Source organism: Myxine glutinosa, chromosome 4, assembly GCF_964187855.1.
Source record: "Myxine glutinosa chromosome 4, kmMyxGlut1.1, whole genome shotgun sequence".
Taxonomy (NCBI): Eukaryota; Metazoa; Chordata; class Myxini; order Myxiniformes; family Myxinidae; genus Myxine; species Myxine glutinosa.
Window position 1 is genome coordinate 207,248,101 of NC_136264.1, and position 132,500 is coordinate 207,380,600.

The 132,500-nt window shown below is 46.6% G+C and overlaps 2 protein-coding genes across 2 annotated transcripts; both read left to right on the forward strand.

Moving 5' to 3' along the window:
* The first annotated feature begins 7,361 nt into the window (after positions 1–7,361).
* On the forward strand, positions 7,362–48,321 carry LOC137426019 (uncharacterized). The gene is made up of 7 exons (XM_078775356.1): positions 7,362–7,464; positions 13,361–13,947; positions 16,392–16,463; positions 17,604–17,678; positions 18,579–18,620; positions 22,907–22,957; positions 48,165–48,321. Exons 1-7 carry the CDS (start codon positions 7,456–7,458, stop codon positions 48,319–48,321), a joined length of 993 nt encoding a protein of 330 aa, XP_078631482.1. The 5' UTR covers positions 7,362–7,455.
* Positions 48,322–49,943: 1,622 nt separating this feature from the next.
* Positions 49,944–72,166, forward strand: LOC144891572 (uncharacterized). The gene is made up of 5 exons (XM_078775178.1): positions 49,944–50,115; positions 53,656–53,703; positions 55,057–55,164; positions 58,286–58,408; positions 70,271–72,166. Exons 4-5 carry the CDS (start codon positions 58,302–58,304, stop codon positions 70,680–70,682), a joined length of 519 nt encoding a protein of 172 aa, XP_078631304.1. The 5' UTR covers positions 49,944–50,115; positions 53,656–53,703; positions 55,057–55,164; positions 58,286–58,301; the 3' UTR covers positions 70,683–72,166.
* The last annotated feature ends 60,334 nt before the right edge of the window (positions 72,167–132,500 follow it).

Sequence of the window (132,500 nt, forward strand, 5' to 3'; positions counted from 1 at the left end):
GATGTGGTGTTCCACCCCGTGCTTGACGGCCCCTGCCGAGAAGGTGGGCCGCGTGAGGGCCGGGAAACCCGCGAGGAGGCGGGTGAATTCGTTCGCCGCCGGAAGCGTACAGATGAACCTGGCGTACAGGAACTGAACCGCTCAGCAAGCCGCTCGGCGAGCCGCTCTATGAGCTGCTCCGGGAGCTGCTCAACGAGGCGGTCAGCGTGCAAGCGAGCGAGCTGAACGTCTCAGCCTGGACAAGCCTTCTGTGCTTGACGTCCACCAGTAGACCATTGGCACACAGGAAGTCCGCGCCGAGCAGTGCCATAGGCACGTCGGCAGTGACGACACGACCATCGGAAAACCTGCCCTCCGAACCGCAGAGAAAGGCAGCGTTTTCCGTACGTGCGACATGGACGTACCGTTTGCGGCAAGCAGCGCGGGGCCCCGGCCCGCGGACTGCTTGTCGGACGTACCGGCAGGAACGACACTCACCTGCGCTCCCGTGTCGCACAGGTAACGGCGCCCGGATAAGGTGTCGGTGATGAACAACAGGCTGGACAGTATGGCCGACGCTCATGGCAGGAAGCGAGCGCTGGCCTGGTCGTTTCCCGACCTGCCAAAAGTACAAGGCGGGCGACAGGACCTGGCCTTGTGGCCGAACCTGGCATGAAAACGGCACCAGGTCTGGCCCGGTGGTGGTCGCCGCACCGGTTGCGACGAGGGTGGTGGGCGGGGCGTGGCGGCGGCCACGCACGGATCCGCCAACCTACGCCGCGCTCGGAAGGAACTGAAACCCCATGCCACGCGGCGATCCGCCAAACCTACGCCGTATTCGGGAGGATCCAAATGCCATGCCACGCGGCAATCCGCCAAACCTACACCGTGCTCGGAAGGATCCGAACCACCCCGCGCCGTGTGCGGCGCCGGGACCCACGACGGGCCGTGCTATATGCCGGCCGCGCGTCGTGGGCTGCGAAGTACTTGTCCGCCTCCCTGGCCAGGGCCCGCGGTTCCGTAATGGTCGACCCGGCCAACGCGAGCCGCACCTGTACAGGCAGCGCGCGGAGGAAGAGAGCACAGAACAGGAAATCCACGCGGCCGTCGCCGAGCAGGGGCTAGCATGTAATCCATGCGGGCGGACGGGCGTGTGTCCGCCGAGGGCGGGAAGGTCCAAAAGACGGTCGGCGCGGTCGGCCTCTGGGAGGCCAAACGTATCGAGGAGCAGCTGCTTGAGCCCCACGTACTTCTGCTCGTCCAGCGGGTGCCGGAGGAAGGACACGACGCGCACGGCCGTGCCGGAGCCAAGGGCAGCGACCACATAGACGTACCTCGTGTCGTCCGCCGTGACGCCCCGGAGCTGGAATTGGGCCTCGGCTTGAAGAAACCAGGTGTCGGCCTGCGCTTCCCAGAACTCCGGCAGCTTGATCGCATTGATGGCCATTGCGCGTTCGGGGGTTCAACTATGGTTGAACCAGTCGGAGGTCACCAATGTGGTGCGGGAGCACACACGTTGAACAAAGGTAGGCCACAACGCTTTGGTTATCATCGAGCTCTTTATTCATTGCTCACTCATCCGCACTGGAGCGCTCCGGGCTGCGCACCCGGTGTATATCCCGCGGCCAGGCCTACCCCTCGGGCGTGGCCGCCGCCCACTTGGTGCGTGGAATGATGCCCTCACTCCAGTGAGCTTTCGTGTCCGCCACAAGTGTAACGATAAGTTAATGGATACTGCGGTCGTATCTTGGAAAGGGTGGAAATGCGAATGGTTCGGTGGATGTGCGGAGTATCGTTGAGAGAGAGGAAGCCAAATGATGAATTGCGAAAGATGATGGAATAGAGCCTGTGATGGATGCTGTGAAGAGGAACAGGTTGAGATGGTTTGGTCATGTGTTGAGGAAGGATGAAAGTGACTGGTTGAAAAGAGTGATGGAAATGAATGTAGAATTAAGTAGAGGACGGGGAAGACCGAGAAAGAGAAAGACTTGGCTAAAGATGGTGGAAAAAGAAATGCGGGCAAGGGGGTTCACAAGGGGAGATGCAGAAAATGGGGCAAAATGGAGAAGATTGTCCTGGGGACCGCAAGGCTAACCGCCCGCTCTAGCAGGGAAAATGGCCTTAAAATGCATGTTGTTGTTGGTCGTATCTTGCAGGGGAAGGGTGAGGAAAGGGGAAAGGGAGGATGAGGGAAGGGGAGGTTGAGGGAAGGGGAAGGGGAGGGTGAGGGAAGGGGAAGGGGAGGGGGAGAGGAGGGGAGAGGACGAAGGGAAATGGAGAGGAGGGGAGGGTAGAAGAGGGTGGAGGATGGGAGGGGAGAGGAGAGAGGATGAGAGAGGAGGGGAGAGGACGGAGGGAAGTGGAGAGGAACGGAGGGGAGTGGAGAGGAGAGTGAGAGGAGGGGAGGGGAGAAGAGGGGAGAGGAGAAGAGGTGAGAGGATGAGAGAGGAGGAGGAGAAGAAGGGAGAGGAGGAGTAGAAGGGAAGGAGGAGGGAGTGGATGGAGAGGAGAGGAGGAGGGAGACATGGGAACAGCGAGGGGATGGGGAATGGAAGAAGAAGAGGGGACTGGGAATGGGAGAGGAGGGAGGGGAGGGGATGGGGGATGGAAGAAGAGGAGGGGATGGGGGATGGAAGAAGAGGAGGGGACTGGGGAATGGGAGAGGAAGGAGGGAATGGGAAGGGGGGAGGGGAACGGGAGGGGAAGGGGAGGGGTGAGGGAAGGGGAGGCTAGGGGAAGGGGAGGATGAGGGAAGGGGAGGATGAGGGAAGGGGAGGGTGAGGGAAGGGGAGGATGAGGGAAGGGAAGGGGAGGGGAAGGGGAGGGGAGGGGAGGTAGGGGAGGATGAGGGGAAGGGGAGGGGAAGGGGAGGGGAGGGGGGAGGGGGAGGATGAGGGAAGGATGAGGGAAGGGAAGGGGAGGATGAGGGCCGGGGCAGGGGAGGGTGAGGGAAGGGGAAGGGGGGAGAGGAGGAAGGGAAGTGGAGGGGAGGGGAGAGGATGGAGGGGAGAGGGAGGAGAGAGGATGGGAGGGGAGAGGAGGCGATGGGAGAGGGGAGAGGATGAGAGAGGAGGGGAGAATAGGGGAGGGGAGAAGAGGGGAGGGGAGGGGATGGGGGATGGAAGAAGAGGAGGGGAGGGGATGGGGGATGGAAGAAGAGGAGGGGAGGGGATGGGGGATGGAAGAAGAGGAGGGGACTGGTAATGGGAGAGGAAGGAGGGAACAGGGAGGAGAGGGGAGGAAACGGGGAGGGGAAGGGGAGGCTGAGGGAAGGGGAAGGGGAGAATGAGGGAAGGGGAGGGGGAGGGTGAGGGAAGGGGAAGGGGAGGGGGAGGGTGAGGGGAGGGGAAGGGGGAGAGGAGGGGAGAGGAGGAAGGGAAGTGGAGAGGATGGGAGGGGAGAGGGGAGAATAGGGGAGAGAATGAGAGAGGAGGGTAGAAGAGGGGAGAGGAGGGGAGTGGACGGGAGAGGAGAGGAGGAGAGGAGGAGAGGAGGAGAGGGGGTGGGAGATGGAAGAAGAAGAGGGGACTGGGAATGGGAGAGGAGGGAGGGGATGGGGGCTGGAAGAAGAGGAGGGGACTGGGAATGGGACAGGAAGGAGGGAACGGGGAGGAGAGGGGAGGGAGTGGAACGGGAGGAGAGGGGAGGGGAGTGGAATGGAGGGAGTGGAGGGGAGTGGAGGGAAGGGGAGTGGAGCGAGGGGAGGCCGGACGATGTTGAACACGTTGTTGAGTCGTTCGATCACAGTCCCCTTATAATTATTTGTCCATTGGAATGAAGATCTTTACAAATTACAACAAAACTTTGAGCAATGCTCTTTTACATCAACACATGCAGCAAACGACATTAACCCCACTTTGTTATTTCTTTAATACGGTTTGAATTTGTAAAACCCTGTATCATGTATATGATGATAAGAGAAGAAGGGGGAAGAAGGGGGAGGGAGAAGGGGTTAGAATGGGGAGGGGGGAAGAAGGGGTTAGAATGGGGAGGGGGGAGAAGGGGTTAGAATGGGGAGGGGGGAGAAGGGGTTAGAATGGGGAGGGGGGAGAAGGGGTTAGAAGGGGGGAGGGGGGAGAAGGGGTTAGAAGGGGGAGGGGGAAGAAGGGCGAGAGGGAGGGGGAAGAAGGGAGAGGAGGAGGAGGCAGAAGGAGAGGGAGAGGAGGAAGAAGCGAGAGGAGGAGGAGGAGGAGGCAGAAGGGAGAGATGGAGGAGGAATAAGGGAGAGGGGGAGGAGGAAGAAGGGAGAGGGGAGGGAGGAATAAGGGAGAGGGGGTAGGAGGAAGAAGGGGGAGGGGTGAGTGGGTCGGGGGAAGAAGGGGGTGGGGGGAGGAGGGGGAAGAAGGGGGTGGGGGGAGGAGGGGGAAGAAGGGGTGGGGGGAGGGGGGAAGAAGGGGGTGGGTGGGGGGGAGGGGGGGAAGAAGGGGGTGGGGGGGAGGGGGGAGAAGGGGGGTGGGGGGAGGGGGAGGAAGAAGGGGGTGGGGGGAGGGGGGAAGAAGGGGGTGGGGGGAGGGAAGAAGGAGGGGGGGAGGGGAATAAGGGGGAGGGGGAAGAAGGCGGAGACAGATGGAGGAAGAGGGGAGGGGGAGAAGGGGGGAGGGGGATGGGGGAAGAAGGGGGAGGGGGATGGGGGAAGAAGGGGGAGGGGGATGGGGGAAGAAGGGAGAGGGGGAGAAGGAAGAAGGGAGAAGGGAAGAAGGGAGAGGGGAGAAGGGAAGAAGGGAGAGGTGGGGAGGAGAAGAAGGGACGAGAGGGGGAAGAAGGGAGGTGTGGGGGAAGAAGGGGGAGGGGGAAGAAGGGGAGAGGAGGGAGGAGGAAGAGGAGAGGAGGGAGGAGGAAGAAGGAGGGAGGAGGAAGAAGGGAGTGGAGGGAGGAGGAAGAAGGGAGAGGAGGGAGGAGGAAGAAGGGAGAGGGGGTGGGGGGAAGAAGGGGGGAGGGGGAAGAAGGGGGAGGGGGAAGAAGGGAGAGGGGGAGGGGGAAGAAGGGAGAGGGGGAGGAAGGGGGAGGGGGAAGAAGGGAGAGGGGGGAGGAAGGGGGAGAGAGAAGTAGGGAGAGGGGGGGAGGGGAGGGGGAAGAAGGGAGGGAGTAGGGAGGAGGGGAGGGATAGGGGGTTGAAGGGGGAGGGAGAAGTGGAAGGGGGGGAAGAAGGGAGAGGGGGAGGAGGAAGAAGGGAAGGGGGTGGAAGGTGAGTGGAGGAGGAGGAAGGGGGAGTGATAAGGGGGGAAGGGAAGGAGGGAGGAAAAGGGGTGAGGGTGAATGGAGGGAAGGGGGAGGGGAGGAGGGAGAAGGTGGAGGTGGACGATTGGAGAAGAGGAGGAGGAGTTGAGGAGGAGGAGTTGAGGAAGAGGGTGGGTGAGGGAGAAGGGGGGAAAACGACGTTGGGGAGCAGGGGTGGAAGAATTAATGGGGTGGTTGAGGGAGAATGTGGCGGAGGGAGAAGGTTGGGTGAGGGAGAAGGGCGGGTGGGAGTGTTAATGGGTGGCTGAGGAAGGAGGAGGTGAGGGAGAAGGGGGTGAGGGAGAAGGGGGTGAAGGAGAATTGGGGAGGGAGAGTTAATGGGTGGGTGAGGAAGGAGGGGTGAGGGAGAAGGGGATGAGGGAGAAGGTTGTGAGGGGGGAGATGGGGGTGTGAGGGAGAAGTGGGGAGGGAGAGTTAATGGGTGGGTGAGGAAGGAGGAGGTGTGGGAGAAGGGGGTGAGGGAAGAAGGGATGATGAGAAGGGGGGGGGTGAAGAAGTAGTGGGGTGAAGAAGTAGTGGGAGGGAAGAGTTATGGGTGGGTGAGAGGAGGAGGTGAGGGAGAAGGGGGGTGAGGGGAAGGGGGTGAAGGAGAAGTGGGGAGGGAGAGTTAATGGGTGGGTGAGGAGGATGGGGTGAGGGGAGAAGGGGGTGAAGAAGTAGTGGGGAGGGAGAGTTAATGGGTGGGTGAGGCAGGAGGAGGTGAGGGAGAAGGGGGTGAGGGAGAAGGGGTGATGGTGAAGGGGGGTGAAGAAGTTGTGGGGAGGAAGAGTTAATGGGGTGGGTGTGGAAGGAGGAGGTGAGGGAGAAGGGGGTGAAGGAGAAGTGGGGAGGGAGAGTTATGGGTGGGTGAGGAAGAGGAGGTGAGGGAGAAGGGGGGTGAAGGAGAAGTGGGGAGGGAGAGTTAATGGGTGGGTGAGGAGGTGGAGGTGTGGGAGAAGGGGGTGGTGGGAGTAGGGGGGTGAGGGTGAAGTGGGGGAGGGAGAGTTTTGGGTGGGTGTGGGGTGGTGGTGTGGGTGAGGGGTGAAGGAGATGTGGGGAGGGAGTGTTATGGGTGGGTGTGGAAGGAGGTGTGGGGAGAAGGGGTTGAGGGTGAAGGGTGTGGGAGAAGGGTGTGAGGGGGATGGGTGTGTGGGAGGGGGTGATGGGAGGGGGGTGAAGAAGTAGTGGGGGGAAGAGTTAATGGGTGGTGTGAGGATGGGGAGGTGAGGGAGAGGGGGTGAAGGAGATGTGGGAGGGGAGTTAATGGGTGGGTGTGGGAGAAGGGGTTGGGGAGAGGGTGTGTGGGAGATGGGTGTGAGGGTGAGTGGGGTGGGTGGGTTAATGGGTGGGTGAGGAAGGAGGAGGTGAGGGGAAGGTGGGTGTGAGGGAGAGGGGGTGGGGTGAAGTGGGGGGGAGTGTTATGGGTGGGTGAGTAGGAGGAGGTGAGGGTGTAGGGGGTGAAGGGGTGTGGGGGGGAGTGTTTATGGGTGGGTGAGGAAGGGGTGGTGTGAGGGAGTTGGGGATGGGGTGAAGGGTGTGAGGGGAGAAGGGTGTGAGGGGTGAAGGGTGTGAGGGGAGAAGGGTGTGAGGGTGATGGGGTGATGGTGAAGGGGGGTGAAGAAGTAGTGGGGAGGAAGAGTTTATGGGTGGGTGAGGAAGGAGGAGGTGAGGGAGAAGGGGGGTGAGGAGATGTGGGAAGGGAGAGTTATGGGTGGGTGAGGGAGAAGGGGATGAGGGAGAAGGGTGTGAGGGAGAAGGGTAGTGAGGAAGAAGTGGGGGAGGGAGAGTTAATGGTGAGAGGAGGAAGGAGGAGGAGGAGGAGAGGGTAAAGTTTTAAATGCAGTTCTCAGTGCTGGTTGCACCAGGGTGTGGGTGACGACAGGCGGGGGATTTACCATCTGCTCCTCACAATGGGGAAACAGCTGGACGAGGCGGACGATGTGATCCCGGTCCATCCGGCTCTACCAGCGACAACAAGGAGCGCTCTCCCGGTGATCCGCTCCTCTCGCTATTCCCTTATTTTTCTTATCCCGTTCCCTCATTCCACCTCGTTGCATCATCAGCCTCTTCCTTCTCTTTCTTGTTTTTTTTTTTATCTCCCTCTCCCTCGACTCCTATTGTGTTTCCCATTTCGACCCACTCGTTCCCTCCCTTTCTCGCCCATTCGCCCCTCCCACTCGTCTCGTCTCTCGGTTCCACCTCGTCGACCATTTCCCTCTGTCGGAGCAGGGATTGTAATGTACATCGACAATCCGCGACATGGCTGAGGTGAGAGACGCACACCGACACACCGATGTATGTTATTATTACGTCATTTTGTAGACAAACGTAGAGACATCTCGACTTTCACGGTGAATATTTCATGGTGGATGAGGAAATGGAGCCGCTATCCCCTGGTACTGAAACCTTCTAATTCTTTTCCCCTCTCTCATTCATTTCTCTCCTTCTTTCTCTCCTCTTCCTCCTCTCCTTTTCTCTCTTTTTCTCCTCTCATTTTCTCTGCTTCTCTCTCTTCCTCTCGATTGACGTCTGGTTGTAATGATGTACAAATGGTTTCCAAACAACCTGAATAATGAACGGGGTGGGATTGCCCCTGACGAGGGTGGAATTTTGAATAAAGAGAGAGTGGGATTCCCCCTCACCTCACTTTTGAATTCCGTTTGGAAATAAATGAGGTTAAAAACCGGGCTCACGTGAATCCGCATTTTTCAAAGAGGTGTCAGTTCGGGTGTTCTTGTCATTGTTAAACCTGATTCGTGAACCATGTCTGATCATTAACTCCGTGGCTTTTATAATTATTCATCACATAAGCCAATGAACTGAAACAGTTTTGAAAATAGATTTTTTTGTTTACTTTTTTCCTGATACATATATATTTTACATATTTCATATTTTTTTAAGGCTCTGCTGGCTAAACAGCTGCATAGGCTCCGCCTATTAGGCGTGAGCTTAGCAGAGCTACATCCCTCTACATCTCCGTAAGATAGGTAAGTAGTACGTAGTACGTAATTAATAGACATACTGTACTCACGTTCCAATTTTTCTCTATTTTATAGACCAGTCCACACTGGAGAGGGAACACTGGTCTATAAAATGTAGAATTTAAATTATTTTCCTGTTTTTGGCTGCAGTACCATCCTACGGAGAACTAAAGGGCTGTAGCTCTACGAAGATCATGCCTAATAGTAATAGGCGGCGAATATGCAACTGTTAGGCCAGAAGAGCCTTTTCTAAATTGTAGTTGTTCCCGGCAGCTCCCAGAACTGTTTTGTGTACCACCGACAGGTTAATATGTGGCAGGCATTTCCTGGTGGTCAGGATGCATGCAGCAATAGCTGATGTGGCACTTCCTTCCTGGTATCCACTACAGTAATGGGGTCTGATCTCAATATATATATAAGGGGGCTGCAAAAGTAGGTATACAGTAATGAAAAACAAAACGTGTGCACAAAACGTATTTTATTGATTATACAAGCATATCAATAATAACATATCAATAATAAACATATCAATAATAAACATATTAATCCCTCAAATGTTCAAACTGTTTGCCCCCGGCATTCACACACTCCACTAGTCGATTGTGGACACCCATGCACACTCTGGCACAAAGGTCTTTATCAGCATCAATTTCCTGGCAAGCCTCCCGTATGAACTGAATCATGGCATCAACAGAACGTGGCTTGCGTGTGAAAACCCTCTTTTACACATCCCCAGAAAAAGAAGTCCATAGGGGTGAGATCCGGCGAACGTGGTGGCCAGTCAACGGCTCCCCGACATCCAATCCACCTGTTGGGAAATTCTTTGTCAAGAAGCGCACGCACAGTGAGTGCGAAGTGCAGTGGCGCCCCATCCTGCTGAAAGTAGAAGTCGTCCTGCTGCTGTTGTTCGCGAATTTAATGAATTAAATGAATTCTAGTATTAAATGAATCCTAGCACCACTATTATAATACTGGTAATACTGGTATAATCCTTACTGTATACCTACTTTTGCAGCCCCCTGTATATATATATATATTATATATTATATATATATATATATATATATATATTATATATATATATATATTTATTTTTTATTTATTTATATATATATATATATATATATATATATATATATATATATATATATATATATATATAAATAATTATTTCTGCTAATGGAAGAGCGAGGTATTGACATATCCATAACCAGATAGCCTCGTAAAGCAGGATTCTCATTTTCATACCATTCCTACCTGATCAGTGACACCATTTACCAATACATCAAATTGGATTGACCAATCAAAGCAGTCCCAGAATTTCAACTTCTCACTGAGAGATACCAAATACACTCAGAGCCAAACATTCCACTGTATCCAGGAGTGCAATATCTATGTGAGATGCAGCAGCAACAGCCAAGAGTGGAACCACTCTCCATGACACTGGAGATGAATGCCTTTTCCACTATTAAGATCTGTTGACATTCAATGAAAGATAGCTTTGCAAAAAATATTAAGGCAACACCCAGACCTGAAGGCTACTATCTTAGAGATGGGTTTCGCCAATGACAGGTCGTGGTGGATTGTAAGCCCAAGGTGGTCTAATGACTATACTTTTGCTAAAAGCCGACCATAGAAGTGGATTGAAGAGTAAGCCATGTAATCTTTGTGTAAAGACAAATTCAACATTTAACTACATATTCCACGTCAATAAATACATTTAAATTCCCCCAGAGCAGCATATATTAAAGCAGCTGCTGCCTGCAAGTGAAGAGGATGAAGAATTGTCTATCATTTGCGAAGTTATGTTCATGGCATCCTTCCATTGCTGAGTTAGCTAGAGGAACATATACAGTCACGTGAAAAAGTAAGTACACCCCATGTAAAGTTTTGACTTTTTCAACATATTTCAACATACAGCTATTTGATCTTCATTTCAACAATATTGATAGATAAAGGTGATATAATACAACAAATATCATGAAACATTTACATTTTGTAGTCCATTGTATAATTTAAACAAACATAAATGCAAATTTCGCATGTGGAAAAAGTAAGTGCACCCTTGGCTCTAATAGGTGGTATTGCCCGCTTTGGGAGAAACAACCTCAAGTAGGCGTTTCTTATAACTATCTACCAGTCTCTGACATCGACTGGGAGAAATTTTTGCCCACTCCTCCATGCAGAATTCTTTCACTTGTGCGATGTTTGAGGGGTTTCTTGCATGCACAGCTCGTTTCAAATCCCCCCACAACATCTCGATGGGATTTAGATCCGGGCTTTGACTTGGCCATTCCAGAACCCTCCATTTCTTTCTTTTCAGCCATTCCTTGGTGGATTTACTGGTATGTTTAGGGTCATTGGCATGTTGCAAGGTCCACCTTCGGTTGAGCTTCAACTTTCCGACAAATGGCCTCACATTATCCTCAAGCATCCTCTGATACAATGAAGAATTCATAGTGGATTATATGATGGTGAGCTGCCCAGGCCCTGGTGCAGCAAAGCTGCCCCAAACCATAATATTTCCACCACCATGCTTTACAGTTGGTATCAGGTTCTTGTGGTGAAATGCTGTCTTTGGTTTTTGCCAAACATGTCTTCTGGTACTGTGGCCAAATAGCTTTACCTCTGACTCATCTGTCCAGAGCACATTGTTCCAGAAGTGCTGGTCTTTGCCTTGGTGTTCATTGGCAAAATTTAGTCTTGCCCTGATGTTCTTTCTTGACAGCAAAGGTTTCCTCCTGGCACACCTCCCATGTAGATCAAATTTGTGCAGCCTCTTTTAATGGTAGACTCATGCACTTTGACATCAACAGTGGCAAGAACTACCTGTAGGTCCCGTGATGACATTCTGGGGTTCTTGGAGACTTCTTTCAGCATCTTGCGGTCTGCTCTCGGGCGGAACTTGCTGGGGCGGCCTGGCCTGAACAAGTTGGCAGTTGTTTGGAATCTTCTCCATTTGTAGATGATCTTCGGGACAGTCAAATGATTGATTTCAAATTGTTTGGAGATCTTTTTAAATCCCTTCCCAGATTCGTAGGCATCCATAACCTTCTTTCTGAAGGCCTCAGAGAGGTATTTTGATCTAGGCATGGTGACGCCGCACACTTCAACAACAAAGAGCAAACCAAACCAAATGTCTGAGGTTTAAATAAGACAGGTTCCTCCAAGATCCTCTCTAACGATGTTCTAATCATTTGCCCCTGAGCTGATGCACCTGATTCTAATTTTAGGTATTTGAAGTAGTGATAAATGTAGGGGTGTACTTACTTTTTCTACACGCGAAATTTGCATTTATGTTTATTTAAATTATACAATGGACTACAAAATGTAAATGTTTCATGATATTTGTTATATTATATCACCTTTATCTATCAATATTGTTGAAATGAAGATGAAATAGCTGTATGTTGAAATATGTTGAAAAAGTCCAAACTTTACATGGGGTGTACTTACTTTTTCACGTGACTGTATATGGACGGATATATCCATTCATGGATATACAGTATATATGGAGGAGTTAGAGGATTGTCGAGGGCAGATACATTGATTATGGTAGAGTTACAGTCGACCTGTCAAGGATGTCACTATAGGTCACAATGTCACTATCTGCTAATAGGCCTGTCACTGATTCTGGCCCTTGATGGAGTGATCCATGGATGCCTTCTGCTTGGTTGGGTTTCAAAGCTGAGAATGCAAGTTAAATTTAAAAATTATCATATCCTGATTTGTCCTTGTCACACACCCAACATGTCCACCGAGATCTGTCCTAATCCGTCCACAACTTTTTGTGATGTCGTGTTGTATATCGTTTTTTGCTCTGTCTCTCATTGGTGAAGAATCACTTAAAAAATTCTCTTCACCAAAATCGAATCAATTCAAGGTTGTCAGACACCCAACCTGTCCACCAAATTAGGGTTACGGTTAGGGTTAGGGTTAGGGTTAGTTGTTAGGGTTAGGGTTAGGGTTGTTGTTAGGGTTAGGGTTAGGGTTGTTGTTAGGGTTGTTAGTTGTTAGGGTTAGGGTTCGGGTTGTTGTTAGGGTTGTTAGGGTTAGGGTTAGGGTTGTTAGTTGTTAGGTTTAGGGTTAGGGTTAGGGTTGTTAGTTGTTTGGGTTAGGGTTAGGGTTAGGGAAACTTTCAAATTAGAATGGGATTGCAGTGGCATGGAGAAATTGAATGTAATGTCGTCGATGTAAGTCAAAGCCACAGGCACTAGAGGGTAATTGATGTGGGTGAGGGGGGAGGGGAGGGGGGTATGGTGGGAGGAAGTTATGTCAGGATGGGGGGATTTGGAGAAGGAACATACACAACACCACCGCTAACTGGGCACGAGCCACAGTGTTATAGTCGTACGAGGAAAAGCCACGCCGAGTGATGAGAGGGTCTGTTACATTGATTTGCAGATATTTTTCCATCAAGCAAACGATGCTTCCGGATGCTGCAGCAACCTTGGCAGGAAAACTCAGTGAATCAGCCATTTTTGGAGACCTCTAATGTTGGAATGACAATTATAGTGAGTGTTGGAGTAGGGAATTGGGGAGAGGAAGGAGGGGCAGGAAGAGTAGTGGGGAAAAGGAAGACAGAAAGAGAAGAGGATGGAATGGAAAGGAAGGAGAGAGCCACAAAGGAAGAGGAAATAAAGATGAACCAATACAAATGATACATGGTATGGTATGGTATGACTATATACTTATTTTTGCCTAGGCTGGGAATGCTCTAGTTTTTGGAGCGAAGGTGAACAGATACACGATATAACATGGTGGAGATACATTGTGATCAGCTTAAGTGGGGCGTGCTGTATTAAGCAGCTCAGATTTGAAAATCTCCTTTCTTCCTTTTTGTGCATTCATTTTATGGAATCCATCTTCATGAGAATGGTACGTAAAAGTGCCATTCCTATTATAATTGGTATTAGTTGTGTGCGTAACACCAGGAAAGGCGGTTGAAAAAGGTAGCCTTGTTAACCGAATGTTTTTGATTTCAGTCATCAAAACTGTAAAGGAGCATTTTGAATTCTGTTTTAGCTTAATTCATATATTGTGCCATCATGAACCTGAGAAACATTTGACCTCGATGAATTTATGCACAATCTACATGTGTACGTCATTGGAAATAATAAAAATCTTTTATGATTTATCTGCACTTTCTTTGGAACTGACGTTTGCTTTTCTGATCCTCCCAGGCTCTTCCAGGCACTTTGCCATGCTTTCCTCACTCTCCGCATCTCAAACCTAGATCTTCTCTGGAGGGTGATTGCAGTGGCAGTAGAGGCAGAGAGAAAAAAGTAGAGTCTGTACGTTTAGGAAAAAGGGTCGGTGTTGAGGAATTGGGGATTAAGGGAAAAGACACGGAAAGCCGATTATGTCCACCTCTTGGAATTTCAAAAGACGAGAACCCGGTTGGTATTAACCGAGAAATTTCAATGAAATCTCATACAATTCCGCATGTTGAACATGAGGAAACTTTCAGGAAGAAGCTGTCAGGCACAGGTGGAAATTCCAAAGGGACTAAAGAAGATGATTTGGGGGACAAGGAGTCTGTAGGATCTTGTATTGATTGCAGAACGCGGGTTTTAGGTCATGATTGTTCCAAAGCGAAGAAAAGCAAAGGAGATGAGATGACAGTTCATGATTTGGGGTTAGATCGATCCAGTGAGCAAACAGGGGAGCAGGTGTCTTCAGTGAGCCATAGTTGTGACCTTAGTCCTGACTGTTTGACAAGAATAGAAGAGAAATGCCAAGAACTACAAGCTGTTTTGATTGAGAATGGGTGAGTTGTTTGCCACAAAAAACGCACTTTACACGAGTAAGCACGTAATTCCAAATTTAAAATGTTCTTAGAAGCAGGTATACACAGAGGGGTTGATCAACTTTTGAAGTTGGTTTATGATGTGATACTCGTACTTAGTTTCTAAACCTCTAATGAGATCTGTGGATACTCATGCGCATATGAGCCAACATTGACAGATTTTGTGCTTTTCTCCTTACAGGTAATTATTCTTTTGGGGTTTTGTGTGTTTTTGTGCCTCCGCCACCGGTTTCAGGTTGTCCGTCTGGCTGTCCGTCCGTCCGTCCGTGATAGGTTTTCGTTACCGCGATAACTTGAGAACGGCTGTAAGGATCTAAGTCAAACTTGGTGCACGCATGCACAATGAGGTAAAGATGAACCGATTTGATTTTGGGGTCATGAGGTCAAAGGCCAAAGGTTAGAGGTCATGTTAGGTAAAAAATAAAATCCTGTTACCGTGATAACTTGTGAACCAGTGATGGGATTTTGACTAAAGTTGGTACAAGTGTGTATTATGATGGAAAGATGAACTTATTTGATTTTGCGGTCAATAGGTCAAAGGTCAAAGTCTGTAATACGTCTATAACTTGAGAACGGCTGAATGAATCAAATTCAAACTTGGTACAGGTATGTAAAATGATGTAAAGATCAACTGATTAGAATTTGAGGTCGAGAGGTCAAAGGTCAAATGTCAGATGTCCCGTCATGTAAAATATTTGTTACTGAGCTAACCTGTGAACTAATCATGGGACTTACACCAAAACCTGGTATAATTATATATTGTGATGCAGAAATAAACTGATTCGATTTTGGGGTCAAGAGGTTAAAAATCAGAGGTCATGTTAAGTAAAAATGTTGTTGCTATGCCAACTTGTGAACCAGTGATGGAATTTTGAACAAACTTGGTATAAGCATATATGATGCAAAGATGAACTGATTGGATTATGGCATCAACAGATCACAAGTCAGAGGTCATGTCAGGTAAAAATGTGATAACTTGAGAACAGCTGAAGGGATTGAAATCAAACTTGGTACACGTATTATAATGATGTAATAATGTGGGCGGAGGCATATTCGTCCACGTTGTGACGTCTAAGAGTGTCGTTCTAGTTTATTATGAAAAACAAATCAATTTTGGTCTCCAACACGATGACGACAGTTGTTTAGTGGTGGTTTCATATGAATGGCTAATTAAATTTCGTAACTGTAATTATTTATTTTTGCATATGTGGACATGTAGAAATATTGACTTGTTTTTAGCATTTTAGTTCCGTTTCTACTATATGTGTGTTGACGTACCTGTCACCATGATCAAACTAGGGCAAAATAAAGGTGTGAGGGTGAATGGCGGTTAAGAGGAAGTGGAGGGTAAAATATGAGTGAAAGTAACAGAAGAGATCTATAATTGCACTCGGTAGAGAGCATACCTCCGCCAGCCTGAACAGTTTATGTTTTGTATCCACAGATGGGTCAGATCTGGATCTGGAGACCTGAACAAAAATCTAATCTGCTTGTTCTTGCCACCTAGCGAACTCATCCACCAAATTTTGTCATATTTGATACCCACAATTTTTTGAGATATCACACTATATATTGTTTTTGGCCCCATCTCTCATTGGTGAAAAAGCACTTAAACATTACCGTATCCTGATCCAATTGTTCACCAACTTCGAATCAATTAATCCTCGTCACACACCCAGCCTATCCTCCAAGTTTGGTCCGAAACGGTCCATAACTTTTTGAGATAGCTTGCTCACAGACAAACAAACAGACAGGGGTGAAACATAACATCTGTCCACCTTCAGTGGCGAAGGTAAAAGCTTTTCTTCCAACATTAAGTAATTCATTTACAGTCTTCCACATATCTTTGGGAGTACAATTAGAAAGATTTTCATCGTAACAATTCTTCTTGGCAGTCGGAACAGTCTCGCAAATATTCTCTTACGATTCGATGAACTTTTTGCGATGAGCATCTCATTTTGTTTTGTGCCATCTTCACTCAGAGCGTCGTCAAACTTCCTTGACATTGTCATCGTACCGGTTCAGTTTGAGACGTACAGAGGTTTGGAGCGTCGCGGGAGCATGCACATCCAGAACTTCATGGCAGGCCTCATTGTATTGCTGAAAAAAATCATTTGAATCATAGTCGGTGCTTTTCACAAATGAACTTTCGACCAGTCTACTTTATCTCTTGATGTACACTATGTACTGCAATGCTTCATGAAAGTTATTTTTACAATGACTATAATTCGTGTAACTACTCTTTAATTCTCCAGATTTATATCTGCACAGTTGATTTATTAACCAATGTTACCATTACCTATTGACATATACAGCCACAAGCATCATGCCACACGTACAGGCTAACATTCATTCTGATGATTGAATTGTCATATCTATCACATGTCCATATCAATTTATCATAGACATCCACCGGAGAAAGTAAGAACTAAGGTTGACGCCCTCCGCCGACTTCTCCTGCTGCAAGCTCGAACCAGGTATGAAGGTCGGGTTTAAAAAGACGAGATTTTATCATCCTTATCAGGTCTGGTTTCCATTATTACCCTCGCCAGAGGAGAGGGTATTGCATTTGAGTCCGTTTGTTTGTCTGTTTGTCCGCACAGAATAAATATGATTTTCTCTGCAACCGTTGGTCCGATTGACAGGAAATTTTCACCATAGGTGCATCTCCACCTGTATAATTTTTTTAAATGATATTGATGACGACATCGGTCACGTGGTTCGGCCGCTATCGTGGAAAAACCGAAAAACTTTGCACCTCTATATCTCCAAAAGCGCTGAATCAAAAAAATTCAGACGTGGCTCATTGTAAAGAACTCATTTTCTCAAAATGAAGTAAAGAAATCAAAAATTCATTTTCTCGGCACCCATTCGCCCGATTGACAGGAAATTTTACCATATGAGCACCTCCTCTGGTAGGGGAATAAAAGAATAAAAATAAAATTCCCCCATGTGGAATAACATCTGTGAATGATGATGTCATGGGTGCCTCCATTATGACGTCATAATTTGACAAGTATAAAACGTCATCCGATCACGATGAAATTTCTTGAGCATAATCTGGGAATAAATTAATGGGGGGGAGGGGGGGGGAGATAATAATGACGTCATCGGTCACGTGGTTCGGCCGCCATATTTGTTTTAACACAAAAGCCTTTAAAAAAAACACTGAAAATATATCCTGGCGAGGGTTTGCAATCTCTGATTGCTCTTTTTCTTGTTCTGCTTGTATTTGAGATCCTCCTCAGTCTTCCTTATTCTCCGTACCAACAGTTAACACTTATACTTACTCACTACCCACGTTCTTTTTTTCTAGAATTCCATTATGCCTTTGCATTCGTAGCTTCTCTTATGTTTTTAGGTTCTGCTATTCCCTCTACTTTTACAGTTTCCCACATCACATGTCCCTTCAGCCATAACTTACATTTCCACAGTTGATTCAGAAACGACCTTTTCTCAGCTCATTCTCAAACCCTCTCCCAACTCCAAACCCCATTTCAGAACCCATTGGTTCCCTGCATTCACTCGTAGCACTTCTTTAAACTTTTGCATGATTATGTTGATGGTTCTCTCCACTGGCCTGATGATGATGATGTCCTTTATGCTAATTTTTGCAGCAGCTCTGCTGGAACTCATGACTTTGAAAATCGGGATGAAATACAAGAGGATGAAGAATTGCTGACACGACACAGGTGTGATCAGCCACATTGTTGAACCAAAGCTGATAGAAAGCACAAAAAACCTTATCGTTAGGTAAATATTTTTGTCAAATGTAAATTTTGACCACAAACAATTTTTTTAAAATACTTATCTATTCTAACAGAAACATTTTCGAAGTTCAACTAAAGTTCCTGTCCAATTGAACAATTTCTACCAAACTTCCTGTTTAATCTGGAATCAGAAAAAAAACGTTTAAGCAAAAAGCACCATTCATCAGATTGTAAAATTGAGTTTAATCCTCATGCTAAGTACTTATTTTTTAAACTGATTGCTTACATAATGCATTATGAGGACATATTTAACAAATAAAGGGGGTAGGGCTTAGAAAGTCTGGGGTTTGGAATGCAAGCAACTTTTTATTATTACCCCAACTAACTTCCCACCAGAAAATGTTGGACCTTCCTGTAACGTGCGCACACCCAGTTGTGTAGTTGCATGGGGTAGAATACTATTGTCGTAATCCTGAAGGCTGGTGTTCTGCATCGGCGAACGGGTATAACAACGGATGGAATCAAGAGAACATTGTTCAACGTACGCTAACTGCTGTGGGAAGCAAGAGAAGCTGACGCTTCGGGTGTTAACTAACTCTTCGTCAGAGCAAGCACTGGCGATGGGTTAGTGCCTGAAACGTCAGCTCCCCATGCGTCCCATGGAGGTTAGCATGCAATAGATCAACGTTATGTTCATTCTATCTGTTGTGCGCTAGTATAGCTTTGCACTGCACCACCACCTCGTTATTTCATTCCAGCACAAATCATAAATTTGGCCTTTTCTTGGCCTTGTAAAACAAGTCAACTTAGTTAGGAGAACCAGCTAAATCAGGCTGGCTTTTTAATGACGGCGTCAATGATTGTTAAACCTTCTTTCTGCAGCCCATCTGCATCACCAAAGCATCTAAAAAGAAAATACAAAAGGTAACGATTAGATCTTCTATTATGAGTGATCCATGCACTGTCCTATTAGAAATCACCAGTAACACGATTTTGACAAATGTATAATAAAAACAATGTGGGGGTTGAGGAACCCAACTGGTGCTTGCTCCTCGTGCCATTACAGAAGCGGCACTAGAACAAATGCTGGTGCCATTCCTTGCATCTCCAACCCCATGCCAACTGTCTCAGCGTCAACATCTCACCAGTCGTCCCTCTTCCCTTTAAGAAGCCATTTTTTTCTTTGCCTCTCTTCTGCTCCACACTTTTTCATATCCAGAATTCTCTCTATTAACTTCATCACGTGACTTGGAAGCATGATGTCTCATTATAGTCCGGATATTGCTCGTCTCCCTTCCTTGTCCATATTGGTACATTTAAACCAGTCCACCACCCCTCCAGAATTTTACCCTCTCTCATACATAAACTCAACAGCCTCTTCGTCCAACTGACTCCAATCTCTCCCGCTGCAACTGACATCTCTGCATGTACCTCATCAATGTCTGGCACTCTCCCCGTCATCCTTTTTAATGCTGTACGCAACTCCGCTTCCGTAATCTTAATAACTTCCGCTTTTCTGTCTACATAGCTCAGTAACTTCACCTATGTTGTGCTTCCTCCCAGATTCAGCATCTCCTTGACACAGCCTTCCCATATACCTTCAGTACTGCCCTCATATACCCTCTGTCACTAACTTCCCGTCTCCATCCCTGATCACAATCCATCCCCTGCTCCCCCTCCCTCCTTCATGTCCTTACCATCCTCACCCTGTCCCGAACTATTTTATAGATCATCTTCCCACCATCCTCGTCTAACTTCCTGTACACGTCTACTTCCACATCATTCCTTGTCTTATCCCCAGCTCTCGTTGCTGCTCTCTTCTTCTGCCCGTGCATGTACTTAATCAAGTCAAGAGAAATGCCACATAATCTTACCCTTGCTTCTTTGTCACTTTCTGAAAATCCCTGGGCAAATGTAAAACTTATATGTAAACAACTGAAGGTCCTTTATGAGTATTATATGAGTACTAGATTCCCTATAAAGTACAAATGATGGAATTCTCCAAATGGAATCTAGGCAATATAAACCCTTCTCCTTTAAAAAAAATCTTTTCAGAATGCATTTCAACCCTTGTATCTCCTTCATTAATGCTACACGTGATCTTCTTCTCCACCACAATATATGTCTCTTCTTCAAAATATTCTTCTTCAATATATGTCTCTTCCTCTCTTCTTCTCCTTTCATTCTCTCACCGCAGGCAAGTTGGGTGGCCTTTCTATCTTCTCCCGGTCCTCTCCGGCCTATCTCCCCCTGCGCTATCTGTGCTCTGTCCCCCAAATATTCCTACAGGTCGCACAAGATCTGCCTGCAAACCCTCTTCTGGTTACACTGCCAAAATCAAGACTCACTGCTCACCTTCACTTCAAGACTCACTGCTCACCTTCACTCCTTCATTCAAATTTTTTTCCCACCTCTGGAATAAACTCCCTCACTTTCCTCAATCCCACTCCTCCCTCCAGGTCTTCAAAACAGCTATTCACCACCATCTCATATCTTCCCCCATTCAAAATCTTGATCTTTTCTACCCCGTTAATACACCCCAAACCCACCTCCTTCAAATTCCCTGTTTTATTTCCTGAAAGTCCTTGTAGTAGTCCGTGGGCTGAGTAGGGTTTACATGCACCCCCCCCCCCCCCACAACTTAACTTCCCGGGTATGTCCATGTACCCCCCCACCCTAGGGGTTAGGAAAAACCATGTTAACAGAAAAAAAACTCATTCCCTCATAGTTTGACCTCTGGTGACCTCATTAGTGATCTCATTTGCATATACCACATATCATTGTAAAGAGTGTCCCAGGACAAACATTTTGAGGGGGTCATATACAACCATAGGGTGACTAGGTAAAAAGTGATGGCCATTTGAATTTCGCCTACCCCTAATTTTCGGAAATCACTGACACGGGGGGGGGGGGGGGGGGGGGGGAGGTAACATCAAAATATGCGTAGGAGGTACCTTGGGAATGAGTTTTTTTTTCTGTTAACACGGTTTTTCCTAACCCCTAGGGTGGGGGGTACATGGACATACCCGGGAAGTTAAGTTGTGGGGGGGGGGGGGGGGGGGGGGTGCATGTAAACCCTACTCAGCCCACGGACTATAGTGTCCATCTTGTTTATCTCGTGCACCCTACCCGGTACCCCCAACCCTCTCTCTTCCACAGATCTCCCGATGTCCGTGTTCCCTGCTGTTGTTGTGCTTCCCTCTCCCTCCCCTCTTGTCTCCTGCTCTCTTTATTATATGTTATATACGATACATTAGCTCTTATACGAGCCTCGACTAAGTGTACAAAAAAAAGGATTAGTTTTCTGAGCTGTTTGCTTGTTATGTGCCTGGTCCACCAACCTCCCCTCTCCCCCACCACCGTCCCCCCCACCCAGGGGGCGCCACCTTTCTCTGTGCATTTTTTTTTTTTTGTGTACAGGATCGAGGCTCGTGAAAGAGCTAACATTTATCGCACAAAAAAAATCAAACAGACACATAAAACATATAATAAGGGTAGTGGGAGACAAGATGGGGAGAGAAGGGAAGCACAAACACAACATTTGAGAGCATGGACATCGGGAGATGTGTGAGAGGGAGAGGGCTTGGGGGGAGGAGGCGTGGGAAGGGGGAGGGGGATGGGGGAAGTATAAAACACAAGGACACTGCAAGGACCTCCAGGACGGAAGTTGGTATTTCAAAAAAGTGAATCTGGGGTGAAATTAGCGGGGGTAGAAAAGATCAAGGTTTTGGATGGGGGAAGATAAGAGATGGTGGTGAACAGCTGTTTTAAAGACCTGGAGGGAGGAGTGGGATTAAAGAGAGTGAGGGAGTTTGTTCCGGAGGCGGGAAAAAAGAGGAATGAAGGAGTGAAGGTGAGCAGAGAGTCTTGATTTTGGCAGTGTAACCAGAAGAGGGTTGCAGGCAGATCTTGTGCGACCTGTAGGAATATTTGGGGGACAGAGCACAGAGAGAGCAGGGGGAGCAAGGCCGGAGAGGAGTCGGTAGAAGACAGAAAGACCACCTACCTACCTGCGGTGAGTGAGTGAAAGGCCCTCGGAGGTAGCTTCATCGCAGGAGATTCCAATGATTCTGAAAGCTTTGGTTTCAACAGTGTGAAGACGAGCTAGGTGTGAGGCAGGAGCACCAGCCCAGAGGGGAGAGCAGTATTCCATTGAGCTGCGGATGAAAGCCTTGTACGTGGTGAGGAGCTCAGGTGTGCCAAGGAAGGACTTCGCACGACGGAGGTTGACCAGTCGGCGACTGGCTTTGGAGGCCAGCTTGGAAATGTGGTTTTCCCAGGAAAGATCATAGCAGATAGTGAGACCCAAAAGCTTGAGTGACAGAACTTCTTGGAGAGGATTATTCAGAAAGTGGATGGGAGGGTTTTCCAGTCGGTCCTTTCGGAGAGACATCGTAAGAGTGTGAGATTTGTCAGGATTGAAAGACATGTTCCACTTGTTTGACCAGTCTGTGATTTTGTCCAGATCTGCAGAGAGTGAGGAGGCTGCAGACTGCCGATCTGAGGGATGAGGAATGGAGCGGCAGAGAGTGGAGTCATCAGCAAAGAGATAGAAATGATTTTCCAGAGAGTTGGAGATCGGCATTGATGAAGACCAGAAAAAGCACAGGGCCCAGAACACTACCTTGGGGAACTTCAGCCAGAACAGGAAGGGGAGATGAGAGAAACCCATTCAGGGCCACACGTTGACTACGACTAGAGAGGAAGTCCGCAAGCCAAGCGTGGAGATTTCCAAGGATACCAAAAGAGGAGAGTTTGGTGAGCAGAGTGGGGTGCCAGACCGTATTGAAGGCACGTGATATGTCAAGGGAGACAGCTCTAATTTCCTGTTTGGCATTGAGGACCTCCATCCATTGTTGAGACAGCAGAAGCAGCATGTCCATGGCGTTTGGAGCCATTAAAAAAAAATATATATATTTGTTTTTTCAAAAACTTCAAAAACGTCTTTTGGCCTATAACACTCCCCGGAATTCACTGATGAACCTCTGAAAGATTTACGGAGATCCGTTTGGCCATCTCTGAGAAAAATGGTGACACACAGACAGACAGACAGACAAACATCTCTCATTGTATAGATACACCTTATAGTGTAGTAACTATTTTTGGCATGCACCAAAACCAAATAAATCTATGTGTAATTGGAAAAATGAAACATTCATGCAGTCAAAAAACATCGTAAATCTTTGCTGACATTTGTGTTTTTTTCTCAGGAAACGTAACAAAAAGTCTGGTTCTTCCAGGAAGAAGAAGCGGAGAAAAAGGTCAGAAGGAAACGGTTACGTTATTACACATATGTTGGCCGTAGTTTTGGCATTTCTTTTCAACATAATGTTTGACTTATGCATTTCATCAAGCGTGTATACACATCGAATACCTTAATATAATTCCTGTTTTGATGTGATTTATTTCCTTTGTTAACAAAACGTTAAAATTAGACCTCAACTAGGCCTTGTTAAAACGTCCTGGATACAAAAAAACCTTATCAAGTTGTCTGTCCTGAAGTAGAATCAAAAGAAAAGAATTGTTTTGTTTTATTTGTCCTGTCGAATACTGTGGAGGTATTCGATTTTATTTGTACTGTCGAGGCGTGTGGAGGAACGACAACACAGAATGCATCAGGACGTGACAGAACATTGGAGTTCATTGGTTTGAGAGATACAATTGAAGAAATTGAAGGAGACTTAGAGAAATAAAGGATGTGGGGAAGAATGAGGGCTAGGGGAGGACACGGGGGGGGGGGGGGGGGGGGGAGGAAACAAACATCCGAGGCCTCTGCTCCAACCTGACAGATCCCTCAATCCAGGCCGCTGCTGATCTGATGTTGGTGAGAATTTGTGAAATTTAGCACAAAAAATGGTGTTTTGTTTGTCAAAGCTAATTGGTGCGAAGCTGGAGATTGTGGGATTGAAGCTGGTTAGGAAGCTTTAACTATATAGCGGAATGGAGGGTGGTAAGGCAATGAGGTGCTTGGAGTTCACAAGGGAAATCAGAAAGGCCTGTCTGAGAAATCTTATCTTCAGGCAACTTAACAAAAACATAGGGGCAATACACCTGGCGCTCACCTGGTAGAATAAACAGTATACTGCACTGACTAAAGGTATTTTAAACCAATTTCAATGGTTGCTAGAAGACAGGGCAGCATCTAGAATCATACGAACATAATCATAAGACTTTAAACAAACAAAAAAATACCTATTTTTGGGGGGCGACCCCCCCCCCCCCTCCCCCAACCCTGTATACCTCCTCAGCCCCCAATTTTTCTAATGCCTTGAACAAACATTGGTACATCACGGATGATGAAGGTTGTGGTAAAGTTTCATCGAAATTGCTTGTGTAGTTTCTGAGAAGAAATCAAATACTTATTTTGGGGGGCAACCCCCCCATAAACCCCTAAGGGGGCAGATTTTTTTAATGTTGTGAACAAACTTTGGTACAGCACGAGTGGTGAAGGTTGTGGTGAAGTTTCATCGAAATAGTGTGTGTAGTTTCAGAGAAGAAAGTAAATCCCTATTTTGGGGAGCAACCCCCTTCCCTCTCCCAACCCCATATACCTCGTAAGACCCAAATTTTTCTAATGCCTTGAACATACTTTGGTACATCATTGGTGATGAAGGTTGTGGTGAAGTTTCATCGAAATTGCGTGTGTAGTTTCTGAGAAGAAAGCAAATACCTATTTTAGGGGGCAACCCCCCCCCCCCCCCCTCCGTAATCCCCTAAGGGGACAGATTTTTTTTAATGCCGTGAACAAACTTTGGTACAGCATGGGTGATGAAGGTTGTGATAAAGTTTCATCGAAATATTGTGTGTAGTTTCAGAGGTAAAAGCAAATTCCTATTTTGGGGGTCAAACCTGGATCCATTTTGACCCCGGTAAATCCCATTAGACCCCGATTTTTTTAATGCCGTGAACAAACTTTAGTCACAACACAACAAATATCATTTGTGCCATGTTTGGTCACAATCCCTTCAGCGGTTTTGGAGAAGAAGTTTCAAGTGTTTACGGACGGACGGACTGACTGACTGACTGACTGACTGACGGACGGACGGACTGACTGACGGACGACACGCCATGGCATAAGCTTCCCTGAACTTCGTTCCAGGTGAACTAATAATTCAACATTTTTAGATGACAAACTTCTTTGTCAGAGTCCTTTTCTGAGAGTCTCAAGTGGGATATGGAGTAGGGCATAATATGGGTGATTAAAAGAATATATTGTTGCGGTTTTAGAACCCACACTTGTAAATATGACATCATTAAATGGTTAAAGGTAGCACCCCTTGTTAGTCCACAAGCAACACGTAGGCCACCATAGGACTTCAGTTATTTCATTAGTATGTGTTTTCGATAAGGCCGTGTTTCCAATAGTTGAATCTGCGTTGTGTCGATCAAATAAGAGTATGTCCCCAATCCGTCCATTTTAACAACCTCCCTCTCCAAGCGACGCCATTACGCGCCCCTACAGTCGGTGCCTTATGTCTCTCTCAATTTGTTACGCGCCTTTGTTAGCAGCGTTCGCTGCCTTAGCGCTTGCTCAATGCCGCCATAAGCCATGCGGTGAGGCCCGAGAAAGGAGGCGGAGCACCAAGAAGAAGGTGTGGCCACGTCATCCAGTCATCAAAGGCGTGGCCGGTAAGCCCTCACCAGCCAACCAGGGCTGAGGTAACATCACCGACAGGCGTGGCTTTTTGGCTCGCGGAGTGATCGCGCGGAGAGATATAAAAAGCGAGCGCAAAGCCCTTTCACAGGACTTTTGTCGGGAGAGCGTGCTGATTGCATTGTAAGAGACTGCGCGGAGGTCTGGCCAGCGAGCACCTTTGTTAAGAGGACTTATTCAGCGGTGCTTATGAGACAGGACTTGGAGGACTTGTCGGAGGCGCGCTTGTTGGAGAGATACGGCAGCGCTTGTTAAGGATTCACTCGCTGGCGTTGATTAAGACATAATGCATTGTTATGCATTATGTTTGCCACTCTGTCAAAGCGCCTTTGGGCTTCTGGAAAAGCGCTATACAAAATAAATGAATTATTATTATTATTATTATTAAGAGAACATTAGAGAGAGGGCGTTTGGCACGAGCGTGCATTTATTACGTACGCCGCTGGACACCAGCTTCCCCCCGCTATATAACTGTCCGGACGCGTTCTAATATACGTGGAGCTGCCTGCCGGGTTCCGCCCGCTGGACCGGAGCCTGGACCCCATCGCCGGACCCTCTACCTGACCATCCTCCAGCTACAATCCCCGTGTGAGTGTGTACGTTTGTCTGGGGTATTAGAATAAGACTGCCCTGTGTTCTGCTTCTTCTTCTTCCTGTCCTGTACATTCTTTCATTTCCTCTTCTCGTTCTTGTAAATAATTAACAAAGCCATCTTTGTTCTTCCTATACTCTGGTTTCCTCTCCATCCGATCGCATCCGTCCTTTCTATCATTGGGTAAACGTGGCACGAGTAGGAACCGCTCACAATTGGGTTTAGTCTCATTGCTAATAGCTCGGATCGCGGATTGCTATCCGCTCGGCATTTTCCATCATATCCGTGGTTCGAGCGGGAGTTATTCCCTCGTTTCCGGCCGGCATTAGATCTTAGGTAGTAGTGAACCCCTAGGCCTAACAAACCCTATCTAACGCCGTGCCGGGAAGGACGTTATAACCCCCAGGACTCGGGTCGGCCAGAGAAAAAGACAAGGGAATGAACCCCCCCTTGATAAGGGGAGAGCCAACGTCCGATATCCGTAACAATTGGTGTCAGGAGTGGAATTTGGTTCGGGTCCAAATCCCACTCCCCGACACCAATTGTTATGGCCAATGTGCACAATTGATGTCAGGAGTGGGATTTGGAACCTGAGACTAAATTTGTTAGACAAAATTTTGGACACCAATTGTGCATATTGGCCGTAACAATTGGTGTCAGGGAGTGGGATTTGGACCCGAACCAAATTTTTTATATCTGGAAAAATTTGGTTAAAATTTTGAGTGGCCAAAATTTTTATTAGCATCCAAATTAAATCGTGCCATGGATAGCCAAGGCGATCGGATGCCAGTGGGGGTAGATGAAGAGGAGTTAGAGGCAACCCAGGACCCCCGGGAAGAAGTGGGACAATTGGGAGAGATGGAGGAGGAAATTAATGAGGATGCAGCAGTAGGGGTTGCAGGCGCACAAAATGGCGGCGCCTCGCACATGGCGGCGAGAGCCGAGCCCGCGGTACCAGTGGGTTGGGACCTGCATTTACTCATAGAGCAACTACGAGCATCTATAGAAATGCAGAGGGACAAATTAAGGGCAGAAATGAGAGAATTGGGGGACAAATCCACCCGGGAAATAAAAGGGGTAGAATTAACCCAGGACCCCAGGGAAGAAGAGGGACAGTTGGCAATGGAGGAAGCCGATGAGGGCACAGCAGTGGAGGTAGCAGAGGAACAAAATGGCGGCGCCTCGTACATGGCCGCGGCAGCCGCGCCCTCAGCGCCAATAGATATGGGCCTTTTTATGATGCAACTCCGGGCGTATATGGGAGAAGAATTAGGTAAATTAACAGAAAAATTGGACGCCCGGAGTGACAAATCAAAGAGGGAAATAATTGATGCCCAAAAGAATGACATAACTAAATTGGAAAACCAAATTGGGGAATTGAAAAATGAGGTGGGAAATCAAATTGAAGGGTTTTGAAAACAGAATGGGTGGCCACATAGAAAAATATGGGAGAGACATAGACCGCAGGTCAAGTGGAGAGGTTGCGGGGGTATGCGACGAGGTAGCGCGGCTTGAGGAGCGCGGGGAAAGCGAGCCTGAGCAGAGCACAGCCGGTGGACCGGGATAGAAATCGGGACTCGGGGTATAGGGAAGCCGACGACCGCCAAATTAGAAGATTTTATTTTATTAGCGCCAGCGGTCGTCGAGAAAAAATAAAATAAAATCGAAGCAATAGTGGAAATTGGGATTGGAGAGACGGCAGGCAAAGAGGCATTATCGGAGATGAGGATGGAATATGTGCAAAGTCCGTGTTCGCATCATGGTGCCGTGCTTGTTAACCAAAATGAAAATTTGCAGGTGCGTGTGGAGAAAAGGATCCCGAAGGTAAGCCAGGTTGTATATGGCGCGAAAAGGTTTGGCGCGAAAGGATTTTTCACGCGCTTGAGATCCAGACGTCACCCGGGCGCTCGTAGAAGGTCCGTGGTGCGCTGTATGAAAGAGAATGGCAGGCGTGTACGAATGGCGCCAGAGCGCGAGTATGGAACCGAGAGCGAGGGAGAATGCACAAGGGAGTGTACGTGTGAGGGTGAGAGTGATACAGAGAGTGAGATGGATGAGGAGCGTGTGCGAGGATGCACACCTGAGTTGGTTGTGGAGAGTGTGCGGGGATGCGCATTAGAGCGCGTGATTGGGTGTGCGATAGGGGATTGCACACCCGTGGGTAGGTGTGCGCTGAGTGAGTGGATGTAGAAGTGCACACCCATGAGTGTTACGGAGTACGTAACGGAGGAGAGTGCACCAGGGTGTGCACGAGAGAGGTGTGTAACAGAGTGTGTGAGTGTGCCTGGGTGGTGTGCACGAGAGAGTGCAGTAATAGAATGCACGGAGTGTATGGGATTCGTGAGTATGGGAAGAGGCGCTTGTGGATGTGAAAATGCGATTCGAGCAGCGACGCTGACCGGGGCAGCGGTTAGGCCGACGTGTAGCCGACGCGAGCTCTCGGGGCGTGGTGTTCTTTGTGTGCTGCGGGGGCCAGCGGGGATCGTTGCCGCGTCGCTCCTGCAAGGAGCGCCGTGCACGATTCAGGCCGGGCTCCACCCTGTATGGTCGGTGCCGCGCCGTAGCGGCGAGCGGCACGATTCCGGGGGAGAAAGGCCAGGTCGGACCTTCGCCCCCTGGTGGGGACGATGTTCCGAACGGGCGAGGTTGGGTCATCGGGCCGGAGACTGAAAGGGTCTGCGCCAAGATGGACCTTGGAACCTCGGTCCGAGTATGCCTCTTCCCCAGAGTCGAAAATGCCGGACGGACCCAACCTACAGGAGACAGACCACAGTATGCATTGCTCGGTTTTTCGAAGCCGAGCAGTAAAGATGTATTCGCACCGAAAGGCTTGAGAATAGTGGACAACTGATAGAAATGGCGAATAGTATATGGTGTAGAGGGATGGTAGATCTACCATCCCTCACATCGTATCTTTTTGGGGCAGAGCAGCTATAGTTTTATGGGGATTGGCAGTACAAGCTAGCCCGGGAGGGTTAGGATAAATGTATAGGGACCTAGAGATGACTATAGATGACCGAGATGTAAGTAGTGACAATTGTACAAGTAGTGGGGACGTAGTCAGATTAGGTGGTTGATGATGACGAGGGAGTGCTTAGTATAAGGGATGACGGGGAGCACTAGTATTAGAAGGGAGTAGTTAGTTTAAATGATGCTGTGTGTATGAGCTTTAAGTTTCGGATGAAATGAGGCATTGCTTGCATATGGAAGTTCTTGGTAGTGCTGGTGAAATGAGGAATTGAGCGTGGGAAAATTTGAGAGCGTGAGGCAATGGTTTGGAGAGGTGATGTATTGTGGGCGTATTGTGGATGAATGTAATGAAGTTGGTTGAATGAATTGCTTGCTTAGTGTGCAAGTAGAGATTTGGTGAGTGGTAATAAATGGTGTGGAGTGCTTGTTGAGTGGAGTGTGGAGTGTGGAATGAGTGGAGTGGAGTGCATGGTGCGAAGGAGTGAATGGGGGAAGGATGGACCCCTTCACGAGTACCCGGGGAGGGTAGTTTAAAAGTAGGTAGAGGGAGTAGGTAAATTTTGGTTGGATATTGACATCTGTGGTGCGGAAGGTAGCAGAGTACTGCTTGGATGGGTGCATAAGTGGATGGAATGGCTGGGCGTGTGGCCTGTTGGTGTGTATGGTTAGTTGAGCACTCCGCCACTGGTAGTCTGTCGGCCAGGTGAGGCCGCAGGTAGGCTCTGGGAGCCAGTTAGAGTCAGTGTTCAGTTCAAGTAGAGTTCAGCGGGGCCCGAGGATCCCAGAAGAGGACCCGGGTAGCCCAATGCCAGAGGGGGCATCGAGGGGGTAAGTGCCAGGGAGGGCCTTCCCCAGGTTAGGGTAGTTTGAAGGAGCTAGGCAAGCTCAGGTGGTGACGTTCAGTGGCGGAGATGCGCAGGTAAGTAGGACCTGCTAGGGGAGCCACACGACCCAGCCCCGAAATTGTGCGAGGGCACAGCGTAGAAAAATCAGGGGAGTGAGACCCCAAAATTGGGAGCGCGCCACAGTATGGTCAATGGGAATTGGTTTTTAGAACCACATAGTTTAATGATGGCCAATGGATTGGCAGGGCAAGACCCCGGGTAGTTTAAAGAGAGTTAATGTCAATTAGAAGGATAGATAGGAGAAAATCTCTTTGCACCATCTGCATCCACTCACTAAGGTGATAAGACTCCACACCAGGTTTTGGCAAATGTTTGGAATGAAAGACGCATCTTGACGTGGGTGAGACATTGTGGGTATTCCATCTCTTCCTCCTTAGGAGGGATTGATGACGAATTTGGTTTCGGGGAGATATGGGGGACAAGACGTTAGCGACGATTTTGTAAAGGTGTAAATTGTGTAAATACGGGGTAGGGGCAAGGGTAGAGTGGGTGGCATGAGGGGTGACGAACGCTAGGGACGAGCTTTCTCGGCTCGCTCTCCCGCGCCCCTCATCTTGCATTGCCTTGTTTTTATGTGTACCCTTGTGCCCTTTCCCCTCGCTAACTCTGCTTTGTCTTCCTTCCCCACTCATGGACCATATTATTTTGTGCCCGAGGGGAGTGTGCAGGTGTCCGCAATTGCACGCCCACACCCTTGCTGCCTCCTGCCTGCAATGATGCACCATATGGACCACACGTTCTGTGGCCTGGCACCACTTATGGACCACACGTTCTGTGGCCTGGCACCTCTGCTGGGACCGACCATTGTTGCCAGCGGTATCTGGCTTGCGGACCACTGTGTTTTAAAGTGGCATATATGCCCAGCAGTGGACCACCTGAGTTGGCCCTGCTGGCCACAAATAAAACAAGCGGAAGCGGTGTGTGCCCTTTTTATTAATAAAAACAACAAGCAAGAAGACGGCCAGAATCATTGGCCCAGCAGAGCAAGTGCAAGAAGAAGACATCATTTTATTATTTTAAAATGTTTGTTTTTGTGCATTTTCATTTTGGTGCATTTTTCTCTTTATGGTGCATTTTATTGGTGCATATGGGTAAGGTGTATCGGTGCAGTGCATGGCAATGGCATTTTCCTCTTTTCAAACCATCTTCTCTTTTTCCCACAAAAGACAGGTCCTGGGTTGGAGTGTAAATAATTAGTGTCTTGTGAATAATGCTCCCCACCGGCTAAATGTTTAGTTTGAAGACCATTCCGTAATTCGGTTAATTGTGGGCGTGAGTCAGTTAGGTAGGATGCAACGCAGCAGGTGGGACATATCTAGTGTTAAAACTGTCGCACTCAGGGTGAGGTTAAAAGTAGAGGGTAACCACACCTAAGTGTCACATTAATTTAAAAGATAGCCCTTTTGTTTCGGCTCGGGACGAGCCTGGAAAAAGGAGGGTGGGGGGGGAGGTGCAGTGTTGCGGTTTTAGAACCCACACTTGTAAATATGACATCATTAAATGGTTAAAGGTAGCACCCCTAGTTAGTCCACAAGCAACACGTAGGCCACCATAGGACTTCAGTTATTTCATAAGTATGTGTTTTAGATAAGGCCGTGTTTCCAATAGTTGAATCTGCGTTGTGTCGATCAAATAAGAGTAGGTCTCCAATCCGTCCATTTTAACAACCTCCCTCTCCAAGCGACACCATTACGTGCCCCTACAGTCGGTGCCTTATGTCTCTCTCTCAATTTGTTACGCGCCTTTGTTAGCAGCGTTCGCTGCCTTAACGCTCGCTCAACGCCGCCATAAGCCATGCGGTGAGGCCCGAGAAAGGAGGCGGAGCGCCAAGAGGAAGGTGTGGCCACGTCATCCAGTCATCAAAGGCATGGTCGGTAAGCCCTCACCAGCCAACCAGGGCTGAGGTAACATCACCGACAGGCGTGGCTTTTTGGCTCACGGAGTGATCATAAAAGAGAGAGGTATAAAAAGCGAGCGCAAAGCCCTTTCACAGGACTTTTGTCGGGAGAGCGCGCTGATTGCATTGTAAGAGACTGCGCGGAGGTCTGGCCAGCGAGCCCCTTTGTTAAGAGGACTTATTCAGCGGCGCTCATGAGAGAGGACTTCGAGGACTTGTCGGAGGCGTGCTTGTTGGAGAGATACGGCAGCGCTTGTTAAGGACTCACTCGCTGTCTTTGATTAAGAGAACATTAGAGAGAGGGCGTTTGGCACGAGCGTGCATTTATTACGTACGCCGCAGGACACCAGCTTCCCTCCGCTATATAACTGTCCGGACGCGTTCCAATATACGTGGAGCTGCCTGCCAGCTTCCGCCTGCTGGACCAGAGCCTGGACCCCATCGCCGGACCCTCTACCTGACCATCCTCCAGCTACAATCCCCATGTGAGTGTGTACGTTTGTCTAGGGTATTAGAATAAGACTGCCATAAAACTGCCCTGTGTTCTGCTTCTTCTTCTTCCTGTCCTGTACATTCTTTCGTTTCCTCTTCTCCTTCTTGTAAATAATTAATAAAGCCATCTTTGTTCTTCCTATACTCTGGTTTCCTCTCCATCCGATCGCATCTGTCCTTTCTATCATTGGGTAAACGTGGCACGAATAGGAACCGCTCAGAATCTGGTTTAGTCTCATTGTTAATAGCTCGGATCGCGGATTGCTAAGCATTTTCCATCATATCTGTGGTATGAGCGGGAGTTATTCCCTCGTTTCTGGCCGGCGTTAGTACTTAGGTAGTAGTGAAGCCTAGGCCTAACAAACCCTATCTAACGCCGTGCCGGGAAGGACGTTATAACCCCCAGGACTCGGGTCGACCAGAGAAAAAGACAAGGGGATTAACCCCCCCCCCCCCCCCCTTGATAAGGGGAGAGCCGACGTCCGAGATCTGTAACAATATCATCCTCTCCTTTTTATGCCTCTGCCGACGAAGTCACTGGAGGCATTATGTTTTCAGGGTTGTCCATCCATGCATCCGTCCGTCCGTGATAGGTTTTCGTTACTACGATAATAATAGAACGGCTGAAGGGATCTTAGTCAAACTTGGACAAGTATGTGTTATGATGTAAAGATTAACTAATTCGATTGTGGGGTCAAGAGTTCAAAGGTTAAAGGTCATGTCAGGTAAAAATTATTATGTTACAGAGCTAACTTGTGAACCGCTGGTGGGATTTTGACCAAACATAGTATAAGTATATATTATGATGCAAAGATGAACTGATTAGGTTTCTGCATCAAGAGGTCAAAGGTCAGAGTCTGTAATAGGTTGTTGTTACCATTAAGAATGACTGAAAGGAACTAAATCAAACTTGGTACACGTATGTAAAATAATGTAAATATAAATGGACTAGCGGGGTCACCCGTGGGAATCCCACGGGCATGGATGTGTGTGACATTTCGACATATTGAGTTATATGCTGCACATTCATTTTTACAAAATGGTTACTGGCAAGTCATCAGATCCAGAAATGGTGTGATGAACACAATTTATTTATTTCACATAATATGTGACCCCTCACTCCTCTCCACCTGACACTCTCCTGTCTCCACCTGACACTCTCCTGTCTCCACCTGACACTCTCCTCTCTCCACCTAGCACTCCTCTCCTCTCCAAACCCTCACATCCCTCTCCTTTCCAATCCCTCACCTCTCCAATCCCTCACACTCCTCTCCTCTCCAATCCTTCACACGCCTCTCCAATCGCGCCTCACACTCCTCTCCAATCGCGCCTCACACTCCTCTCCAATCGCGCCTCACACTCCTCTCCAATCGTGCCTCACACTCCTCTCCAATCGTGCCTCACACTCCCCTCCAATCACTCCTCTCCAATCGTGCCTCACACTCCTCTCCAATCACGCCTCACACTCCTCTCCAATCGTGCCTCACACTCCTCTCCAATCGCGCCGCACACTCCTCTCCAATCGCGCCTCACTCGCCTCTCCAATCGGCTTTCCCCGTCTCGTTTCTCTCCTTTTTCTCCCGTCTCGTTCTTTTTCTTGCTCCAAATCGGCCCGTCGGAATCGGAAATCGGCCCGTCTCGCCCGTCGGAATCGGAAATCAGCCCGTCTTGCTTTTGTGCTTGTGCGTAAATAAATTGTGTTCATGACACCATTTCTGGTGTTGGGCTAGCGGCTAGGGTGCCGGCTTAGGATCCTGGGTTCGAATCTCGGTCGATCGCCGAATTAATGCCAGGGGGGTTGACTCAGCCTGTCATCCTTCCGAGGTCGGCTAATTGAGTACCAGTTCACTGGTAATTCCCTGTTTGTCGTTGAAGGCGGCAAAAAGGGTTGGCGTCAGGAAGGGCATCCGGCCGTAAAACATTGCTTCAAAAAGGGGACAAAAAAACAACAACTACCACGGTCCCCGAAAAGGCCAACCCCCGCTTTGCGGGGAAAAATGGCCTCTAAACGGTGGTTTTTACACCATTTCTGGATCTGATGACTTGCCAGTAACCATTTTGTAAAAATGAATGTGCAGCATCTAACTCAATATGTCGAAATGTCACACACATCCATGCCCGTGGGATTCCCACGGGTGACCCCGCAAGTTTGCATTGACGTTCGTCGATGGACTCGTTCGCCCGTCTCATTCGTTTTCTTGCTGCATCCTGTTCAAGTCTGCGTTCTTCATCGATCGTCTCATTCATTTTGGAAATAGAAGTTTCCACGCAGCGCATGAATTGTCACGATCCTCAAGAGGAATTTGTCTCGTAATCATCAAATGATAAATGGCAAGTAAATTATATTGTGGAAAATTAAAGATTTCAAATAAACCTATTTAAAGTGTATTCGCACATAACTAATTTTAAAAAACGAAGAAATATCTCTCGGTAATTTCCTGAAACATATTTTACTTCCGGCTAATAATGTTGAATTAAATAAAAACGAAGAAATATATGTCGGCATCATTGTTGACGTTTTTGTGACGACTGTCATCAAACGAAAAAGTAATATATCTTAACGGAAAAGCAAAAGCGAATTTTTAATATATATCGACACGTTGCCGTCGGTGTCATGTTGGGCGGTGTATGATACACCATGACGCGATTTTTAAAAATATATCTCTGCATTTTCCCGCGTGTGTGGAATGTTCTCAATTATTGCTGACACCGAGTCCAAAACCATCGATAAAAATGAAATCATATGGTGAGTTAGATTGGAGATAAAGGCGTGAGAGAGACTCAATGGCCTTGAAGTTGAAGTTACAGGCGTTTGAGAATTCATTTCGTTCTATAAACGGCAACTTTCATTGGATTTCCTTCCCGTTTTTTTTCAACCGAGTCGAAAACTATGTTAGCGACTGTGAAAAATGAAATGATATATCGAATTTTTAATATGTATCGACACGTTGCCGTCGGTGTCATGTTAGGCGGTGTATGATACACCATGACGCGATTTAAAAAAATATATCTGCATTTTCCCGCGTGTGTGGAATGTTCTCAATTATTGCTGACACCGACTCTAAAACCATCGATAAAAATGAAATCATATGGTGAGTTAGATTGGAGATAAAGGCGTGAGAGAGACTCAATGGCCTTGAAGTTACAGGCATTTGAGAATTCATTTCGTTCTATAAACGGCAACTTTCATCGGATTTTCTTCTCGTTTTTTTTCAACCGAGTCTAAAACTATGTTAGCGACTGTGAAAAATGAAATGATATATCGAATTTAAAATAGATATCGACACATTGCCGTCGGTGTCATGTTGGGCGGTGTATGATACACCATGACGCGATTTTAAAAAATATATCTCTGCATTTTCCCGCGTGTGTGGAATGTTTGTGGAAAATTAAAGATTTCAAATAAACCTATTTAAAGTGTATGCGCACATAACTAATAAAAAAAACGAAGAAATATCTCTCGGTAATTTCCTGAAACATATTTTACTTCCGGCTAATATGTTGAATGAAATAAAAACGAAGAAATATATGTCGGCATCATTGTTGACGTTTTTGTGACGACTATCATCAAACGAAATAGTAATATATCATAACGGAAAAGCAAAAGCGAATTTTTAATATATATCGACACATTGCCGGCGGTGTCATGTTGGGCGGTGTATGATACACCATGACGCGATTTTAAAAAATATATCTCTGCATTTTCCCGCGTGTGTGGATTGTTCTCAATTATTGCTGACACCGAGTCTAAAAGTAAAACCATCGATAAAAATGAAATCATATGGTGAGTTAGATTGGAGATAAAGGCGTGAGAGAGACTCAATGGCCTTGAAGTTACAGGCCTTTGAGAATTCATTTCGTTCTATAAACGGCAACTTTCATCGGATTTTCTTCCCGTTTTTTTTCAACCGAGTCTAAAACTATGTTAGCGCCTGTGAAAAATGAAATGATTTATCGAATTTGATTTGAAATAAAACTGGGGGAGAGCAAGACACCACGGGCCTACAAAACAGGACTCAAAGCTATGCGAGTTAATAAAATTGTGGATATTTGTTTATAGCCACTCCCAGAATGGGTGGAGCTATGGGTGGAGCTACTCTGCAAACCGAGTAAGCCACACCCCGGACAGACACCCAACAGATAGACAGACAGACAGACAGAATCATCTACGGCTATTATAATATAGATTAGATTATGGGGTCAAGAGGTCAGAGGTCATGTCAGGTAAAAATGTGATATTTGAGAACAGCTGAAGGGATTTAAATCAAACTTGGTACACATATGTAAAATAATGTAAACATGAATGGATTAGATTATGGGGTCAAGAGGTCAGAGGTCATGTCAGGTAAAAATGTGATATTTGAGAACAGCTGAAGGGATTTAAATCAAACTTGGTACACGTATGTAAAATAATGTAAAGATAAATGGATTCGATTATGGGGTCAAGAGGTCAGAGGTCAGAGGTCATGTCAGGTAAAAATGTGATATTTGAGAACAGCTGAAGGGATTTAAATCAAACTTGGTACATGTATGTATCATAATGTAAAGATAAATGGATTTGATTGTGGGGTCAAGAGTTCAAAGGCTAAAGGTCATGTCAGGTTCAAAATTATTATGTTACAGAGCTAACCTGTGAACCGCTGGTGGGATTTTGACCAAACTTAGTATAAGTATATATTATGATGCAAAAATGAACTGATTAGGTTTCTGCATCAAGAGGTCAAAGGTCAGAGTCTGTAATAGGTTGTTGTTACCGTTAGAAACGACTGAAAGGAACTAAATCAAACTTGGTACAAGTATGTAAAATAATGTAAATATAAATGGATTAGATTATGAGGTCAGAGGTCATGTCAGGTAAAAATGTGATATTTGAGAACAGCTGAAGGGATTGAAATCAAACTTGGTACACGTATGTAAAATAATGTAAACATGAATGGATTAGATTATGGGGTCAAGAGGTCAAAGGTCAGAGGTCATATCAGGTAAAAATGTGATCTTTGAGAACAGCTGAAGGGATTTAAATAAAACTTGGTACACGTATGTAAAATAATGTAAACATGAATGGATTAGATTATGGGGTCAAGAGGGCAAAGGTCAGAGGTCATGTCAGGTAAGAATGTGATAATTCGGTTTCCGGTCTTGCTGGCGAGGGTTCGTTTATTCTCAGCTCTCCATGCTATCCATCGAAATCGAAGTTAAGTAATTGTTCCCATTTGTATTTTCGTTATAACTATTTATTTTATGGTGTATATATTGTCTCGCGACGAAGATTTTCGGTGCAAATCTTTCATACCTGTATTGAAAATCGTGTTAATTCGGGTCGTGTTTTGAGGCCTTGTAGTTGTACAGTAAACACTGTACAACCTTGAGGCTTTGTTTTTCTCTCAGCGGTCCGTGTTTTTGTGATCCAATAACTTTCGTTCTCTGTTTTCCCAATCTTTTCACCCCATAGCCCTCTTCCTTGTGTAAATCACAACTCAAAAAAATCCAAAAAAAAAACATTTCCTTCTCTGTTCTCATTCGTTTATTCATTCTTATTCGTTCGTTCGTTCGTTCTTCGACCACGTGTTTCTCCCCCATTTCCCCAGATAGATTGTCAAATTTCAACTCGTTATTTTATCGTCCATGCGTTATTGTTTTGATTATAGTTACTTTTGGTTTGAATTTCCTGTAACTTGTAATTATTTAATCGTGTTCTGCTCCTCGTGTGCGGCCTTGTAGTTGTACCCCCGTCGGTGTTTGTTATCTTAATCGTGTTTTGCTTGGCTCTTAGTTTTTTTCCCTTCTACCCCGAACATAATACTCTGTCTAACGTTCTAAATCCCCACCTCCCCACCCCCAAAAACCAAACAAACAAAAAAAAAACCAAAAACATTTATTTTCCTTTCTCCACGTGTACTGTTGACTCATCCTGTATTTTCTGTCCAGGTGTGCTGTTCGCCCCGCCCCCATTAACTCCTTGCCATCCACCGTTTGCCCTTCACGTGACTCGTGGTGGTCCCTCTCGGCTCTCCCCCCATTGGTATTTTTGTGCACATAAGATTGTTCACGGTTCTGTTTAAATATTATTTAAATATGTATAACCTTTCCCCTTCAGTGTTTTACTCAGTGGTATTTTACAACACGCTGTTTTTCTTCCTATTTAAAAGGCTTTTCTCAATTTCCTCTCCAACTCATTCCACCTCAAAAAAAAGAAATTCAATATCTTATACGTCTCCCTCACTACATGGTCTAAATTCACATTCATTCCATCCCTCCTCCATCATTCTGAACCGGATTGCTAACTTGAAAATCACAACAAACCCAATTTGTTTTCAATGTTCGTCTTTCATTAATCATCCACTTTCTAAACTCCCCTCTTGCCCCTCCCATCCAAATCCCTCCCCTTGCACCTACACTCCTAAACTCCCCCCTTGCCCCGCCACTCTTAAACTCCCCCCCTACCCCTCCACTCCTGAACTCCCCCCTTGCCCTTCCCCTCCTAAACTCCCCCCTCACTCCTCCCCTTCAAAACTCCCCCCCAACCCCTCCCATTCAAATCTCCCCCCATACCATTCCTCTCCAATTCTCCCTCCTCCCCCCTCCTCCTCAAAGCTGCCTCCTCCCCACTTCGTCTCCCTTCTATCTCATACCTCCACCCCCCCCAACCTTCTTCTTTCCTCTGCCCCCCCCCCCTCAAACAACCCCTCTCTGTGCCTCATCCCTTCACCTTCAAACCTTTCATCCTCCTCATCCTTCCCTTTCTTGGAACTCTTCTGCAATCGCTGACACACTAACAACTGCTCTCCCTACCTCCCCCTCTCATCCTTCATCTTACCCTACTCCTCCCCTCCCCTGTCCTGTACCCGATGCTCCCCCTCTCTCTTCATTAACGGTATGGACCTCAAACATCCGGGGCCTTCGCTCAAACCTGACTGATCTCTCCATACAGGTTGCTTCTGACAATCCAGACTTGATCTGCTTAACAGAGACTTTCCTCCTTCAAGATGTCTCTGATTCCTTAATATCTCTTCCTGGTTACTCCCTCCTCCGGTATGATAGACCTGAGCCTCGGCCTGGTGGTGGGGTGGCTATCTTTATCAAAAACTCTCTTCCTCACTCTCCTTGCACTGCCCTCTCTCCTCCTCACCCCCAGGAGTACCTCTGGCTACGGCTTCCTCTCCGCTCCCACCTTTTGTTCATATGTGTTCTGTACCGTCCCCCAAACAGTGATGACTCCATCTACATTTCACTGTCTGACAACATGGACCAACTTCTATCCACTCATCCCAACTCTCTCTTCCTCAGATGTGGTGACTTCAATTGTCATCATGCCACCTGGTTGGGTGTGGGTTCCTCTCTCACCAGTCATGGCACCTCAGCAAAGGACTTCTGTGACTCACTGGGATTGACACAATCTGTCAATTTCCTGACCCGGATCTCAGCCAATGGAGTATCTTCTCTTCTAGACTTGGTTATGACTAACTTCCCTGCTAATGTCTGCTGCTCTTCTTCTGCTCCAATCGGTTCTTCTGATCATGTGCTTGTCAAAGTGGACATCTCTCTGGCCATTCTCAGAGAGCCTCCTCAGCGTCGACGAGTCTGGCATTTCACTCAGGCCGACTGGGACGGTCTTCAAGCAGCCATCAATCGTCTGGATTGGTCTCCCATCTCCACTGCCTCTGACATCAATTCTTCCTGGGAATTCTTCCAAAGCAAACTGATCTCTCTCATGCACAGATTTATCCCATCTCGCCTTCAGTTGTCTTACCCTTCCTCCCGTCCATGGTACACTGAATCTTGTGGTGAGGCAGTTGCCCTGAAACAACTTGCCTTTGCCTCTTGGAAGGCTAATCCAACTGAAGGAAATCTCAGTTCCTTCCACCAAGCTCGGAACAAGTGTGTGTCTACCCTCAGGAGTGCCAGGAAGCACTATCTCTCCTCACTCAAGAATGAACTCTCAAACCTGTCTCCTTCCTCCAAATCCTGGTGGCGTCTGGTCAAATCCGTTTCTGGTGTTTGTTCCCCCTCCATCCCCTCCCTTACCTCAAATGGCCACACAGTTGACATCGCACGTGACAAAGCCGAATGCCTCAACTCTGTGTTTGCCTCAAAATCCTTAGTCCCAAACCCATCTCTCTCTGTTCCCACCTTTCCCAGTCGAACCAAACTGCTCCTGGACTCTGTGACCTTCTCTCCTGACAAGGTGGAGGAGTTTTTGTCAAACCTCGACTCTGATTCTGCAACTGGACCAGATGGCATCAGCCCACGGGTCCTAAAATCCTGCTCTGCCGCTCTATCTCACCCTCTCTCTGTTCTTTTCACCCTATCCTTTGCTCAAGGTCATCTGCCAGCATCCTGGAAATCAGCAAACATTACCGCTTTACACAAAAAAGGTGCAAAAACAGATCCTTGCAACTACAGACCAATCAGCCTGCTCCCAATTATCAGCAAAGTCATGGAATCCATCATTGCTTCGGATATGAAATCTTTCCTCTTCTCCAATGGCTTGATCTCTGATCATCAATTTGGTTTCAGACCAGGTCACTCTACTCTGGACATGCTGCTTCTGCTGTCTCAACAATGGATGGAGGTCCTCAATGCCAAACAGGAAATCAGAGCTGTCTCCCTTGACATATCACGTGCCTTCGATACGGTCTGGCACCCAGCTCTGCTCACCAAACTCTCCTCCTATGGTATCCATGGAAATCTCCATGCATGGCTTGCAGACTTCCTCTCTGGTCGTAGTCAACGTGTGGCCCTGAATGGGTTTCTCTCATCTCCCCTTCCCGTTCAGGCTGGAGTTCCCCAAGGCAGTGTGCTGGGCCCTGTGCTTTTTCTGGTCTTCATCAATGATCTCTCCGACTCTCGGGAAAATCCTCTGTATCTCTTTGCTGATGACTCCACTCTCTGCCGCTCCATTCCTCTTCCCTCAGATCGGCAGTCTGCAGCCTCCTCACTCTCTGAAGACCTGGACAAAATCACAGACTGGTCAAACATGTGGAACATGTCTTTCAATCCTGACAAATCTCACACTCTTACTATGTCTCTCCGAAAAGATCGACTGGACAACCCTCCCATCTACTTTCTCAACAATCCTCTCCAAGAAGTTCTGTCGCTCAAGCTTTTGGGTCTCACCATCTGCCATGATCTTTCTTGGGAAAACCACATTTCCAAGCTGGCCTCCAAAGCCAGTCGCCGACTGGGCATCCTCCGTCGTGCGAAGTCCTTCCTAGGCACACCTGAGCTCCTCACCACATACAAGGCTTTCATCCGCAGCTCAATGGAATACTGTTCTCCCCTATGGGCTGGTGCTCCTGCCTCACACCTGGCTCGGCTTCACGCTGTTGAATCCAAAGCTTTCAGAATCATTGGAATCTCCCGCGATGAAGCTATCTCTGAGGGCCTTTCACTCACTCACCGCAGGCAGGTAGGTGGTCTTTCTGTCTTCTACCGACTCCTCTCCGGCCTTGCTCCCCCAGCTCTCTCTGTGCTCTGTCCCCCAAATATTCCTACAGGTCGCACAAGATCTGCCAGCCACCCTCTGATGGTTAAACTGCCGAAATCTCGGCTCTCTGCTCACCTTCACTCTTTCATTCCTCTTTTCTCCCGCCTCTGGAACAAACTCCCACACTCACTTCAATCACACTCCTCCCTCCAGGTCTTCAAAACAGCTGTTCACCACCATCTCTTATCTTCCCCCATCCAAAACCTTGATCTTTTCTACCCCCACTAATTCACCCCAGATCCACCTTGTTTGAAATTCCAACTTCTTACCTGGAAGTCTTGGCAGTGTCCATATGTTTTATACCTCTCCCACCCCCCCCCCCCCCCCTTCCCATGCCTCCCGCCCAAAGCCCTCTCCCTCCCACAGTTCTCTCGATGTCTCCATGTCTCTCGGTCCCTGCTCTCAAATGTTGTGTTTGTGTCCTTCCCCCTCTCTCCCCATCTTGTCTACCGCTCCCGATGTTATATGTTATATACTAGGGCATGCCCGTACTATATCTATATCTAAAATTATATCCCCCCCCTCTATTTACATGAAATGGTTTGGTCCAAAGCGAACGGCTTGCGAGTGGTGACAATCCCCCCCCTCTATTTACATGCAATGGTTTGGTCCAAAGCGAACGGCTTCCGGAGTTTGGTAAAGAAATCGCCATCGCGTGCACAAACGCGCAGGAAAGCGAATGAATCGCAAATTCGTTTTTATTAGTTGTAAAACATAGTTTAACGCCAACATAGTTTGCAAACGTGAAATAAATGAATACGCTCTCAAATGTGCCATCCGAGGCAGAGTGTGCCCGCCACGTTCGGCACACGCGATCGTTCGCTGCTCTCTGATTGGTTGAATCGTTTTTTGGACATAGCTCGGTAAGTAATTGTCCGATTAATATGAAACCTTGAAAAGGCACATCCTCGGGTCCCCAGCAATATACCTGGCAAGTTAAAAGTATATCGGACCCGTGGTTGTCGAGAAACAGCGGTCACAGACAAACGTACAGACAGACAGACAGAGATTACTGGAATTATAGATAGACTAGGGCATTGCCCGTACGTGGGTGCCCGTTCCTTGCCAATGCCCGTACTATATATATATCTAAAATTATATCCCCCCCCCCCCTCTATTTACATGAAATGGTTTGGTCCATTCGCAACGACCACAGAACCCCCCCCCTCTATTTACATGCAATGGTTTGGTCCAAAGCGAACGGTTTGGTCCATTCGATGTGATTCGATGATTCGATGTGAATGGTTTGGTCCATTCGCAACGACCACAGAACCCCCCCCTCTATTTACATGAATGGTTTGGTCCATTCGCAAAGCCAAAGCGAACGACCACAGAACCCCCCCCTCTATTTACATGAATGGTTTGGTCCATTCGCAAAGCCAAAGCGAACGACCACAGAACCCCCCCCCCCCCCCCCTCTATTTACATGAATGGTTTGGTCCATTCGCAACGGCAAAGCGAACGGCGAACGGCTAAATCGCCATAGCTCGGTAAGTACTTGTCCGATTAATTTCAAACCTTGAAAAGGCACATCCTCGGGTCCCCAGCAATATACCTGGCAAGTTTCAAGTATATCGGACCGGTAGTTGTCGAGAAACAGCGGTCACAGACAAACGTACAGACGTACAGACGTACAGAGATTACTGGAATTATCTATATTATAATAGCCGTAGATGATTCTGTCTGTCTGTCTGTCTATCTGTTGGGTGTCTGTCCGGGGTGTGGCTTACTCGGTTTGCAGAGTAGCTCCACCCATAGCTCCACCCATTCTGGGAGTGGCTATAAACAAATATCCACCATTTTATTAACTCGCATAGCTTTGAGTCCTGTTTTGTAGGCCCGTGGTGTCTTGCTCTCCCCCAGTTTTATTTCAAATCAAATTCGATAAATCATTTCATTTTTCACAGTCGCTAACATAGTTTTAGACTCGGTTGAAAAAAAACGGGAAGAAAATCCGATGAAAGTTGCCGTTTATAGAACGAAATGAATTCTCAAAGGCCTGTAACTTCAAGGCCATTGAGTCTCTCTCACGCCTTTATCTCCAATCTAACTCACCATATGATTTCATTTTTATCGATGGTTTTACTTTTAGACTCGGTGTCAGCAATAATTGAGAACAATCCACACACGCGGGAAAATGCAGAGATATATTTTTTAAAATCGCGTCATGGTGTATCATACACCGCCCAACATGACACCGCCGGCAATGTGTCGATATATATTAAAAATTCGCTTTTGCTTTTCCGTTATGATATATTACTATTTCGTTTGATGATAGTCGTCACAAAAACGTCAACAATGATGCCGACATATATTTCTTCGTTTTTATTTCATTCAACATATTAGCCGGAAGTAAAATATGTTTCAGGAAATTACCGAGAGATATTTCTTCGTTTTTTTTATTAGTTATGTGCGCATACACTTTAAATAGGTTTATTTGAAATCTTTAATTTTCCACAAACATTCCACACACGCGGGAAAATGCAGAGATATATTTTTTAAAATCGCGTCATGGTGTATCATACACCGCCCAACATGACACCGACGGCAATGTGTCGATATCTATTTTAAATTCGATATATCATTTCATTTTTCACAGTCGCTAACATAGTTTTAGACTCGGTTGAAAAAAAACGAGAAGAAAATCCGATGAAAGTTGCCGTTTATAGAACGAAATGAATTCTCAAATGCCTGTAACTTCAAGGCCATTGAGTCTCTCTCACGCCTTTATCTCCAATCTAACTCACCATATGATTTCATTTTTATCGATGGTTTTAGAGTCGGTGTCAGCAATAATTGAGAACATTCCACACACGCGGGAAAATGCAGATATATTTTTTTAAATCGCGTCATGGTGTATCATACACCGCCTAACATGACACCGACGGCAACGTGTCGATACATATTAAAAATTCGATATATCATTTCATTTTTCACAGTCGCTAACATAGTTTTCGACTCGGTTGAAAAAAAACGGGAAGGAAATCCAATGAAAGTTGCCGTTTATAGAACGAAATGAATTCTCAAACGCCTGTAACTTCAACTTCAAGGCCATTGAGTCTCTCTCACGCCTTTATCTCCAATCTAACTCACCATATGATTTCATTTTTATCGATGGTTTTGGACTCGGTGTCAGCAATAATTGAGAACATTCCACACACGCGGGAAAATGCAGAGATATATTTTTAAAAATCGCGTCATGGTGTATCATACACCGCCCAACATGACACCGACGGCAACGTGTCGATATATATTAAAAATTCGCTTTTGCTTTTCCGTTAAGATATATTACTTTTTCGTTTGATGACAGTCGTCACAAAAACGTCAACAATGATGCCGACATATATTTCTTCGTTTTTATTTAATTCAACATTATTAGCCGGAAGTAAAATATGTTTCAGGAAATTACCGAGAGATATTTCTTCGTTTTTTAAAATTAGTTATGTGCGAATACACTTTAAATAGGTTTATTTGAAATCTTTAATTTTCCACAATATAATTTACTTGCCATTTATCATTTGATGATTACGAGACAAATTCCTCTTGAGGATCGTGACAATTCATGCGCTGCGTGGAAACTTCTATTTCCAAAATGAATGAGACGATCGATGAAGAACGCAGACTTGAACAGGATGCAGCAAGAAAACGAATGAGACGGGCGAACGAGTCCATCGACGAACGTCAATGCAAACTTGCGGGGTCACCCGTGGGAATCCCACGGGTGACCCCGCTAGTAGATAGATAATAGCCGTAGATGATTCTGTCTGTCTGTCTGTCTATCTGTTGGGTGTCTGTCCGGGGTGTGGCTTACTCGGTTTGCAGAGTAGCTCCACCCATAGCTCCACCCATTCTGGGAGTGGCTATAAACAAATATCCACCATTTTATTAACTCGCATAGCTTTGAGTCCTGTTTTGTAGGCCCGTGGTGTCTTGCTCTCCCCCAGTTTTATTTCAAATCAAATTCGATAAATCATTTCATTTTTCACAGGCGCTAACATAGTTTTAGACTCGGTTGAAAAAAAACGGGAAGAAAATCCGATGAAAGTTGCCGTTTATAGAACGAAATGAATTCTCAAAGGCCTGTAACTTCAAGGCCATTGAGTCTCTCTCACGCCTTTATCTCCAATCTAACTCACCATATGATTTCATTTTTATCGATGGTTTTACTTTTAGACTCGGTGTCAGCAATAATTGAGAACAATCCACACACGCGGGAAAATGCAGAGATATATTTTTTAAAATCGCGTCATGGTGTATCATACACCGCCCAACATGACACCGCCGGCAATGTGTCGATATATATTAAAAATTCGCTTTTGCTTTTCCGTTATGATATATTACTATTTCGTTTGATGATAGTCGTCACAAAAACGTCAACAATGATGCCGACATATATTTCTTCGTTTTTATTTCATTCAACATATTAGCCGGAAGTAAAATATGTTTCAGGAAATTACCGAGAGATATTTCTTCGTTTTTTTTATTAGTTATGTGCGCATACACTTTAAATAGGTTTATTTGAAATCTTTAATTTTCCACAAACATTCCACACACGCGGGAAAATGCAGAGATATATTTTTTTAAATCGCGTCATGGTGTATCATACACCGCCCAACATGACACCGACGGCAATGTGTCGATATCTATTTTAAATTCGATATATCATTTCATTTTTCACAGTCGCTAACATAGTTTTAGACTCGGTTGAAAAAAAACGAGAAGAAAATCCGATGAAAGTTGCCGTTTATAGAACGAAATGAATTCTCAAATGCCTGTAACTTCAAGGCCATTGAGTCTCTCTCACGCCTTTATCTCCAATCTAACTCACCATATGATTTCATTTTTATCGATGGTTTTAGAGTCGGTGTCAGCAATAATTGAGAACATTCCACACACGCGGGAAAATGCAGATATATTTTTTAAAATCGCGTCATGGTGCATCATACACCGCCTAACATGACACCGACGGCAACGTGTCGATACATATTAAAAATTCGATATATCATTTCATTTTTCACAGTCGCTAACATAGTTTTCGACTCGGTTGAAAAAAAACGGGAAGGAAATCCAATGAAAGTTGCCGTTTATAGAACGAAATGAATTCTCAAACGCCTGTAACTTCAACTTCAAGGCCATTGAGTCTCTCTCACGCCTTTATCTCCAATCTAACTCACCATATGATTTCATTTTTATCGATGGTTTTGGACTCGGTGTCAGCAATAATTGAGAACATTCCACACACGCGGGAAAATGCAGAGATATATTTTTAAAAATCGCGTCATGGTGTATCATACACCGCCCAACATGACACCGACGGCAACGTGTCGATATATATTAAAAATTCGCTTTTGCTTTTCCGTTAAGATATATTACTTTTTCGTTTGATGACAGTCGTCACAAAAACGTCAACAATGATGCCGACATATATTTCTTCGTTTTTATTTAATTCAACATTATTAGCCGGAAGTAAAATATGTTTCAGGAAATTACCGAGAGATATTTCTTCGTTTTTTAAAATTAGTTATGTGCGAATACACTTTAAATAGGTTTATTTGAAATCTTTAATTTTCCACAATATAATTTACTTGCCATTTATCATTTGATGATTACGAGACAAATTCCTCTTGAGGATCGTGACAATTCATGCGCTGCGTGGAAACTTCTATTTCCAAAATGAATGAGACGATCGATGAAGAACGCAGACTTGAACAGGATGCAGCAAGAAAACGAATGAGACGGGCGAACGAGTCCATCGACGAACGTCAATGCAAACTTGCGGGGTCACCCGTGGGATTCCCACGGGTGACCCCGCTAGTCTTATTATAATTCACTAAATGTCCGTCCGTCTGTCTGTCTGTCCGTCCGTTCCCAGGTACCGCAAAAACGGCTGAACCGATCGCAACGAAATTTTGGGTGGGTAATCCTGGGACCCCCTGGAGTAAAATAGGCGATATTGTTTTTCCAATTTTTTTTCCAATTTTTCAAATTTCCCCAATTTTCCAGTTTTTCCAAACACGATGGAATAATATTTACCGATATGAACAGTGATGTGGCTTTTATTGAAATTCTACAAGTACTGTTTAGATTTTGATGGTTTGCGTGTGATATGATTTAACGGATGTTTATATAAATCGTTTACATTTTTTTTTTAAAGCCTTCAATTTCTGATATTTTGCCTTTTCATTTGGGCCTCCCAATTGAAGCCCCGCCCACAGGGAGGGTACCGTTGCTAGTGTTTTGAATTGACCACACAAACAATTTTAATTTTGGAGCCACAATCAAGGTTACAGCTACCATAAACAGTCATAAGAGTTGTAATCATGACTCCATTTGTGATCATAAGCCGTGGAAATGCGCACTTCGTGGTAGGCAAAGCAAAATTAATTGTACAGTATTGTACATTATATAACTTTGATTTAAACTATTTTTGCTGAGCTGTATCACGACTGTGTCTTGATTGGCTGTCGACAGCCGTCTTTCACCACGCCCCTTTCCAAAGGACCAATCAAGTGGCAGCAGTGCCGTCGGTCACAAACCCGAAGCCCACAATGTGGATGGTGGTGGTCAGCGATTGGCTGCCAGAAATCACGTGACGCCGCATGTAAGTGCTGGCTTGATGAAGGATTAATAGCCAATTTTGAGATGAAATGGCAATGAAACGAGGAGAAATTGTTTAAATGACTGAAAAAGATGAAATCATGATATGTTTGGTTTTCAGTTAGTTTCCTCACACCAAAGAAAATAGCCATTCATAAATTGCAAAGACCTCACAGTTTTAAACTTTTTCATTTTGAGGTTGCTCATCTACTTTTTGGGACCATCTACATATTACATAAACATAGGGAAGAAAGGGTGACTGCAGCGAAATGGAAATTGAAAACAGGCAGGTGTGCGGGAGAAGAGGAGCATGTAAGAGGGCTGGGCTGGGGGGAGTGGTGAGGGGAGGTATGAGATAGTGTCAATAACATTTTGCATATGTAATATGAAGATGGCCCTTGGTACATAAACAATTTTTTACGCTTTCATAGAATCTGGCCTTGATCGTCATGTTCTCAATCTCGTCTACATCTTTCTAACCCATACCTTGACCATTCCCTGCATCCTGACTCGCAGCCGGTCTTCCCAGATGACTATTGAACATTTAATGAGGTTAGCCTTTACATCTTGGGGTGGGTGTGGCCTCTTCCAGTCATTGATTCAGACATTAAATTGTACTTTTTTTTGGAAAGGGGTAGCCTATGCTATGTGGACCGCTGTTTCGTGCAAACTCACTGTATGCCCGCTCCCCCCCTTTCTCACAACTTACCTAAAAAAGGAGTTCTGTCTGCGGTCTTGGTAAGTGTTGCAGTGGATTGAAGGCTTTGTCTGGCAGGAAATAAAATACAAACGGGAAAGTTTGGATGGGGTGTGGTGTCGAGTGGGCAGGTGGTGGTGAGCTGTCGGGCTGTGCTGTTCTCTGTGGCTGATTGTTATTGATTATGGTGAAATACCTGTGGAACTCTTCCCCCAATTCTTGGATTCCTGTTTTCTCTTTTTAATTGTTCATTTTCTCTTGCACATGTCATAAGGAATGGGTTTTTTACTCTTTGCTTGATTTTTTTTTGTTCTTCCTATATTGTCCGCCTTGGTGTTTCTTTCATTAATTTGTTTCATTCGCTCTCACCAAACTGGTTTCTTCCCCTTCCCACCTTTACTTTTTTACTTTCTCACGTTTTTGTGCGATTGTTTTCGCTCATCCGGTTCTTCTTTTCGACCGTTCTGTCTACCACTCTTTCCCACCTCCATGCTCCTCTGCTACGTGCCTTCTGTAAGGCTCCGCACACAATCGAATGGTACTTTTTCCACCTTTTCTTCACTCCCTTCCCCAGAACGAATGAATGGTTACTCTCTGTCGATTGCTTTCTTCATCCTTCACTTGTTTATTTGTGCATGCAAAAATTTTATTTTTCTATTCTCCCCAATCAAAAAAATTTCACTTAATTACCAATGATCCATATCGATTTGTGTGCATGCAGTATTTTTCTTCTGATTTCAAAGTCTTTCATATGTATTGAAGATAATAAACCTCATACTAATTTGCTTTTACAAAAATATATGTTGATTTCAACCCCGTTGAATCCCGTTTCAACCCCGTTTCAACCCCGTTTCAACCCCGCCTGTTGTACCTGCTGTCCATTTGCTCCTACCTTCTCTCATTATTCACCCTGACTACCTTCACTTCCTTTCCTCTTTTCATTCACAACAATTGACCTCAGGAAATAGTGGAGGGAAAAGACTGGTGCGGCGGAAAAGCAAGGCCAGTTACATGGGAAACACTGCAAAAAGGACCTGCTAAACCTGCGGTGCCACCCTCTCTGAGATCCCATACCACTTCCACCGCACACTCGCACTCAGAGGACTCGTTGTCAGAGCGAAGACACAGGTACAGTACAGTTTGATACAGTGCGATACAGTTTGGTCTTTCGATACAGTGCCAATGCTGATTACTACTAGTTATTTCTACTGGATGGATAACCTTTTGTATGGGTTGCCAAAAAGTCCGACTGATGCTGCGGTGAGCAGTGTAGCAGCAAACACTGTTTTAGGAGTGGGCAGTTCTGTAGTATTTGTCCCTTTACTTGCTATTTAAAATGCTATCGATTAGTATTCTTTTGTATTGATGCTCTTCTTTTTACCTCTGCCACCAAATGTGGACGGAGATTATGTTTTCACCACTGTGTGTCATCTGTTTGTCTGTCAGCAAGATATCTCAAAAGGGTGTGGGTGGATTCGGACAAAATTTGCCTGGGAGGTTAATTTTTTTTTTTTTTTGTATACAAGATCGAGGCTCGTGAAAGAGCGAACATTAATCACACAGAAAGACAAACAGACACACAAAACAAATAACATCGGGAGCGGTAGACAAGATGGGGAGAGAGGGGGAAGGACACAAACACAACATTTGAGAGCAGGGACCGAGAGACATGGAGACATCGAGAGAACTGTGGGAGGGAGAGGGCTTTGGGGGTGAGGCATGGGAAGGGGGGGGGGGGGGGTGGGAGAGGTATAAAACATATGGACACTGCCAAGACTTCCAGGAAAGAAGTTGGAATTTCAAACAAGGTGGATCTGGGGTGAATTAGTGGGGGTAGAAAAGATCAAGGTTTTGGATGGGGGAAGATAAGAGATGGTGGTGAACAGCTGTTTTAAAGACCTGGAGGGAGGAGTGTGATTGAAGTGAGTGTGGGAGTTTGTTCCAGAGGCGGGAGAAAAGAGGAATGAAAGAGTGAAGGTGAGCAGAGAGCCGAGATTTCGGCAGTTTAACCATCAGAGGGTGGCTGGCAGATCTTGTGCGACCTGTAGGAATATTTGGGGGACAGAGCACAGAGAGAGCTGGGGGAGCAAGGCCGGAGAGGAGTCGGTAGAAGACAGAAAGACCACCTACCTGCCTGCGGTGAGTGAGTGAAAGGCCCTCAGAGATAGCTTCATCGCGGGAGATTCCAATGATTCTGAAAGCTTTGGATTCAACAGCGTGAAGGCGAGCTAGGTGTGAGGCAGGAGCACCAGCCCATAGGGGAGAACAGTATTCCATTGAGCTGCGGATGAAAGCCTTGTATGTGGTGAGGAGCTCAGGTGTGCCTAGGAAGGACTTCGCACGACGGAGTACGACGGAGTATTGTGTGACAATGACGAAATGATTACATTTTGGTGACGATCCGGATCCGGATACTAGAATTTTTTCACGTGATTCTTCACCGTTGATAGACGGTGGCGGTGCCTGTGCTTTTTTAAATTATTTTTTTAAAGGTGGATTCTTCACCGTTGATAGATAGGGCCAAAAATGATATATAGCATGATATTTCAAAATTTTGTGGACAGATTCGGTCGAAGCTTGGTGGACAGGTTGGGTATGTCACGAGGAAGAATTGAATTGATTTTGGTGAAGATCTGGAACTGGATGTTTTTATTTTTTTTGTATACAGAGTCGAGGCTCGTATGACATGTTTTTGTAAGAGCTCCCACATTAAACATGAAAACATGCACATACACATAAAACATACAATGACGGGAGCGGGAGACAAGAGGGGAAGAGAGAGGCAAGCGCACAAGCACAACAACAGTAGAGACCAGGGACATCGGTAGATCTGTGGTCTGTGGAAGGGAGAGGGTGGGGTGGAGAGGGAGTGGGGAGGAGGATACGAGAATGTTTTAATTTTTAAAGTGATTCTTCACCATCATTTCAGATATGGGGTCAAAAACGATATATAGTATAAATCAAAAAGTTGTGGATGAGTTATGACGAGATTTGTTGGATGAGTTGGCTCGGTGACAAGAACAAGCCGTTTAAATTTTGGTTCAGGTCCGAATCCAGATCCGGCCTATCAGTGGGATACAAGATGTAAACTAATCAGCTTGGCGGAGGTATGAGCTCTACCGAGGGCACTTCTAGTTCGAATTATTTCAATTATTTCTTGACTATCTGCTACCATATTCAATCCCATACATTTCAAGGATGAAGTTTTATTATTTTATACGGAGCATTCTTTTTCCAGGAAGTTGGATGCAGGAGGAGGCCATTTGGCCCATCATTCCTGTGTGCTTTTTTTGACACCACATTAATTCAATCTCTCAGTTCATCGAAATTTGCTGGGGGAATGGTGGGGGTCCTAACTCTCAATTTTACTTGGGCATTTTTACAGTCCTAACTCACCTCTTACTTACTCTCAGGCTGTGGCCCCTGGTCTTGTCACCGTCTATTCTGCTGAAAAACTCTTCTGCATTTATTTAGTCTGTACTCTTCACTATGTTAAACTAGCAGGAGTACCCGGCGTTGCTGAGGGGGGGTGGGGGGTGGGGAAGGGGGAAGCAGGAGAAGCAGGGGGGAGTGGAAGGGGGAGGGGTGGGGGGAGATGAAGGGAGAGGGAGGGGAAATATATATGACATACATCCTTTGGGGGAGGAGGGGGGGAAGGGAAGGAGGAAAAATTTTCCCATGCAAAGAGTGCTTCATAACCTCAGTGTTGCACAAGTAAAAAAGGAAATTGTAATACCTTCTGCCACCATCACCAGGTGGCGCTACACGGTACACATTTACATAGAGAATTTATGCCCCTCTCCCGGTCCCCCACGCCCTCAAATGAGGCCGTGGCCACATCGCCTATGTTACCCCCCAGACAAAGTTGTATTTATATTTGTACCCTGAGTGAAGTATAAAAGTGTTTATAGTTGGAGTAACCGGCGTTACTTAAGCGAAAAAGAAACATTAACATATTTGAAATGAGGGCAAATATAATGGAAAAGCAATTACATCCAAATCAGAATCCATCACAAATATCAAATCATCATTTTACCTTTTCGTTGAATATATGCCGCTGAATGTGCCGTTCATCACGTTTCTGAGTTATGTATGATGACGTTCAGGAGGAAGAAGAAGAAGCCTTACCACCAACTGGGACCGCTTCCAGAATTGTTTTATTATTTGTGTTCAAATGTCTGGTGATTATTTTGTATTTATTTATGCGAATGTGTACTTGTATATAACTGTCAATCAAAAAGACAGGCACTATAGAGCGATTTAAAAAAAAAAAAAAAAAACTAACTTTTTTTGCCTAAAACCCTCCCAGACACTCACTGATGAACCCCTGAAAGTTTGACGAAGATCCGTTCAGCCATCTCGGAGAAAAATGATGACACAGACTAACGGCTCTCTTATATAGTCGACAACTCGATCAGATCCCCTCAAAATCACATCCTTTCTAATAGAAAAAGTCCTGTCTCATAACTTAGTCCAGCTAGCCCCAGACTTGTAGCCCTATTGCATAAAGAGAATTAATTTGTGAACGACTTTACAAATTTTTGACTGTGTGAATTTGGGTGGCAGGAAGGCCTAACGGTACGCACCCTAAAGGTACGCACATTGTGTTGCATATGAAAGAGGAAGACTGTGTGATTGTGTGAATGAACTTAGCACTGTTGTTTGCAGGAGGAGGGGGCAGGGCTGGCACAGCGACAAATCGCCATCATCCTCACGGTAGGAATATGGATCCATAAATTTGACAATCTTTATGATGAACATTTTCTTTATTTCTCTGAATTACCAAATGTCTGATTTCACCAAGTCTTTGTATAGCTGATGGGGTAAGTTGTGAAACTTGCAGTTTGCATAAGCCGCTGGTTGGATCATCACGTCCGGAGTGGTTTTCAGCACGTTTTCTCGATTCTCACACTACCTCTGAGAAATAACTTTCACTTCTCATAAACATGATAGCAGAGTAGTTTTGGACATCGGTTCAAGCTTTATGATTGCTGTTATCTTTCATATCTTAAAGTATGCTTCTTCTTCTGAATGATCACAGTTCCATCTTTCATGAAATATTTCAAAACCTTCAAAAATACAACACGTTTCACTAAGATATGGTTCATTTACAATGCGAGTTTGTGCAAATGGCTTTGTCAAAGAGTATGGATCCTTTCTTTGCTCTGATCGGGCACTACGGGTCATTGACCACTCACAGTGACACTTGGGTTTTTATCACTCACAGTGACACATGACACATGCATGGACATACTGATAAGACAAAAACACATAACACAGCCACTGAGCTTTGGGGAAGTGCTGTCGCTGCCGTCACTTCCCAAGATACTCGTGAATCACGCTTCACCATCTGGCAGTCCAACAGACGAATCTGGGTTTGCGGATGCCAGGAGAACGCTACCTGCCCAAATGCATAGTGCCAACTGTAAAGTTTGGTGGAGGAGGAATAAATGGTCTGGGGCTGTTTTTCATGGTTCGGGCTCGGCCCCTTAGTTCCAGTGAAGGGAAATCTTAATGCTACAGCATACAATGACATTCTAGACGATTATGTGCTTCCAACTTTGTGGCAACAGTTCGGGGAAGGCCCTTTCCTGTTTCAGCATGACAATGCCCCCGTGCACAAAGCGAGGTCCATACAGAAATGGTTTGTTGAGATCGGTGTGGAAGAACTTGACTGGCCTGCACAGAGCCCTGACCTCAACCCCATCGAACACCTTTCGGATGAATTGGAACGCTGACTGCGAGCGAAGCCTAATCACCCAACATCAGTGTCCGACCTCACTAATGCTCTGGTGGCTGAATGGAGGCAAATCCCCGCAGAAATGTTCTAACATCTAGTGGAAAGCCTTCCCAGAAGAATGAAGGCTGTTATAGCAGCAAAGGGGGTGGGGGGGGGGGGGGGGACCAACTCCATATTAATGCCCATTACTTTGGAATGAGATGTCCGATGTTCGGGTGTCCACATACTTTTGGTCATGTATTGTAGCTGCCATAATCATTATCATAGAACCAGTCACCTGCAGATTTGAAACGTGATTATGCTTCTTTGTATTCCCTCATTTTGTCTAGGTCTTTCCCTTCTCCATCCATTCGTGTGACCCCTTCCCCATCTCTCTCACCACCGTCTCTCTCTCGTCGACCTCTGGGCCGAGAATCAAGAAGACGAAGTCGCAGCCGGTAATTTGGGGATGACAAGGATGGTGAGAGAGGTGGGATGTTGAGTGTGGGAGGTACAACTACAAAAGATTGGCGAGTTTTGATAGATCATTTTGAAAATCCTTAGAATTCCAAAAGATGGCCATAACAGAGAAGTGTACTGGTATGTATTGTGTGGAAGTGTGAAATTGATGTTATGGGTGCCACAAATACACTACGGCTTGTGTTTTGAACCATGTGCTCATCAGTTCCCCATGAATGATGCACTCCATTTTTGCATTTGATCTTTCTTCTAAATGATGATGAATGAGCTTGTATTGTACATCAAATTATACTTTGACAGCCTTTATTTTTCATGTGATCACTTTGTAAATACAGTATGAAAGTGAACCACCTTTAGAGGCCATTTTTCCCCGCAGAGCTGGGGTTGGCCTTTTTGGGGCACCGTGGTCCACTTTTTGAAGAAATGTTTTATGGTCGGATGCCCTTTCTGCCGCCAACCCTGTTGGTGCCTCTTGCGACACACAGGGAATTACCAGTGAACTGGTACTCAATTTGCCGACCTCTGAAGGATGACAGGCTGAGTCAACCCCCCTGGCGTTAATTCAGCGATCGACCGGGATTCAAACCCAGGATCCTCGGATCCCAAGCACGGCACCCTAACCGCTAAGCCAACACCAGGCCTCTTGTATATACAGTATGCCTTTGATTATTTAAAAATATGTCATGGACAAAGAGAGGGAGCATAATTATTTTTCGAAATTTTAATAGTGTGTGTGTGTGTGTGTTTCAGAGATCAAAGATTAGAGAGCTTTTAATGTCAGTGTGTGTTTGTGTGTGTGTGTGTGTGTGTGTGTGTGTGTGTGTGTGTGTGTGTGTGTGTGTGTGTGTGTGACTCATCCATAACTGCAAAACCATAAAACCTAGCGGCCACAAACTTTGCATGCGTACTTCTCGACGTCCAAGGGAGTGCATGAATGAAAACTGGGTGTTTGGGTGTGTTTAAACACCCATTTTGAAGATATTTTATGCTAAACTTTACATCAAAACTAGAAACAGGCTTACCTTTGGTCACCCTAGTTCAGCTCGCTCAGCTCAGGGTCTTAATTTCACGATTTTATCCATTCAGTTCAGGTGTGCCTTGCCTCAGAACAGGTCAGTTTCTCTACTATAAAGCTTCATATCTACGAATCGTGATATCACTTATCTTCATACCTACGAATCACTGTATTCCTGCATATATCGCAATGCTTATAAACACCAGTGTTCATGCCTTTATTTTATTTCTGCAAAGCTTTACATCTAACATGTGATAAGCTCGGCAATCTCTTCACCTGAATCCAATTTCAAAATTTTAACTCCAGAATTGACCTTAGAAGCAGTTCCGACTCCTAAAAAGTGTTGATTTGTTAAATTCAGACATTGTTGGACACTCGGGGCATCTCATCTGAGGAAGCACACTCAGGGCATCTCATCAGAGGAAGCACACTCAGGGCATCTCATCAGAGGAAGCACACTCAGGGAATCTCATCAGAGGAAGCACACTCAGGGCATCTCATCAAAGGAAGCACACTCAGGCCATCTCATCAGAGGAAGCACACTCAGGGCATCTCATCAGAGGAAGCACACTCAGGGCATCTCATCAGAGGAAGCACACTCAGGGAATCTCATCAAAGGAAGCACACTCAGGGAATCTCATCAGAGGAAGCACACTCAGGGCATCTCATCAGAGGAAGCACACTCAGGCCATCTCATCAGAGGAAGCACACTCAGGGCATCTCATCAGAGGAAGCACACTCAGGGCATCTCATCAAAGGAAGCACACTCAGGGCATCTCATCAGAGGAAACACACTCAGGGAATCTCATCAGAGGAAGCACACTCAGGGCATCTCATCAGAGGAAGCACACTCAGGCCATCTCATCAGAGGAAGCACACTCAGGGCATCTCATCAGAGGAAGCACACTCAGGGCATCTCATCAAAGGAAGCACACTCAAGGCATCTCATCAGAGGAAGCACACTCAGGGAATCTCATCAGAGGAAGCACACTCAGGGCATCTCATCAAAGGAAGCACACTCAGGCCATCTCATCAGAGGAAACACACTCAGGGCATCTCATCAAAGGAAGCACACTCAGGGCATCTCATCAGAGGAAACACACTCAGGGCATCTCATCAAAGGAAGCACACTCAGGGCATCTCATCAAAGGAAGCACACTCAGGGCATCTCATCAGAGGAAGCACACTCAGGGCATCTCATCAGAGGAAGCACACTCAGGGTATCTCATCAAAGGAAGCACACTCAGGCCATCTCATCAGAGGAAACACACTCAGGGCATCTCATCAAAGGAAGCACACTCAGGGCATCTCATCAGAGGAAACACACTCAGGGCATCTCATCAAAGGAAGCACACTCAGGGCATCTCATCAAAGGAAGCACACTCAGGGCATCTCATCAAAGGAAGCACACTCAGGCCATCTCATCAGAGGAAACACACTCAGGGCATCTCATCAAAGGAAGCACACTCAGGGCATCTCATCAGAGGAAGCACACTCGGGGCATCTCATCAGAGGAAGCACACTCAGGCCATCTCATCAGAGGAAGCACACTCAGGGCATCTCATCAGAGGAAGCACACTCAGGGCATCTCATCAGAGGAAGCACACTCAGGCCATCTCATCAGAGGAAGCACACTCAGGCCATCTCATCAGTTTCGTTGGAGTGCTTGCTTGAGTGCTTAACCCGCTTGGCGAGCACTTTACAAGCAGCTTGGTAATGGAACACCCGCTGTTCACCATTATCTTTCCTTTCATTTGCTTTATTTGTCTTTTGACTTTGATGATTACCTTTGCAGAGAAATTAAGTAAAATTAAGTTATGGCCAGTTTGTCCATGCCATAATGGTCCATTGAGTGGAGCAGGCTAAACTGGCTCAGGTTAAAGGTATTAAAAAATTGGGGAGGTGATAGGGGTGATGCACCATGAACATTAGGGGATGCTCTTTGTGTTTTTTTTGGTGGCAGACATGTGGGTCATCTCGCCATAATGAATGTCGATACGACCACTTCACGGATTGTATGTGTTTGCCATACATAACAAGACTCTATTGCAAATACACGTGTTCTCTCCTTTTGCTTTGTGCAGCCAAAGAGACCGAGGGATGTCGAGGGGTCAAGGAGCAAGAGCGAGTGGACGTAGATCATACTCACCGCCAAGGAAGCGACGCCGCAGCTCACCGAGCTACCTGGAACCACGGCGTATAACGAGGTGCTTTTCCCCCAAAAACTTCAACAGCTGTGTTCTAGCTTTTAATGAAAAATCAAACATGGCGTGAATTCATATCGTTTTCACTTAACGTTGAGCAGAAAAATAGAGCTATGAACAAGTTTCTTTATGCTTTTATAAACATCAAAATTTGAATTGTTTCATTTGTTTTTGCCGGATGTGTGGATTTGACGTGCCAACAATTAGTCAGGTTCATTATGTTCAGATTTATAATTTCGTTCTTTTTTTGTGGAGATTAGCAAACCTATACATTTTTGGAAAGCTTATAGCACCAGGAATCCGAAAAACCATGTTTCCATTTGCGCAAATTTTTCTTTGGCGGCCATATTGGATTTTCAAAATGGCCACCATCGGAAACCTATTTTTCGCGATATCTCAACATCCGAACCACCTAGAGTGCTGATTCCAACACCTATACCCACATTTTTGGGGATGAGGAATCACATGAAGCCATCTAAAATAATCTACACCTACCCTGGGATACCAGGTGGCAGCCTACAGCGTATTTTCAAGATGGCCACTTTCAGGAAACATGTTTTTTTCTGAATATGTATACCACATTGAGTGATGTTTCGCCTCAGTACAGTCATAGTCATAAATGGGATCATTTCAACATGTTCAGTTCATGTACATGGAAAGTCATTATATCAGACCTAATAGTTCATTTAAAATAAACCTCATGAAGCTCATAATTACTTACCTGTTGTCGTTTTATATATTTGCAGGTCTTGAGAGAAGATGAGTGAAGTTACGACTCAGCCCACACAGTGGCAGCACTGCATAATTTGTCAAACCGCTTCAGCAAAATATGGAACGCTTGTCCAGCAGCCCAAACCGGACTCGTTTGAATACTTGCTACAAACCCTTAATGATAGAGCAGCCTACCATGATGGAAAATATGTTAAAATTCACAGTCGCTTAAAGGATGAAACAAGTGAAAGTCTGCAATTCAATAATGCAGTTTGGCATCGTATCTGTTATTCAAATGCAACCAACAAAGAGAAGGTACAACGTGCCAAAGACCGCCATCAATATCACATTTCAGCCGGCTCCTACACAGAGAAAAAACGTGGACAAAAGCGAAAAAGCACAGAACTGGACGAACCATCAACTTCCACCACCAGTCCGTTTACACGTTCTGCAACAGCTCCATTCATTAAGGAACATTGCTTTTTCTGCCAGGAAGATAACGAGCAAAAATTGTACACATTGAGAACAGAAAACGGTGGGAAAGCATTACACGATGCTGTGGAGCTGTCTGGAAATCTCACCCTGCAAACTAGGTTAAACACATCCATCTCACCCACTGATGCACATGCAATCGATGTTCAATACCACAAGTCATGTTGGACAACAAATGTATTCCATGTGTTACATACCAAGGATAACAAGGGAACAACAGAGAGAGGTCATCCGTTTCAAACATCATGTTTGATTGAGTTGATTAGCCTTGTCGACTGTCAAACTCAGAATAAACAATACTTATCCATGGCACATATTGAAACAACATACATCAACTTGCTTGGTGGCACAGATGCATTGGCGCACCACTTCCCTGCATATAGTAGACACTGGCTCAAGGAGAGAATTCTTCTAGAACTACCACACGTAACGTCTGTTAGGCAAAAGGACAGGAGAAAACCTTCTGTTCTTTACTCCCCAGATGCATGCGAATCCGATATGGTTCAGTCTGCCATGATAGAAAGTGAAGTAGACGATCTGAATATTATCTATAAAGCAGCAAAGGCATTGCGCAGAATTATCAAGAACTTCCACCAACAGGAAAACTCATCCGATGCTATACAGGTCACTAGCAGCACAGATGATGTTCCAGCAGCACTCCACGCAATGATCAGATGGGTTATGGTGGGGCCAACAGAAACACTAGAAACTGAAAAACGAACCACTCACGTTAACAGAGAAGTACTCACTGTTAGTCAGATGCTATTGGGTGGATTCAAATCTGACAAGCAAGTGAACTATAGGCCCAAAACTGATTCTGCGACCTTCCGATCAACCAAATCACAAGAAACTCCACAGTCTCTAGGATTAGCCTTGGCAGTTCACCATGACACAAGAAACAAGAAACTCCTGGAAAGTCTCTGCTCTCAAGGTTACTGTGTCTCGTACAGTCGTGTTATGCACCTCGAAACAGCCCTAGCAAATGCCATTGTGGAAAACACCCTGAAGTTCCAAGGACTTTATGTTCCTCCATTTTTGAAGAAGGGAACTTTTGTGTTTTTTGCAGCTGATAACACAGACTTTGCTGAAGACAGCGTGGATGGCAAAGGGACAACCCATGGAACAATCATTGCTGTTTATCAAAAATGTGACACTCAAGGAGAAACATTGGCGCCACAACTGAGCATAGCTGACACTACCAGTTTGTCAGTGACCCCGTACCAGGTTCCTATGCTTCATTGTGACAAGCCGGTGCCGAAAACCATAAAGAGAACAGACACATTCCACATCAGCAAGGATGGTATATCACCAGCGTATCACCTTACACATCTAGGATGGTTGGTTGCTTCTATGATCACCAGAATGCAGAAATCAAACAGCACATATATACCTGGTTGGGCAGGATACCACTCATTGCTGTCGGGTAGTCACAGTTTGACACAAGTCGGAGTCTTACCCCTTCTACCTGAAGTAGCACACGAGTGGTCGACTCTTCTGACCGTCATCTCTCAGACAACTCAGCTAAAGAACTTAGTTGTTGGTACAAGCCACCCTACAGTCATTTCCTGGGATATGGCCCTCTATGAAAAGGTGATAAGGCTGCTGGATGCAAGGCCAGACCTGAAAGGTACCGTTGTACCTCGGCTTGGCGAGCTGCATGTGGTCATGGCTGCTTTGAGAGCCCTGGGTACTTCCATTGAGAACTCAGGTATTGATGACGCGTGGATAGAGGCCGACCTCTACGGACCTTCAACAACAAGGCAGATCCTGAGATGTTCGCATTACAAACGCACTCTCCGTGCTCATATTTATTCATATATAGCACTTTATGAAATGGCGCTGGACCTGTTCTTCAAAGATTATCCACAGTTGAAAGCCGTTTGCTCAGATATGTCAGAAGAAATAGACGAGGCATGTTCAGAAAAGGACAAGTTCACCAAAGCCACAAGTGTGAAAGAAGCCAACACAAAACTGTTGAATGTCATCACTACAGCTGATGTTGTGAACATATTCAAGACTTGGGAAACAGAACAATCCAAAAAAGCCATGTTCAAGTCCTTGATGAATTACCTGCATCGAGTGGAGACAATTCTGTTCTTTGTGGAAGCTTCTCGGGACGCAGATCTCAAACTCCACCTCGAATCTGGTGAGGCACTCAGCAAGCTATTTTTCTCCATGGATCGTATCAAATACAAACGTCTTTGGCCGCGATACATAGCAGATATGTATGACCTGAGGAAGACGCATCCGGCCACATACAGGGAACTCGAGAATGGAAATATCTCAGTAACGAAATCTAGCATCCCCTTTGTATCAATCGGTGCAGACCACGCTTGTGAACAGGAAAACAGAGCAATGAAGGTTCATTCTGGACTTCCAGGCATCTCCAATAATGCCAATGCAAGGCAGAGATTCTTTATGGCCTCTCCAGAATTGTCACGGCTGACCAGAGAATTCAAAGATCAGTTCGACACCAAAACAGACAAAGTGACAGAACACCACGAACTTAGTCCGAGGGCAGTGAATCTGAACAATACAGCGGTTGAAAAGATCAAGGCTGCTATCATGAGTCATGGCAATCCATTTACCACAGAAGGAAATAGCATATACAACTTGATCACACATGCCTATGTCCCAGAGGAGCACACGTCACAAATCCTGAATATCGACAACATTGGTCAACACTTGTACGAAGAGTATGTTGACGAAAGAATCAACGGAACAGTCAGCTTATTTGCACCCGTGAAAAAAGAAAACAACACGATGTACTTGTCTGGTGTGAAGAAGACCAAGATCATGCTCAGGGACAAGTCAGTCGACTTGAAGGAAACAAAAGACTTGTATGGAAGGCTGATGATATTGACAAAATCAAGCCGTGATGTTGACCAGAAAGACGCAATAGGCAACTACGAATTCACCCTTACACCTCGCGCCTTGTTCGCACCAAACGGTGACCTGCTTCCTTGCCTTGACAAGTCAAAGTTAATCCATCTCCTTGTGAAACATGGAGACTTAGCTCCGGGTGACTTAGCTCCGACCTCAAGTCCTCAAGCTCAAGTCCATAACTCTGCAGCTATGAAAATAGCAGTAGTCGACGCCATGGTTCTTGTACAGAAATTGTCGACAAAACCAGCTGCAACAGTAACCGTTGAAGATCTCAGTGTCAGCTTTAATACCAGATTGATGTCACTGACAAGACATTTTGACGAAGTTATCCTCGTGTTTGATACTTACAAGGCCGATTCGTTGAAGCAAAGCACAAGACAAAAAAGACGAGGGGGGCACAATCCAGTCCAGTACCAAGTGAAGGACAATACCAAGATCCAACACATCACCATGAAGCGGTTCTTGTCACACGATCAGACAAAGTCAGATTTGGCAGAATATCTGGCTGAGAAAACGTTGGAGTACAACAGAGATGCCTCCAAGCTGATAATTATATGTGCAGCAGGAAAGGCCAAGAGTAACAAAGGCGTGCATTTTGAAGACAATAATCATGAGGAGGCAGACACTCTGATGATTCACCAAGCAGTGCTGGCAACTCGCCGCAATCCCAACGCAGAACAGCTTACCTTCTTCTCTCCTGATACGGATGTCCTGGTCTTGGTCATAGCTAACTATGATGTTCTGCTCAAAAACACTGCTGTCTCCCTTGTGTCGGGCCTTGTGCAAGTACAACCAATCTGGAACAATCTTGGCGTCGAAAAGGCCAAGGCATTGCCAGCATTCCACACATTCACAGGAGCAGACAATACTGGACGGTTTTCGCGAATAGGCAAAACAACATGGTTTGAAGCTTTCGTCAGAGCCGATAGTGACGTGATACAGGCCATGAGAATGCTCGGTGATGCTGCAGATGTGACCGCAGATCAGATGTCCAACTTGGCAAGATTTGTATGTGCAGTGTACGTACCAAAGGGAATATGTATCAACAGCATTCCGGAGTTGCACTGGTACCTCTTCTGTAAACACATGACTGAAAGTCACAAGTTACCTCCAACGCTAGGGGCTCTAAATCAGCATGTTGATCGTGTACATCTTCAGGCAAGGGTATGGGCTCAGGCTACTATCGCACATCAAGTGTTCCTGGATCCACAGCAACATGGCTACTTCAAGGACAACGATGGGGAATTGAAACCACTAATGACAGATGTACCACCAGCACCGAAAGCAATACTTGAGATGGTCAGATGTCAGTGCAAAGGAGACTGCTCATCGAGACGGTGTTCGTGCCGTGCCAATGACTTGGCATGCACAGACTTGTGTTTGTGCAGCTCCGAATGTGAAAACGACGATGACTGTCAACCTGTTCTCTGCTCTGACGACAGTGATGAGGACATTTGAAAACCTATGAGGACAAAATGTTGATGAATGTTGACAAAGATAAAATTTCATCTATGGGAAATATTCTATGTTCAAATAAAAGTAATTATTACATGTATAATTATGGATTGTATAGCCTCATCTCTATATACTTACCTCTTGAATACATAAATCACCTGTTTAGGATATATGAGGGATGTGGTTTCATAATTATGATCCGTGTGCCACAATGTAGCGAAACATCACTCAATGTGGTATACATATTCAGAAAAAAACATGTTTCCTGAAAGTGGCCATCTTGAAAATCCGCTGTAGGCTGCCACCTGGTATCCCAGGGTAGGTGTAGATTATTTTAGATGGCTTCATGTGATTCCTCATCCCCAAAAATGTGGGTATAGGTGTTGGAATCAGCACTCTAGGTGGTTCGGATGTTGAGATATCGCGAAAAATAGGTTTCCGATGGTGGCCATTTTGAAAATCCAATATGGCCGCCAAAGAAAAATTTGCGCAAATGGAAACATGGTTTTTCGGATTCCTGGTGCTATCAGCTTTCCAAAAATGTATAGTTTTGCTAATCTCCACAAAAAAAGAACGAAATTACATAACAAACCTGACTAAATCGGCAGTGATAAAACTTTGCTATTGGGAAATAATGACAACTCGAGAAGTTACACTGATGAGAGAAGCAGATGCGATATTGTGTTTCCTTTTATTTAAGGCATGGTAGCATGAACATGGATAGTTATTTCCTATCCACAAAACTGCTAATTACACTCTATGGAGTTTAGAATCGTGATTCTTTGGAATCATTGGAATCTCCCGCGATGAAGCTAACTCCGAGGGCCTTTCATTCACTCACCGCAGGCAGGTTGGTGGTCTTTCTGTCTTCTACCGACTCCTCTCCGGCCTTGCTCCCCCAGCTCTCTCTGTGCTCTGTCCCCCCAATATTCCTACAGGTCGCACAAGATCTGCCTGCAACCCTCTCATGGTTAAACTGCCAAAATCAAGACTCTCTGCTCACCTTCACTCCTTCATTCCTCTTTTCTCCCACCTCTTGAACAAACTCCCTCTCTCTTCAATCCCACTCCTCCCTCCAGGTCTTTAAAACAGCTGTTCACCGCCATATCATATCTTCCCCCATCCAAAACCTTGATCTTTTCTACCTGCGCTACTCCACCCCAAAACCACCTCTTCAAATTCTCTGTTTTCTTTCCTTTAGAGTCCATCTTGTTTATCCTTTGTGCCCCGCCCCAGCCATCTCTCTTCCACAGATCTCCTGATGTCCCTGTTTCCTACTGTTGATGTGCTTCGTATCTCGCCCCTCTTGTCTCCCGCTCCCTTTATTACATGTTCTATTTGTTAGATCTTATACGAGCCTCGACTTAGTATCGAAAAAAGAGAATCCTGCAACATCAAGCATAGCTCACAGCACCTGAACCCCTGCTCCCCTCATCCACACATGCACACTCCCTTGCATACTTATGGCTTTGCCTACTAAGAACTTGCGCTGTGCTCTGAACAATTATCACAGGTGTGTTTGGTCATAGGTCACAGGTCATAGTAGTTTTCTGTGCTCATGAAATTCACTATGTAATTTGTGTTCGGGTGCTTGCACCATGGAGCAGTCGACAGCGCGTGTGCTTCAGCACTCACCTTTATCTGTCAAGTGAAATTGTTTTTTTCCAATCTGTCAGGTTATTATATACATGTCGAAAGGAATACTAAAAGTTTCATAAACTACAAAACAGAATTTCATATATAACCCAGAAATAGTACCGAATGAACATAATTACCCTGCGCTCGCGAAGCAAAAAGCAGGGTTAGACATTCGGTTGCGTACGTGCATACGTGCGTGTCTGCATTTTAAAAATTCATTTTCTCGGCAACCATTGGTCCGATTGACAGGAAATTTTACCAGAGGAGCACCTCCTACGGTAGGGGAATAAAATAATAAAAATAAAATTCCCCCATGGGGAACAAAATATGTTAATGATTATGTCATCATTGCTTTCATTGTGACGTCATATTTCGACAAGTACAATGCTTGATCTGATCAGTATGAGAAAAAACATATTCTCCGCAACTGTTAGTCTGGTGGACACAAAATTTTGAACATAGGAGCGCCTCCTCCGGTAGAATTTTGAAATGATAATTATGACGTCATAGGTCACGTCGTACGGACGCCATCTTGGAAAAAAAGTTACACCTCTATATCTCCTAAACCACTCAATGGAAAAAATTGAAACAGGCTCATTGTCAAGTACTCTCCATGGGAAATAAGATGTGTTAATGATGATGTCATCAGTGCCTTCATTATGACGTCATATTTTGACATATACAATGCTTGATCTGATCAGTATGAAAAACAAAAAAATCCTCTGCAACAGTTATTCCGATGGATACAAAATTTTGAACATAGGAGCACCTCCTCCGGTAGAATTTTTAAATGATAATAATGACGTCATCGGTCACGTGGTACAGGCGCCATCTTGGAAAATTCGAAAAACGATGCACCTCCATATCTTTGAAACCACTCCATGTAAAAAATTGAGACTAGCTCATTGTAAAGAACTCTGCATGGGGAATAGGTGTTGTTAACGATTACGTCATTGGTGCTTTATTTATGACATCATAATTCGACAGGTACAATGCTTGGTCTGATCAGTTTGCAATTTATTGAGCATGATCTATGCAACAATTATATTGGAGAATATAAACTTGTGATGTCATCGCTCACGTGGTCTGGCACCCATATTGGATCAAAGAAAAAAACCCTTCAAAAACAGAAGAGTTGGCTCGCATCAAGTTGACTGCGCAGGGTAAGTATTCTATGAATACCATCGAGTTCTGAGAGAATTTCAGATCAGGAAGCTGAAAGAAGCAATTTCAAAGACCATTTTCACCCTCTTGGACTATATGATCTGTTCTGTGTCCTAGCTTTTCCTCACAATGTTATAAAGCACTCATGAGCTGAGTTTTTTTTAATACAACTTCGACATTCATGAAAGAGCGAGGTAACAGAAGGCAAAAGTGCAACATACTAACAATGCAATTGAATGAGCTACCGGCAAGAGAGGGGAGAGTTGAGGGGAGGAAACACAGTAACCTGCCTAGTAAGTGGGCTCGTATAGATAAGGCTTATAGGGATGGAAAATATGAGTAGGGATCAGGGATGACACAAAATTATAGTGCATTGCTTGCTTGAAGCCATGGGAGGGAAGAGTGGGATTTAACCACCTCTTCCACAAATGAGAGAAAATAGGAACAAAGAGGTGTAGTTGGGTGGAAAGCCTGGATTTTGGAAGTTTAACCAGCAATGAGTTACCACAAGAAGATGTGTATCCTGGAGGAGCTGCAAATGATTGAAGGGTTGAGAGATAACAGGGAACGAAACTCAAGGAGAGACGATGAAAAAAATTAACTACTCAGAGCCTAAACGCTTTTGTTCATAGCTTGATGAGGTACTGCTCTCCTATATGGGCTTGTACCACAGCATCACATCTGTCTCTCCTGGATTCCATGTAATCTAAAGCTCTCAAAATTATTGGTGTCAAAAGCAAAGTGGCAGAAACACAAAGCCTGTTTCTTTCAAATCATAGAAAGTATGACTTGCAACAATGGAGGATGTCCAGTCTGCAGCTGTGGCTTTGGAGGCCAGCTTTGTTACAAAATTCTGCATTATTACCTTTACCAAATTCTGCATTATTACCTTTACAAAAGTCTGCATTATTACCCTTACAGAATTCAGCATTATTACCTTTACAAAAGTTTGCATGGTTATCTTTACAAAATTCTGCATTATTACATTAACAAAAGTTTGCATTATGACCTTTACCAAAGTCTGCATTATTACCTTTACCAAAGTATACATTATTACCTTCACAAAACTTTGCATTATTACCTTTACAAAAGTTTGCATTATTACCTTTACCAAAGTCTGAATTATTACCTTTACAAAAGTCTGCATTATTACCCTTACAGAATTCAGCATTATTACCTTTACAAAAGTTTGCATGGTTATCTTTACAAAATTCTGCATTATTACATTAACAAAAGTTTGCATTATGACCTTTACCAAAGTCTGCATTATTACCTTTACCAAAGTATACATTATTACCTTCACAAAACTTTGCATTATTACCTTTACAAAAGTTTGCATTATTACCTTTACCAAAGTCTGAATTATTACCTTTACAAAAGTCTGCATTATTACCTTTACAAAAGTCTGCATTATTATCTTTCCAAAAGTCTGCATTATTACCTTTACAAAAGTCTGCATTATTCCCTTTACAAAATTCTGCATTATTACCTTCACAAAATTCTGCATTATTACCTTTACAAAACTCTGCATTATGACCTTTACCAAAGTCTGCATTATTACCTTTATAAAAGTCTGCATTATTACCTTTGCAAAAGTCTGCATTATTACCTTTGCAAAATTCTGCATTATTACCTTTACCAAAGTCTGCATTATTACCTTTACAAAAGTCTGCATTATTACCTTTACAAAAGTCTGCATTATTATCTTTACAAAAGTCTGCGTTGATAACTTTACAAAAGTCTGTGTTGTTAACTTTACAAAATTCTGCATTATTGCCTCTACAAAGTTCAGCATTAATACCTTTACAAAATTCTGCATTATTACCTTTACCAAATTCTGCATTATTACCTTTACCAAATTCTGCATTATTACCTTTACCAAATTCTGCATTATTACCTTTACAAAAGTCTGCATTATTACCTTCACAAAAGACTGCATTATTACCTTCACAAAAGACTGCATTATTACCTTTACAAAACTCTGCATTATGACCTTTACCAAAGTCTGCATTATTACCTTTATAAAAGTCTGCATTATTACCTTTGCAAAAGTCTGCATTATTACCTTTGCAAAATTCTGCATTATTACCTTTACCAAAGTCTGCATTATTACCTTTACAAAAGTCTGCATTATTACCTTTACAAAAGTCTGCATTATTATCTTTACAAAAGTCTGCGTTGATAACTTTACAAAAGTCTGTGTTGTTAACTTTACAAAATTCTGCATTATTGCCTCTACAAAGTTCAGCATTAATACCTTTACAAAATTCTGCATTATTACCTTTACAAAAGTCTGCATTATTACCTTTCGCAAAGTAAGCATTATTACCTTCACAAAAAATTGCATTATTACCTTTACAAAAGTTTGCATTATTACCTTCACAAAAGACTGCATTATTACCTTCACAAAAGTCTGCATTATTACCTTCACAAAATTCTGCATTATTACCTTTACAAAAGCCTGCATTATTACCTTCACCAAAGTCTGCATTATTACCTTTACAAAAGTCTGCATTATTACCTTTACAAAAGTCTGCATTATTACCTTTGAAATACTTCTCATAAGATCTGATGAAATTCTCATGAGATATCACATATCGTGACTTCTCATAAAAAGATATTTGCAAGGTAATATGTAACATATCTGAGTACCTTATGAATGTACGCGATGCAAATGCAGAATCACATCAACTATTGGTTCACGAGTTATCAAACTGAGTGACCACTATATTCGTCATGGGTGTATGTCTGTCTGTCTGTGTGTCTGTCTGTGTGTCTGTCTGTCCGCAGCATAACTACCCGATGATATCATCCGATCTTGATGAAACTTGGTTGGGAGGTTGATATCATGATCTAGTTGTGTCCTGCCTAGGGTGGGCGTATTGCGCCCATTGTGGGCGGAGCCACGCCCGAAAAAGATGTCTTTTTAAGGGGTAATCGAGTTCAAGCTGCATCTTCTCCGAGGGAGTTGGTGGAATCTGACAGGGGTTTCGGTATTTGGTTAGGCCAATGTCATGTGTCTAGCCCCACGGAGCTCGATTTTTCATTTTCGCCCCAAGGTCACGAAATTTAGAAAAGTCGATTTTGATGGTTTTATTACATTGTTCGCTTCCTGATGGGGTGAAATGTCGTACATGATCTTATATTATCACATACATCATGAAATACAAGTTTTCCAACAAATTTCAGAATCCTCGACCTTTGACCTTTGAAGGTCACAAAGGTGAAAGTTTCAAAGTTGTCGGAATAGAACCGAATTTTCGGTATTGTGTAGCTAACTAACCTCATAACTGATTATACATTATTTTCTATCTTATTTCAAGGTCAGTAACCTTCGTTTTGACATTTCCGGGCCTGGCCTGTCCGGGCCCGTTTCGGTTATAGTCCGTCCTTTGTCATTGAATACCGCTCGCTCGTGAACCGTCGTCGTCTCCTGACTTGTCTTTTGACACTGTTACCCCTTCCCTCTTCTCTCAATCTCAACAACCCCACCTCCCACACACTCTCACCCCACTCCAGTGCGAGAAAACGACCCATCCCATACTATCGACCGAGCCCTCCAACTCCACTCTCAAGCTCAACTTCAAGCTCATGTTCAACCTCCTCGTATTCCAGCTATTCTTCACTTTCTCCTCTTCGCTCTCGACGACGACGACATCGGTCTCGCTCTCGTTGCAGCTCCATCCGCTCTCGCTCTTTGTCTTCCAGTTCTCGCTCTCGCTCCTTTGACTCTCACTCTCGCTCTTTTGATTCGCGTTCTCGCTCTCGGTCTTGGTACGACCCCAACCCTTCTGGCAGCGAATGGCAGGGGGGTGCGGATGGGAAAGGACCGATCGGGGTGAGAGAAGTAGGAAATCGATCGGTTGTGCGAGGACTGAGAGGAGGAACGAAAGGAGGAGGAAAGGGAAGGGCTTTCAGTTTGCATTATTAAGTCTCTTACTTATCTGAATGATGAACTACTCCTGCTGGTGAAGGCTAGTGTTGATCTACATTGGTGGACAGGTAGAACGATAATGATGGATGAAATGAACAGGACATTGATTGAGGTATGCCAACCGTCGTGGGAAGCAAAGAGAAGTTGACGTTTCAGGCATTAACTCTTTGACGGAGCAAAAAAGAAGAAGCAGAAAGTCTCGCTGATCTTTTTTGCTGAGACGAAGGGCTAACCCCGAAGTGTGTGTGTGTGTGTGTGTGTGTGTGTGTGTGTGTGTGTGTGTGTGTGTGTGTGTGTGTGTGTGTGTGTGTGTGTGTGTGTGTGTGTGTGTGTGTGTGTAATGCTTCCCTTTGCTTCCCACAGCATTTAGCACAGGCCTACCTCAATCAACGTCCTGTTCATTTCCTCCATTGTTCTTACTTGTCTGCTCAACTTCCCTCTCCTATACACTTTCTTCTCCTTCCTCACTCACATTACTCTCCTTCCCCACAATCTCTATCACACACACTTACACATACACACATACACACGTACACATTCTCACACACACACATATGCACACAAATATACATACACACACACACACACACACACACACACACACACAAACACACACACACACACACACACACACACACACACAGACACACACATTCCTGCAGTTCTCTTGTGAAATTGCACTGAAACAGTGATAGGAATGACATGTAAAGTTATATGAAGTACTGTAATCTATTAATGAAGGGGTTTGTGTGTGTTTACGTGACTTTATGTAACACGTCATAGTCTTTACGTAAGACCAGGTTGATTATCGCGAGGTTATTATGGCATTTACACCCCGTGTATGTTTAATAACTGTTCATCATTTGACAAGCTTGATCAATTAGCTTCCATTCATTAATTGCGTTCAGCTCGTTAATTTTAACCAAGTTTGTATTTCTTGTATGACAGACAAATTTGAGTATTTTACTACTTAATAGTCAATGATTTAAACTTTGTCATTGAAAGTCTCGCTGTTCAGCTTGTTTACCTTACGAGAACAGCAAAGAGTTTATTACCATGGTAAACACCATGACCTTTATCGTTTTTACAAGATCCTCAGTTTATAAAACAGTTACAATTTATTCAGTTTTGTAATTACTTAGCACTTTATTTATTTATTGTTTTATATCCTTTATTTTGAACATTATTTATTTATTTATTTATTTATTTATTTATTTATTCCGTTTTAATTATCGTATTAGAAGTAATGTGTTTACGAGTTCCAAATGTGGGTTATTTTTCTAATCAACAATGTCATTGGTTTGTAGTTTGGAGTCCACAGGTACTGTGTTCACCTGTCCTAGCCTCAGACGTCGTCTCCATCACAACCGACAGCGCATCATCCTTCTTGTTCTCATGTACATGATGTAGGGACACGAAGGGTTTTGTCCGACACTGATATTGCTTTCCTTCTACTGAGAAAATTGACATGAAATGGATTGTTAAGGTGACAAAGTTGGATTGTGTAACAATCATAATGGGGATAAATAAACAAGCAAACTGCTTCTTCTTTCCATTTGATCATTTCCATTACAATTCTGGGACTTTGAGTTCACGTCTCAGATATTGTCGATTTGTTTATTTTATTGTTCGCCATCCCCGGTGCAGGGGGAGACGGAGTTTTGCAATCACTTCTGTCTGTCTGTCTGTTAGTATATCCCGGCCGTAACTCTTTACCATTTGAGTTTTGTCATCAAATTTTCAACAAAGCTTTATTATGAGAATATGGAGAAAACAAATTAATAATTTGGTCAAAAGGTCAAAGGTCAGCGGCACATAACATCATCAATTTTCATCCGATTCAACTGAAATTTAAAAAATGTACATATTGGGTCACTGAATTGGTTCACCAATCAAACGCTAAAATCTGTTGTTTTTTTTTAGATCTAAAGGTCAAAGGTCAAGGCTACATAAAATCATAAATTTTCATCCGATTCACCTGAAATTTTAATAACTTCCATATTGGGTGACTGAATTGGTTCACCAATCAAAAGCTAAAAGCTGATTGTTTTTTTTAATCTAAAGGTCAAAGGTCAAGGCTACATAAAATCATCAAATTTCATCCGATTCACCAGAAATTTTAATAACTTCCATGTTGGGTGACTGAATTGGTTCACCAATCAAAAGCTAAAAGCTGAATGTTTGTTTTTTTAGATCTAAAGGTCAAAGGCCAAGGCTACATAAAATCATACATTTTCATCCGATTCACCTGAAATTTAAAGAATTTACATATTGCGTCACTGAATTGGTTCACCAATCAAAAGCTAAAATCGGATTATTATTTTTTAGATCTAAAGGTCAAACAAAGGTCAGCGGCACATAACATCATCAATTTTCATCCGATTCAACTGAAATTTAAAAAAATTACATATTGGGTCACTGAATTGGTTCACCAATCAAACGCTAAAATCTGTTGTTTTTTTTTAGATCTAAAGGTCAAAGGTCAAGGCTACATAAAATCATAAATTTTCATCCGATTCACCTGAAATTTTAATAACTTCCATATTGGGTCACTGAATTGGTTCACCAATCAAAAGCTAAAAGCGGATTGTTTTTTTTAAATCAAAAGGTCAAAGGTCAAGGCTACATAAAATCATCAAATTTCATCTGATTCACCTGAAATTTAAAGAATTTACATATTGGGTCACTGAATTGGTTCACCAAACAAAAGCTAAAAGCTGAATGTTTGTTTTTTTAGATCTAAAGGCCAAAGGCCAAGGCTACATAAAATCATCAATTTTCATCCGATTCACCTGAAATTTTAATAACTTCCATATTGAGTCACTGAATTGGTTCACCAATCAAAAGCTAAAAGCTGATTGTTTTTTTTTAGATCTAAAGGTCAAATGTCAAGGTTGCATAAAGTCATAAATTTTCATCTGATTCACCTGAAATTTTAATAACTTCCATATTGGGTCACTGAATTGGTTCACCAATCAAAAGCTAAAATCTGATTTTTTTTTTAGATCTAAAGGTCAAATGTCAAGGTTGCATTAAATCATAAATTTTCATCCGATTCACCTGAAATTTTAATAACCTCAATATTGGGTCACTGAATTGGTTCACCAATCAAAAGCTAAAAGCTGATTGTTTTTTTTAGATCAAAAGGTCAAAGGTCAAGGCCACATAAAATCATCAATTTTCATCCGATTCACCTGAAATTTTAATAACTTCCATATTGGGTCAAAAGCTAAAAGCTGATTGTTTTTTTTTAGATCAAAAGGTCAAAGGTCAAGGCTACATAAAATAATCAAATTTCATCCAATTCACCTGAAATTTTAATAACTTCCATGTTGGGTCACTGAATTGGTTCACCAATCAAAAGCTAAAAGCTGAATGTTTGTTTTTTTAGATCTAAAGGTCAAAGGCCAAGGCTACATAAAATCATACATTTTCATCCGATTCACCTGAAATTTAAAGAATTTACATATTGCGTCACTGAATTGGTTCACCAATCAAAAGCTAAAAGCTGATTGTTTTTTTTTATCTAAAGGTCAAAGGTCAAGGCTACATAAAATCATCAAATTTCATCCGATTCACCAGAAATTTTAATAACTTCCATGTTGGGTCACTGAATTGGTTCACCAATCAAAAGCTAAAAGCTGATTGTTTTTTTTTATCCAAAGGTCAAAGGCCAAGGCTACATAAAATCATAAATTTTCATCCGATTCACCTGAAATTTAAAGAATTTACATATTGCGTCACTGAATTGGTTCACCAATCAAAAGCTAAAAGTTTTGTTTTTTTTTGATCTGAAGGTCAAAGGTCAAGGCTACATAAAATCATCAATTTTCATCCGATTCACCTGAAATTTTAATAACTTCCATATTGGGTCAAAAGCTAAAAGCTGATTGTTTTTTTTTAGATCAAAAGGTCAAAGGTCAGGGCTACATAAAATCATCAAATTTCATCCGATTCACCAGAAATTTTAATAACTTCCATGTTGGGTCACTGAATTGGTTCACCAATCAAAAGCTAAAAGCTGAATGTTTGTTTTAAATCAAAAGGTCAAAGGTCAAGGCTACATAAAATAATCAAATTTCATCCAATTCACCTGAAATTTTAATAACTTCCATGTTGGGTCACTGAATTGGTTCACCAATCAAAAGCTAAAAGCTGAATGTTTGTTTTTTTAGATCTAAAGCTCAAAGGCCAAGGCTACATAAAATCATACATTTTCATCCGATTCACCTGAAATTTAAAGAATTTACATATTGCGTCACTGAATTGGTTCACCAATCAAAAGCTAAAAGCTGATTGTTTTTTTTAGATCTAAAGGTCAAAGGCCAAGGCTACATAAAATCATACATTTTCATCCGATTCACCTGAAATTTAAATAATTTACATATTGGGTCACTGAATTGGTTCACCAATCAAAAGCTAAAAGCTGATTGTTTTTTTTAGATCTAAAGGTCAAAGGCCAAGGCTACATAAAATCATAAATTTTCATCCGATTCACCTGAAATTTAAAGAATTTACATATTGCGTCACTGAATTGGTTCACCAATCAAAAGCTAAAAGCTGATTGTTTTTTTTAGATCTAAAGGTCAAAGGCCAAGGCTACATAAAATCATAAATTTTCATCCGATTCACCTGAAATTTAAAGAATTTACATATTGCGTCACTGAATTGGTTCACCAATCAAAAGCTAAAAGCTGATTGTTTTTTTTTTAGATCTAAAGGTCAAAGGTCAAGGCTACATAAAATCATAAATTTTCATCCGATTCACCTGAAATTTTAATAACTTCCATATTGGGTCACTGAATTGGTTCACCAATCAAAAGCTAAAAGCGGATTGTTTTTTTTAAATCAAAAGGTCAAAGGTCAAGGCTACATAAAATCATCAAATTTCATCTGATTCACCTGAAATTTAAAGAATTTACATATTGGGTCACTGAATTGGTTCACCAAACAAAAGCTAAAAGCTGAATGTTTGTTTTTTTAGATCTAAAGGCCAAAGGCCAAGGCTACATAAAATCATCAATTTTCATCCGATTCACCTGAAATTTTAATAACTTCCATATTGAGTCACTGAATTGGTTCACCAATCAAAAGCTAAAAGCTGATTGTTTTTTTTTAGATCTAAAGGTCAAATGTCAAGGTTGCATAAAGTCATAAATTTTCATCTGATTCACCTGAAATTTTAATAACTTCCATATTGGGTCACTGAATTGGTTCACCAATCAAAAGCTAAAATCTGATTTTGTTTTTAGATCTAAAGGTCAAATGTCAAGGTTGCATTAAATCATAAATTTTCATCCGATTCACCTGAAATTTTAATAACCTCTATATTGGGTCACTGAATTGGTTCACCAATCAAAAGCTAAAAGCTGATTGTTTTTTTTAGATCAAAAGGTCAAAGGTCAAGGCCACATAAAATCATCAATTTTCATCCGATTCACCTGAAATTTTAATAACTTCCATATTGGGTCAAAAGCTAAAAGCTGATTGTTTTTTTTTAGATCAAAAGGTCAAAGGTCAAGGCTACATAAAATCAAATTTCATCCGATTCACCAGAAATTTTAATAACTTCCATGTTGGGTCATTGAATTGGTTCACCAATCAAAAGCTAAAAGCTGATTGTTTTTTTTAAATCAAAAGGTCAAAGGTCAAGGCTACATAAAATAATCAAATTTCATCCAATTCACCTGAAATTTTAATAACTTCCATGTTGGGTCACTGAATTGGTTCACCAATCAAAAGCTAAAAGCTGAATGTTTGTTTTTTTAGATCTAAAGGTCAAAGGCCAAGGCTACATAAAATCATACATTTTCATCCGATTCACCTGAAATTTAAAGAATTTACATATTGCGTCACTGAATTGGTTCACCAATCAAAAGCTAAAAGCTGATTGTTTTTTTTGATCTAAAGGTCAAAGGTCAAGGCTACATAAAATCATCAAATTTCATCCGATTCACCAGAAATTTTAATAACTTCCATGTTGGGTCACTGAATTGGTTCACCAATCAAAAGCTAAAAGCTGATTGTTTTTTTTTATCCAAAGGTCAAAGGCCAAGGCTACATAAAATCATAAATTTTCATCCGATTCACCTGAAATTTAAAGAATTTACATATTGCGTCACTGAATTGGTTCACCAATCAAAAGCTAAAAGTTTTGTTTTTTTTTGATCTGAAGGTCAAAGGTCAAGGCTACATAAAATCATCAATTTTCATCCGATTCACCTGAAATTTTAATAACTTCCATATTGGGTCAAAAGCTAAAAGCTGATGTTTTTTTTTTAGATCAAAAGGTCAAAGGTCAGGGCTACATAAAATCATCAAATTTCATCCGATTCACCAGAAATTTTAATAACTTCCATGTTGGGTCACTGAATTGGTTCACCAATCAAAAGCTAAAAGCTGAATGTTTGTTTTAAATCAAAAGGTCAAAGGTCAAGGCTACATAAAATAATCAAATTTCATCCAATTCACCTGAAATTTTAATAACTTCCATGTTGGGTCACTGAATTGGTTCACCAATCAAAAGCTAAAAGCTGAATGTTTGTTTTTTTAGATCTAAAGCTCAAAGGCCAAGGCTACATAAAATCATACATTTTCATCCGATTCACCTGAAATTTAAAGAATTTACATATTGCGTCACTGAATTGGTTCACCAATCAAAAGCTAAAAGCTGATTGTTTTTTTTAGATCTAAAGGTCAAAGGCCAAGGCTACATAAAATCATACATTTTCATCCGATTCACCTGAAATTTAAATAATTTACATATTGGGTCACTGAATTGGTTCACCAATCAAAAGCTAAAAGCTGAATGTTTGTTTTTTTAGATCTAAAGGCCAAGGCTACATAAAATCATAAATTTTCATCCGATTCACCTGAAATTTAAAGAATTTACATATTGCGTCACTGAATTGGTTCACCAATCAAAAGCTAAAAGCTGATTGTTTTTTTTAGATCTAAAGGTCAAAGGCCAAGGCTACATAAAATCATAAATTTTCATCCGATTCACCTGAAATTTAAAGAATTTACATATTGCGTCACTGAATTGGTTCACCAATCAAAAGCTAAAAGCTGATTGTTTTTTTTTTAGATATAAAGGTCAAAGGTCAAGGTTGCATAAAATCATCAATTTTCATCAGATTCACCTGAAATTTAAATAATTTACATATTGGGTCACTGAATTGGTTCACCAATCAAAAGCTAAAAGCTGATTGTTTTTTTTAGATCTAAAGGCAACGGTGAAGGCTACATAAAATCATCAATTTTCATTTTTTCTTTTTTTAACTGTTTTCGATATTTTGAGCATACTGAAGATGAAGAAGACGTCTGAATGCAAACGGATGCAGATGGGCTTTGCATTTTCAGATGCTTTCTTGTTTGAATTTGATTCATGGTCATCATCAGGTTGTTTTTAGTCCTCTGCAGGACAAAGGCCTCACTGAACTCACGTTGGAGCTATTGCTATCCTCGCCCGGTTCAGGTCGCCATGAGAGTTTGGGCAGAAATTTGTAATTTGTTCAGGATGCCAGCGATAATTCACCTACTCTTCGTGAAAGACAGCATGGCATCTTCAACATCCACCAGTGCGAGCAAACGGGTCATCCGGCTTCATATGCACACAGGTAACTGCGAGGACATTCGAACCCGGGCTGGACCACTCAAAGGTGAGTGGGCATACCTCTAAAAGTCTAAACTAACCTGCCAGCCCTCGAATCCTCATGGACAGCTTTAACTAAAAACTACCATCCTGGTGAAATGCTGGTGGGAGTTCTGCATTTCAGAGATGCCACACATCAAATGCAGACACATAAAGCTGGCAATCCCATTTGGATTTAGGTTTGACAAGATAAAAGATCCAATAATAATTTTTTTTAAACCAGAATGACCTTGTGTGCAGGTAACCTGGCTCATGCCATCCATTTTTTGCATACCATTTGAAGAATGTCGAATGTGTATACCATCAGGAAGAAAGGAAACAAGCAGGTTTGAACGTTAAACGGTTCAAAACAAATTCTCAGTTAACACACCAACGGTTTGGGTTAACGTTGTGCCAACACCGGCACCATCCTTTGCCCAACATTTTTACGCCATACCATGCGGCTGATGTTTTCAAACAGACGTCGCTTTTACTGCCTTCGGGTGAACCTTGGAAGTCCTTATGTGACCGTTCCAGCCTTTGGCAACGTTGTACCTAAGTCAGTGTGCTCGCTGGATCATGGTTTCCATTTCTGGATATTCGGTTAGCGCCTGAACCTTGGATTGCAATGGGAAAGCAAGAACGTATGGAGCTATTGACCAGGGCCCGGTTGCTAGAAGCCCGGATATGACTATCCTGTGGGTAAATCACATATCCGGCGAATTGAATTTATCAACTGGATAGCTTCTAGGTGAGTAGTTTCTGGGTGAGTAGCTTCTAGGTGAGTAGCTTCTAGGTGAGTAGTTTCTGGGTGAGTAGCTTCTAGGTGAGTAGCTTCTGAGTGAGTAGTTTCTGGGTAAGTAGCTTCTGGGTGAGTAGCTTCTGAGTGAGTAGTTTCTGGGTGAGTAGCTTCTAGGTGAGTAGTTTCTGAGTGAGTAGTTTCTGGGTAAGTAGCTTCTGGGTGAGTAGTTTCTGAGTGAGTAGTTTCTGAGTGAGTAGTTTCTGAGTGAGTAGTTTCTAGGTGAGTAGCTTCTAGGTGAGTAGTTTCTGGGTGAGTAGCTTCTAGGTGAGTAGCTTCTAGGTGAGTAGTTTCTGAGTGAGTAGTTTCTGAGTGAGTAGTTTCTGGGTGAGTAGCTTCTAGGTGAGTAGTTTCTGAGTGAGTAGTTTCTGAGTGAGTAGTTTCTGAGTGAGTAGTTTCTAGGTGAGTAGTTTCTGAGTGAGTAGTTTCTGAGTGAGTAGTTTCTGAGTGAGTAGTTTCTGGGTGAGTAGCTTCTAGGTGAGTAGTTTCTGAGTGAGTAGTTTCTGAGTGAGTAGCTTCTGGGTGAGTAGTTTCTGGGTGAGTAGTTTCTGGGCGAGTAGCTTCTAGGTGAGTAGTTTCTGAGTGAGTAGTTTCTGGGTGAGTAGCTTCTAGGTGAGTAGTTTCTGAGTGAGTAGTTTCTGGGTGAGTAGCTTCTGGGTGAGTAGTTTCTGAGTGAGTAGTTTCTGAGTGAGTAGTTTCTGAGTGAGTAGTTTCTAGGTGAGTAGTTTCTGAGTGAGTAGTTTCTGAGTGAGTAGTTTCTGAGTGAGTAGTTTCTGGGTGAGTAGTTTCTGAGTGAGTAGTTTCTGAGTGAGTAGTTTCTGGGTGAGTAGTTTCTGGGTGAGTAGCTTCTAGGTGAGTAGCTTCTGGGTGAGTAGTTTCTAGGTGAGTATCTTCTAGGTGAGTAGTTTCTGAGTGAGTATCTTCTAGGTGAGTAGCTTCTAGGTGAGTAGCTTCTAGGTGAGTAGCTCCTGGGTGAGTAGTTTCTGGGTGAGTAGCTTCTGGGTGAGTAGTTTCTAGGTGAGTATCTTCTAGGTGAGTAGCTTCTGGGTGAGTAGCTTCTAGGTGAGTAGCTTCTAGGTGAGTAGCTTCTGGGTGAGTAGTTTCTAGGTGAGTAGCTTCTAGGTGAGTAGCTTCTAGGTGAGTATCTTCTGGGTGAGTATCTTCTAGGTGAGTAGCTTCTGGGTGAGTAGTTTCTAGGTGAGTAGCTTCTAGGTGAGTAGTTTTTAGGTGAGTATGTTCTGGGTGAGTATTTTTACGTCGAAGTTATTCTATTTAAAAGATAATGCTGCACTGCCCGCTATAGCGCCCACTACACAACCCGATATACCGCCCTCTACACCGCTCTCTACACTACCCACTACACTTTCTATGCCGCCCTCTACACTCATTAAGTGCTGTATCTGAGAAGAATGAGAATATTGTGTTTACAGTGAGATTATATCAATAAACATGTTATAAAAACACTGGGCTGCATATGTTATGCATGAGTATAGCGAGTACTTTTATATTCTCTGAATCCTTATTTAATTCCATCTTCACGAAAAGGATTGGTCTTAACAATTCCTTCAGCTATTGACCTTGATTCTGCTTTTATCTATGAAGGAGGGAAGTAAGTGGAGAAAGAGTGATGTGTCGTGTGTGTGTGTGTGTGTGTGTGTGTGTGTGTGTGTGTGTGTGTGTGTGTGTGTGTGTGTGTGTGTGTGTGTGTGTGTGTGTGTGTGTGTGTGCATGCGCACACACGGGATTATGATAACAGCCTAGGGTAGTAGGTCCAGCATGTCAGCCAGGGCAGCGCTGCTGATTGATGACCTGAGCGTCCCAAACTAATCAATATGACTCTAGCTCTGCCAGGTGGGCAGTGGTTCAGAAGCGAGGTTCGGTTCGGTTCGGTAGTTTGAATGTGGGATCAATGGGGGTTGGGGGAGGGGGAGAGGGGTTTAGGTGGTGAAGATGATGCAGAGAAGGAGGTTGGAAGTGCTGTGTGTGCTGGAGACCAGATAGGATTCAAAAGGGCATTGGTACAGTAGGAGGATACAAGATGTCACACGCAAGTGGGAATGGAAGGAGTAATGACGTAGGAATAATAGTATCGGAAGAGATCAGCAAGCAGGTGGTTAGATTGGAAAGATGGGAGAGATGGATAGTTATTTCATGGATGGTGATGCAGAGGCAAATGGTGTGTGTTATGTCGGTATGTGGGCCACTAATGGGAAGGACTGGGGCAGAGAAGAAGGAATTCAGGAACGTAATGGAGAGGACGATGGGAATGGTTGAGCTGGAGGTGATGCTGTGCATTGACGAAGACTTCAACGAGCGTGTGGGAGTAGCGGAACCGGCTGAAGAGGAATGTGTTCGTAAATTTTGTTGGGGAACGAGGACTAGAGAAGGTCAAGAGCTGGTAGCGAGGAATGGGATGGCCATAACTGGTTCATTCTTTGAAAAGCGGGAAAGCCATAAGATTACCGAGAGGAGTGGGCAGCACAGAACAGAATTGGATTTGCTGGTGGTAAGGAGGCGACAGCTCTTGAGGGTAAAGCTTCGGAAGGCAGTGGTGGGAGAGCAGGTTACCACCCCGCACAAGCCTATGGTGTTTGTGGTGAGGATGAAGAAAAGGAGGGAGGTTAAGAGTAGGGGACGGAAGATTATTAGGTGGGTGGTGTGTAGGGGAAACGTCACCGTAGGGTACAAGGAGAGGGTGAGAGCCAAGTATGAGCAACTTCGTGAAGAGGCGGAAGGAAGAAGTACGGAAAGGCGTTTAGGGGAATTACAGAAGTGTTGTGTGAAAGGACGTCAGGAAATGGTGCATCGTCAAGGGATAGAAACCACATATGCTGGACGGAGGACATAGCAAAGGCAGTTGGTGAAAAGGAGGTTTGGAAGAGGATAGCAAAGATCAAGGACAGAGGGAGGCAATTGGATGCGGTGTTGCTGCACATGTGTGGGCAGAAGAAGAAAGCAGCAAGGAGACCTTTATGGTCGGGAGACGCTGGCACTGACAGACAACACCAGAGGCTGCAAGTTTGCGAGAACAAATGGGTCAGGAGGATTGCGGGAGTGAAGAGGGTGGATAGAAGGAGGCTTGATGAACTGAGGGAGGAGATTGGTGTGCAGATGAGCTTGACGGGGAGATTGGTGAAATACCGGCTGAGATGGGCTGGACATTTGGTGTGGATGAGGGAAGAAAGAATGGCAAAGAGAGTGGATAGGTTGAGGGAACAAGGAGGGAGGAAAAGAGGGAGATCGCGGTTGAGATGTGAGGATTCTGTGAAGAGGGATATCAGTAAGGCGTGGGTGGTTGGAGAGTGGAGAGGGTTGGCTGAGGACAGAGGGGAGTAGAGGAGTATCGTGGTCAAGGCAACGCAGGCACTTGGTGCCATTGGATCTCACTCCTTATAAAGGGAAGAGGTGGAGAAGAAGAAGAATTAATGTTCAAATATTTCCATCAAAAGTATTGTTGCGGCACCCGGCGATTAAGATCACCAGGGACGGATAGCCGAACCAGCTTTAATTCCAAGGCGACTCCCAAAAATGGAGGGTATTTTTAGCATGTGGGAAGGAAGAGATGCGAGGCGTTTAACTGAACGGAACACACAGGTTTATTCCGAAACCAGCAACAAATACACATGACAAATAACATGCAACTGTGGCGGACACGAAAGCCCACTGGCGTGGTGACATCATTCCGCGCACCAAGTGGGCGGCGGCCATACCCGAGGGGTAGGCGTGGCCTCAGGATATACACTGGGTGCGCAGCCCGGAGCGCGCCAGTGCTACAGTGACCTCTTGTCAATAAAGATACTTTTGTTTAACCGCGTTGTCCGCTTCCTCCTTGGTAGCAAGTCGCGCGCGTAGCACCGCACTTCATTGGTGACTCCGACGTTTTGGTCAGCCGTCACTGACCACCCGAACCCGCCACAGCCATGGCAACCAACGCGATAGCGATAAAGCTCCCCAAGTTCTGGGAAGCTCAGGCAGAGATCTGGTTCCTGCAGGGCGAAGCCCAGTTCAGGCTTTGACGCATCACGGCGGACGAGACACGCTACTGCCACATGGTCGACTCCCTCGGGGCCGGCGCGGCCACCCGCGTTGTGTCGGTCCTGAGGAACCCACCGGCCCACGACAGGTACGAGGCGATCAAGCGTATCCTCCTCGCCACGTTCGGCCTCACGGTGGACGCACGGGCCGATCGCCTCTTGGATCTCCCCGAGCTCGGTGACACGCGACCGTCGGTCCGAATGGACCATATGCTGTCGCTCATGGGCGACGAAACCCCGAACGCTCTATTCCGGGCGTTATTTCGACGCCAGCTGCCGGCACGAGTCCACCTCGCGTTGCCGGTTCCGCGACAACGGAACCCCGTGCGTTCGCGCCCGAGGCCGACAAGTTCTACGCGGCTTTGGACACGCAGGCTAGTTTCGGTGCGGCCGTAGCGGCTCCCGAGCCCGAACCTCCTGCGGGTGCCCACCCCTGCTCCGAGGGGCGCTTCGTGGCGGTAGCCACGCCCCGCCCACCACCACCGCGGAAACCGCGGCCTCCGGCTTCGCCGCAAACCTGGTGCCATTTCCACGCTAGGTTCGGCCACGAGGCTCGGCAATGTCACCCGCCGTGCTCATTCGGCAGGTCGGGAAACGCCCGGGCCGGCCCTCGGTAGTGGCACTGAGCGCCGGCCGATTAAACAGCCTCCTATACATAACGGACACCTTATCCGGGCGCCGTTACCTGTGCGACACGGGAGCGCAGGTGAGTGTCGTTCCCGCCGGTACGTCAGACAAGCAGTCCGCGGGCCGGGGCCCCGCGCTGCTTGCCGCCAACGGTACGCCCATTCGCACGTACGGAAAACGCAGCCTTTCTCTGCGGTTCGGAGGGCAGGTTTTCCGATGGTCGTTCATCACTGCCGACGTGCCTATGGCACTGCTCGGCGCAGACTTCCTCTGTGCCAATGGCCTGTTGGTCGACGTCAAGCACAGAAGGCTTGTCCAGGCCGAGACGTTCAGCTCGCTCGCTTGCGCATTGCCTGCCTCGTTGAGCAGCTCACGGAGCGGCTCATCGAGCGGCTTGCTGAGCGGTTCGGTTCCGGCCAGGTTCATCTGCACGCTTCCGGCAGCGGACGAATTCACCCGCCTCCTCGCGGGTTTCCCGGCCCTCACGAGGCCCACCTTGTCGGCGGGGACCGTCAAGCACGGGGTGGAACATCACATCCCCACCGCCGGGCCACCGGTCTACGCCCGGGCACGCCGCCTCGAGCCGACGAAGCTCGCGGTAGCTAAAGCGGAGTTCACTACGCTGGAGCGGCTCAGCATCGTGCGGCGCTCCGAGAGTGCTTGGGCGTCGCCGCTCCACATCGTGCCCAAGCCCGGCGGGGGATGGCGACCGTGCGGGGACTACCGCCATCTCAACGATGCCACCATCCCCGACCGCTAACCCGTCCCCCATATTCAGGACTTTTCCGTCCGCTTGGCGAATATGTCCTTCTTCTCGAAGGTGGACCTCATACGCGGTTACCACCAGGTCCCCGTCAGGCCGGAGGACATCCCGAAGATGGCTGTCATCACGCCGTTCGGTCTTTTCGAATTTCTTCGGATGCCCTTCGGTTTGAAGAATGCGGCTCAGGCGTTCCAGCGCCTCATGGACAGCGTCTTGCGCGACTTGGATTTCGTCTACGTCTATCTGGATGACATCCTCGTTGCAAGCGCGTCCCGCGAAGAGCATCTACACCATCTCCGCACGCTCTTCGAACGTCTGGGCCAGCACGGCCTGATCGTGAACCCCGCCAAGTGCCGGATCGGTGTCGCCGAAATCGACTTTTTGGGGCACCGCGTCACCAGGCACGGGGCCGTCCCCTTACCGGCCAAGGTGGAGGCGGTGAAAAGGTTTACGCGCCCCCGCACGATCAGGGGGCTCCAGGAGTTCCTGGGCATGGTAAACCTTTACCACCGTTTCCTGCCCCGCATCGCCCAGCTCCTGCGCCCCTTGCACGAGGCCCTCCGGGGGAAGCCGGGCAAAGGTGACGTCACCTGGACCGAGCAGATGGATGCGGCGTTCGTGGGCGCGAAGCTCGCCTTGGCTAATGCCACCATGCTCGCGCACCCGGCGCCCGATACACCGATCGCCCTCACCACCGACGCCTCGGACTACGCGGTGGGCGCGGTGCACGAGCAATGGGTGCGTGGAGCTTGGCAACCGCTGGCGTTCTTCAGCCGGCAGCTGTGCCCGCCCGCACGCCGGTACAGTACCTTCGACCGCGAGTTACTCGGGCTCCACCTGGCGGTCAGGCACTTCCGCCATCTGCTTGAGGGCCGTGCGTTCACGGCCTTCATCGACCACAAGCCACTGGTGTTCGCGATGGGCAAGGTCGCCGAGCCGTGGTCGGCCCGGCAGCAGCATCACCTCTCGGCCGTGTCCGAATACACGACGGACATCCGGCACGTCGCGGGGAAGGACAACCCGGTGGCGGATTGCCTTTCCCGGTCCGTTGCCCACGCGGTCCACCTCGGCATCGAGTATGCCCGGATGGCGGCGGACCAGGCCGCCGACCCCGACGTCCAGGCCTTGCGGACCGCCGTTATGGGCCTCCGCGTCACCGAGGTGCCGTTCAACGGCGCGGGCACGGCCCTCTGGTGCGACGTCTCCCTCGGGCGGCCTCGCCCCATCGTGCCCGCGGGCTGGCAGCGCCGGATTTTGGACTCCATCCACGGCCTGTCCCACCCGGGCACGAGGGCCTCCCAGAGGTTGATCGCCGACAAGTTTGTTTGGCATGGCCTCCGGAAGGCCGTCCGTGGCTGGGCCAGGACGTGCCTCGCGTGCCAGTGCGCGAAGGTGCACCGAGACATTGGCCTCGTTTGCGGTGCTGGAACGTTGGTTTGACCACGCTCACGTGGACCTGGTGGGACCTCTGCCCCCCTCGCGGGGTTTCACCCACGTCCTGACCATGATGGACCGCACCACCTGGTGGCCGGAGGCCGTGCCTTTGGCGTCAACGACGGCGGCGGACGTCGCGCAGGGGTTCATCGCCACCTGGGTCGCCCGGTTCGGCGCCCCCTCGGACATCTCGTCCGACCGCGGCCCCCAGTTCACCTCGGAGCTCTGGGGGGCGGTCGCGCGGGGGCTCAGGGTCCAGCTGCACCGCACCACGGCCTACCACCCCCAGGCTAATGGCCTGTGCGAGCGGTTCCACCGCTCGTTGAAGGCCGCGCTCCGGGCCACCCTCCGCGACGGCGGCTGGGTCGACAGGCTCCCCTGGGTCCTGCTGAGCCTCCAGACGGCGCCCAAGGAGGACCTGCGCGCATCTGCGGCGGAGTTGGTCTTTGGACAACCGCTGCGGGTGCCGGGCGAGTTCCTCCCCGACCCCACGGCACCTTTGTCTGTGGCGCAGGAGCACTCCGCGCTGCAGGAGACCGCCCGGAGGTTCGCCCCGGTGCCGACGGCGCACCACGGGCACCCACCCACGCACGTCGCCCCGGAGCTTCGCACCGCGGAGTATGTCTTCGTTCGGCACGACGACCACCGGACACCACTGCGGCCCCCGTACGACGGGCCTTTCCGCGTGCTGGAGAGCGGGTGAAATACTTCACCTTTGACATCGGCGGTACTCCCGACCGCATCTCGGTGGATCGACTCAAGCCGGCCCACCTCGACGTGGACCACCCACCGCCGGTGGCTCAGCCCCTGCGTCAGGGCCGCCCCCTGGCGGGCGGACCCCCGGCACCGCCCAGCACCACCGGCACGCCACCCCCCGGTCCGGCACCCATCCCGGATACAGCCGGGGGCATCCCAGCTGGCATCCCTGCACCCTGGACGCCGCCGGTCGCCAGAGGGCGCTTCGGCCAGGTCATCCGTTTGCCCCGCAAACTGGCTCTCCAGGTGCGCGGGAATTCTGGGGGGGCACGTGTGGCGGACACGAAAGCCCACTGGCGTGGTGACATCATTCCGCGCACCAAGTGGGCGGCGGCCACGCCCGAGGGGTAGGCGTGGCCTCAGGATATACACTGGGTGCGCAGCCCGGAGCGCGCCAGTGCTACAGTGACCTCTTGTCAATAAAGATACTTTTGTTTAACCGCGTTGTCTGCTTCCTCCTTGGTAGCAAGTCGCGCGTGTAGCACCGCGCTTCACAACACAATAACGATTTAATGAAAATAAAGCGCAGACCGAAATAAATGGTGTAAAAAAAACTTAAAAGTAAAACTAAGATATTCTACTAAAATAGGATAAAACATTAACATAATTTTGTTTATAAAAATAATAATTTTTACAGAAAAAAAATTACATAATTAAACATCTAGAACATAATTATGTTTTACAGAATAGTTTTTGTTTTACAGAATAACACAATAATATAAAGCATAATAATGCTTTATGGAAGAAAATTAGGTAAAATAGAGAAAAAACAATTGGAAATGGTGAAAAGAGTTCCAGAAAAACGCTGTTTTTGAAAAGAAAGTCCCAAAAAAAGCAACATATTCACCCTACTCTAATCAGTAAGTGTCTTCAATGCCAGCATTACACTTTTTCATCATTCTTCGTGCATTCTTCACAGTTTCTTTCACAACACCGTTTCCTAGTTTAACCCCTACTTTACGCTCAAAGTCTGGAATGTGTCTGACTTGTATTGTGGACAAACAACCATCACCGATAAAAGCCTGAAGGAAACGTGTCTGGCAAAATGGTTTCATTTTGCTCATCGAGATCTTACCAAAAGTAACAGAAAAAATAGTCATTTTCAAATAAATTCCTATAATAGTAAATTGTGCCTTCAATTGAAAACCGAGCCACCCTGACTTTCTCCCATAGGCTGCCACATACTTGTGCATATATAGAGGTGCAGGAGCCTGGTGATTGCAATAGGTGGCACAGTTTATTACTGTCAGTGGCACATGATGGCGAATGGCGTGTTTTTATGCAAGGCCAGAAAACTCGTTCGTGAGTTCGACAAAATCAACAGTTGATACCCATGTGACCTCTGTTAAGCTTATACTTAATGTAATTGCCAAGGTTTCTGGGATTACCACTCTTCACCAACTAATTTATATAGCTACAGTAGGGTCTTCTATTTTTATCTCATCTGGAACATAGTTCCAGGGAGCTTATGCGATGGCGTGTCATCCCGTCCGTCAGTCCATAAACACTTGCAACTTCTTTACCGAAACCGCTGAAGGGATTGTGACAAAACTTTGCACAAATTATATTTGGTATGATGCAACTCAAGTTTGTTCACAGCATTAAAAAAATTGAGGTCTAAGGGGGTCTACCGGATGTCAAAGTGGATCCAGGTTTGACCACCCCCAAAATATAGGAATTTGCTTTTTCCTCTGAAACTACACACACAATTATTTGTTTTTTGTACACAAGATCGAGGCTCGTGTATGATCTAACACATTAAACACAAAAAATATAAACGGACACATAAAACATAGAATAAAGGGAGTGGGAGACAGGAGAGGAAGAGAGAGGGAAGCACACAAGTACAACAACAGTAGTGAACAAGGACATTGAGAGATCTGTGGAAGGGAGAGGGCTGGGGCAGGGGAGTGGGGGGGAAAGGTATACAGTATAAAGCAAATGAACACCACTAGGAATTTCAGGAAAGAAGTTGGAGATTGTGTTACGTATTACCTCCCCAAACCCCGGTTACGGTGCACCTCAGAGTCTGGAGCGGGAACACGGCAGAAAGATTTGTTATTTTGCGTGTTCTAATAAACCATGGTAAAACCACACCAATGCAATTGAAGAACAAAACAAGTAATTGCATCAAAAACTCTCACATACACAATAATAACACTATTAAAGAAAGTACAAGGAATATCTCACTTGCATCAAATGAACAATACATATGATGGTGCCATCATTCCCCAATGATCTCAAAGCAATGAACTCACGATACGCCAAACGTGAGTGGAATGTAACATTCCCCAAAGTCCGTGCATGGATCCTCATGCTGGTAGGAGATCGAGGTCATGCAGAACGGCAAATGAATAGACAAGTATTGGCGCGACTGTGGATGAGGAGTTAGGAGGTGAGAGGTCGATATGGGAATTGAGCCGATAGATAAACCAACAGCAATCATCACGATGAGGTCGATATGGAAATCCGAACGGCAAAACATTATGCACCAAGCGGACAGCCTCTTCTTTTTTGAGGACAAAATGACGTATAGGCCCGTAATAGAGGCGCTTGATTTCTCCAACGACGACTCATACTTGGTGATAAAACCTGAGACGCAGGTTTAATTGCACTCGCAATATATGACGATGTTGTGGGCAATCCCTTTCCCGGGAAGCCTCAACTCATTCACGACCAATATCAAAAAAGTCCGCTCGCAGCCTCAACACGATTCATGGCTGTATTTCTATCATGGCCGTTCTCCTCCTCCTCCTCCTCCTCCAGCTTCCGGTTCTTTGCTGCGTTTTCATTTTTCCTTCACAAACATTTATTTTTACCTTTTACTAAAGTCACCTCCATTTCACACGAAAATCTTAACAAAATTACCTGACACTAAAAATCCTACAAGTATATAATAACAACAAAGGTGGACGTGACGGATCCGTAACAATTGAAAGAGGTGGATTTGGGGTGTTTTAACGGGGGTAGAAAAAGATCAAGGTTTTGGATGGGAGAAGATATGACATGGTGGTGAACAGCTGTTTTAAAGACCTGGAGGGAGGAGTGGGATTGAAGAGAGTGTGGGAGTTTGTTCCAGAGGTGGGAGTAAAGAGGAATGAAAGAGTGAAGGTGAGCAGAGAGTCTTGATTATGGCAATTTCACCAGAAGAGGGTTGCTGGCAGATCTTGTGTGTCCGGCAGGAATATTTGGGGGACAGAGCAGAGACAGAGCAGGGAGAGCTAGGCCGGAGAGGAGTTGGTAGAAGACAGAAAGCCCACCAACGTGTCTGCGGTGAGAGAGTGAAAGGCCCTCAGAATGAGCTTCATCATGGAGATTCCAATGATTCTGAAAGCTTTGGTTTCAACAGCGTGCAGCCGAGCTAGGTGTGAGGCAGGAGCACCAGCCCAGAGGGGAGAGCAGTATGGAGGAGGGAGACAGGTTTGAGAGTTCAGTCTTGAGAGTATTATAGAGATGGTGTTTCCTGGCTCTCCTGAGGGTAGACACACACTTGTTCCGAGTTTTGCAAAAGGAGTGGAGATTGCCTTCAGTTGGATTTGCCTTCCTTGAGGCAAAGGCAAGTTGCTTCAGGGCAACTGCCTCACCACAAGCTTCAGTGCATCATGGATGGGAGGAAGGGTATGACAACTGAAGACGAGATGGGATAAATCTGTGCATGAGAGAGAGCAGTTTACTTTGGAAGAATTCCCAGGAAGAGTTGATGTCAAAGGCAGTAGAGATGGGAGACCAGTCCAGATGATTGATGGATGCTTGAAGACCATGCCAGTCAGCCTCGTCGGCGCTGAGGAAGCTCTCTGAGAATGGCCGGAGAGATGTCCACTTTAACCAGCAAATGATCAGATGAACTGATGGGAGCAGAAGAAGAACAGCAGACATTTGCAGGGAAGTTAGTCATAACCAAGTCTAGAAGAGAAGATGCTCCATTGACTGAGATCCGGGTCGGGAAATTGACAGATTGTGTCAGCCCCAATGAGTCGCAGAAGTTCTTTGCTCAGGTTCCATGACTGGAGCGAGAGGTACCCACACCCAGCCACCTGGCATGATGACAGTTGATGTCACCACATATGAGGAAGAGAGAGTTGGGATGAGTGGATAGAAGTTGGTCCATCTTGTCAGACAGCGAGATGTAAATGGAGTCATCACTGTTTGGTGGGTGGTACAGAACACATATGAACAAAAAGTGGGAGCGGAGAGGAAGCCGTAGCCAGAGGTACTCCTGGGGGTGTGGTGGAGAGAGGGTAGTGCAGGGCGAGTGAGAAAGAGAGTTTTTGATAAAGATAGCCACCCCGCCACCAGGACGAGGTTGAGGTCTATCATACCGGAGGAGGGCATAACCAGGAATATATATTTAGGAATCAGACCCATCTTGAAGGAGGAAAGTTTCTGTTAAGCAGATTAAGTCTGGTTTGTCAGAAGCAACCTGTATGGAGATATCAATCAAGTTTGAGTGAAGGCCCCGGATGTTTGAGGTCCATACCGGTAAGGTAAGGTAAGGAAGAGGGAGGGGGAGCATCGGGTACAGGGGAGGGGAGGGGTAGGGTAAGATGAGGAAGAAGAGGAGGTAGGGAGAGCTGTTGATGGTGTGTCAGAGATTGCAGAAGAGCTAGGAGAAAGGGAAGGATGAGAAGGACAAATGGTTTGATGGTGATGGGATGAGGCACAGTGAGATGTTGTTTGAGGAGGGGCAGAGCAAATTAGAAGGTTGGAGGAGGTGGAGGCATGAGTCGGAAGGGAGAGGAAGCAGGGAGGAGGCCGCTTTGAGGAGGAGGGGTGAGAGGGGAGAATTGGGGAAAAATGGAGGGTGGGGAGATTTGTAGTGTAGGTGGTGAGGAGGAAATTTAGGAGGGGAGGGGTGAGGGGGGAGTTTTGAAGGGGAAGTTTTGAAGGGGAGGGGCGAGGAGGAGCTTTTGAATGGGAGGGTTGAGGGGGAAATTTGAGAGGAGAGGAGTGAGGTGGGAGTTTTGGAGTGGAAGGGTGAGGGGGGAGATTTGAAGGGGAGGAGTGAGGGGTGAATTTAGGAGGGGAGGGGGGAGTTTGGATTTTAGAAAGATTTGGACGATTAATGGAAAACGAACATTTATTGCAAAATGAGTTTCTTGTGATTTTCAAGTCAGAGATCCGTTTGAAAACATTGTAGGAGGGGTGGAATGCAGGTGAGTTTAGGGAATGTAGAAAGGAATAACTGTAAGAGATTGAATTTTTATTTGAAATAGAGTGATTTGATGAGCAAATTGAAGACAACCTTTTAAAGAGGAAGAAGTGCATGTTATAATATACAACAGAATACAACACTGCAGGGGAGAGTTTTAACATTTTAAAACAAAACTGTGAAAACTATCTGGGAAATTCCCTGAAGTGAGGGCATGGAGGCTAAGGGGGATGAAGTATTCCAGAACAGGTTCAGAAGGAAGGAACAGAAGAATAGGAGATTGACAGCCAAGTGAGCAGAAAACGAAGGAACAGGAAGGTGTACAAGCAATTGTGTTGTATGGGAGGGGGGACCTACTTTTTTAATTCTTCGTTAATATATATATTTTTGAAGGTTAGGTTAAAGTGGATCTGAGGAAGAAGGAGAAAAGTTGAAGGAGTATGGTAAAAACTAGAATTGGAAAGGTATCCGCTTTTTTTTTTTTTGTATTAAGACTTTCAACAAAGGGTAAGATGTTCGGGGGAAGTATGGGGTGAGAAAGACAAAGAAAAAAGCAATACAGTGAGAGAACGAAAGTAAATAGACAACAAACGACCGCCGAGGAGACAAGGAAGCCTCAAGGCTTCCCGACTGACCTCTCTGAACTCCTCATAGGAATGAAAACTGCCACCTGCACTCTTGACCCCATCCCCTCCAGCTTTGTCAAGGCCTCCCTTCCTGCTCTCTCTCCACTTATCACTGCAACAATAAACTCCTCCCTGTCTACAGGCATCATCCCACCATCCCTCAAAATTGCTGCTGTTACCCCCATTCTGAAAAAACCTGGACTCAACCCTGACACCCTAAACAACTTCAGACCCATCTCCATCCTACCCTTTCTGTCAAAAGTTTTGGAACGCGCTGTAGCCACTCAACTCAAACATCACCTCTCTGCCAATAACCTGTATGAAACATTCCAATCTGGATTCTGCTCCAACCACAGTACTGAAACTGCTCTCCTCAAAATCACCAACGACCTTCTCCTCTCCTCTGACGCCAGCAACCTCAACATTCTCATCCTCCTCGACCTCAGCGCCGCCTTTGACACCATCAATCACACCATCCTCCTCACCCGACTTGAAACCACCTTTAACATTACCGGCACTGCCCTCTCTTGGATCAAATCATACCTCTCCGACAGACGCCAGTTCATCTCCATCAATAACTGCAAATCCCCCACTGCTCCCCTCCCCCAAGGTGTCCCCCAAGGTTCAGTTCTTAGCCCCCTCCTCTTCATCCTGTACCTGTCCCACCTTGGTCACTTAATCCGCCGTCATGGTCTCCAATTCCACTGCTTCGCCGATGACATCCAGCTTTTCATCTCCACCAAGTCCATCTCCACCGCCACCCACTCTATCCTGACAAACTGCATCACTGAAATAAAATCCTGGCTTCAAATCAACTTCCTCAAACTGAACTATGATAAATCTGAAATAATCATCATTGGCCCAAAAACGCTCACCCAATCCACCCATAACTTTGCCCTAAACATCAACGGTTTCCCAGTATCCACCTCCCCTCACATCCGGAATCTTGGCATCATCTTTGACCAAACCCTCTCCTTCGACAAATACACTAAACACATCACAAAGACAGCCTTCTTTCACCTGAAAAACATCGCCCGTCTCCGTCCATCCCTCTCCTCCATGGCTGCAGAAACCCTCATCCACGCCTTCATCACCTCCCGTCTGGACTACTGCAATAGCCTCCTCTATGGTTCACCCTCAATAATCACCAATAAACTCCAATACATTCAGAACTCCGCTGCCCGTCTACTCACCCATTCCCGGACCCGTGACCACATCACTCCCGTCCTTTACAAGCTTCACTGGCTCCCCATCCCCCAGATAATCCAGTACAAATCCTCCTCTTGACCTACAAAGCCCTCCATAACCTGGCCCCATCCTACCTGGCTGACCTCCTCTCCAGACACACTCCCACCCGCAACCTCCGCTCTGCTGGTACCAACCTCCTGACCCCACCCCCCATGCGGACCAAATTCAGATCCTGGGGGGACAGGGCCTTCTCCATCGCTGCTCCCACCCTCTGGAACTCACTACCTCACACCATCAGAGACTCCTCCTCACTCACCACATTCAAAACATCACTCAAGACCCACCTGTTCAACACTGCATTTAACATTTAACCCACAGCACCTAACCCCTGACTATCTCTTCTCCTTCTCCTTCCTTTTGCTTTGATTATTTACCTGTTGATTTTTGTCTTTTTGCACTTGTTTTTTGTACTCTGTCAAAGCGTCTTTGGGCTTCTTGAAAAGCGCTATATAAAATAAATGTGTTATTATTATTATTATTATTATTATTATAAGGGACCAGGCCCGAAACGCGGCACGAACAAAACGACTATGACACACAGGTATGCGCGATTTACAAACCGAGATCTAACTAGAAACACACAGTAGACACATACACAGTAAAACAAACAGTAGAGATTTGACAAAAACACAAACGGGAAAATTCTTTAATTGGATGACGTGGAGATCTTGGAAGAAGACAACCTCACCGGCAGAACTGGAAGTGGTTCCCTGCTTGATGAACCTTGACAACAACCTTCACCACCTGTCATGTATCAAGGTGTGTTCACGGCATTAAGAATTCGGGGTCTGCGGGGGCGTTACCCCCCCCCCCCTCTTCCCAATATGTATTTTTCGGTCATATTTTCGGTTTTTCGCAGGTGCTAAAAATATTTCTGATCAGGAACCATGAGTGATTATTTAATGATATAAATGTTTTTGTTTTTTTTAGTTTAAAGTCTTATGATTATGTTAGTATGATTCTACATGCTGCCCTGTCTCCTAGCAACCATTGAAATCGTGTTAAAATACCTTTAGTCGGTGTAGTATTGAAGGAGCTGTGCTCCCACGTAATCGGAAGAATGGACGCGACAAAAAGCTGGAATTCGTCCGAGTTTCTTTATTGTCACAAAACAACTCGGGTACTCTGGAAAGCCCGTTTATCGGGCAGCAATATATATACACACATTATCCCGGAGCGTTTTCCCGGGAAAGGCGAGAGGGGGCGTGGCCGGGCGTCCTGGCCGCGGCCTGGCAAGTCGAGGGCGGGCATGCCCGGGCGTCCTGGACGAGCCCGGCATGGTGATCGCTCCGCGTCCTTGGTAGGTGCAAGGCGATTGTGTAAACCCAGCGGTAGCCGCTACACACGTCCCCCCAGAATCGACTTGCACCGGCAGGGTCAATTTGAGGGGGGTCCTGATGACCCGGCCGAAGCGACCCCTGGCGGGTCGTGGGGGGGGGTCCGGTGTGGTGGTGGGCGGTCGAGTGGGGGGTACCGTGGATGGGGGGCGGCCTCGCCGCGGCGGAAGGGCCAACCGTGGCGGTTGGTCGATGTCCACGTGCGCCGGCTTGAGGCGGTCCACCGCAATCCGGTCCGACCTGCCACCGATGTCGATGACGAACGACTTGTCGTCCCGTCGCAGGACCCGGAAGGGCCCGTCGTACGGTGGCCAGAGTGGCCCCCGATGTGCGTCATGACGCACAAAAACGTACTCCGCTGTGCGAAGCGCTGGGGGGATGTAGGACTGGGGGTCACCGTGGTGGGATGTTGGCACGGGGGCAAACCGTCGGGCGGCCTCCTGGAGGGCCGAGCGCTGGTGAGCTGCGGACCAGGGACTGGTAGCGTCGGGCACGAATTCGCCCGGGACGCGTAGCGCCTGGCCGTAGACAAGCTCGGCGGTGGATGCCCGGAGGTCCTCCTTGGGGGCCGTGCGGAGGCCCAAAAGGACCCACGGCAGCCGGTCGGCCCAACCGCCGTCTTGAAGGCCGGCCATGAGCGCGGCCTTCATGGAGCGGTGGAATCGCTCGCACAACCCGTCGGCTTGGGGGTGGTAGGCCGTAGTATGGTGGAGCTTGACCCCCAGGTTACGGGTGACCGCGCCCCACAGCTCGGAGGTGAACTGCGGTCTGCGGTCCGACGAGATGTCCGCCGGTGCGCCGAAGCGGGCGACCCAGGTGGCGATAAAAGCCTGCGCCACGTCGGCGGTGGTGGTGGAGACGAGGGGAATGGCCTCCGGCCACCTGGTGGTCCTGTCCACCGTGGTGAGCAGGTGTGTGAACCCCCGTGATGGGGGGAGGGGGCCCACCAGATCCACGTTGACATGGTCGAAACGTCGTTCGGGCACGGTGAAAGGTGCCAGCGGGGTCTGGGTGTGTCGGTGGACCTTGGCCTGTTGGCAGGCTGTGCAGGTGCTGGTCCAATCGCGGACGTCCCATCGAAGGCCGTGCCAGACGAATCGCGCCGACACCAGCTTCTGGGAAGCTTTCCGGCCCGGGTGGGAAAGGCCGTGGAGGGAGGCGAAGATGCGGCGTTGCCAGGTAACGGGCACGATGGGGCGAGGCTGGCCTTGGGAGACGTCGCAGAGCAGGACAGTGTCCGCGAAGGGGATGTCGGCCAGGCCGAGGCCCGTGTCCGCCGCCCGGAGGGCTTGCACCGTGGTGTCGGTGGTTTGGTCCGCCGCCATAAGCGCGAAGTCCACGCCGAGGTGGACCGCGTTCGCGCTGGCCCGAGAAAGACAGTCGGCCACGGCGTTGTTTTTTGCCGGCGACGTGCCGGATGTCCGTGGTAAACTCCGACACGGCGGAGAGGTGGCACTGTTGGCGGGCCGACCACGGCTCCGTGACCTTGGCCATTGCGTAAACCAACGGCTTGTGGTCGACGAACGCCGTGAAGGGTCGGCCCTCCAGGAGGTGGCGGAAATGGCGAACGGCCAGGTGTAGACCGAGGAGCTCACGGTCAAACGTGCTGTATTTGAGCTCGTTCGGCCGGAGCTGCCGGCTGAAAAAAGCGAGTGGTTGCCAAACCCCGTTCACCCATTGCTCATGTACGGCGCCCACCGCCTAGTCGGAGGCATCCGTGGTGAGGGCGATGGGAGCATTGAGCACTGGGTGAGCGAGCAGTGTTGCGTCGGCGAGGGCCCGCTTTGAGCTTTGGAAGGCCGCGTCCATTGCTGCGGACCAGACGATGTCGTGCTTGGCCGGCTTGCCCCGGAGGGCTTCGTAGAGGGGCCGCATGAGTTGAGCAGCGCGGGGCACAAAGCGGTGATAGAAATTCACCATTCCCAGGAATTCCTGCATGGCCTTTATGGAGCGGGACGCGGAAACGTGGTGATGGCCTCGACCTTGGTTGGCAGCGGCACGGCCCCGTTCTTGGTGATGTGGTGGCCCAAAAAATCAACGGCCGTCGTGCCGAAGTGGCATTTGGCCGGGTTGACGATGAGGCTGTGCTCGCTGAGGCGCCCGAACAGTGTTCGGAGGTGGAGGAGGTGCTCGGCCCGGGACGTGCTGGCGATGAGGATGTCGTCCAGGTAAACGAAGAGGAACGGCAGGTCACGCAGCACGCCATCCATCAAGCGCTGGAACGCCTGAGCCGCGTTCTTGAGGCCAAACGGCATCCGTAGGAATTCGAATAAGCCGAACGGCGTGATGACGGCCATTTTAGGGACGTCGGCCGCCCTGACAGGTACCTGGTGATATCCCCGTATGAGATCGATTTTTGAAAAAATCGCCTGTCCTGCCAGACGGGCGGAGAAGTCTTGGATGTGCGGGATCGGATACCTGTCGGGGGTGGTAGCGTCGTTAAGGCGGCAGTAGTTGCCACATGGGCGCCAGCCGCCCCCTGGCTTTGGGACGATGTGTAGTGGCGAAGCCCACGTGCTATCGGAGCGCCGCACGATGCTGAGGTGTTCCAAAGCGTCGAACTCGGCTTTGGCCACGGCGAGCTTGGCTGGGTCGAGGCGGCGGGCTCTGGCATAGACCGGCGGGCCCGTGGTTGGTATGTGGTGCTCGATCCCATGTCGTACTGCGACGGCCGAAAACGTCGGCCGCGTGAGGGCCGGGAACTCCGTGAGCAGGCGAGCAAACTCGTTCGCCGCCGGGAGGGCGCATGCCAGCTCGGTCGGAGCGGAGCTGCTCAATGTGCATACCAGGGAGCTGAAGGTCTCGGCATTGATGAGGCGACGCCGTTGGACGTCCACCAGCAGTCCGTGTGCGCAGAGGAAGTCGGCACCTAGCAGAGTCATGGGCACGTTTGCGGTTACAAATGTCCAAGTAAAGCGTTGGCCGCCGAAGCAGAGGGTGACGTTGCGCGGGCCGAAGGTGCAGATGGCCGATCCGTTGGCCGCAACCAAGGAGGGGCCGCAAACCGCGGACTGCCTGTCCTGATCAGAAGCGGGTATGATGCTCAGTTGGGCGCCGGTGTCGCACAGGAAGCGCCGTCCGGATGCTTTGTCCGTGATGAAAGGTAAGTTGCCCGTGTGGCCGACGCTCATGGCTGGTAATGAACGCTGGCCCGGCCGTTTCCCGGCCTGCCGAAGGTGCACGGGGGTCGGCATGTCCGGGCCTTCTGTCCGAACCTGGCATGATAGTAACACCACGCTTGGTCAGGTGGACGCCCCGGTCGTCGTGCTGGAGGTGGTCGGCTCGGCGTAGCGGCCGCCAGTTGCGTCGGCAGTTCGGTCGTCGACCGTGCCGGGTGCTCAGGCGCCATGGGCGTTGCGTCGGACGGCGGTGGGCCCCAGGTCACTGCTGCAATGCGTTGGCCTGCCGCGGAGATCTTGTCGGCTTCCCTGGCGAGGGCGCGGGGATCCGTGATCGTCATGCTCGCCAGGGCAAGGCGTACTGGGCAAGGCAGCTGACGGAGGAACAGCTCCCGGAACAGGAATGCCGGAGAGTGCTCGCTGAGCAGCGAAAGCATGTCGTCCATTCGCTCGGACGGGCGCGTGTCGCCGAGCTCGGGCAGGTCGAGCAGGCGCCGTGCTCGTTCCGCCGATGGGAGGGCGAAAGCGTCGAGGAGGAGCTTTTTAATCACGCCGTATTTGTCAGCGGCTGGCGGGCTCTCGAGGAGGCTCAGGGCGCGGGCCGCGGTGGCTGAACCGAGCGCTGCTACCACATGGTGGAAGCGGGTGTCGTCGGCCGTGATGCCTCGCAGGGCGAACAGGGAGTCCGCCTGGGCGAACCAAACCGCCGCGTGAGCCTCCCAGAAGGTAGGCAGTTTAAGGGCAACTGCCGTGTCCATGTCGGTAGGTCACCAATGAAGGAGCTGTGCTCCCACGTAATCGGAAGAATGGACGCGTCAAAAAGCTGGAATTCGTCCGAGTTTCTTTATTGTCACAAAACAACTCGGGTACTCTGGAAAGCCCGTTTATCAGGCAGCAATATATATACACACATTATCCCGGAGCGTTTGCCCGGGAAAGGCGAGAGGGGGCGTGGCCGGGCGTCCTGGCCGCGGCCTGGCAAGTCGAGGGCGGGCATGCCCGGGCATGCCCGGGTGTCCCGGACGCGGCCTGGCAAGTCGAGAGCGGGCGTGGCCGGGCGTGCCCGGGCGTCCTGGACGAGCCCGGCATGGTGATCGCTCCGCGTCCTTGGTAGGTGCAAGGCGATTGTGTAAACCCAGCGGTAGCCGCTACAGTATACTGCTTTATTGTACCAGGTGAGCGCCAGGGGTATTGCCCCTATTTTGTCGTATACAGCCATAGCATGGCCACCCTTCTTCCAGCCACCCTTCTTCCGGCCACCCTTTTTCTGGCCACCCTTCTTCTGACCACCCTTCTTCTGGCCACCCTTCTTCTGGCCACCCTTCTTCTGGCCACCTTTCTTCTGGCCACCCTTCTTCTGGCCACCTTTCTTCTGGTCACCTTTCTTCTGGCCACCTTTCTTCTGGCCACCCTTCTTCTGGCCACCCTTCTGGCCACCTTTCTTTTGGCCACCTTTCTTCTGGCCACCCTTCTGGCCACCTTTCTTCTGGCCACCTTTCTTCTGGCCACCTTTCTTCTGGCCACCTTTCTTCTGGCCACCCTTTTTCTGGCCACCTTTATTCTGGCCACCCTTTTTCTGGCCACCCTTCCATACTATTGGTTTTTTGAAATGTCAACACCTCGTCTCTCTGTGTCACCATGTGTTTTTCATCAAGACAGGCACTTTCTTTGTATTGGCAAAAAGGTACATCGTTTACAGGTAATGATCCAGTTCATGGCTTCTCCGCTTTAGGGATACTAGGGCATGCCCGTACTATATATATATCTAAAATTATATCCCCCCCCCTCTATTTACATGAAATGGTTTGGTCCATTCGCAAAGCCAAAGCGAACGGCTTGCGAGTACGGTGACAATCCCCCCCCTCTATTTACATGAAATGGTTTGGTCCAAAGCGAACGGCTTGCGGAGTTTGGTAAATAAATCGCCATAGCTCGGTAACTACTTCTCCGATTAATATGAAACCTTGAAAAGGCACATCCTCGGGTCCCCAGCAATATACCTGGCAAGTTTCAAGTATATCGGACCCGTGGTTGTCGAGAAACAGCGGTCACAGACAAACGACACACACACATACACACACACACAGAGAGATTACTGGAATTATAGATAGATACTCGCTGTGATGGAAATGGATGTTCCTCATTTGTAGCTAAGATGGAAGTCGTACTCCTGCACTCAGAGCAGAGCCTGCAGTGATTTAGGATCCATTGACAAGGGTTTGCCCACAATAGCTACAAGAGGCCTTTGGCCTGTGATTACGATGATACGTCACCTGTAAATTGGTGGTGGAGTTTTTTTTACCAAGCAAAGCATCTCTCATCTCTTTTCTATCTGTGCATACCTTATTTAGGCATCAGGTAGTGTCCTGCTGCAGAAAGCAATAACATTGGATTTCCCTCTTGGAACAATGCAGATCCAAGGTCATATTCACTTTCTGAAGAATCACATCCTTGTTCGGCCCATAAAATACAAGCACGAGAGCCTTCGCGACCATTCATTTTACCTGTTCAAACATTTGAGAGTCTGACCACGTCCATGGAACATACACCTTTGTCAGCTTTTGAAGTGTGTGGATCCTGATAGATCTGATGTATGGGTTAGAAGCTTTGGAAGGTAGTTGAACATGCGGAGGTAGCTTTGTCGTTCCAACAGATTTATGGGACGATACATCTTGTTGGCCTGAACCTTGGGTCTGATTGCAGACTGGAAACCAGGTGACCTATGAAGGTAAATCCACTCATGTAAAGTTCGAGTTTTCCTTTGTTCAGTTTGACGTGTCTTTTTCAAGACATTGTGACCATCCATCATCCTGCAGTCTATTCCATCCATAAATAAGGATTATATCCACGATGCAGGTAACTCAGTGTAAGAAAACAAGTGCCGTGAGAAGCACCTGGAAGATCTCAGATGACACCGAGGTTCCAAAATCCAACCGCAGCCACCTGATAGCCGATAGCCACCCGATAGCCATCTGATAGCCACATGACAGCCCCCTGATCGCCCCCTGATAGCCACCTGATAGCCACATGATAGCCCCCTGATAGCCCCCTGATAGCCATATGATAGCCACATGATAGCCACCTCATAGCCACATGATAGCCACATGATAGCCCCCTGATAGCCACCTCATAGCCACATAATAGCCACATGATAGCCCCCTGATAGCCACATGATAGCCACATGATAGCCACATGATAGACATCTGACAGCCACATGATAGCCACCTGAAAGCCATCTGATAGCCACCTGATAGCCACCCAATAGCCACCCGATAGCCATCCGATAGCCACCTGATAGCCATCCGATAGCCACCTGATAGCCATCCGATAGCCACCTGATAGCCACCTGATAGCCACCTGAAATCCACGTGATAGCCACCTCATAGCCACCTGATAGCCACCCGATAGCCACCCGATAGCCACATGATAGCCACATGATAGCCACATGATAGCCATCTGATAGCCATCTGATAGCCATCTGATAGCCATCCGATAGCCACCTGATAGCCATCTGATAGCCATCTGATAGCCACATGATAGCCACATCATAGCCACCTGATAGCCACATGACAGTGTGGAAATATATATAAATATATAATTCATATTTATAAGACAATTTATGAATATTAGTTAAATTGTACTTCAATGTGAATCTTGTTCTCAAAGCATGCAAGGAAATGTGCAGGGAACCTGGAGCAAGCAGCCGACCATCTGTGAAATGACCCAGTGACCTCTAAGGATGTGAACAGAGGGAAGAATGCTGATTTAGCTCAGAGTTGGAATGTACCACTTCATTAGTGGGACTAGGGGATTGATCTTATCAGCTTTTGTGTCCTCCGTAATGATAAACATATGGAGTTGGCACCAGAAAGGCTGGCTCTAAGTGACCCCAGAATTCCGACCATTGTGGATCAGAGGAAATGAGTCTTGTATATAACGGGACACTACGAGGCTGCGAAGAGAGAATTATTCCCACGGAACGACGCGTCGTATTCTGTCTGTAATTTGTGTAAAGTATAACTAAAGTCCTCTGCGCAATATCTGAATAAATCTCGGTTTGAACTGAGCGAGTCTGAGTCCCTTTGAGTCTGAGCCTCGCTAAGAAAAGTGTCTGAAAAGAAGCCACAACAATTGGTGGAGATTGCCGGGTCTGCAACGCTGGAACAGGTTGGCACATCGCGTTGAACACGTCCAGGCGATTTTTCAAGGTATGAAGAGTTTGCCTGTGTATTATCTTGCCAACCTCGAAAGGAGTCTGCAATTTGAACGTGGTGGGGCTGAATTTGGACACAGGTAGAATAAAGATTTGTACAGTTATTGTCTATGTATCATAAGTATATGTGTTAGAAATGTGGTCGGTGGGCAGTTCCACGAGGCATTTGTGCAGAAAGCCCCGGAATTACAGATATACACACACTTCAGGAAGGGTGCCATGTTTTTTTTTGTGTGTGTTTTTTTTGTTGTTTTTTTTATGCCAAAGATCCACTGAAACTTTTTTTTAGGTCTTCAGGAATGGTGCTGTGCTTTTTTTAAAATGAAGATACACTGAAACGGAGGTGTAACAGCTCCATGTTTTTTTGGTTTTTTTTCATGACGATCCACTGAAATGGAGGTGTAATACTGTATAATCATGTATAAAATGGTCGACCTTAATTGTATATTTGTATATATTTCACGGTTGTACGTTGTTGGAGGTGACATTATGATGTCCTGTTTATAACCTTTCGCTCCTGGAACAGATGAAATTGAGGTTCCCATAATAAATAATGGTAGAAATCTTTTATCTTGCACCGGTAGAAGCGGTAGAATGAACGGAACGAAGAATAGTTCATCAATTTCCGAAAATATGTGATAATTAGCGATTATTTCGAGTATTTGTGTATCTGAACATGATTTTGCATTTCAACGAACGAAAATGGGGTTAAATCGCGCTGTAAATGTGCGCTTTGGTGCGTAAATTGCGGTGACAGAGACGTGCTACAACTCATTAGCGAAGCCGCGCGGTTTGTCTGACGCGAGCGAGTGGTCTCGGAGCGTGAGGTACTCTGTTGCGAAGCGCGTTCGCACGTACATAAAACTATTCATATCTCTGAAACGGGCTGGTTCGATTTTTATAAAATAAACTTCCTTTTATAGAGCAGAACCGTGAGCAAACAACGATATCAATGGCGATCTTGACAGACCCGTTTTGCGCCGGCAAATGCAATTTGTACATAGCGATGGCCATCTCGTGCTGCATAAATTATAATAAATTATTGGCGGCACGTATCGTGACGTCACCCCCTATGCGCCCAAACAGGGACATAGTGCGTTCGTAAAGTGCGTTTGCACGCACGCAAAGCGCGTTCGCATATACCAAGCAAATGCTCAGTGACCGCTTCACGGGTCGAATCGTGGGTAAACGCTGAGCACACGTACACGTACATGGTACGTGTGGGCCGCACGAATCAGTACGCGGCATGCACGAATCAGCACGGGTAACGCACGTGAATCATCGCTCCGCGGTTCATTTGACGTGGACGGGACATTTCGTGCACGCACCGGCACCTACATAGGTATGCGCTATTGGTTCATGTTCTAACTTGGAAATGGCCGGGCGGTTAAATGCGCTGGGACGAGATCTGGCGGCCCAGGTTCTACTCCCCGCAATCGTATTTTACCAATTTCTTTAAAAAAAAAAATAATAATAATATATATATCGATCGATTTTTTGATCATATTGCACATATTTCTGTTTGGATAAAACTCTGAGTTGGTTTCAGGGACTGATTGTGATCATTTAAAACTTTGTATGGGCTGTGAGATTCATCTGGTTGTTCACAATGTGTCCACCGGTAGCGATGTTTGTGTAAGGATTTGGACAGGGCTTGCGTGCTGTAGTGAAATCGTATTATGCTGAACCCAGGTGATGCTCGCTGCTCGCTGACACCGCTAGGGGGGCGCGGCTATAAGACCCGAAACGGCCGCTGCTCTAGGCGTCTTCTCCTGTGACATGTTACATTGACTAGTGGACTCGTTAACGGTACGTACCGCATAGAATATTACGCTTGCTTTCATTGAATGATATTGTGGATTGACCTATGTGAAACCAAACCTTATTTCTATTGCATCCCTGTATTTGCAGAATGATGTCAAAGGTCTTAATGGAATTAAACCAACAGATGGACTAAAGTTGTGACTTGAATTGATTTCCACAACACGTGCCATGATAAAGTAATAACTAATAACCATTAAGGAAGAGGCGGAAGAGAAGAGGTTATACTTACGCAGCAAAACTTGCAAGTGAAAACACAATCTGGATATTTGCATAAACCTGTGATCTTCTTCTTTCGTGTATCATCAGATGGCCAGCTCAGTGTCGTGCAGCCATGCCCTCGTCTCTGGTCCTACGTCGAAGAGGCCGGCTTCTGAAGGTGGTCTGTTTAGGGGGCAGGTGGTAATTATGTGTTCGGCAGTCTGCTCAGGCTCGCCGCACTCGCACGCGGCGCTGTCTGCCAGGCCCCACATCTTCAGCGATGATTTGAAGCGGCCGACCCCCGTACGTAGACGGTTCAGCAAGGTCCATTGCAGGCGTGGTAGGTCTTCTCCTATGACGCCACCTCCTGGGTCCCAGATGTAGCGGTGGATGCGGGTGGGCCCGGCCGTTTCCCACACCTGCTTCCAAGATACCGCCATCCATGCGCTTCTACACAGGTCCTCAGGGATAGAACTGAGCATCTCTTGTGCCGCCTTGTTGTAGGGATGGCGGGACTTGAGTCTGCTTGGAGGCGCCACTATCGTTGTGGTGTTGTGCAGGATGTGCCAGTCATGTTTCTGGGTATTCCTTGCCAGGGCGAGGGTAGCAGACTCCTGTCTGAGGCCAGCTGGGGCGATTCCCGCTAGGACTGGCAGGTGGAATGCCGGGGTGGGCTTCAAGCAACCAGCTACAATGCGGAGGGCGTTGTTAATGTCAACATCAACCTTTCTCATGTGTGGGCTTCTGCTCCAGGCTGGGGCGCAGTATTCGGCTGCAGAGAAGACCAGGGCTTGCGTGGATATTCGTAGGGTCTTGGCGGAGGCTCCCCAGGTCGTACCAGCGAGACGTCGGATAAGCGAGACCCTTGATGTCACCTTGGCCTTAACTTCTTCGAGGTGTTGCTTGAAGGACAGTATCCGATCTAGGCGTACACCGAGGTACTTTGGGGCTTGCTGGAACTCCAGGCGTTTGTTGTCAACGAACACGTCCAGTTCCCTTTTTGCTTCTCTGTTGTTAAGATGGTATGCCGCTGACACTGTCTTACCAATGCTGAGCTGCAAATGCCACCTCCGGAGGTAGGCTACCAAGGTGCCCATGTCTTGGTTGATACCGTTTTCCATCGCCTTCCATGTTGGTTGTCGCAGCATGATGGCCAGGTCGTCCGCGTAACCGTACTTTCTGGATGTTGTATCCGGCAGGTCATAGATGTAGATGTTAAACAGCATCGGCGAGAGAACAGAACCCTGCGGGACACCATTCCTCAGTCTTCTGAGCCTGCTGCGCTGGCCGTCGCTGGTCTGTAGGACGAAGCTGCGGTTTGACAGCATCTCCATGATGAAGTTCACCATATGCCGGTCCGGGATTGTCCTCAGCAGCTTCAGGTGGAGTCCACGGTGCCAAACAGTGTCGTATGCAGCTGTCAGGTCCAGGAACACTACACCAGCTTTCTCATGGTCCTGGAAGCTGTCTTCGATATGTTGTGTGAGTAATGTTACCTGGTCCACTGTTGACCTGCCACGACGGAAACCAGCTTGTTCCCGCGGGAGCTGTGGGTCCACCACTGGGTCGATGCGGCTGTGGATCATCCTCTCCAGAATCTTAAATGGGACGCAGAGCAACGAGATCGGTCTGTAGGACTTGGGATCTTCCGCAGGTTTGTTCGGCTTCGGCAGGGCTATGACGGATGCACGGCGCCAGGTCTTCAGGAGCTTGGACCTCCGGAGGCACGACAAGAAGAACGAACACAGCCAACCAGATGTTGTTGTGCTCTGGTGGATGACGAGCTCCGGATGGATGTTGTCACGGCCTGGTGACTTACCCGGCTTGAGTTTGCTCATGGCCGCACTGAGTTCGGCTGCTGTGAAGTCTCCAGAGAGATTGGCATCGGCACTGGCCGCCCTGGAGAGAGAAGACACCTCACGCAACGTCAGGCGGGCAAAGTTTTTGTCTGCATCCGGGAAGCGACCGTTCTTCAGGGGCTGGGGCCCAATGGCGTCTGCTGTCACCGGGCACCTGAATGGCATTGTATTTCTGCCTGTCAGCTGGTTGGTGGTCTGCCACGCCTTGCGACTAGAGTGGGTAAAATCGATCGACTCAACTATTTCAGTCCATCTGGTCCTACGGGTGGCGTCCAGCTTCTGGAGTAGTGCTGTTGCAGTCGCGTCCACTTCTTCCCTGGAGCTAGCCTGCTGATGGTCACGCAGGAGATGGCTGCACTCCTCGTCCCAACCAGGAATGTAGTTCTTGTTAAAGCCACGCGGGATGTTTTTCTTTGCTGCACCTAGGAGAACCTTACAATAGGCTGCGTATGCGGCGACTGCGGCGTCCACATCAGCAGCTTCTGGGTTCGGGAGACCGGCTGTTCTTCTTTCCGTCTCTGCAGCAAACGACTGCCAGTTAGCCTTCCGGAAGTTCCATCTCTTGACAGGTCTGCCCGCTTCCGGCTGCACCAGTGATGGCACTTTAATGATGGACGGTCGGTGGTGTGAGCGGGAGAACCTGTCAATGATGTGTCTCTCAGGCTTCGGGTCGTTGGTGCGGCACACGGCGAAGGCCAGGTCCGGATTGGTGTAGGTGTTCTAGCGTATAGAGAAGAAGCTTGGAGGCTCTTTTGGGTCGAACAGCAGCAGTGCATCGGTGTTGGAGGCCCAGTCGCTCAGCATCATTCCGTCTGGTGTTGTGTAGTTGTAACCCCAGTCTGTGTGTTGACAGTTGAAGTCACCTGCATAGATGGTGGGTGCAGTAACGGACGGGAGTGATGACGCCATCAGCGCTGATGGAGGAGGGTTATATATGTTGACGACCGATGTTTCCTGGATTTTGGTGACCAGCCACTCGATGTTGGAGCCTGGTGGAGATTGGCTAATGGCTGTCCAGCTTAGTTCAGTCCTGACGAAGGTTGCCATTCCATGCTGTTTACTGTGGATGGACCCAGCGAGAAGGAACCCAGGCAGCTTGAGGTTGTCGTCAGCTGCACAGTGTGTCTCTTGTAGGAGAACGACTGCTGCCTTGTTGAAGTCGGCGAGGTGTCGTATGACTTCGAGCTTGGTTGTGGTGAGGCCCTCGACATTGAGTTGGAGCACTGACAGGCCTTGGTTTTCGACGGTCGGAATGGCCGCCCGTCCTGAAAAGGACGTGCTATGCCTTGGTCTTGGTCTTGACCTTAGCTTGAACCTTGACCCGCCAGGTCGATGATTGTGTGGCGACATTAGTTTCACAATTCTTGTTACTTGTAGGGAAGGCCGCAGAGAGGCTGTCGTCTTCTTCCCCAACCTGTGATGTAGTGTCATCTTTGTCTAATTCTTCCATCATGAGCGTGAGTAATACATGTTTGGCCGCCATCTTGCTTCTCTTCTGCCTGTGTGGCGCAAAGCAATCTTCCAGAAGACGCTTCTGTCCTCGGAAGAGACCAAATCGCACGAGAAGGAGAAGTTGTTGTCTTCCTGTTGACATATTACGTACGGTTTGGGGGTAACAAATGGGGTTTTCAATGTAAACTCTGTCCCTCTCTCCCCCTCTCTTCCCCTTTCTCTCTTCCTCTTCTTCGGTCTCTCTCTCCCCTCTTTCTCTCCGCCTCTCCCCCCCCCCCTCTCCTCCTCTCCCCCTCTCCTCCTCTCCTGCTCTCCCCCCCCCCCCCTCTCCTCCTCTCCCTCCCTCCCCCTCTCCTCCTCTCCCTCCCCCCCTCTCCTCCTCTCCTCTCCCTCCCTCCTCCTCTCCCTCCCTCCCCCTCTCCTCCTCTCCCTCCCTCCCCCTCTCCTCCTCTCCCTCCCTCCCCCTCTCCTCCTCTTCCTCCCTCCCCCTCTCCCTCCCTCCCCTCTCCTCCTCTCCCTCCCTCCCCCTCTCCTCCTCTCCCTCCCTCCCCCTCTCCTCCTCTCCCTCCCTCCCCCTCTCCTCCTCTCCCTCCCTCCCCCTCACCTCCTCTCCTCCTCTCCCTCCCTCCTCCTCTCCCTCCCTCCTCCTCTCCCTCCCTCCCCCTCTCCTCCTCTCCCTCCCTCCTCCTCTCCTCCTCTCCCTCCCTCCCCCTCTCCTCCTCTCCTCCTCTCCTCCTCTCCCTCCCTCCTCCTCACCCTCCCTCTCTCCTCCTCTCCCTCCCCCCCCTCTCCTCCTCTCCCTCCCTCCCCCTCTCCTCCTCTCCCTCCCTCCCCCTCTCCTCCTCTTCCTCCCTCCCCCTCTCCTCCTCTCCCTCCCTCCCCCTCTCCTCCTCTCCCTCCCCCTCTCCTCCTCTCCCTCCCCCCTCTCCTCCTCTCCTCTCCCTCCTCCTCTCCCTCCCTCCTCCTCACCCTCCCTCCTCCTCTCCTCCTCTCCCTCCCTCCCCCTCGCCTCCTCTCCCTCCCTCCCCCTCTCCTCCTCTCCCTCCCTCCCCCTCTCCTCCTCTCCCCCCCTCCCCCTCCCTCCCCCTCCTCTCCTCTCCCTCCTCCTCCTCTCCCTCCCTCCCCCTCCTCCTCCTCTCCCTCCCCCTCCTCCCCCTCCTCCTCCTCTCCCTCCCCCTCCTCCCCCTCCTCCTCCTCTCCCTCCCCCTCCTCTCCCTCCCCTCCCCCTCCTCTTCCTCCCCCTCCTCTCCCTCCCTCTCCTTCCCTCCTCCTCCTCTCCCTTCCTCCTCCCTCCCTCCCCCTCTCCTCCTCTCCCTCCCTCCCCTCTCCTCCTCTCCCTCCCCCCTCTCCTCCTCTCCCTCCCTCCCCCTCTCCTCCTCTCCCTCCCTCCCCCTCTCCTCCTCTCCCTCCCCCCTCTCCTCCTCTCCCTCCCCCCCTCTCCTCCTCTCCCTCCCCCCCTCTCCCCCTCTCCCTCCCCCTCCCTCCCCCTCCCTCCCCCTCTCTCCTCCTCTCCCTCCCCCCCTCTCCCCCTCTCTCTCCCTCTCCCTCTCCCTCCCTCCCCCTTTTTGAATCGGATGGGAAACAAGATTGTGTGCTGGCATCATTGAAAGGTGCGCAGCTATGCGATTGATGCGATGTAACGATGATGATAAACAGTAGAATGACACATTCCTTATGATTATGATTGTGGTTGCTATATATGGGGGATTAATCTGATGGAATTCATTTCTCTGCTCCTTTATTTTCTCCTTCATTCCTTTTTCTTTGTTTTTTTTCCTGTCTCTATACAGGTGCCGGTCCTCTTTCACACCCCTCCCTCCAGTCTGCTTTACTTTTCTATTCCTACCTTTTCTTTCTTCTTCCTTCTTTCCATTTTCATTCATTCATTTTTTAATTCTTTCAATTTCTCACTCCTTGATTTATGGTAACCCCTCCTAAATCTGGACCAAATATGGGAAATGGAGATTACCTTGCATTAAATGGAAAAATGATTATAAAGAATTTTTTTTAGATCGATAGTATTGTGATACAGGTATTTAGAATTATGATTAAAATAATCAGTAGGATTAAAAAGGGTACGAATGGTACCACAAGTGTTTCCGGTGTTAGGCGATTGCACTGGTGTAGAGAAGAGCTTCTTACAACAAGAGCTTTCAAGCCCTATAGGATCAGTTGTGAATTACAAGCAATAGAGTAAAATTGCAGGATAACTATACACTTCAAAAATAATAATGATAATAATTTGAGCATGATTGGATCAAAATTGTCAATACTTTTGAATTGGTTATGATTTTGTTGGCAAAACATTTTAAGATGGTAGGGTGTGGTCCAGATCAGGAGGGCGTTATACAGGGTTTTTGGGGTTTTGTTGACCTGACTGAGGTAGGTCTTGCCTGGGGTGGAAATATGTCCTGGAGGTAAACGTTACTGTTTTCTCTGAACCATCGGGCATGGCATGAGATGGCATTGCCCCTTGCCCATGAGATATCATATCTCAATTTTATTGTTTTATTATAAATCAATATTGATATGTTATGTAGGTAATATCACCATTGTAAGGAGCTAAGGAAACAGCAATCAGGGATTGTGGACCCTTGCCAGGATGTGTTTTTCAGTGATTTTGAGATTGTTGTGTTGACACAATTATGGTGCCTATACCATGTGATCAATGACATGATTGTGATTTTACAAAATTGTACAGGTGATGTTGCACCTGTCATGAAAGTTTCCTGTTATTCGTATTAACGAATGCAGAGAAAATCAAAATTGTTCTGTGCAGACAGACAAACAAACGGATTTAAATGTAATATGCTCTCCTTTGATGGAGGTAATAGGACGAGAGGGAAGCATATTTCGCTTCTTGGAGGGCCCCCAGGAAGCGGCATTGTGTTTCCCACTCGTAAAATGAGGAATCAGGCTGCATTGAGCTAAATTGTGTTCTATTGGATTTTATTAGGAATTTTTGCTGATGTGTTTTTGTTTTTTGGTGGGTTTGAACAACACAATATTGTTCATTTGATAGAGCTTTTGATTTCCCATTCTCTTCCAGGCTCCTCCGTAAGATTTAATAGGGAAATGGATCAGAGTGGATATCAGAAGATTGTGAAAATAACTTAGATTTTTTTTAGAAAATTTTTTTGATCGAGGAAGATGAACCATTCTGATTTTTGATTTGATTGGAAGATAGTTTGATTTTAAAATGTGATAAAATCCACATTGTGAAATCAATGTGGAATCAGAATATTTATGTTAATGTGAAGATACCTTCAAAAAATGAGCAAGGTGGTAAGTTGAGAAAAGCGAAGGAAAGGTCCAAATATATATATATATATATTATATATGTGCTTAACATCTGGCGTGCCTTTTCAACAGGGAATGCAATTACCTGGCCTCCGCAAAAGTGTTTTGGCTCTGGTGACAAGGGACCGATACGTGGTTCTCCACCTATCGGTGGTCATTTACCTGCCCGATCAGTTTGGGGATCGGTTGTTGAAACGGTTGTACAAAAAAGGCGGTGTTCCTGGACTCAGCTGCCATCGTCAATTGAAAGTCGGAGAGACTCTTCCTGGAATCACCAGTGAAGAACGACTGTCATACCAACCTCAGAAGACGCAACATACAGGTTACGGTGTATAAGGTAGAATAACCCCAGCAGATTTGATTTATAGTACACATAGTGGTTTACCTAATACATTCATATAGGCATAATGGGAAATAGGGCCTGTAAGGGTAGAAAAGTTGAACCAGATATTCCACAAAAAGGTACTTGTACATATTATATGTACAACCATTATGGTATAGAGGCCATTAGGGATGTTGAGAATTTGTATTTGTGGACAAAGGGACATGCCAAGGAGTTTCCAAGAGATGGTACATTTGAGCGAAGTCGATTGGACAGATTAGGACAAGAATTGAAAGCCAGGAAAAGACAGAACCTAACGGTAGACTGGCTGGAATTCCATCATTGGGATGTTGAATCCAGGAAGTGGGAACAGCAAGAAAGGATAACGGACCTAGAACTTAAACTAAAAAGAATACAGGATACATTGAAGGAGATACATGCACAACTGCCTTCGAATGTAGGAATAAAAGTGACATTTGCCCCACCTAATTCCCATTTGTCTCCCCAAGTACAACGGTATGGAGATTTTTCCTATTATCCAAGGGAAAATCAGAGACCTATTCGACAACGAAGTAACAGGATGGGTAAGCCTGAAAGAACAGGCAATGACAAGGACCGGTGTTTTAAGTGTGGAAATATGGGACACTGGAGACGACGTCGTCCATATTCAAATAGGACACTATTTCATGGGGAAAAACCAAGATCAAGGGTACCAGTGCTTACCCGCACCTCAGACAACGATTAGGCCTTCATTGCTGCAGATCCCAAATGACGATTGGCCTCAACAGACTAGATCACTAGACTAAAATGAGCAACTGTCGCCGCTTCTTGTGGCTGAAAAGTCTTCGGAGCAAGAATGATTCCTTTTTTGCTTATTAGCAATATAATAATTAATTGATCAAATGCCGAAATTGGAGAATTTTGGGAACATTGAATTAAAAGATCCAGGATTAGAGTTCATTCTGCAAGCCTCATATTTGCTAATTATAAATGTGATTTTAGGGAGCATTTTGGGCAAAACAATTTTTGAATTTACAAATTTTGGAAAATTGCTCTGCAAATTTTTTTTTGGGAACCAAGTGACAAGAGTCACATGATGATCAGGTGGGAATTTCGGACTATTGTTTTTGCATGATTGATATGTCAGTGGTCGACTGGCATGTAAACGGGTGTGCTGTCAAATTTGGATAAGTTATTGAGTGGTTTTGTATTGAGTGTCAAAGTATTGAGAACAAAGGGTGATTTCAATGTGGACATTATAGGGGTTTTCTAAGAAAATTTTTGTCTGTTTGTGTATCTGCGTTTCTAGAATTAATGGACAAACTTTATGAAATTGACACCCACCTTGATATGCAAATAATGGTTCCAATGCAAACAAATATACATAATGCATGAGTTTTTGTGTATTTTTTTCTCTTAAAAGATTGCTGAAACTGACAGTGTACCTGTCTAGAAAGAGATAATGTGATGTGGATGGGATCAAATATCCATAAAATCCATAAAATAAAAACATAATTTGATTATGAAGATTATCTCTTTTGACAAGGCAGATGGAATGCAAAGATTTGATGTGCTGAGTTACAAGCAACCATTAATTAATAGTAAGAAATTGTGAGTAACCTTGGGATTCCATTTTTGATAAAACTTACGTGAGGACAAAGCTATTTATGGATATGAGCTTCATAAAAAAAGTGGGAGTAAAAAAAATTAGCCAAATTTGTAAGAGATCTTACACGGATTTACCAGAGTACTCTGCTCACGGATTTTTGATATATACTGAACAGCAAAAGAAACGTCAGACAGAATCAATATTTTGGAGTCTTTATTTTCAAGTCATGATCAACACGAATTGAGATTTAGGATCAACATGAAACATTACAGGTATGGTCACCACGGTTCAAACAATAATGTGAAATGTTCTGAATAAGAAAAACACAAGACCAGGTGAGAACAAGGGAAGTCAAAATCAGTATCTTGTGTGACCCCCGTGAGCGTTGATGACAGCAATACATCGTCTGCACATGGAGTGGATTAATCGGTTGATGAAGGCATTGGTCACTTGGGCCCACCCTCTGAGAAACGCCTGACGGAGTTGAGCTGCAGTTGTCGGCCTTGGTCGAACGTCATTCAGTCTTCTTTGACCCTCGTCCCACAAGTGCTCTATCGGGTTTAAATCGGGGCTGAGCTCAGGCCAGTGCATGGTTTGGATGCCATTCTGTTGCAGGAAGTCCCTTGTTGCTCTGGCAGTGTGGGCACGGGCGTTGCCCTGCTGGAAGACATGATTTCCGTGACGTCCAAAATGTGGCACAACGTGAGGTCTGAGGACTTGATCGATGTAGCGAGCAGCTGTGACACCATTGCCTCTTCCTGGACCAATATTCTGGAACACCACAGGACCGACTTTGTGATTGAGAGCAATAGCACCCCATACCATGATGTTTGGACCATCCCACGAGTCTCTTTCCATCACACAGTCATCTGAGTCGTGTTCCCCACGTCTACGCCAAACTCTCACTCTGCCATCTGCCGTGGAAACACAGTATCGGCTTTCGTCTGAGAAAAGAACAGTTCTCCACTGCTGGTAACGCCAATTTTGATGCTGTGTGGCCCACTGTAGTCGGTCACGGCAGTGTCGAGCTGTAAGAATGGGGCAACGATACGGCCTGTGACAACGGACATCCCTGTTCTTCAAACATCGACGGACTGTATCACCACTAATGTGTCCCTGGTGGGTTCCAACTGTTTGTCTTGCAGTTTCTGTAGCCCTGGTAAAGCGATCTTGGATGTGATGACGCACAATCTGTCGATCCTGTCGTGGTGTTGTTTCCCTCGGTCTGCCACTGCGTGGGCGGTCATCGGTGCTGTTGGTGGCCTGGTATCGTTCCTGTAAACTGTAGATGGTTCTCACGTTGACACAGAAAGCATTGGCAACCATTCGTGCAGTCTGTCCAGCATGCAATCTTCCAATAGCCTGGTCTCACTGAATCCTCGTAAGTCTGGACATGGCGCTGGCATCGAAACACGAATGATGAACACACGTTTTGGGGTGCCTTTTATAGGGAAAGTCACAAGGAGACGCAAGTGCATTTTGATTTCCATGGGAATCATGCACGACTTTGTACCATGGTCGTTTTTTTGCCTACGTTTTGGTGACCTGTTTTTATCCACGTGTGCACCACTGTCGGTAGTTAGGATTAAATTTAGATACAGACCAATGTAAATAACGAGATATCTAAACGAAATGCATTGATATTTCTATGGGAAATGTTCAGGAATTATTTTTATGAAGTGACGTTTCTTTTTATCAGCATATAAATTGTGCTGTATGTATGGATGTGTATTAGGCATAGATGATATGGGAAAAAATCGTAAAGAAAATCTTGCTGAATTGATACCGAAAATGTAACACCAGACTTGAACATATTGTTACAGACGTGGCTTGGATGTTATTTCCCGAGCGGTTTTATGGTATGACCACGTCTGCACAAGTTACCCCGATTGCACCCGGGGTTGACTAGTCGCGCTATGCTAGACCAATGAAGGAAAAAGAAGACACACGGCTGGAATTAATACGACACGACACCAGGGATACGGTTCTCAAAGGTTGTTATTACAATTGCGGAAGGTTTAGATTACAGGGACAAGAGGGAAACATAGGAAGGTGGGCACTTAAACACACTTATATTATCCCCGGACAGACGACAGGTAAACGCGGGACAAGGCTCACTCACACGGGGTTTGATGGCCAGGAAAGCGGCAGTCGATGGCTCAGGTGCACCTGGCTCAGGGACAGAATCACGTACGGTGGTGTCCAGCAGATGCGGGGAGGTCGCTCAGCGCTCGGGAGGGTGGCGTCTTGTCCTTCCAAGCTCGGGGCGCATCTCTCGTCACGTCCGGCGCGGGGCCGCGTATATCCGGCGGGGAGTGACACGCCCTCGGCTCGTTAGCGCCGCCCCAGATGGCCTCGGCCCATGGCTTCTCATTGGGTGCGGGGGTTACCGGCTCCGCCCTTGACGAGGGGCCGACAGGGAGCCCCTTCGTGGTAACCCCGTGGAGCGCGTGGTCAATGGCGGCTAACCGAGCCGGAAGGAGGACGCCCACTCCCCATGCCGTCACCGCGCCGCCCCCCTCTTTTGTTGTTGTTGTTGTAGTTGGCGCTTCTTCATGGGGAAGAGATGCGGAGAGGTATGGGGAGGTCCTAAACTTCCTAACAGGTGCCATATAATCACATTCTGGTGCAACGAAGAGTCATAATTAATGGAAACAAGTCCTTAACTGACATAGATTAAGAATAACTAGCAAGATGTCCTATAATTGTCTACGTGTGGTGCGGGGGACCTGGGCACGACATTTAATGGGGGGATGAAGGGGAAGATCGGCTCTAATGGGTGTTGTTTACAGACAATGGGACTAGGGAATGGGGTAAGGGAGAGTTGGGGAGTATCGGAGAAAATAGGGGAATATTTACAAGCGGATATGGAGGCCAAATTCCATATTCGCAACATTGCACCCTTCTCTACCCTCGGGGCGTCCCGACCCGATAAATTTTTACCTACTTTAGTGTGGCACGCAATGTAGTTCCCTCTACTATTAACTCTACCCTGAGTGCGACAGTTTTATAGATATTCACAAATGAGTAAATATGTCCCCCTGCGACGTTGCACCCTTCTCCTCTCAGAAACACACCCACAGGATAACCGAATCCGGAAAGAATTCTCAAACTAAACATACAGCCGGTAGGGAGCATTATTTACAAGACTACGCTGCTATTTACACTACGATCCAGGACCTGTCTTTGGAGGAACACATGCAGATGTTATGCATAGAGAGAGCGCGCTTGCCAACATCGATACACCAACCCACGAGTGCTCTGTGGCCGACGGCCTTTAATAACGTGCAGAGCACCCTTCCCCGAGCATCAACAGCACCACCCCACCACCAATCGGTGCAGTCACCATTGTTCATTGGAATAAAAATAACTTCAACAACCCCTAACCCTGCAGGTGTCTCTTGCTCTTCTTGTGGTGCACTTGGTGTCAACTAAAAGTGGATCACCTGTATGGCATAGGTGCCACGTTGACCCATAGGTCCATCCACGGGTGGTGCTTGGCCGCAAAAGAGCTGCGGTCCATTGTGGGTGGCCACAAACATTGCGGTCCATATGGTGTATCGATCCAGGCAGCGAACAGCGAAAGTGCAGGCCCACAACTGCGCAGCCAGCACCTCTCTCTCCTCTCTCTCTTCCCCAAAGCCAGATCCTCGGAGGTGGGAGACAAAAGAAGCAACAAGTGAGTAAGGTGGTAAGGGCGCAAAAGTGCACGCAATGTAAGGTGATGCACACTGGGGGCACATGGGAACCAGGTGAGACAGGTACGTTCCTATCGTACGCCCCCCCCCCCACCAGGTAACCTACATGGCCCCTCCCTTACCCCTTACTGTATCCACAAAACACAACACTACCCATAAACATCTACTTTACAAATCAACAACATCCCTACTGTCTTCCCCGTTCCTCCCATATACCAAATTCGTCTTCTCTCCCTCCTAACCAATCAAATTTGCCATTTTCAACTCTCATCAAAATTTGCCATTTTCAACTCAACATCAAAATTTGCCATTACCAATTCATCATCAGTCCCTCCTAGGGAGGGAGAGATGGAATCACCCCAATGTCTCATCCACGTCGTGATGCGTCTCACAAATCCACACAGCGATTCATCTCCTGCAACAAACAAAGAAAACACAGGTGTGGAGTCATCATCATCACCTCAGGCAAGTGGCTGCGTATGGTGCGACAGGTTCATCAATCCTAACTATCTCCTAAATGACTTTAACAACTTTACACTACCCGGGGTCTTTCTCCGGCCAACCATTGGCCCTCTTACACTATTGGTTCTAAACAACCAATTCCCATTGGCCAAACTGTGGTGCTCTTCAATTTGGGGTCTCACTCCCCCGATTCATCTCCCGGTGCCCTCGTACAATTTCTGGGCTGTGGCGTGTACCTCTCCCAGTGGGTCTACCCACCTGCACACCTCCACCACTGCAGTTGCCTCCGAGCTTACCTGCTCCTTGCCCTAACCTAACTACCTGGGGAAGGCCCTCTGGCACTCTCCCCACTCGGTGCCCTCTCTGGCACTGGGCTACCCGGGTCCATCCTCCGGATCCTCGGGCCCCATCCACAACTCTACCGGCTCCCAGAGCCCACCTGCGGCCTCACCTGGCCGACATCCTCACAGTGGTGGAGTGCCCAACCAACTACACACACTAACAGGCTACACGCCCCGCCATTTCCACAACACTAATGCACCCATTCACAACACCATTCTGCAACCGCACCACAGATGCCAATATCCAACCACAATTTACCTGTACCCTCTACCTAACACTTACACTACCCGCCCCGGGTATCCGTGATGGGGGTCCACTCTTCCCCCATTCACACCTTCGCACCATGCACACCACTCCGTACCGCTCACTCCACACACCTGTCCTTGCACACCTGTGCTCTCACACCTGGTGCCGCCTGCACCCTTCTCTCCCCAAGCGCATTCGCGCTGATCCACACACTCACTACTCATACACTGCTCCACACACCTGTCCAGTTCTCACACCTGTGCAATCACACCTGTTCAATCTCAAACACACAGCATCATCTCAGCTAACTACTCCCCTCTGAAACTTGCGCTTCCCAGTCGTCCCTTTAAACTATTGCGCTCCCACGTCATTATCACACACACTAAACTACCTGCGTCCCCACTACAGGTATCAGTCACTAGCTAACCTTAACGTTACCTAATGTCAATCTTCGCTAGATCCCTACACACCATATCCTAACCCACCCGGGCTAGTTTTCACTGCCATACACCCCATAAGCTATTGCTCCTTTGCCCCACCATGGGAAGGATGGTGGATTTGCCATCCCACCACTTCGGGGGTCTCTCACTACCAATTTTGCACATCAAATTTCAATAAATCAAAAATTTGCCAATCATCTGCCAATCACTGTACCATTACCAATCATCACTCTGCCAATCCTTTGCCAATCATCAAATTTTGTTTTTCTCCAATTTTGGGTCCAAAACACTAACCTCATCACCCAGTCGACTCACTAATACCTCTCGGTGCGCCAATCCCTGTCCAAAGCCCGGCTTCGTAAAGCCAAGCAATGGATGCTGGTTGTTTTGTGCCAGCGGCTGGATACATCCCGCATTCGGTGCAGGGAAGGAGGTTTACCCGGGCCGAGATACCACGCACCATCTCGGCGTGGAGCCATCCAATGTCCCGATCTCGACCTGCCGGCACGTCTCAACAAAAAGTGGTCGCCATAACGACCCTTCCTATCGGGCTGCCAGCTCCGCCTAGTGGAGCACGGACGCGGCCGTTCAAAGCGAGGCCCAGCACGCACCGAGGGCCCGATTCGGCTATAAGTCGTTCTAAACTCTATCCCGTCTAACGTCGATGCTTCACCTGGACGCTTACACCCCGCAGCCCGTTCCTTGCTCACACATCCAGCCGTGCCCATGCTCCTCGTACCTTTCCTTACACACCCAGGTACACTCATTCCACTCACAGCTTTGGTCACACACCTGACCACCGAACACTTTGGCACACATTCGTCGCTCGCACACCTCACTAATACACCTCTTCGCGCCCCCTCCTCAGTCACCTCCTCTGTGACAATCACAGGTGTGCTCTCATTCGCACACCCAACCACGTGCCTCACCACCAACTCCAGCGTGCATTCCCACTCACGCTCTACCATTCCAGGTGTGCATCCTTCCATCCCAGGTGTACATCCTCGCTCACCTGTCACAACTAACTCACGCTCCATGTCACTCTCACTACTTTCACCTTCACTCGTGACAACGCACTCACCCTTACTCTTGACAGCACACTCTTTCCTCATGCACCTGTCCGTCACACACCTTTCTCGCGCACACTCTCCCGTTACACCCTCTGTAACACTCACCACCCCGCGCTTCCACGTGCTCCCTCGCACACGCGCTACGACCGACTCATTCTCGCCAGCACCCTCACTCCTTGGCACGCACTTTTTCCTCACACACCCCAGAGTCGGACTTTCTCGCACACCTCCTCTTTCGCACACCAGACCTGTCGCACACTTCACCAACGGCCTCTCACGAACACCCGGGTCTATCTCGACCCCCAAACTCCTTAAATCCCCTGGCGCATCATACGCACGACCATATTGGTCACCACTTACACCGGGTCCTCTTCCTCTTCGCTTCTCCTCCATCACCTGCGAATCCCTCATCCGGTTAATGAGCACATCATCACGATCCAAACACAGACCTTGGACCAATTCTTTTATCTCCTCTTTTATCTCTTTCTTATCCCCTCTCCGTCGCTTCTTAATTTCGCTCATCCCTTCTTCCACTTCTTCTAATTTGTGCTTCACCTCTTTTATTCCCCGGTACGTCTCCTCAAGCTCGTCCTCCAAGGCTACCTTGACCGTTTCCAGGTGCGTCCTCACCTGCCGGTCCTTCGTCTCCATTACCTCTATCACCTCGTCCAACCTCGTTGTCAGTCCCTCACGTACCATCTGACATTCCCTCTTCGTCGCTACCAAGTCATCTTTTAGTTCTTTCTGTGTCGCCTTTAAACCTCCTAATACCGCAGTGTTCCTTTGAACCTGCTCCACTAACTCCGTCTGTCCCACCGTCAGCTGCTCCACCTCCTGCGTCAGGTCCTCTATGCCCCCTTGTAACTTTACAGTCCCCTTTCTCACCTCCTTTTCCATGTGCTCCTCACAGTGCCTCACCTCCTCGCGCACTCCTCCGACCTCCTCACTCACTCCTCTTCTGATCTCCTCTCCCATCACTTGCATCTCCTGCCCAGATGCCACCCTCATCTGCTCCATTTCCTCCCTGTGAGCATCCAGTTTGGTTTCTACCCCCATTCTGACCCCCTCTATCTGCTGCTCCATTTGTTTAACTTCCCTTTCCGCTTGGTCCCTCATGTCCCTCAATTTGCCTTCCATACTGTTTTCTAACCCCTCTAACCCATTTTTCACTCCCTCTATCTGATTCTCCTGGGCAGCCATTCTATTTTGTACCCCCATTAACCCATTTTTCACTTCTTTTATCCCGTTGTCTAACCTCTCAAAATTATTGTCTAACCCCTCACTGGTACCCCTCGCTTCGTCCCTCATTACCCCCATTTGCTCACTCTGAGCCCTCGCTTCGTCCCTCATTACCCCCATTTGGTTTCCCAACCGCTCACTATCAGCCCTCATTCCCATCATTATTCTGCTTTCCATTTCTTCATTATTCTTGTCCATAAGGGCCTTCATTTGCATAAAAAACAAATTCCAATCCACCGGGGGCGCTGCCACGGTCGCTGGCGCGGTGATCAGCGAGGCGCCATTTTGCGCGCCCGCTTCTTCGTGCGTGACGGCGCTATTTTGCGAACCTGCCGCCCTCACTGCTTCGCTCTCCTCCTGTCCCTCATTTTGGTCCTGGATCGACCCTACCTCACTCTCCTTTACCGGACCCCAGCTGTCTTGATCCGCCATAGCGCGACTTTCAAAATTCGGTTTTTATTTTTTATTTTCGTAAAACAAATTGAAATTTCGCCGTTATAATTTCGCGCGGGAAACGCGCTCCGAATCGATTTTCCCTCCCAAAATTTGGGCCTAACTAATTTAGTCCCGGGTTCGAATTCCACTCCTCGACACCAATTGTTACAGACGTGGCTTGGATGTTATTTCCCGAGCGGTTTTATGGTATGACCACGTCTGCACAAGTTACCCCGATTGCACCCGGGGTTGACTAGTCGCGCTATGCTAGACCAATGAAGGAAAAAGAAGACACACGGCTGGAATTAATACGACACGACACCAGGGATACGGTTCTCAAAGGTTGTTATTACAATTGCGGAAGGTTTAGATTACAGGGACAAGAGGGAAACATAGGAAGGTGGGCACTTAAACACACTTATATTATCCCCGGACAGACGACAGGTAAACGCGGGACAAGGCTCACTCACACGGGGTTTGATGGCCAGGAAAGCGGCAGTCGATGGCTCAGGTGCACCTGGCTCAGGGACAGAATCACGTACGGTGGTGTCCAGCAGATGCGGGGAGGTCGCTCAGCGCTCGGGAGGGTGGCGTCTTGTCCTTCCAAGCTCGGGGCGCATCTCTCGTCACGTCCGGCGCGGGGCCGCGTATATCCGGCGGGGAGTGACACGCCCTCGGCTCGTTAGCGCCGCCCCAGATGGCCTCGGCCCATGGCTTCTCATTGGGTGCGGGGGTTACCGGCTCCGCCCTTGACGAGGGGCCGACAGGGAGCCCCTTCGTGGTAACCCCGTGGAGCGCGTGGTCAATGGCGGCTAACCGAGCCGGAAGGAGGACGCCCACTCCCCATGCCGTCACCGCGCCGCCCCCCTCTTTTGTTGTTGTTGTTGTAGTTGGCGCTTCTTCATGGGGAAGAGATGCGGAGAGGTATGGGGAGGTCCTAAACTTCCTAACAGGTGCCATATAATCACATTCTGGTGCAACGAAGAGTCATAATTAATGGAAACAAGTCCTTAACTGACATAGATTAAGAATAACTAGCAAGATGTCCTATAATTGTCTACGTGTGGTGCGGGGGACCTGGGCACGACATTTAATGGGGGGATGAAGGGGAAGATCGGCTCTAATGGGTGTTGTTTACAGACAATGGGACTAGGGAATGGGGTAAGGGAGAGTTGGGGAGTATCGGAGAAAATAGGGGAATATTTACAAGCGGATATGGAGGCCAAATTCCATATTCGCAACAATATATTGATTTTCATAAAACATGGATTTTATGGGAAATGAAGAAGGATGGAAAATGGAAACGAACAAATCAGATTGTGCAATGGACCAAGTTGGTTGATTTTATTAGTTATTAACATCATAAAAAGATGGGGAAAAAATCTGATTGAGTGACATTTTGGTAATGGAATAAGATTTTAAGAGAGAAATAATAAATGGGAATATTCAGCCACTATTGTGAGTTTTTAAAACGGAATGTATTGTGAATCTTAAACCAAGGGGCAGACATGAACAGAACGCGCTGTTATGTAGTTTAAACTCAGAACGCGATGTTACGTGTACCTGCAATATATTTTGATAATTTGGAACACCTATATTGGCATACTGGTGTCATTGGTACTCACTAGTTGCATAGAAATATATGAGAAACAGCTATGGGGGCGAAACACTTACTTGGATATTTTCTACAACATCAAAAATGGTTTGAATAAGTAGTGGTTGTACACATGTGATTCACCAAATTAAGCTTTGGAGTTTAAACAAAGTTGCTGGTTAACAGAAGGAGAATGGATAGTAAATTATTTTTAGATGCTGGGTAAATTAAGTGAGATATTACGAAGACTCATAAGAGCTATTATTCTTACTTACAGCAGTTGAAAGACGGATCCAAAACAATGAATCTATAAATGAATGTGATAGGGATAACATCCTCAATTTGTACCAATTAATTAATTGTGGACAAAGGAATTAATTTATCGCAGTGGATTGTTAACAGCAGCCTGAAATGTCCTGAGAGTGTGCATCCATATAATCAGAAATCCCAGATTTAAAAATTTGGTAGAGGTCTTATGTGGAAGAATACTTGCTTGGTAGATAAAAAGGTACTGCATGTTAGCAGCAACTTCTAATTAGCAAGTTAGCAGCCATTAAGGCCAAACAAATTGGGAGAAACTGTAATTAAATACGTAATTTACAGATGAGTATTTGGAAAGTAAAAAGGGAATTTATTGATTTGGAAGATATTTCCAAAGGTTTATTAAAATGTTACAATATGACAGTTGGCAAGGAAAACCATTGGATGAAAATTAGATCTGTTTATAAAATGAATTTGTTGACTCTTTGAAGTTAATTGTTCAAATTTTTGTTTAACTAGCATTTTGAGTTCAATTGATAATTGTAATTGAAAATAGTTTGGTGGAGGCTTGGTTAAAACCCTTGGTTGCAGTGTGTTGGAACAAATTGATAAATCATAGGATGCTGATGAGAATAGAAACAAATATGGAACCAAGATAGAAAGAATTTTATGATGATATGAATACCGAGATAAAAAGATTGAATCAAGTAATGCTGCAAATGAATACAGTAGAGTCAAGATAATGGCATAACAAAAATGTTATGAATTGTGTCAGTTTTACAAGATCAGTGAACTCATATCACCATAAGTTACACATCATGAAAATTAAAGTGATGCAAGACACAATTTGAAGATCACTTACGAGTTGTAAACACTATAGAATTAATTACTCATGTAAAAAAGAAAAGAAAGAAAAAAAAAATGGGGAGAAACTATGATAATTAATACATTATGCATAGTTTACTTGTTTGCAAAGTTTTTTGGGAATTAGATATTCCTGTTTGTGATTTTAATCATATGTACTCATTATTAATGCATTTATTTCTTTTTGAGTGTTAAAAACTGCATGAGTTTTAATTTTTCAAACTATATTAACCTGAAAGCAACTTTAAATGCTATTCTTAGTTTAGTAGTGAAAATACATATCTGATTTGGATATTATTCGTGTGAAGCATATAAATGAATATAACTTTTTGAATGTTTTGAGGAAAACAGCAAATTGTTAAATGTGAAGCTGTTATAAGATATACATGATTAGTTAAAACATGGTAATTTCATGTCAAGATGTACCCTATCTGATTCAGAGTGTGTGGAAAGCAGATACAGATGTGGCTGAGTAAAGGAAGGATAAGACCAGATCACATCTCAAATGGAGTGATAACGGCATTGGGAAGAAGTTCGAGAAAGAAAATTTGTGGGTAAAAATGAAGTTAATCTTGGCATACACCCTCCTTCTCAAAGAATGATGAAGACATTCTCCTTAGCAAGTTGGAGACGGATGCTTACCTTCACCAAGGAAAATTTATGTGACCATTTGCCTGGATCACATTGCAACGCATGAAAGAAAGGCGATCACTTGCTTCTGTTCAAATGTCTGGAACATTCATCACGTCAGCAATTGTGGGACGACAACATCTTACCTGCAACTTCTACTGGATGCGGTGACTTGTGTCATTGCTCCACCAACTTCCGGGGAACCAGCGTGGAGCTGTAAGTGGACGGCTGTGCTTCTTCCTTTACAATGGCTGTGCACGATTCTGCTGGTTGCTCCTGGTATGGACCACGGATAACTTGAACACCATGGTCCTAACATCGTTGTGGATGCATCTGGCATCTCTGTTCCACATCTTGCTGGTCAACCAACATCATATCAACACTTGCTGCCCACTCACGATGAGTGAGGAGGCAAGTCAACTACAACTGGACGAAGGCCTTGTTCAAATCTACTATGGCTCACAGCAAGAGTGGCAAAGATGTTACATGCAGAGCAGGGTCAGTTTATGATTCCGCCCAGCTATCACAACAGCGGAAACCCTACGCGAAATAGTGTCGGTGCTATGAAGACATCAGAAGAAAATGTTTCATACTTGAAGTCAACATTTGTTCTGAAGCAAAACGTATTTTCGAAGAATAATTGCCAAATGTTGCAGATGTTTTATTATTTTGAAAATGGTGAATTGAAATTGTTGTGTATTGGTAAAGGTGAAGTTTTGTTTGCCGAGATATTTATGATGCAAATGAAATGAATTAAATTATTAACATGGAAAGAGTCAACGAACAAAGAAATGTTTTATGATCAGATTCTTCTAGGATGATGGTGTATGCCTTAGGTATTGAAAATTGGATTACCAAATTTGCAATTTGAGTATTTTGCAATTGATGTTTAGATTAATGGTTAATATTATCAGAAAAGAAAAAATGAGGGAATGTGGAATTATATATAAATATATAATTCATATTTATAAGACAATTTATCAATATTAGTTAAATTGTACTTCAATGTGAATCTTGTTCTCAAAGCATGCAAGGAAATGTGCAGGGAACCTGGAGCAAGCAGCCGACCATCTGTGAAATGACCCAGTGACCTCTAAGGATGTGAACGGAGGGAAGAATGCTGATTTAGCTCAGAGTTGGAATGTACCACTTCATTAGTGGGACTAGGGGATTGACCTTATCAGCTTTTGTGTCCTCCGTAATGATAAACATATGGAGTTGGCGCCAAAAAGGCTGGCTCTAAGTGACCCCAGAATTCCGACCATTGTGGATCAGAGGAAATGAGTTTTGTATATAACGGGACACTCCGAGGCTGTGAAGAGAGAATTATTCCCACGGAACGATGCGCCGTATTCTGTCTGTAATTTGTGTAAAGTATAACTAAAGTCCTCTCCGCAATATCTGAATAAATCTCGGTTTGAACTGAGCGAGTCTGAGTCCCTTTGAGTCTGAGCCTCGCTAAGAAAAGTGTCTGAAAAGAAGCCACAACAATAGCCACATGATAGCCACATGATAGCCACCTGATAGCCACCTGATAGCCACATGATAGCCACATGATAGACATCTGATTAGCCACCTGATAGCCACCTGATAGCCACCTGCCATGGTGGCTTATTCATTCCTCACCATACAACGCACTTCACACACTGATTTATATAAAACCCTCCTCGAGACAAATCGAGACGATAAACTGATAGTTTCGAGTTCCGACTAATGTGGAGTTGATGCAGTTTGGCAATAATGTGCCAAATGGACGCCTCCTACCTCAAAGGTGCTTCTATCCCTTTATTCTGTCTTTGTAATATAAGAGTATAAAGGAAACAGAATACAGTAGTGTAATACAGTGCCTTGTCGGATGCCGTCGATACAAGAGAAACACACGTGATGCTTGGACAGAGCGTGGATATGAGGAACACACGTGAGGCTTGGACAGAGCACGAACATGAGAAACACACATGATGCTTGGACAGAACGTGGATATGAGAAACATATGTGACGCTTGGACAGAGCACGGGTAGAAGGAACACACGTGACACTTGGGCAGAGCGTGGACATGAGAAACACACATGAGGCTTGGACAGAACGTGGATATGAGAAACATTTGTGACGATTGGACAGAGCACGGGCAGAAGGAACACACGTGACGCTTGGACAGAGCGTGGATATGAGGAACACACATGACGCTTGGACAGAGGGTGGATATGAGAAACATATGTGACGATTGGACAGAGCACGGACAGAAAGAACACACATGACGCTTGGACAGAGCGTGGACATGAGGAACACACATGACGCTTGGACAGAGCGTGGACATGAGGAACACACGTGATGCTTGGACAGAATGAGGACATGAGGAACACACATGATGCTTGGACAGAGCACGAACATGAGAAACACACATGATGCTTGGACAGAGCGTGGATATGAGGAACACACATGGCGCTTGGACAGAGCATGAACATGAGAAACACACATGATGCTTGGACAGAGTGCAGACATGAGGAACACACATGACGCTTGGACAGAACGTGGATATGAGAAACATATGTGACGATTGGACAGAGCACGGGCAGAAGGAACACACGTGACGCTTGGACAGAGCATGGATATGAGGAACACACAAGATGCTTCCGTCGACTTCCGTTTCCCGGTCCCTGGAGCAAGGAAGCGTGTTCGACCTCTGGACGGCAGCAAAAGTTAAAGTATCTTTTCCATTCGTGTATTCGTCAATTTCTACTCGTTTTTTATTGTGCATGTGTTGCAGGGTGTTTTCCAGTTGTGTTGATTCGCAATTCCTGCAAACTTTTGTATAATTTAACCCTTTTCTGTCCCACCGCGTGCGCGGCCTAGTTTATCTCGGCCCATCGGTGTTCATAGGTGTTCTGCGAATTTAAGTTCTTTCCTTCGCTGTATTGCTTATTTCTTAGATTTTCTCTTCTCCCCCTAACTTCCCCGAACATCGACCACTTGTCTAACGTTTGAAATCTCTTCAAAGTCTCTTCACGTCTCTTCTCGTCTCGGGAAGTCACGTGACGTCATGTCTCTTCAAAGCTGTGCATGCGCGCACGCTTTCGAAGTTAATAAGTAACTTTTCACAATTGTGTTTTTGTCGTAATACCGGCTTTACCACAGGTCGAAACTTCATCTTTCTTTCGGTGTGTATGTAACTATTGGTGTGTCTCTAATAGTATTATTGGTGTTGGTTTTTCATACCTGTGTACAGAATACCTTGTGTGTACCTGTGTACAGAATACCTGTGTACAGAATCGTCGGTACAGTTCGTGTCGCATATTCTGACGCCAAGTGTAGGACTAGTAGTAGGACGCTACCATGTCTGCCCTTGGCTTGAGGCTTTGTTTCTGTCTCAGCGGTTTCTTCGATTGCGCTCGCAATTACTTTCAGTCTCTATTTTTCACGTTTCACGTTCGGTCTCTGTCTCTGTTTTCATCCCAACTCAAAAAAACCCCCCAAAAAAACCCAAAAAAAGATATTCCCTTCTCTGTTCTTATCCGTTTCGTTCTTATTTGTTCGTTCGTTCTTTGACCACGTTGTTCGTGATCACGTGTTCACGTCATTAAAAAATGTTTCATCTGTCCCCTGAACAATGGTATTCTGTCATATACTATAACACCTTTTTCTTCTTGTTCTATAAAAGGATGCTTTCGACTTGCTCACCAAATCTATTCATTCCAAAAAAAAATTCCATCTCTTACAGCTACAGTGCCTCTTTCATTCATTCCCTAAACTCTCCAGAACTCCACCCATCCTTCAGCGTCCTCAAACGTATTTTTGACTCGAAGGTCGCAAGAAACTCATTTTGCAAGAAATGTTCGTTTCCCATTAATCGTACATTTCTCAAAATCCAATCTCACCCCTCCCCTCCAAATCTTCCCCATCACCCATCCCTTTCAAATCTTCCCCCTTGCCCCTCCCCTCCAAATCTTCCCCATCACCCATCCCTTCCAAATCTTCCCCCTTCCCCCTCCCCTCCAAATCTTCCCCATCACCCATCCCTTTCAGATCTCCCCCCTTGCCCCTTCCCTCCTAAACTCCCCCCACACCCCTCCCCTCTGAGACCCTCCCTCATTCCTCCCCTCCTAGACTCCCCTCTCACCCCTCCTCCTCAAAGCGTCCTCCCCGCTTCTTCCCCCTTCCAACTCTCACCTTCATCTCCCTCAAGCTTATGCCTCACTCTTCCCACTCCTCAAACAACACCTCACTGCGCCTCACCCAATCACCATCAAACCTTTTGTCCGCCCCATTCTTTCCTTTCTCCAAGCTGCTCTGAAATCTCTGACACACCTTCAACAGCTCTCCCTACCTCTTCCTCCTCTTCCACATCATACCCTACCGCTCCCCCCCTCTGTTCTGTATCCGATGCTCCCCCTTCCTCTTCTTTAACAGTATGGACCTCAAACATCCAGGGCCTTCGCTCAAACTTGACTGATCTCTCCATACAGGTTGCTTCTGACAAACCAGACGTGATCTGCGTAACAGAAACTTTCCTCCTTCATGATGTCTCTGATTCCTTGGTATCTCTCCCAGGTTACTCCCAGGACCTGAGCCTCGTCCTGGAGGGGGGGGGTTGCTATCTTTATAAAAAACTCTCTTCCTCACTCGGCCTGCACTGCCCTCTCTCCACCTCACCCCCAGGAATACCTTTGGCTACGGCTTCCCTTCGCTCCCACCTTTTGTTCATATGTGTGTTGTACCGTCCACCAAACAGTGATGACTCCATCTACATCTCGCTGTCTGATAACATGGACCAACTTCAATCTACCCATCCCAACTCTCTCTTCCTCATATGTGGTGATTTCAATTGTCACCATGCCAGTTGGCTGGGTGTGGGTACCTCTCTCACCAGCCATGGCTCTTCAGCAAAGGACTTCTGTGACTCACTGGGACTGACACAATCTGTCAATTTCCCGACCCGGATCTCAATCAACGGAGCATCTTGTCTTCTGGACTTGGTTATGACTAACTTCCCTGAAAATGTCTGCTGCTCTTCTTCTGCTCCAATCGGCTCATCTGATCATGTGCTTGTTAAAGTGGACATCTCTCTGACCATTCTCAGAGAGCCTCCTCAGTGTCGATGAGTCTGGCATTTCACTCAGGCCAACTGGCATGGTCTTCAAGCAGCCATCAATCATCTGGACTGGTCTCCCATCTCTATCGCCTCTGACATCAACTCATCCTGGGAATTCTTCCAAAGTAAATTGCTCTCTCTCATGCACAGATTTATCCCATCTCGTCTTCAGTTGTCATACCCTTCCTCCCGTCCATGGCACACAGAATCTTGTGGTGAGGCTATTGCCCAGAAACAACTTGCTTTCGTCTCCTGGAAAGCAAATCCAACGGAAGGAAATCTCATTTCCTTTCACAAAGCCCGAAACAAGTGTGTGTCCACCCTCAGAAGAGCCAGGAAACAATATCTCTCCGTTCTCAGGACAGAACTCTCTTATCTGTCTCCCTCTTCCAAATCCTGGTGGCATCTGGTCAAATCTGTTTCTGGTGTTTGTTCCCCCTCCATCCCCTCCCTCACCTCAAACGGCCACACGGCTGACTCCGCGCGTGAAAAAGCTGAATGCCTCAACTCTGTTTGCCTCTAAATCTTGTGTCCCAAACCCATCCCTCTCTGTACCCACCATACCCAGTCGTACCCAGCTGCTCCTGGACTCTGTGTCCTTTCCTCCTGACAAGGTGGAAAAGTTTCTGTCAACCCTCGACTCTGATTCTGCAACTGGACCTGACGGCATCAGCCCACGGGTCCTAAAATCTTGTTCTTCCGCTCTTTCACTCCCTCTCTCTGTTCTCTTCACACTCTCTTTTGCTCAAGGTCATCTGCAATCTGCTTGGAAATCTGCCAACATCACCGCTTTGCACAAAAAAGGTGCAAAAACAGATCCCAGCAACGACAGACCAATCAGCCTTCTCTCAATTATCAGTAAAGTCCTGGAATCCATCATTGCTTCAGATATGAAATCTTTCCTCTTCTCCAATGGCTTGATCTCTGATCATCAATTTGGTTTCAGACCTGGTCGCTCTACTCTGGACATGCTGCTACTGCTTTCTCAGCAATGGATGGAGGTCCTCAATGCCAAACAGGAAATTAGAGCTGTCTCCCTTGACACATCATGTGCCTTCGATACGGTCTGGCACCCCGCTCTGCTCACCAAACTCTCCTCTGTTGGTATCCATGGAAATCTCCACGCATGGCTGGCGGACTTCCTCTCTAGTCGTAGTCAACGTGTGGCCCTGAATAGGTTTCTCTCATCTCCTCTTCCTGTTCAGGCTGGAGTTCCCCAAGGCAGTGTTCTGGGCCCTGTGCTTTTTCTGGTCTTCATCAATGATCTCTCCGACTCTCTTGAAAATCCTCTCTATCTCTTTGCTGATGACTCTACTCTCTGTCGCTCCATTCTTCATCCCTCAGATCGGCAGTCTGCAGCCTCCTCACTCTCTGCAGACCTGGACAAAATAACAGACTGGGCAAACAAGTGGAACATGTCTTTCAATCCTGACAAATCTCACACTCTTACGATGTCTCTCCGAAAAGACCGACTGGACAACCCTCCCATCTACTTTCTGAATAATCCTCTCCAAGAAGTTCTGTCACTCAAACTTTTGGGTCTCACTATCTGCCATGATCTTTCCTGGGAAAACCACATTTGAAATCTGGCCTCCAAAGCCAGTCGCCGACTGGGCATCCTCCGTCGTGCGGTCCTTCCTTGGCACACCTGAGCTCCTCACCACGTACAAGGCTTTCATCCGCAGCTCAATGGAATACTGCTCTCCCCTCTGGGCTGGTGCTCCTGCCTCACACCTAGCTCATCTTCACGCTGTTGAAAGCAAAGCATTCGGAATCATTGGAATCTCCCGCGATGAAGCTAACTCCAAGGGCCTCTCACTCACTCACCGCAGGCAGGTTGGTGGTCTTTCCGTCTTCTACCGACTCCTCTCTGGCCTTGCCCCCCCAGCTCTCTCTGGGCTCTGTCCCGCAAATATTCCTACAGGTCGCACAAGATCTGCCTGCAACCCTCTTATGGTTAAACTGCCAAAATCAAGACTCTCTGCTCACCTTCACTCCTTCATTCCTCTTTTCTCCCGCCTCTGGAACAAACTCCCTCACTCTCTTCAATCCCACTCCACCCTCCAGCTCTTTAAAACAGCTGTTCACCACCATCTCTTATCTTCCCCCATCCAAAACCTTGATCTTTTCTATCCCCGATAATTTCACCCCAATTCCACTTTTTGAAATACCAACTTCTGTCCTGGAAGTCCTTGGTGTCCTTGTGTTTTATACTTCTCCCCCCCCCCCCCCCTTCCCACGCCTCCTCCCCCCAAGCCCTCTCCCTCCCACACATCTCCCTGCTCTTAAATGTTGTGTGTTCTCAAGTGTTTGCGTGCTTCCCATTCTCTTGTCTTCCGCTCCCTCTTTTTATATATTTTGTTTGTCTGGTTGATTTGTTTGTGAAGTAAATGTCAGCTCTTTCACGAGCCTCGATTCAGTATACAAAAAAATAAAATGCTTGGACACAGCGCAGACATGAGAAGCACGCATGATGCTTGGACATAGTGCACACATGATGAACACACATGACGCTTGGACAGAGGGTGGATATGAGAAACATATGTGACGATTGGACAGAGCACGGACAGAAAGAACACACGTGGCGCTTGGACAGAGCGTGGACATGAAGAACACACGTGACGCTTGGACAGAGTGAGGACATGAGGAACACACGTGATGCTTGGACAGAGCACGAACATGAGAAACCACACATGATGCTTGGACAGAGCGTGGATATGAGGAACACATGTGGCGCTTGGACAGAGAATGAACATGAGAAACACACATGATGCTTGGACAGAGCGCGGACATGAGGAACACACATGACGCTTGGACAGAGCGTGGATATGAGAAACATATGTGACGCTTAGACATAGCAAGGACAGAAGGAACACACGTGACGCTTGGACAGAGCGTGGACATGAGGAACACGCATGACACTTGGACAGAGTGAGGACATGAGGAACAAATGTGATGCTTGGACAGAGCACGAACATGAGAAACACACGTGATGCTTGGACAGAGCACAAACATGAGAAACACGTGATGCTTGGACAGAGCACGGACATGAGGAACACACATGACACTTGGACAGAGTGTGGATATGAGAAACATATGTGATGCTTGGACAGAGCACGGACAGAAGGAACACACGTGATGCTTGG

What these genes read in the sequence shown, in the direction of transcription:
- LOC137426019 (XM_078775356.1), top strand. An exon ending in CTGCTGCAAGCTCGAACCAG is followed by an intron (nt 16,464 to 17,603) that starts GTATGAAGGTCG and finishes TAATTTTTGCAG; the next exon opens with CAGCTCTGCTGGAACTCATG. An exon ending in AAGAAGAAGCGGAGAAAAAG is followed by an intron (nt 22,958 to 48,164) that starts GTCAGAAGGAAA and finishes GGCTGTCGACAG; the next exon opens with CCGTCTTTCACCACGCCCCT.
- LOC144891572 (XM_078775178.1), top strand. Translation starts at nt 58,302, where the DNA reads ATGTCGAGGGGTCAAGGAGCAAGAGCGAGTGGACGTAGATCATACTCA. An exon ending in GAACCACGGCGTATAACGAG is followed by an intron (nt 58,409 to 70,270) that starts GTGCTTTTCCCC and finishes ACCCCACTCCAG; the next exon opens with TGCGAGAAAACGACCCATCC.